The sequence below is a fragment of the Perca flavescens genome, chromosome 11, assembly GCF_004354835.1.
Source record: "Perca flavescens isolate YP-PL-M2 chromosome 11, PFLA_1.0, whole genome shotgun sequence".
Classification (NCBI taxonomy): Eukaryota; Metazoa; Chordata; class Actinopteri; order Perciformes; family Percidae; genus Perca; species Perca flavescens.
In genome coordinates this window covers 31,849,431-31,993,609 of record NC_041341.1, presented here as the reverse complement: position 1 = coordinate 31,993,609, position 144,179 = coordinate 31,849,431, and the positions used below count along the sequence as shown (strand labels likewise).

The window sequence follows — 144,179 nt, the reverse complement described above, 5'->3', positions numbered from 1 at the left end:
AAACAATACTGAGGAGCAGTCAGCTTCATTTACCATGATAAAGAAAAACACAGCCTTTTCTCTTAAGCTCTGGTGGGTGCGTACTCTTAAGAGAATGTTGTAGTACATATTTCCACTCAGTGTTTCCATTACAAGTTCTGATGACTAACAGTGGTTCAAGGGTGTCAGCGTTGTCATCTGCTTGGCAGTGACAGACAGGGCCTTACCGCCACCATACTTTATCTCTATGTTGTCCAAATATCCATTCCTGTCAGCCTACGTCTTTTTTTTTTTTTTCACTCTGTCGTGATGTTTCCCCCCCCCCGCCCCACCTTCCTTATCTCCTATACGGTGTCTGTGCTCGTCATCATACCCACAGGGAGTATCAGGCTTCTAACCTCATTGAGTTGTAACTTTTCCCTGAACCAAGAGAATCCTGCTTCCGTCAGTAGGAAACAAAAGTGTTAGAGTCACAAACAAAAGAGCTGCTAGAAGAACTGGTGTTGTAGATTGAGTAAGCCCTTAGATCCCCGTATAATTTGTTTCATTTTGTTTGCATTCCTACAACCAAGAGCCTAGGAATTGTAACCATCCTCAGAGTTTTGAACTCTTTTTGATTTAGAAACCACTGGCCTTCCATGTACAAGTTACAGTGTCATCAGTCATGTGTGCCTTGTTGTCTAACGGTCTAACCCTATTCCCAAAGCAACCAATGTAAACATACAGTAATGCTTTGAAAATTTCAACCAGAAAGTTTTGTTTGCAGAACTACTGTCTTTTCTAAACATAAGGGAGACCTTCAGATAGTAGCACGCTTGCAATACTCAGACAGTTTAAACAAATGTTTCAAACAAATCTACTATCAAGACCACCAATGAAAAGTCTAAACCACCAAGAACTGATTCAGGTATCGCCCGCAATAACACTTTATAGTGAAAAAGTTCTTTGTTTCTGTGAACATGGGTTCATAGAAAGTCTATAATCCTAACACTATACTGCTGTACTCACTAGTGCCCCAAATATACTGTATATTAATCCACATCTGAAAATAGTCCCAGGAAATACACCATTTGTCTACACATTGGTTTTGGTCCATGGGATTTGTTAACAATAACAAAAATCTAGAATAGCGCCAGTCTTATCGTTTAAGGTTAGTGGGGCATCAAGGCTACGGACCATGATGCTGTATTTTCTCTGCTGTGTCACTTGTGTGTGGTTTGTCACAGCACAAAGTGTCCCTGAACAGTCTGGAGGCGAAGGTTACACAAAAAAATAGATTTAGGTTACGCAGGGTTCTTTGTACTTTTAGGTAGGATAATTCTTTCCTTTAATAGACATACCTGTAGACTTAATCCTGAAGTTGAATTTTGAATTTGAATATTGTTTATATCTGTTACACATCAAGGGTTTTAAGCTGGTTTGTTTCATTTAATGTCTTTTCTACATTTTGCTGGGGGACAGGGGCAACCATACACTGTAAGTTTCCAATGCAGTTATTTAGATATGATAATAGGCTTAAGGTGATTGATGATGACTGATTGGTGATTGGTATTATATTGTGTTAATCTGAGTCAGATAGAGGCCAAAAGCATAATTTGAGAATTGTTGGTGCCTATCAGCTAAAAGCCCTGCCTTAGTAAACTTTGTACAGAACAAGTCTCCTATTTCATCAATGTGTTACATTTAATGTTAAATATGAATTTAACTGCATCCCCATCAAAATCAATTAATAAAATAATTAGGGACCTGTAGCACACTTGGGTGTCCATGTGGAACAGTGTAAAAAGAAATCACCGCAACAGGAAAGAGGGTTCAAAGTCCAGCTGCAGTGCTTTTGGCTTTGCTTCAACAAACACAGTTGGCCTTTTATGTGGGTGGGAAGCCAGTAAGGGATCAAAATATTCTCACTGCATTAGTGTCTAGTGGGGATAACGTGAACCTCCATGTTCATTATGTGTTCTGGGCGAAACCTCTCACTGGTTTCCTGTCCTGATTGTTAAAATGGTTTGCCTGGGTCCAGACCTTTGAATCTGCCAAATCACCGAGACGATTGATTTGTCTAGAATCATGACATATACAGAGATTTTCTCGGTTGAAAATGGATTGATCCAAGCGCCGCAGTTTTGTCCGGTCCTCCGCCACACGCCATACCACACCGAGAGCATCTCAGAAGCGAAGCATCTTGCCTGCCCAACTGTCACTGAAAAGACTCTCTACAAGTACTTAAAAGAACAATCATGTCTTTAATAGCTAGTGTCTACCTTCCACTCCAAGCACTCCTGCAATTAAATTCCATGCCTTCTCTTTTCTGGCGTTGGATCTGTGGTGTCGTATAACGTTAATATCTTGTGTTTATTCACCTCCGAGATGAATCTCTTGTCTTCCATGGTATTGTAGAGGAGACATACATACGATATTGGGGTGTCTTTTGATAAATTGACTGGATGCTCTAATCCTAAAACATCTTGCCTGGCATTTGAAGACCTTGCGGCCAGCGTGAAAAATAGACCTGGCTCGTATTTTAAGCGGAGTGGAAAGCTGCTTCTCGCGCGCTTCTGGGACGCGCTGCATCGCCACTGGTGGAATAACAAGCATTGTCTTGAATGGCAAGAAATGGAAAGACAATTAGCCAATCAGAACCACAGGTGAGACTAACGCCGTTGTCAAGTTTTTGTCAAGCTGTCTCAATATCGCCCAGCACCGTAGTTTGTTTTTATCTTTTCCGTTACATTCTAAAATAAACAGCAAAACCAGTATGTTGGCATGGCTGCGGATCAGTCGACTTAAAATGACGTAATAATCAGGCAGATACGTCAGTCCCTAGCCAGGGAATATCGAATCCCCCTACCCTACTGAAATCAGTTAGAGCTAGCTGCACGAGCACTTACCAACACCAAGAAATTAGATCACATCACTCCAGTTCTGAAGTCCTTACACTGGCTTCCCGTGCACCAAAGAATAGATTTCAAAATACTCATGTTAGTTTATAAATCACAAAATGGTTTAGGACCAATTTACCTTTCGAATCTGCAGAGATCTTTGTGATCATCAGGGACAGGTCTGCTTGCCATCCCCAGAGTCTGAACTAAAAAGGGGGAAGATGCGTTCAGCTTCTATGGTCCGTACATCTGGAACAAACTACCGCTAAACTGTAGGTCGGCACCTAATCTCAGCTCTTTTAAATCAAGGCTGAAGACCTTTCTTTTTAACACTGCCTTTTCTTAATTCATGGCACTCCTTTGTGAATATACTTTTGTATTCAATCTACTTTTAATAGTTTTTTCTTTCCATCGTTTATATTTTCTTATTAACTGCTTTTTATCTGTTATCAATTTGTATGAATTTTTGACTTTGTTTTTATGTCTTATGTAAAGCACTTTGAATTGCATTGCTACTGAACTGTGCTATACAAATAAAATTGCCTTGCCTTGCCTAGAGTGGAGGCAATGTGAGACTGAAGACGGAAACGGAGTGTAACGAGTTGACAGTTCTGTCATATATCAGGCAATGAAATGGTTGCTGTGGAAACCCATTTTGTTGAGCATTGCTTTGTTAAATAAAAATAATGAAATTTTTCACCGAATGATTGCTATTTTGACCCTTGATACATATTAAAATGATGAGCAATTTATTTTAATATGTGCCTGTTCTGATGGCATACAAGAGTAGACATATTCACCATAGGCTTAGAATACTGAAATCTATGCTAGGGTAATCCTATTTTTAATCTTTTAGAACCGTCCATACCTTAGTAATAAAAATTAGCAATCATTTTTAAAGTGCCAACTGTGTAGCAGTGTTCATAAACCTGTCAACGTGTCTGACAGTCATTATATCAAAATTGTAATGAGAGAAAAAACAGAAAGAAAAAGAAATCCTTTGTCTTATGTTTTACACACAGTGTTCCCACTATCTGAATTCAATGTGTATCATGTTCTGTCTTTATGTGGCATGATTTTGCACCACACAATGAAAGATTGGTTTGCAGAGACACATTTGCCCTCAAACGTAGTAACACAATCCTGGAATGTCTGACGTGGTGAAAGGAACAAGAGACAGAAAATGTCTTAATTCAACTGAAAGTTCTGCAATTTATAAAAAATGTTTTTCCTTAAACCTGCAGCACTAGACCTGCGTGTCTGTACCACCAAATAAATGTGTCAATAAACATGATTTCCCATGCTGGGCATGTTAGTGTAGAACTATACTGTAGTCTGCATCTTAGTGAAGCATGCAGTGAGAGGAAAGCCAATGAAACCCAGATATGGAAAAGGGAGTGGGGTCTGTGGCATCATGTTTTACCTTTCCATGCTCAGTTGCATGGTACATGAGCATTATCAGATTTAGATTACCATCCATCCCCAGCTGTTTCCTTTCACACTGGCCCCCACATCCCCCCTACTATCAACTTTACTGCCACAACCATCCCATTCCTTTCTGTTCTTTCCCTTAACTAGGAAGCAGAGAAACAGTAAGGGCCAGTGTTTTCAGTGATGTGTTGGCTTATCGTCATGGCTCAATCGCTCTATCCTAACAACATGGTGAAAAGATTGCATCCAGAGCGTGTTTTAGCCTGTTCTTTACATTTTACGAGACATGAGAGGATAATGCACGTTACCTGTCTATCCAGTCATAGAAAATAAGTTTCAGAGTATGAATCCTCATGATTGTTTATAGTAATGTGTCCACAGCCCTTATAATCAAATAGTGCATTCCTTTTGTCAAGCAAAAACAACACAAAAAGTTATGTTACTTAGATGCTTAAGGAAAAGTCCTTATTTTCTCCTTAAATAACCTCTATGTACTGTGCATTATATTGTCTGTTGTTAATGGTCAACTGAGAAGTAGCGAGCATCCAGTTTGGTGACCTTAGGACTGCATCTCTCTTTTTGTAGATGATGTAGTCCTTATAGACTCAGTATCAGACTCCCTCATTCTTCCCTCAAGCATGAAGCTTGCATACTTGTTGAGTATTAGTTATTGAGTAACGTACATACTCAGCTCTGATTTGACACTTACTTTCTGCAATTAGTTTTTCCTCCATTTTGTTGGAAGTACGTTTACATAGTTGAGTTTGGGGAGGAAACAACCGCTATTTGTTTCTTGAAGGAACCAGGGTTGTCACTTTAGTGATTTAGAGGGCATTTGCACCTGTATCACTTTCTTACAAGGCACCTCTAAGATGTAACAAATGGCTTTATGAATGGTTAATAGATCATGTAGCAGTGCTTGATATGATGATGATTAGTATTTACGGTATGATGTATACAGTTTCTCTTACACTGTTGGGCATCTATGTGTCAATGTTCTCGTACAATCTAGCAAGTGACCATAATCCTATATAAGTGTGTTAAACACATTGATGATTGGATGTGTCAAAATGTTCTCCAGTTAAACAAAGCTAAATAGAAATGTTGTTTCAGAATTAATAAAAGTCAGTGTTAAGTGGCCTTTAATTCCTAATCTTGATTTAGTTGCTGACTCAACTACATGTAAACTCAGATTCAGATTCACTTTATTAGCCATTTGCAGTGTAACCTGCATTGGAAAAACTTTGCAAATAGCTCAAGTAGTGCAAAGTCAACACATCAGAGGACACAACATAAAAACAGACAAACAAAGCCACATAAAGCCTCAATATTAAAAATGCTCAATATAAAAATGCTGTACAATGAAATCCATACCTGTGGTTTTATCTTAAGTAGGCTTGACAACTGTAATGATCTCTTGTCATAATAAAGAGGGAGCTAAGCACGAAAGTGAAGTCCTGGATTGACCAAATTGATATACAGTCCTTCCAAAACAAGTTTGCTCTGCAGGGTGTTAGGGCTTGCCCCCCAGGGAGGAAGAGGACCTAGGGCACACAGAGGACCTTCGTAGTAGAACTGCTGCTCCTTCACACGGAACAGAGTCAGTTGAGGTGTTTTGGATTTCTGACTAGGAGTCCCCCTTGACTTAATCTCGCATGGCCAGACCTTCCTCCACAGTGCTGCGAAGGAGGGTCTGGCTAGTCTACACAGCATTCCGGGATGGATGAAAAACGTACTCTGGTTTATCGGCATTTCTTTAAACCAATCACAATCGTCTTGGGTGGCGTCTGCAAAATAGCCTTGGGAAGGAACTTCTTTTAGTGAGTACTAAGTATGTTCAAAGGTTGTTTTAGTTGTGCAACAGAAAACTGGATTGGACAGAAAAGAGGGACATCCGGCGAAATTTCTGCCGGCACCCAAACAATCCTGAAAACATTGTCGATATAGACTACCTGTGACTCTTCTCTGTGGAAATACTTCAGGCATGTCAAACTGTAAGGAGAACCTGGGGTAGGCCCAAACCATAATCCATCCATCTGGCCTTGGATTACCTTGGAATACTTGCAGTAGAAGCTGGAGAAGTAGCTAGGTTGAGGTGCGTTGATGGTACTTTTTCTCAGCTTGCTATATGCACAGTAGACCCAGATAAGCAGCCGAAAATAGATTGGCTGTTCAATACGAATATTCAACAATTTGTTCCTTTGTTTACCAGGTATTCAATATCAAGCCAGACTTGTTCAGGGTGACAAAGATGTTCACGTAATAAAGAAAAAAAGCCATGTTACCCTTCCGAGCTAATGCATGCTAACTACTGTACAATAAAAACATGAAGGCTCCATAATCTAAATCAGTGTGAACAAAGAAGGTCAACACACTTTTTACCCTTCACAATAAAAGCCCAACGTAAATTCACTAAAAGCATTTTGCAAAGAGGCAACCCAATAAAATAGCTTACACTATGCTAATAAATTTTTTTGCAGACTAGAAATCAAACAAAAGCCAGTACGTTGCTGTGAGTTGTAAACTCACCACTTCTAAGCTGAAGTCAGAAGGTAACGTTATTGGAGCCTGACATCTTCACCGTGTGTATTTTGACGTATTTTGACGTAACTTGATGTATTTTGACGTAACTTGACATAACTTGATGTATTTTGCCCCAGAGAGCAGCTTGAAAGCGGGAGGTCCACTCTGACTGACTAGAATAAAAACCCACTGCTCAACTTGAAGAATCTCAGTCCACTGAGGCGTCACCGACTGATGATTCGAATATTCTACTTTCAGGGAGCAGCCCTAGTACATTGGCGGTCATTGAGGGCTCAAGCCATATAGGAAGAAATAGAAGAAGAAGAATGTATTTATTTATATTAGGACAATGCACATTAATCAACATTTCTGTAAATGCGCCAGTGTTAGCCAGTCGGCTAATTTTCAACTGTAGTCCTAGTTGCATGCATGTCTTTATGGTGGGAAGAAACCGGAGCACCCGGAGGAAACCCACGCAAGCACGGGGAGAACATGCAAACTCCACACAGAAAGGCCTGGGACGACCTGGGTTTGAACCCAGGTAAATGGACTGTATTTACATAGTGCTTTTCTAGTCTTAACGCCTACTGAAAGTGCTTTTACATATTACAGGCACCATTGACACACATTCATAGACTATTCACACAAATTCGGGCTGCTGTACAAGGTGCATCCTGCTCATCAGATAAACATTCACACACATTTACACACCGATGGCGCAGCATCGGGAGCAATTTGGGGTTCAGTGTGTTGCCCAAGGACACTTCGACATAACAATAATACATGAATATTGAAAAGGAATGGAACACGTGTGCTTAATAGCAGTGAAGTTAATGGGTAAAACCTTATGGTGAGGGTTGTTGAAAGGCCTTTAACCTCCATATGCAGCATTGCAACTGCTTAGTGTTAAGTATTTGTGCACTGCAGTTTTACTGCATGACGCCCAGGTATGAATGCATGCATATAATTGTATCAATGTGAATTAAGCAGGATGCTATTGGAAAGCACCATGCTTGCTCAGCAAGTCCATACATTTAGATTTGTGTTAGATTAAATCAGAAAAATTTGGATCGGCTTTGTAAAACTACTGCATGCATCACATCATCCAAAAACAACCCAGTAAGAATGTTGAGTATATCCAGAAAACCATGAAGGTTTAGGTTACTGTAAAAAGGGAAAGAGAAATAAACCACTCACCCCTTCTTCCATACGCATTTTAGAATTATTGTTTATCAAAACTTGATCTCAGCTAGAGGAAAAACCTATCCAATTATTCATGAGGCAATCTCTGCAAGTATCATTAGCACGTCATCATAATATATCTCCCCTCTTGGGGCTATCATTATGCTAATCAGATTAGCATCACTATGTCATTACCTCAGAGTACCTGTGCATCATTTTACTTGATGAAATGCTCTATGAAACTCCCAACACATGGAACATCTTACCATTCAGAGGTCCATAGCAAAGACAGTGGAATATGCTTATACTTAGCAGGCATGCAGTACTGGTATTACCTCATGTTGGCTTTCTCACACGCAAACAAATCACACTCTACAAATGCACAGTCTCTCACACAGGCACAAACATACTGTACATATATAGATTTTAACTGTCCTTTTTCATTAATATTTGGATATTTGTTTCTGAAATAAGGTTTATTTAAACCAATGATTTATCATTAGTTTGAGTTGTTTTATCTACTACTCCAGTAAATGCTATTTATTTTTAATTTGACTATTGCAAAAGTCTTAATAAAACTGATGGAAAGACGCTAATATAGGATGTTTATGAAGTTTGACGAGGAACTCCATGCTTAAAATAATTTGTGACATTTGATTAGTTCCAACGTGGCTTGATTGATTGTGGCCATGGTCCTGAATGCACGGAAAAAGACAAAGTAAAACTGGTTGACGGTATACTTGTTATTTCTACTATAATTGATGGGGGGAAATACATATATTCCTATTTTTCATGCCCTTTGCGTCAGTCAAGCAGCCAACTCCTCAACCATTGCTGCAATTTAAAAAGAAGAAACAATCCCGAAAGAAATCAAGCACCCACAGAAACATGACCTAGGAATACTAAAAACACAACAAAGTCATTTTGTAGAAAAAGGCATTTTTATGTTGACTGTCAAAGGCAGAGAGAAGTAAGCATGTCAGCACGTTTTGTTAGAGCGTCTCATCACATCTTGTTGTGGCTTGCCAGCATTGCAGCGCCTGAGGTGCTATGAGCCTGTCACGAGAGGAGCAGATAGTGGCTCACATGTGTAACTGGATCTGCATGGCACAGAGTCTGCAAGTAGTGCTGCTGGGTAAAAACATGCATCTGCAACGGCATGTTTGTCAAGAATGAGAATAGAATGCCTTTTTTTTCTTCACTAACGGACATGTATCAATCAAAAACAGGTTCAGCAGGTGAACTCAAAGTATAAAATACCATGGAAGAGACTCTACCTGTTAATTATGATAAATGTAGCATTCAAAGTTGTTGTGTATGTGATGGGTACACTTTTGGACTTTTTATAGATACAGCTGTGCTTCTTTGGATCAACAACCAAATATATTTCAATATCTGGTAAAATATTATGACAAGACTTAAGATTTGTAGACTAGAGCTCTGCATCTACTTAAGGATAGCATGTAGAAACATCTGTTTCATATAAAAAAACTGTAAAGAATAATTTGAGACTGGTTTGAATATTGTATTGAGTGCAAACTCATGAATGCCATTCCTTATATAAATGTGCAGAAAAGAAATAAAAATCACTATTTTTGTTGACTGTGCTGGTTCAGAAACGCTGCAGGTTTGCGACGTTACAGGACACAGCTGCTGTATATCTTGCAGCAAGCTTCCACAAATACAAATAGAATGTTTATTGCACATGATGCAGTTTTGCTTATTTGTTGAATTGTATGTACTCACATGATTCTTGCAGTTTTGGGTGGTATCTTCATGTTTGAATGCAGTTATTGTAATTTTGCTTTGGATAAAAGCTTCAGCTAAATGTATGTAATGTAATCTCAATAAACTATTTCAAATTCAAACTGTTTTTTTTTTTATAAATCACATTTAACCAGATACAATGCTGAACACCTTTTATCACCTTGCACTCAAAGTCTGCTGGTCTATTTTCTGTCAGCCCTCTGAGGAAAAGGTTAATGTTTGTGATAAAGCAGCACCTACAGTCTAAATGCTGATCTCTGGTCTCCTCTAGACCACAGAAACAGATGTTGTACAGGTCGCCCCGCTCTGAATGGGACCTATTGTTGGGAATTAAAACGGAGCAAGTGTCCACACCAGGTGAAGGGTCGGGTTAGGCAAAAGCCACCAAGTTCCACAAGTCTTGACCTTTTAATTGAGTGCAATGTGATACAATGCATGGGTCAGCAGTGCTGAAAGTAGGCCCACATGTTGACGAAGACCCTCTGACCCCCACTGGCCCAACCAAGCACCAGCCATGAGGTGTGGCTATAACAACCCCTTGAGGCTTATGGTGTAATTAGGGGACCCAATCAAGCAAGCCCAGGGCCTGGCCGGGAATGCTCATATTAGTAATGTTGATGTGTTAATTGCTTTCATTATGAGGTTTGTATGTTTTGCATCTTGAAGTTTTTTATGGCCAAAAATGGCTCTGACTTTTGTATCACTTTTTTCAGCATACCATTTTGTGACTATTTTCTATGACTACTGTGACTATGACTTTTTTGTCACGTTTTGGGCATACAATACTGTGACTTTTTTATCACTTTATTCGACATACTATACTAGACTTTTTTTAATCACTTTTTTAAGAAAATATACTACGAATATTGTTGACATACTATACTTTATATCACTTTTTTCGACTATAACGTTTTTAACATACAGTATGATTTTTTCGAAATACTATTTATATATATATATATATATATATATATATATATATATATATATATATATATATATATATATATATACACACACACTATACTATATAGTTAATAGGCACTACAAAAAGAGACAATGGTTTGATCCATAGTCAGGGAGGAGCCTTTTTGTGTGGAGTTTGCATATGCTCCAAGACTTTCTTTGACATACCATACTATGACTTTTTTGATATTCTATACAATTACTTTTTCATCACCTTTTGTGACATACTATACAATGATACTAAAATTTCGGAATACTATACTATGACTTTATCACTTTTATGACATACTACACTATGGCTATTTTCGACATGCTATAGTATAACTTGTTCGAGATTAGACTTTTTTATGACTTTTTTCGACATACTATATTATGACTTTTTTATAACCTTTTTCGACATACTATACTATGGCTACTTTCGACATACTATACCTTGACTTTTTTATCACTTTTTTCAACATACTATACTATGACTGTTTTCAACCTCCATTATTTGCTGGTGTAGTACCTCAATGGTTAGCACAGCTGCATGAAGTAGGCAGAGTAGGACCCAAGTAGATAGAGTCTGACAAGGTTCAATCACCTGTCTGGGTAATTCTGTTTCTTTGTGGACTTTGCATTTGTTTCCAGACTTTCTTTGACATACTGTACCATAACTTTATTATAATTTTTTTTATATGCTATATATTGACTTTTCTTGACATGCTATACTATGACTTTTATCGACATCCTATACTATGGCTTTTTTGAAATAATGAACTATTCATTTTTTATTACTTTTTTCGACATGCTATACTATAACTTTTCGACATGCTATACTTTGACTTTTTATCACTTTTTTGACATACTATTCTATGGCTATTTTCGAAATACTATACTATGACTTTTTTCAACATGACTTTTTGACGTGCTATACTATGGCTTTTTATCACTTTTGTCAACATAATTTACTATGTCTTTTTTCAACATACTATACTATGACTTTTCGACATCCTATGCTATGGCTTATTATCACTTTTTTTCGACATACTATACTATGAATGAATGGATGAATGAATGAATGAATACATTTATTTCGGACATATTGAAAATAAACCAAACAGCAAAGAAATGTACAAAAGTTAAATGAGCAAAATATTCTAACTATAACTTTTTTCGACATACTATACTATGACTTTTTATCACTTTTAACGATATGCCATACTATGACTTTTCGATATGCTATACTATTAGTTTTTCCAGCATATACTATGGCTATTTTCGACATACTATACTATGACTTTTCAGCATGCTCTAAATGACTTTTTTAATCACTTTTTTCAACATATTATGCTATGACTATTTTCAACATCCATTATTTGCTGGTGTGGTAGCCCAGTGGTTAGCACACCTGTAGGAAGTTGGCAGAGTAGGGCTGAATAAGCCAGAGTCTGACAAGGTTCAATCCCCAGTTTGGGCTATCCTTTTCACGTGGAGTTTGCATCTGTTTCCAGACTTTCTTTGACATTCTATACCATGACTTTATTATAAATTTTTTAGATACCATATAATTACTTTTTTCAACATAGTATACTATGACTTGTTATAACTTTTATTTCAATACTATACTGTGGCTATTTTCTACATACTATCCTATGACTTTTTTCGACATGCTATACTATGACTTTTCGACATGTTATACAATTATTATTTTTGACATGCTATACTATGACTTTTTTTGATATGCTATACTATGACTTTTTTCGACATACTATACAATGAATGAATTAATGAAGAAATTTATTTCAGACATATCAAAAATAAATCAAACAAAACATCAAAGAAATGTACAAACAAGTTAAATAAGCTAAATATTATAACTATGACTTTTTTCAACATACTATACTATAACCTTTTATCACTTGAATTGAAATACTATACTACGGCTATTTTCGATGATTTATTTTCATTTATTTTTTTAATCTCTTTTTCAACATATTATGCTATGACTGTTTTCAACATCAATTGATTGATGGTGTGGTAGCCCAGTGGTTAGCACAGCTGCATAAAGTAGACAGAGTAGGACCCAATAAGGCAGAGTCTGACAAGGTTCAATCCCTGGTTTGGGCAATAATTTTTCATGTGGAGTTTGCATCTGTTTCCAGACTTTCTTTGACATACTATCCAATGACTTTATCATCATTTCCTTGTATACTGTTTAATGACTTTTTTCAACATGCTATACTATGACTTTTTTCATCCCTTTTTTTTTCGAGATGCTATACTAGGACTTTTTTAGACATACTATACTATGACTTTTTATCACCTTTTTCAACATACTATACTATGGCTATTTTATCACTTTTTTAGACATGCTATACTATGACTATTTTCTACATACTATACTATGACATTTCAACATGTTATACTATGACAGTTTTTAGACATACTATACTATGACTTTTTTCACCTTTTTTGACATCCTATACTATGGCTATTTTCTACATACTATACTATGACGTTTCGACATACTATACTATGACTTTTCAACATGCTACACTATGGCTATTTTCAACATACTATACTATGACTTTTTTATCACTTTTTTTGACATAATATACTATGGCTATTTTCTACATACTATACTATGACTTTTCATCATGCTACACTATGGCTATTTTCGATATACTTATACTATGACTTTTTTATCACTTTTTTTGACATACTATACTATGACGTTTAGACATACTATACTATGACTTTTTATCATACTATACTATGACTATTTTTTTTATACTATACTATACTTTTTACTTTTTGACATACTATACTATGTCTATTTTTTACATACTATACTATGACTATTTTTCTACATACTATTTTGACATGTTATACTGTGACTTTTTCGACATACTATACTATGACTTTTTTAGACATGCTATAATATGACTTTTTTAGACATACTATACTATGACTTTATCACTTTTTTTGACATACTATACAATGGCTATTTTCTACATACTATACTATGACCTTTTATCTCTTTTTTTCGATATCCTATACTATGTCTATTTTCTACATACTATACTATGACTTTTTATCACTTTTTTCAACATACTATACTATGGCTTTTTGACATGTTATACTATGGCTATTTTCAACAATACTATACTATGACTTTTTTATCACTTTTTTCGATATCCTATACTATGTCTATTTTCTACATACTATACTATGACTTTTTTCAACATACTATACTATGACTTTTTTATCACTTTTTTCGACATGCTATACTATGACTATTTTCTACATACTATACTATGACATTTCAACATGTTATACTATGACTTTTTTAGACATACTATACTATGACTTTTCATCACTTTTTTCAACATGCTATACTATGGCTATTTTCTACATACTATACTATGACTTTTTTCGACATGCTATAATATGACTTTTTTAGACATACTATACTATGACTTTATCACTTTTTTCGACATGCTATACTATGGCTATTTTCTACATACTATACTATGACCTTTTCGACATCTATACTATTTTTTTTAGACATACTATACTATGACTTTTTTTATCACTTTACTATACATGCTATACTATTTATTTTTTCAACATACTATACTATGGCTTTTGACTTTTTTGTTATACTATGACTACTTTTTTTATTTTCAACAATACTATACTATGACTTCGACATTTTTATCACTATACTTTTTTCGATATCCTATACTATGTCTATTTTTACATACTATACTATACTTTTTTATCACTTTTTTCAACATACTATACTATGACTTTTTTTTATCACTATTTTCGACATACTATACTATGACTATTTTCTACATACTATACTATGACATTTCAACATGTTATACTATGTCTATTTTTAGACATACTATACTATGACTTTTTATCACTTTTTCGACATGCTATACTATGGCTATACATACTGGCTATACTATGACTTTTTTTTAGACATACTATACTATGACTTTTTCGACATACTATAATATGGCTTTTTAGACATACTATACTATGACTTTCTATCTTTTTTTGGGCACTTTTATCCTATACCATGGCTATTTTCTACATACTATACTATGACTTTTTATCACTTTTTTCAACAAACTATACTATGACTTTTCGACATGTTATACTATGGCTATTTTTTAGACATACTATACTATGACTTTTTATCACTTTTTCAATATCCTATACTATGTACATTTTCTACATACTATACTCTTGACGTTTTTCAACATACTATCTCTGACTTTTCAACATGCTACACTATGGCTATTTTTTGACATATTTATACCATGACTTTTTTTATCACTATTTTTTACATACTATACTATGACGTTTCGACATGCTATACTATGACTTTTTTAGACATACTATACTATGACTTTTTTTGACATACTATACAATGACTTTTTATCACCTTTTTTGACATCCTATACTATGTCTATTTTCTACATACTATACTATGACTATTTTCTGCATACTATACTATGACGATTCGACATGCTATACTATGACTTTTTTAGACATACTATACTATGACTTTTTATCACCTTTTTTCGACATACTATACTATGGCTATTTTCTACACACTATACTATGACTTTCTATCTCTTTTTTTTCAATATCCTATACCATGGCTATTTTCTACATACTATACTATGACTTTTTATCACTTTTTTCAACAAACTATACTATGACTTTTCGACATGTTATACTATGGCTATTTTCGACATACTATACTATGACTTTTTTATCACTTTTTTCAATATCCTATACTATGTATATTTTCTACATACTATACTCTTGACGTTTTTCAACATACTATACTCTGACTTTTCAACATGCTACACTATGGCTATTTTTGACATATTTATACCATGACTTTTTTTATCACTATTTTTTACATACTATACTATGACGTTTCGAAATTGCTATACTATGACTTTTTTAGACATACTATACTATGATTTTTTTTGACATACTATACAATGACTTTTTATCACCTTTTTTGACATCCTATACTATGTCTATTTTCTACATACTATACTATGACTATTTTCTGCATACTATACTATGACGATTCGACATGCTATACTATGACTTTTTTAGACATACTATACTATGACTTTTTATCACCTTTTTCGACATACTATACTATGGCTATTTTCTACACACTATACTATGACTTTCTATCTCTTTTTTTTCAATATCCTATACCATGGCTATTTTCTACATACTATACTATGACTTTTTATCACTTTTTTCAACAAACTATACTATGACTTTTCGACATGTTATACTATGGCTATTTTCGACATACTATACTATGACTTTTTTATCACTTTTTTCAATATCCTATACTATGTATATTTTCTACATACTATACTCTTGACGTTTTTCAACATACTATACTCTGACTTTTCAACATGCTACACTATGGCTATTTTTGACATATTTATACCATGACTTTTTTTATCACTATTTTTTACATACTATACTATGACGTTTCGACATGCTATACTATGACTTTTTTAGACATACTATACTATGACTTTTTTTGACATACTATACAATGACTTTTTATCACCTTTTTTGACATCCTATACTATGTCTATTTTCTACATACTATACTATGACTATTTTCTGCATACTATACTATGACGTTTCAACATGTTATACTGTGACTTTTCGACATACTATACTATGACTTTTTTCGACATACTATACAATGACTTTTTATCACCTTTTTTGACATGCTATACTATGTTTATTTTCTACATACTATACTATGACTATTTTATCACTTTTTTTGACATGCTATACTATGGCTGTTTTCTACATACTATACTATATGTTTTCAACATTGACTGTTTGCTGGTGTGGTAGCCCAGTGGTTAGCACAGCTGCATAAAGTAGACAGAGTAGGACCAAATAAGGCAGAGTCTGACAAGGTTCAATCCCTGGTTTGGGCAATTATTTTTCATGTGGAGTTTGCATCTGTTTCCAGACTTTCTTTGACATACTATCCAATGACTTTATCATCATTTGCTTATATACTGTGTAATCACTTTTTTCAACATGCTATACTATGACTTTTTGATCACTTTTTTCGACATGCTATACTATGACTATTTTCTACATACTATACTATGACATTTCAACATGTTATACTATGACTTTTTTAGACATACTATACTCTGACTTTTTTTCACTTTTTTCGATTTTTTCTACATACTATTCTATGACTTTTCGACATGTTATACTATGTCTATTTTCAACATACTATACTATGACTTTTTTATCACTTTTTTCGACATGCTATACGATGGCTATTTTCTACATACTATACTCTTGACGTTTTTCAACATACTATACTCTGAGTTTTCAACGTGCTACACTATGGCTATTTTTGACATATTTATACCATGACTTTTTTATCACCTTTTTTGACATACTATACTATGGCTATTTTTGACATACTATACTATGACGTTTCGACATACTATACTATGACTTTTCGATATCCTATACTATGTCTATTTTCTACATACTATACTATGACTTTTTATCACTTTTTTCAACATACTATACTATGACTTTTCGACATGTTATACTATGGCTATTTTTGACATACTATACTATGACTTTTTTATCACTTTTTTCAATATCCTATACTATGTCTATTTTCTACATACTATACTCTTGACGTTTTTCAACATACTATACTCTGACTTTTCAACATGCTACACTATGGCTATTTTTGACATATTTATACCATGACTTTTTTTATCACTTTTTTTGACATCCTATACTATGACTATTTTTTACATACTATACTATGACGTTTCGACATGCTATACTATGACTTTTTTAGACATACTAAACTATGACTTTTTTTGACATACTATGCAATGACTTTTTATCACCTTTTTTGACATCCTATACTATGTCTATTTTCTACATACTATACTATGACTATTTTCTACATACTATACTATGACGTTTCAACATGTTATACTGTGACTTTTCGACATACTATACTATGACTTTTTTGACATACTATACAATGACTTTTTATCACCTTTTTTGACATGGCTATTTTATCACTTTTTTCGACATGCTATACTATGTTTATTTTCTACATACTATACTATGACTATTTTATCACTTTTTTTGACATGCTATACTATGGCTGTTTTCTACATACTATACTATATGTTTTCAACAGTGATTGTTTGCTGGTGTGGTAGCCCAGTGGTTAGCTCAGCTGCATAAAGTAGACAGAGTAGGACCAAATAAGGCAGAGTCTGACAAGGTTCAATCCCTGGTTTGGGCAATTATTTTTCATGTGGAGTTTGCATCTGTTTCCAGACTTTCTTTGACATACTATCCAATGACTTTATCATCATTTGCTTATATACTGTGTAATGACTTTTTTCAACATGATATACTATGACTTTTTTATCACTTTTTTCGACATGCTATACTATGACTATTTTCTACATACTATACTATGACATTTCAACATGTTATACTATGACTTTTTTAGACATACTATACTCTGACTTTTTTCACTTTTTTCGATTTTTTCTACATACTATTCTATGACTTTTCGACATGCTATACTATGACTATTTTCTACATACTATACTATGACATTTCAACATGTTATACTATGACTTTTTTAGACATACTATACTCTGACTTTTTTTTTCAACACTTTTTCGATTTTTTTTCTACATACTATTCTATGACTTTTCGACATGTTATACTATGTCTATTTTCGACATACTATACTATGACTTTTTTATCACTTTTTTCGACATGCTATACGATGGCTATTTTCTACATACTATACTATGACTTTTTTCGACATGCTATAATATGACTTTTTTAGACATACTATACTATGACTTTATCACTTTTTTCGACATGCTATACTATGGCTATTTTCTACATACTATACTATGACGTTTCGACATGCTATAATATGACTTTTTTAGACATACTATACTATGACTTTTTTATCACTTTTTTTGACATGCTATACTATGACTATTTTCTACATACTATACTATGACATTTCAACATGTTATACTATGACTTTTTTAGACATACTATACTCTGACTTTTTTTCACTTTTTTCGATTTTTTCTACATACTATTCTATGACTTTTCGACATGTTATACTATGTCTATTTTCGACATACTATACTATGACTTTTTTATCACTTTTTTCGACATGCTATACGATGGCTATTTTCTACATACTATACTATGACTTTTTTCGACATGCTATAATATGACTTTTTTAGACATACTATACTATGACTTTTTTATCACTTTTTTCGACATGCTATACTATGGCTATTTTCTACATACTATACTATGACGTTTCGACATGCTATACTATGACTTTTTTAGACATACTATACTATGACTTTTTATCACCTTTTTCGACATACTATACTATGGCTATTTTCTACATACTATACTATGACCTTCTATCTCTTTTTTTCGATATCCTATACTATGTCTATTTTCTACATACTATACTATGACTTTTTATCACTTTTTTCAACATACTATACTATGACTTTTCGACGTTATACTATGGCTATTTTCGACAATACTATACTATGACTTTTCAACATGTTATACTATGGCTATTTTCTACTTTTTTATCACTTTTTTCAATATCCTACACTATGTATATTTTCTACATACTATACTCTTGATGTTTTTCAACATACTATACTCGTGACTTTTCAACATGCTACACTATGGCTATTTTTGACATCCTATACTATGACTATTTTCTACATACTATACTATGACATTTTGACATGCTATACTATGACTTTTTTCCACATACTATACAATGACTTTTTATCACCTTTTTTGACATCCTATACTATGTCTATTTTCTACATACTATACTATGACTATTTTCTACATACTATACTATGACGTTTCAACATGTTATACTGTGACTTTTCGACATACTATACTATGACTTTTTCCGACATACTATACAATGACTTTTTATCACCTTTTTTGACATACTATACTATGGCTATTTTATCACTTTTTTTGACATGCTATACTATGTTTATTCTCTACATACTATACTATGACTATTTTATCACTTTTTATGACATGCTATACTATGGCTATTTTCTACATACTATACTATATGTTTTCAACATTGATTGTTTGCTGGTGTGGTAGCCCAGTGGTTAGCACAGCTGCATAAAGTAAACAGAGTAGGACCCAATAAGGCAGAGTCTGACAAGGTTCAATCCCTGGTTTGGGCAATTATTTTCTTCATGTGGAGTTTGCATCTGTTTCCAGACTTTCTTTGACATACTATTCCATAACTTTATCATCATTTGCTTATATACTGTGTAATGACTTATTTCAACATGCTATACTATGAATTTTTTCGACATACTTATACTATGACTTTTTTATCACTTTTTTCGACATTCTATACTATGAATTTTAATCTTTTTTTTCGATATCCTATACTATGTCTATTTCTACATATTATACTATGACTTTTTTCAACATACTATACTATTTTTCGATGTACTATAATATGACATTTTTAGACATACTATACTATGACTTTTTTATCACTTTTTTCGACATGCTATACTATGACTTTTTTAACACTTTTTTCAACATGCTATACTATGACTTTTTTAACACTTTTTTCGACATGCTATACTATGACTTTTTTTGACATGCTATACTATGACTTTTTTCGAAATGGTATACCATGACTTTTTATCACTTTTATTAACATACTATTCTGTGACTTTTTCGACATACTACACCATGACTTTTTTCGACAAGCTATACTATGACGCAGAGCAGAGTGGCGCAGCGGCCCAAAACCCAGAGGTTGATAGAGCAAAACCATCCTTTGCTACTTACAATGCTACCTCACTGACGACATGTCATGTGCCAGCCTGCTTCAAGTCCTCTACTATCATCCCTGTTACCAAGAAGTCAAGGACCACAGGTAACGTCTTTAGACCCGTCGCCCTTACCTCTGCGGTTATGAAGTCCTTTGAGCGCCGTAATATCTGCCATTTTGGACGTATTATTAATAAATGTAGTCTATACATCAGGGTTCCATACACTGTGCAAGAACAGGCCGAAATTATAATTTAATTTGCAGCAATTCCTGAATAATGAAGTTTTTTACTTTTTCTCCGCCAGTCATCATGATTCGGTCTAACAACTGCCAGTGTCATTCATATACTGCTCAGCATTCACAAGGTGCTTTACATTGACTATTTATGGTTAAAAATGGGCGTGTACAGGGCGGGATAAGAGGCTGAGCCACGTACGCACACTTGTAGGTAATCTCTGTACGAGAGGTTTTATAGGTTTTTGGGCTTTTGGACGTACGTACACATATGAATAAGGATCCTATGCGCAGTTTTATAAATGAGACCCCTGGACTCCGCAGGAACCTACGCCAGGATCCTGTTTGTGGACTTCAGCTCTGCCTTTAACACCATCATCCCGGCTATGCTCCAGGAGAAGCTCTCCCAGCTAGGTGTGCCTGACTCCACCTGCAGGTGGATCACTGACTTCCTGTCTGACAAGAAGCAGCATGTGAAGCTGGGGGAACACGTCTCCGACTCACAGACCATCAGCACCGGATCCCCCCCAGGGCTGTGTTCTTTCTCCTCTGCTCTTCTCCCTGTACACTAACAGCTGCACCAGTCACCAGTCCGTCAAGCTTCTCAAGTTTGCGGACGACACCTCCCTCATCGGACTCATCTCTGATGGTGACGAGTCCACCTAGGAGGCTGACCACCTGGTGACCTGGTGCAATGAAAACAACCTAGAGCTCAACACTCTAAAGACAGTGGAGATGGTTGTGGACTTCAGGAAGAACTCAGCCTCACCTGCCCCCATCTCCCTCTGTGACTCCACAATTGACACTGTGGAGTCTTCCTGGGAACTATTTTTTCATCACTTTTATGACATTCTTACCACTTTTTTCAACATACTGATGAACAATATACATAACTTTTTTATCACTTTTTTTGACATACTCTACTATGACTTTTTTCCGTTTATTATACTATGGATTTTTTATTACCTTTTTTCGACATACTATTTCATGACTCTTTTCGATATACTTTAAGTAAATAGTGGAGGATAAATACTTTACCAGGTTAAAGCACCATCCTTCGATACGATATGTCCATATCTCGTTTCATTGCTGTACCAGAAACTGAAAGACAGTCATCCTACCTCTCATTATAGTCTTTGGTTTTTCAAATTGTTTTTGTTTTACGCCGTTCGATTGCATTGTCAAGGGAATAGACTGGTACGTTTATTGAGCTCAACTACCACTGTTGCAAACAAGGAGACATGTGGAATTGCACATCATTTCATACTGGATCTGGTGTGGTTTCTGACCATACCTAATAATATTTCTTTAGAGACGTCTATTTGGCTTCCACCATATTAAAATTGCTGTAATGTTTGAATTAGGGTATTGGCCCCACTCACAATTACTTTCGTAGTTTGGTTCAGTGTTCTAAACTCTCATATTATGCATTCATTAAGTTGGAATGATACTAACCACTAATTAGGGACTCAGAGATGACGTATGATAAATGTTTGGTGTCTTGTGACAAATCTATTGCATCGTTTTTTAAGCTGAAGTAGAGCAGATGCACTGTGGAGAGTCCAAAATAGCCCCACCACACTGGAGGGTTTTCTGACTTAATAATGTCAACACCAGAGCCTTCACAAAACCAGATGGAGCCACTTTATTTGTTGGACTGATTGCGCCTACTCAAGTTTATCTCCAGCCGTTCACATAGCAGCGAAAGAAGAGATGTCTGGTCCAGTCAGTGTTGTAATTTATGAAGTGCTTTCAAAAGCAGGGTTGCCACAACGTTCTGTGTAACAAAGCACATAAATGCATGATAACAACATCAGACAACACTGCATAAATCTTAACATATGAGCCCACTTCTCTCTCTCTCTCTCTATCTCTGAGTGGAAACACATGAAAGAATGATTATTAAGGTGCATAAAGCTCACATGTTTCACCAAGAATGACAGTTGGGATCATTTAAACCTGCAGTATGTATTGTTTTCTTTTTTTCATTTCCTTTTCAGGAGTTTTTTAAAAAATTCCTCAAGTGCGGTACTTGTACTTTTCTTTTTGGAGTATTTAAATTTTATGTGACTGTATACTTTTACTCCACTGCATTTATCTGATAGCTGTAGTTACTTTTTAAAATTAAGATTGCACATTAAAACACATATAAGCTTAATGAGTACAATAGTAAAAGCAGTGACTGCTTGCAGCCCCATTTTCCTGTTTCAGATGTCTATGAGGCTATGATTGTTTGCAGTTCCAGCAACGAGACATGTCCCATTTCCCCCCTTCCCATTAATCATCTCACGACCCCTCAGATTTATTGTGTGACCCTTTGGAGGGGCAATAAACCTAAGTTGGGAACCACGGGACTAAACTACCTAACTGTGTATAAAGGCACTCGGACAGCGCAGACCTCTGTCAAGGCATGCTCTATCTCACAATGTTAATGCAATGTCAATTTTACCAGTCGGGAACTCATTTGAACTCATGAATGCAGCCCAAATGCCCTATCTTGCAATGTTAACGAAAGTGAGAAATAATTTGTGTCTGCTGCGTGATTCAGTTATTCTCCAAAATTGAATGGGTTCTTCCTTGGCCAATGCTACACCCTTCCCTCAATTTTCATGAAAATCGGGCAAGGAGTTTTCCCCTTATCCTGCTGACAGACAAACAAACAAACCTACAAGCCGATAAGTTAACTAGCTCTACCTGGACTAGCAACAGTACAAAAGTTAAACGCTACGTATGCAGTGATGCATTAGTTTTAACAATCTTATAATATTGATACTCTGCCACTTTTGAATGCATGACTTTTACTTGTTATTACGGTGGCCCTGAAGTGCAAACCACCACGTCGTGTTGTGGGTTTTGCTGTTGCGTTTTGGGATTTGCTGTCGTGTTGTGGTTTTTTTGCTGTCGTGAGATTTACTGTCGTGTTGTGGGATTTGCTGTTGTGGTTTGCACTTCAGGGCCAACGTATGTAATGGAGTATTTTTACACTGTGGTATTAGTACTTTTACTTCAGTAGTTTGAGCACTTATTCCGTACACATGTGGCTAGTCTCATATTGCCAGATCTACCCAGGGACGACTGACAATCTGTGCGTTCTGGAAAAGTCCAGAACGGCCGTCCAACCAAGTCTATTAAAGCGATATTAACAGCCAACAGCAGGGGGCGCAAATACAATCACTTAGGCCTATATGCTACGTGTAAAAATAAAACTGAAGAAGAAGAGTTGGCCTACATCATTAGACGTGAGTTCATTTCAATACTGGTAAGAAACATTATAGGCTCCCTTAATCCCTATTTTAGCGAATTACATATTCAGCTCAACATGGGTGTGCATCATGATCATGAAAATGATCGTGCCATTTAGTGCTTTCAAACTTAACGTATTTAATAATTTCTGTTAGATTAATTTGAAACATTAAACATGTTAGAAATTAATCGCGGGTTGACCGCGATTTCACTTCGTTGTATATGAGAGGTTGTAGTGAGCTCACTTTTGCTGCTAGGATGAAGACTATGGTATTAAATTAAACGGGAAAACATCAGGAATGCATTGGTACCACTCTAAACATGCTAACAAACAGGGAAGGGGGCTAAATAATTCACCAAATGTTACCAAAAGTTTAACCAAAAAATCCTAGCTTGCACTTTCTGTCTGTCTTCCATCAGAGTAGGGATGCACCGAACCCAGAGTTTGGTTCGGAATTCGGCAGAATTTTGGGCTTTTTGACGGAGTTCGGGTACTGCCGAACGTTAGAATTTTAGAGAGGCAAAACTCGAGAAAAAAAGGCGAACGTTGTGTTGAGTTTCTGCTCTTGCCAAAGAGTATAGAAGTAACAAGAGGCGAAACTCAATAGAACGTTCCATTGCAAACAAACGCACCCATGACAGAGCTGCAGCTCCGCCATCTTGGACTGAACTATCTTGTTACTTCACTACTCTTTGTAGAGTTACGTGGTCGACGTAATGACGTAGTTGGAGCTAGACGGAATGCAGTAGCAACCTAGCAACGGCAGTAGGCTGTGAGAAAGTGAAAATGGAACTTGTGAGCAGAAAAAGTGTTGATTGGCAGTACTTTCAGTCAAAAGAAGGCGATTCTAGTCGAGCTACACGTTCAATTTGCAATGCCGATTGGTCTCGTGGTGACGAGGACCCTAAACAATACACAACATCGCCGCTGTTAAGACATTTGCGTATGAAACATCCGAAAGAATACGAGTTGTGCATGAAGGAATCTCCAGACAGCAGCCAAAATGCAGCAACTTCAGGTACGGCAAAGGAAGGACAGTCCCAGCTAAAAACTGGTGTTAACCAGACCGAGCCTCTCCCAGGCTGACAGCTGTTCTCTCTCCTACAGCGGGAGCGGAGCGACCGAACGGCCGGCTGCTGCTCGTTAGCTAACGGTAGCTTTCTAATTCCACCCCCCCAACATGCCTTTATCATACAATGGTTAGCGAAAGTTTGCCAAACTACATTGTCACCCATCTGGCGGTAGCGTTGTACTATCCTACGATGTGAAAAGAGCGAGGGGGTAGCCTACTTTATGGGATTATAAATCTAAAAGGCTAATATTTTGGATATTGGTTGGATCTTGAGATAGGGTAAACATAGGCCTTGTCAAAAACAGTTTTTCCCACTTGTGTGCCAGGCATAATGTTGCCTATTCTTTTTTATTTTTTACAGTTCAAATACAATGAAAAATGCACTGCTGTGGACGTTGTTTACTTCATTAATGTGTTTACTGTGTTAAGAATGGGAGTAGGGTTCGGTTCGGTTCGGTTCGGGGTTCGGCAAAATCTTAACCAGTGGGTTCGGTATTCGGCAGAACCCCAAAAATCTGGGTTCGGTGCATCCCTAATACGCATATTACACAACTGCTACAGGAGCACAAAGATTTAAGATTTTTTAATATGATTGTTAATACATTTTAATGTTTTATATTCGTTTTTGGAAAGATGAAGAAAAGATTGAGCAGTTTCAATAAAACCACAAACACATACAACAAAGCTTTGTATTTGACATCACTCCAAACCAACACAAACATTTCCAATTGACAATTGAAAATAGGCTGAAAAACAGTTTCTGGAAAAAATTACTTCTAAGTTAATGGGTCTCTGCAGTCTGTAGCCTAAAGACAATCATGAAAAACAGATACTCTGCTATGTACAACATGAGCTTTTGCAGTAAGTCTGGTCTCCACAACCTTGTTTAGGACTCTTTCTTACTTTGGAAGGTAGACTGTGAAGCCTGCTGCCATTTATCTGATACAGAGCAATGGCTAAACAGGCTGAATTTTTTGAATTAGTTTTTATTTTATTCTAGTTTAGCTTAGTTACTTTTCAGAGTGTGTTGGCTAGTTTTAGTTTAGTTTTACTTTTTTTATTTAGTTTTAGTGTTACAGTCATTTTTTTTTTTTTTTTGTTGGGGCCAGGTATAATGTCTCAGCTGTATGTAGCCATATATACATGCAAACTACATGAATGGAGAATGTTGAATCCATACCAACAAACTCAGGTATGGATTATTGCTTTTAAGGCCACAGGGTCAAAATTTAAATGATTTATAAAAAATGTAATAACAATAACTTATAACAATAACTTATTTCACCAGTAAATTCCTGTTAAACCACAAAAACAACCACTGGTGGGGAAAAGGTATTTTACAACAACTTTGAATGCAGCACAAGGCTGGCGAGGCGAATTTCAGCAACATCTGTGTTGTTTTTCAGACAATGGCAGCCATAGGCTGTTTGTTGGAATCCTCCAGTGAAATACAGACACACCTTTACACCGTTTGGCTGTCACCAAAGCGTAATTGAGAAAAACAATTGAGTAATATATGAACGGAATATCATTGGTGTGTGAAATACTGCTGAATTTAACCAGGACACTCACTGTCCACACTTTAGAATAAAGTGTGTCAGAGTGATCTCATTTTCTACGATACATGCATAAAACTGACATAACAGTATAGTATCTTACTAGCAATGTGCACATTACTAGCCAAGGGCATTTAAAATAGACAAGGAAAAAATAACCGGAATTATAACAATAAATGTGAGAAACATGAGAAACAACGTTTTATATTTTCTTACAGTTTCATGGGCATTACAGAGTGCGGGTGTGTGCTTGTGTGAGTCAGAGATGGAACGGTACTGGCCCACTGGGATATCTCCCCGAACCTTCCGACGAATTAATGAATGAATGGTTTATTTTCGTGTCTGGCTGCTTACAATTACCATTATAGGACTATTCAGACACATTTTAAATAAGGACTTTCCTGGTGTTGACACAAAACAAAATAAGTACATAAAGGGTACAAATATAAAGTATACAATTCAACCCAAAAAACCTGATAAGTACCAAGCGGGTACCCTATCCAAATAAGTACTACAGGCAGAAAAACTAAAGAGAAAGAGCAAGAGCGAGAAGGAAAGAGAGAGAGAGAGAGAGAGAGAGAGAGAGAGAGAGAGAGAGAGAGAGAGAGAGAGAGAGAGACACTGGACCTTCATACAATAGGCAAAATGATGCTCCGCAAGATCCCCTCTATGAGCCCGCTACTGTGCATAAGTTTTATGTTTTCTTCTATTCCAGGTTTTAGGAATATAATTATATATTGCAAATATGTGGTTGTAAAGCCATTTCATTCTAGCGCTATCCGGTAATATTCCTACCTGAGTTGGTATTTTATTAAAGAGTACTTCTCATAAATTATTGTAGAATGGACAGTACGGTAAAAAAAAAAAATCAATCCGCCTCGGAGCCTGCCACATAAACCTTAACTGTTATCTTTCCACATGTCCTCACCATAACTATAAAGAAAGGCCCACAGGCCTAACAAAAGTCAGTCAGTCAGAACCAGTAGGCTTTTTTTCCACGTTAGAACCGTATTGAGTGTAACCTCTGAAAACAGCAATCCCTTATTTTTTTCTTTTTTTTTGTCAGATGTTTAATAAATTTAAGCAAAGCGATATTGCACAGGGGGAAAAAATTTTTTTTTGGAGCAGTAGATGTCATCTCAAAGGTCAGTAATTACAAGTATAACCACGGACCAATAGTGATATGAATCTCAAATCGCGTGTCATATCTTGGCAGTCTTGAAACCCAGCAACTTCATCATGCTTTAATTATTGCGTGAGGAAGAGGGTGTTCAACTCGAAGAGGAATGCTGAACTCACTGCAGCAGTCAATTGTGCTTTGAATTACATCCTTCAGACACATAGACACACATGGATACTTTCTGCCTGAACAAACACTCGGCTTGGATCTGCTTACACAGATTTAAAGTCATCGCCAATCCCATCAGACTCAATATACAGTATCTAATTCTCTCTCTTTTACTTTCTGTCATCACTGAGAGTGTTTCTTAATTAGTACACTTACATGTAGTACACTGTGGACACTATGTACTCACTTTGGTGTTTTGCGTAAATTTTGTTGTCTCAAATCGCGCGCGGCCGTCATGCACTTACCGGAAATGACTCTTCTTCTTCCTCCGTTTGTAACACATTGCAGCTGGGCGGAGCGTTACTGCCAACTACTGTCGTCCGCCCAGCTTGTTTTCTCACTAACTGATGGCAATAAAGTTGTACTTATCGGGAAAAAAAAAATATGTATGTATTTCATTTGTATAATCAATGTTTCGCTGTTTCAGTGATAACCCCTGCAGCTTTCTCGGCCGCCACTTTCACAAGTTTGGAAATATGTTCATATCTTCCGCTCCGTAGCAAAGATGGCGACCGTTGAGTGCGAGTAGTGTCCAGCGTTACCAGGGCGGCTAGCCTCGCTTCAGAACTCAAACCTCCTATGGCGACATTATGATGCTACCAAACGATCACCTGCCGTTAGCATTCCATTGACTCCCCTTCATTTTGAGGTCATCTTTGACAGCGAATAACTTTACATCTGAAGCGTTTAAAGACTGTATTTGTCCATTGTTTAGTTCTAAAGAAACACGACAATGTATAAAAGGCTCCATTACCTTGTACCTCACGTGATGGCTCCGTAGCAGACGTTTTTATAAAAATAGGCTAAAGATTGTGTCATAACCAATCACACTGTCGCATAGTAGAGGAATTACCGTATAGTAATAGTAAGAAGTAAGAAGCTCGCAGACAGTTTTGACTTACATTAGCTGTTTAAGTTTAATTAATAATGTTAACTAGCATTTTAGTTAGCAATAATTAGCCTGTGTCTATGTTATCTCCTTACATATACCTACGCTCTCCGTCTCTGCAAGATTGGGAATGATTGAGATTTCTCTTGGCACAGCTTACAACTTTCAGACAGGTTGCTCACGTCACATCTACGTCTTCAAGCTCAGTTGGAGGCTGCTCAGTAACACTCAGCCATCACCGGAAAAGTGACTTCTAATATCCTTCACTGGTCTCCGTCCAGAGACACACGGGATCTGTTGGTCCAGTTTATATACTGTCTATGAGCGTTACACGCTCAACATTTTGACTACTTTGAGTGCACCATCCGGGTACTCTGCAGTTGGCCACACTTGGTCAGTGTGAACGCACTATGTACTCAAAATAGCAAGTGTAATTACAGAAATGCGCAGCGCGATTTATGACACAGCATGAGTTTCTGCTGACACTTTTATGGTGACATATTGCTGCGTTAAGAAATGTTTCACACCCTCGTTTTGATTCTTAAAGCCAAGATAAGGCTCACTGTTCCCTCCTGCACATATGAAGTGTTTATTTCATATTTGTTGAAAATATTTCACTGTGGCCAAGTGAATAAAGAAATGCAAAACTTCATCCTCCTTCTTTACAAAAACAACAAACCACTTCCAGGTAAAAGGTTCCAGCGTACGTAGAAGGTCTCTTATTTTTATTATTATTTTTTTAAACAGTGTGGCTCTGCACTGCCAGAGGCTTCCTTGTAAGCTGGTTTTGAAAATGAATGCCTTTATGTTTTGGTTTGGACCCACTGAATAATTTACTATGTAATTACATACTCTGCAAAAGCCTCTGTGTCCACTCGGGCCCATTTGGGATTCTCCGTAGCATTGCAGTCACAACCAGAGCCTTGACCAAATCAAAACTCAAACCCACTCTCTAATCAAAAATCTGGAAAACTCACATCCAGAGGCAAAGTTTTATGTCTGCAGTTTGCAGTTTACACCAACAATCGGGGTGTAATTTCTGATATACAGCTTTGCCAAACCTTTTTTTTTTTGTCTTTCTTCATTTAAGTCACTGCAAAACAGCACTCACTTGAGACGCTGCAGTCTGCACACTGCTTTTAAAGAACATGTCCCGTCATCCCAGTTGTAAGAAAAATGACAGCACGCTGCAGCAAAGTTATCACTGTAGCTGATGGGAAGCACTCTGTACTTTAGGACAGGAAAAAAACTGCTGTCAACAATATGGTAGTGCTGCTGTCGAAAAATTCAGATCAACAGTCCCTCAGTCAACTGAGATTCTTCAAGTCTAGCCGTCGTTTTTTGTTTTTTTAGTCCATCAATGTGCAATGTACTTCAAGGGACATTTTGGTCTCCAGAAGTAGCAGCAGAGCGAGCGCGGCTTGCTTTCACGCTGCTCTCCGGACTCGATTCAGGCAGCTGTCTGAGTGAGACGCAGGCAGCTGTCCAGAGGAAGAGAGGCCTTTCCTGGTCAGGCTCTGAGATGACGTTATCAGCTGTTGTTCCATTGACATTGGTTTGGGAACATGTACTTTTTTTTGCCATCAAAAAGGTACACACAGTTACATCGAGGTCCAATAATTAGCCCTAGGGGGTACATTAGTGTTTTATGACAGTGTAGTTCACAGCTTGTTTCAATTATACCATCACTGATGCACATGTATTTTAAATTACAAACATACTGCTGTTGATTATCACGTGCTTTTTTTCTTCTTCAATATAACAGGCTGTTGGATGATCTGTGTTTCACTCACTCAATCACTTGACCCTTTGAAATATGAGTCTGTGGTCGATTTGTCAGTAAACTGTGTAAACCTGAGGTGAACTGACCACGGTACCCATTGTAAAAATAAAAACGAGTGCTTGTTTGGCAAGTCCCTCAGAATCCTGGCCTGCAGCTCCCAGGTCTAACCCCTCCACCCACAAGCCAAGGATAGTGATAGTTACATTTTTAACCAAACTGTTTTTCACAGCGATGTACTGATTCTACTTTGACTGACTGTTTAAGGGATACAAGACATTACAGTTATATATTCACCTCAAATGTGGCCTGCAGATAGGTGGTTTAGATTCTCTGCCCGAGCAGGAGCCCAAACTTGACCGGCCGGGCCCTTGATCAAGCATTTGTGTTTTTTTTTAATCATCACTTTATTAGCCTAATTGTGTGGGGAGAAAGCTACGCCTCTCCCCCATCTGTAGCACTGTATTCGATAATTGCGCAACCAGGCCAGATTGTTTCAGATATCTCACGAGTCCTTTAGCAGCAGATATGGTCTCTCATATATCCGGTGCGTTGTCGGCCAGTGCGTCGGCATGCAGACCGTGGCAAAGGACGGTATTAATTAGGTGATCGAGACAAGAAAGTCTCCTAAATGGTTCCAGGGCTTTGATTATGTTGCTACCTTGACCTGTTACCCACACTATTCGGCTGAGGGGGCCAGGGTCGAGGTTGTTTCTTCATTTGGATCCATTTGCGATCCATTCCATTCTGAATAAACCAACAACGCAGTTTAGTCTACATGCTTCGTCCTTGTATTAAGATAATTCTAAAAAGGAATTGCAGTTGAGAACGTCAGTTATAACGGCCCACGTATTAAAAAATTGTCGGGTTTAAATCGGGCTCAGGCTCATAATTACAGTTAATGTGTCGCACCGGGCCGGGCCGGGCCAGCCCGGGCCGGGCTGGGCTCAGCCACAACGCGCACGGCTTGATTTTTTGGGCACAATCTAAGGTTTAGTTCAGATACAAGTGGCCAGCTGTAACCTCTTGAACCCCACTGATCTGCTGGTGGATCAATCATTATAAACACATGCTCTGTAGCTGTTTTTCTTTTTTTTTCTCAGTATTTTGAGTACAGCCTCTTTAAATATTTCAGTGTAAAATATAGCTTCAATGAATAGCTGGAACAAGCTGACACAGAATATATATTATACTCATTCAGTGCCGATTAACATGATTTAAAACATCTTATATCCATTTAAGGGAACATAAAAGGGGAAAAGTGGATAAAAAGGGTCAAGCTACACACTTGTGTGAGTACTCATGTGATTGCCCCGTTGGCTCTCTATTGATGTCATTGTATCCTCATATCTCATCATTTAAACTGGCCAAGTAAAATGTTAGAGTAATGCCTACGAATGATGTCAAAAACTACAAAAATGACACCCAGTCAGTAAAACAGATGGCTGCTCCCTTAGCAAAACAGGAAAATGACTCCAATATGTTTCTAGTCTGCACACAGGTGACAATTAATGTCAAAACAGCTGAATGCCCTGCCCCCACGCCCAAGATAAACCTTCTGCAATAACCATAGGCTACCTGACTTGTAACAAAGTAAGCATACAAGCGCACCCAGTAAAATATAGTCAATTGATCATCAACACACACTAAATATTAAAAATTGTATTTAATTTTTATTTATGTCGTTACTTTCTTATTAGAAAAGTGTTACACCAGGAACGCACTGCAATTGGATAACACGGGCGCCGAAATTAAAACAGCTCCGCTTCAGGGCCTCTTTACAGTCGACGTTCCCATTGTGACATCAAAATGGCGACACAGCACAGATTACAGGAAGCATGGACGAGTTTGAGGGCAACCGGATGCCAGAACTCTCGGAGTGACTGCAAGTGTCTCAAACCGCCTACTTGCACACTTCAAACACTTAGTTTTAAGTATATCATGTAGATAATGCAAAAAGTCAGTGCACTGAAAGTACCAGGATGATCCCCTAAAAAGTCCACAAAGTTCAGTGTGGAACAATTGGACACTACGCGCACTAAACGGGCGCCATCTTGACTACAAAGCGGAAAGGGGAGGGACCAGGGACGTCAACCGGCAGCTGATTGGACGAACGCGTCACGTGGGTCTGGCTTCTCCCGGATTTCACGACAGAGCATAATGGCTAGTAATTTGCGAAAATAGAACATGTTTTTGAAAACATTTTAGGCGATAAATAGGCCATACAGTTGCTGAATCTAATCTTTGATGGACAAAGGTCAGTTTAATACATTTTCGTCAAATTTTGAGAGGCGGCGAGCCGAGCCGATCGCTCGTCATTTCCAGTAAGTGTTTTAACATAAGTGTTCCTTTTGGGACAATACTAACCATTGAAAGTGGACACTACGGCAGTAAGTGGTCAGTGCACATTAGCAGAGTACTGACGGAAGTACGCCAGATGAGGCAAAGCCCAAGTCTGTCTTGTAAACTTACTGGGTTAAGATGAGTTCTTTTATGGTGAATTAAAGGCTTGATCCGATGAAGTAGGTCATCAAATCGTTGTGCAGACATTCTGAAGTATTCAAAGTGCTTCTCTTCTTCTCTTCGCCATTGTTTACCTTTTTCTTCTTCTTCTGGTCCGTAGAAATAGCAAAGTCGGTAGCGTTTCCTCAGTTGCGACACCTCTGTTCATGAGAAGACTGCAACTAGTGACCACCACTGAGCCGTGTGCAGTGTGTTTCTGGCGTTACTCCTTTGCCGCTGCGCGCTTGATGAATGTTAGCATTGTGAGCCTGCCATTGTTTCCATGCTAGCATAAGCATTAAGGTCAAAGCACCGCTGTGCTCAAGTACAACCTCATGCTTAAAGTGCCCATATTATGAAAATAACACTTTTTCTGGGATTTGGGGTGTTCTTTTGTGTCTCCGGTGCTTCCACACACATACAAACTTTGAAAAAAATCCACGGTTTATGAATGTGTCCTGCCTTCAGTCTCCTAGTGAGCTGTTCAAAATCGGTGACGTCACAGTCCGAAATGAGCTGGCTAACCACAACCGTTAGCTCGTAACGCTAGCATGCTACCTTGTTCTCAATAGCAAAGCACTGCTACAACACACACCATAATCAAGTTCACCATAATCTACAAAAGAACTACTTCCATGTGCGCCCTCATTTAGAAGTCTCCCAGCTAATCCTGCCTTGTAACTGACCAAAGTTGGAGAAACAGGCTTTCTTTTACTGTCTCTAGAGTTAGCTAGCTGACATGATCTACATCTGAGCTACTGAGCATGTGCGAGTGCAATCAAAGATAGTACAGAAGAAGAAGTTGAAAAGAGGTCTCACTCTGTAGCTAAAACAGAGACCAGGTGAAAAGAGGATCTGCAGGAGTGAGAGGGAGCTGTGCAGTACAACAAAAATATGGTGTTTTTTGAAAGTTAAACCATGTAAACCTATTCTGGCACAACCTTAAAATACAGTTATGAACCTGAAAATGAGCATAATATGGGCGCTTTAATCATGTTTCTTCTAAATTCTTGGTCCATAATGTTATTTCGATTGACTTGCCACCTGCCAAACTGTCTCCCTGTGCCCGGCTTTTACTTACTCACACGCATGCATGCACGCACGCACGCACGCGCACACTGAGCCTTGCATATCGTGCTCGTATGTTAATCTGCTTGATCTGCTCTCAGAGTCCTGGTACTAAGGTTCGGCCTCTGCCAGCCAGAGGCTCCTACCATCCAAAATGCCATTCATACCCAAAGGTTGGCACATACCTGGGCTGCCCGGTATCAAAGTCTTACCCCTGAGCTGTTAGCGTACCATGCAGCAGCTGGCACTGAAAAGGGCATGACATGAAAAGAAATGACAGGAACCTTGCTTTCTTTTTCCCTAGACCGTAGACATTTGAATAATGTACATTCATTAGATATTTTTATATAAATGCAATTGACTGCTTGTTCTCAACTTCCACCTTGACTTATTCTAACAAAACAGCTCTGTTACATAGTACTTTGTAGAATAAACTAGAGGTCATGTCTGCTCAATTTTGATATTTTATTTTTGTTTAGCTCTTAATTTCAGTTTCTCAAATACTGACGAGTAATGAGAATGTTTGGTTTTGTTTAACAGTGTGATTGTATAGCTGTTTTGCACTCCATACTCTCTTGGAATGTTGTCAGTAGAGGAATTCAGTTTAATTTGTGGCGGAGGAGCTCTAATGTTGATCTTAGGGTTGGACATTATGGATAAGAGCGTTCGCTAAATACCTAAACTGACAAATTGAAGACATTGTTTGGAAGTGTTTAAAGAATACTTGAAGAGCACTTGATGTACAAATTCAAATATTTGTAAGTATGATTAGTCACTTTCGACCCGGCCTGCTGCCTCCAGGCGCCCGACACACACACACACACACACACACACACACACACACACACACACACACACACACACACACACACTAACAAAAAGACATTTCTTTTGCCAGATTAATTGCATAAAGTGGCCTGTCAATTACAAGCATGACGAATATGATAGAGAAATATGCAGAAGAAAAATGTAGCCTCAAGTAAATCATTCGTGGCGTTGAAGAAGTAAAACAGCAGGGAGGAGAAACCACAAATACATCACCTTTTAAGAAAGCCCAGCGTTAGCCATTTTAAGCTCAAAGTTTGGCCAGGGACCACCAAGCAAAAACACACCCCACATCTCAGTCTCTCTTTGGTTTCAAGCACACGTTTGAATGGGCTTTTGTTTTGGAACTGCTTTAGGCCAACCATACATTACAGTAATAGACTATAAAAAGACTACCACTTGTGTACGGTTTTGCACTTAACAGCCAGCTTATCTCCATCTGCAGAGTTTCCATCGCAGCGCTCAGATAAGCCTTCCCAACGTCTAACGTTACAAGACCATGCAGGTCTTCTCATGGTCACATCGAGGCGATTCCACATTAATGGAAACCCGCAGGGTGCTCATCACCACAAAGTTCACCGCGCTGTTGACAATGCCTCTATAGCAACACTGTCAACTGCAGGGAGATGCAATCCAAGCGGGAGTGAGTTGAATATTTCTCACTATTTAGTAAATGAAAAGCTTTTGTGCACGCTTCCAAATGACCATGGGGATTATATATATATTTTTTTTCAGAAGCTTTCATTGAGCCAACGCACCCGTATACAGCTTACACCACCGACTTCTCTTCCCAGTCATTTACCAAATGAGTTTGAGTCCAGTAATGTGGATTTCAAATGTTTCAAGGCTGATACTGATATCAGTGTTTTTGTAGCAGAGCTGTCAGTAGCTCATATTTTGCACTGCTATTCAATACGGTTCATTCAAGTTTCAACCATAGTCAGGCCTCAAAAACTTAATATTTGTATTCCTGACCATGAGTTAAAGACTGAAACAGCATTTATGCCATAATAAGATATTAAAGCGCCCAAGTGAAACCCAGATAAATGAAATAATTTTAGGTTTAGCAGCTCCTCGCAGCAGAGAGATCCACTGCTTTCACGCAGCATAAAACTAACCTCGTCCATTATTTCTGTAAATCTTGTCAAATCTCTTCCTTCCTTCCTTCCTTCCTTCCTTCCTTCCTTTCTCCCTCTCTATCCTGCACACTCATATTTACACGCACTTGTGTCTTTCTCATAGCCAGCCCTAACCAATTTGGTGCTCTAGGCAAGATTTCAATGTTTTTTTTTCCCAACTCTCTGAACTTTTTTCAACATTTGTGTCGCCTTTTTTTTTTTTTTTTTTTTTTTTTTTTTTTTTACGTTTTTGGCACTTCAGTCTATTTCTGTCGCTTTCTTCGATCTTTTTGTTGTTTTTCAAGTTTCTTGTCACTTTTCTTTGTCTTTTTTTGACGCTTTTTCCAAAAAAATTTTGCACTTTGTTAAGGTGTTTGTTGCCTTTCTTTAATCGTTTTTGACGCTTTTTTTTTGACATTTTTCTTTTCTTTACTCATTTGAACTGTTGGCGCCCCTAGCATTGGCCTAATAATGCCAATACCACAGGCCGGCCCTGGTGTTTCTCATACATCCATGCACATTATTGGCTCCACAGCGGACAGTTTAAATGAATGCACAGTGCTAACAGGTTCATTGCTGGAGCCGTGCTGTCTGGTCTCAACAGATATACACAACAACACCTTTCTGTGTGTCCTTGGAAAGGGGACTGTTTGTGTGCCGAAGAGTGTTTGTGTATCACGCACTCCTCTTGTGTATACGTAGAGTCGACGACTTGGCGAAGGGGAACAAGAAAGATTACAAGCTGCATTCTCTGGTGTTCGTTATTTTCCATCTACGGGGAATGCAAGGATGTAAAACACAAATACACCTGGCCACACAAACACACAATTTCCAGCACATTTGAACATGTCGACACTAAAGCGCGGCCACCTACTTTGACATGCAATTAAAAATACATACAATATGCACCGAGCAAGTACATCACACATGCACACAAGTTTGTATATTGGCACACATGAGAGTGTAGCATGTTTGGCAGATATTGCTGACATTGTCATAATAAAATCAGTAGGTTATGTGTTTGGTAAGCAACATGCAAACCATGACTGCTGGTATTTAGTTAAATAAGAAGCAGAGAGTGTCGAACAATACTGACTGTATGCATTATGTGCCTTAAATGTTCATTCAGTTTAATTTCAGCCTGGCGTGTTTCCTGTGATTGCGGCTATTGTGGCTCTATTGTAGAGAGTCAGAGAAACGAGGGCTGCACGAGCCTCCTGCAGCTTTCCAAATAACTATGGTTTTTACATAATTCATTTCAAATGTCTCTAAGTAAAAAAATAAATGAAAAAGAAGAGGCCTGTAACAGCCAGTGTGTTCTTGGTGTGAGAGCAGAGCTTTAAGGTGCTGTTGCTGAGATATATTGTGACACTGGACTTAGACTGCAGCAGCTGTCATGTCTAGCTCCTGTATGCACCTTTCATCAAGGCAAATTCCACATAAGTGTACTTATTGTGACAAGAAAACCTTTTCTGATTCTGATTCTGCGCATAAGGATGTTTTTTTCATGTGGTATTCTGTACGTTATGCAACTTCCTGTTTTATTTTGATAATCACCGTCTTGCCTTGTCTCAGGTCACTTCACTTCCTGATCTTTTTCTGCCTTAGAGCCATTTGTGATTGCTGCCCCTCCCCTAATGTGCTGCACCTGTAACCAAATGTCTCCCCTGTGTCCGTGCATACATACATACATATATACCTGCCCCTATTCCTCAGACCTGTGCCAGTTCATCTTGTACCGTTTGTGTTAGTCTCGCATTGCCAGACCTATGTCCACAACGCTGTGGAGTAAGGTCTGGCTACACCACACATACATTCTGGGATAGGAGAAAAAAAAAACCCGCTCTGGGATGTTTGCATTTCTTTAAACCAATCCAAATCGCCTTGGGCAGCGCTAAGCTCTGGACGCAGCATCACTTGTTTTGGTGGAACATCTGCACCCGGCAAAAGAAAACGCCTCATCTAATATTAACAGAAGTTAACTGTTCACACAATCCATACCGTGAGCTATTTAAATCAGCTGATACATGGTTAAACCTCATTAGCTCTTACCAGTGTATCGCTGTGTGTACTTCATCCACAGCAATCCCACCAATGGGTCCCAAAACATCCCAGTTAGCTGTAAACATATTCTTAGTAAATCTTTACAATCATTCCCTGAAAGATCCAAGCAGGCCTGCCTTGCTGCACGATCCAAATTTTCTTTAAAACGGTCCATTTTCAGCGTGTAGCTCGCTAGCTCGAAGTTTGTCGTTGTTTCCCGAAGCGAACGGAGTTTGAGAACGGCAACACGCAGAGAGCAGATGTGAGAGACATCCGGCACGTTTCAGGCAAATATCCTGGAAAAGTACTTCCGTTGATCCAGACTACGTTTGCGTCAGCGTTCCAGCCTGTTTTTCCCCCTGTGTGCTTCTTGCAAGTTTTATGACCATGCTTCGTCTTCTGCTTTTTGCTCCCTGCCTCTGTGTTTTGGTACTTTCGCCTGTGTTTTTTTGACAGTTTGTGAATAAACTGGGGGACTTTGACACCTGTGAACGAGTTGTACATTTGTGAGTCAATAACCCTGTGTGAGCTTTCTGTCAGCAGCTGAAAATTCCAATATTTGAGTGGAGTCTGGGAAATTGCAGTGCCAGGTGATAAATATTCTGCCATTTACATCGAGCTTTCTGTGTTTTTTTTACAACCATCCAAAGAAGTCATCAAGAAGTTGCACTTTGGTGCAACATAAAGCTTAGTCATTGTTTCTGGAAAACAGAATGATGCATGGTTAGATGGAGGGTGTGACAGAGCGAGGGATGGATGGATTGATGCATTAACAGATTTTTGGGGGATTCGGGGAATTATGACTTGAGAACAGAGAAAAAGAACATTGTGTCCCCTCGATGATGATAATATGTATACTATTGCACATCCTTAACTGGAGCTTTTACTGGGAGCATGTTTTCCGTGTAATTTGTCATCCTCTCTCTTCATCCATCGTCTCATGCTCAGCTAAGATTTGGGGGATGCACCATTAATCCACACTGCTTTACTGTCTTAATCCTGTTCATTATCGCTGCTCGGGTTTGGCCAAAGTCGCTCAGATGTATGTCTTAGTTTGCTCTTGCAGGGTTTTTGCCGCTCCTGTTGGCTTTGCAGGGAATACTGACTCACCACAGTCCTTCCCTTTGGAGCTGGCTGGAGTGGTAGTTTAACCATCACAGTTCACTCTGTGCAGTTTCTGCGGCTGCTGGATTAATCTGTGATCTCTCTTTTTTTTTATTCTCTCAGGATCTGTCCCTTTTTGTCAAGCTCAAAAAAAAAAAAAGAAAAACGAAAAAGAAAACGTCAATCCGCTCCAGATGTTTATGCTTGAATGCAAAAGATGGGAAGTGATAGCATGGATGGAGGCATGTAAGGGAAACCAGAGAAAAAGCCATGGAAAAAGACAAAAACAGTCCACGTATGTAAACGGTGGTTATGGAACCCTTCGACATCCTCTGTAAACCAGGTTTTAAACAATCATGGCTGACTTGAAGTAAAGGAAAAACTAAACATGTGCCATGCTAATGTTGTGGTGAAAACAAGTCCCATTTCAGAGAGCTACTCCAAAGATAATTAGAAATGCCCTGGTGAATTCAATTTTAATGTCAGTGAGATTATGTAATTATCACTAATTCCATGGAGAACATTTCTGGTATAAAACACTTAAGTAGCTCTATTTTTACATTTATGTGCACCAATAGATCAGCAACTTAGACTGCAGTACTAAATTGTGCTATTACCGATGTGATGGCGTTTTAATCTATCAGTTAGTGTGTGTGTCATTTCCCTGATTTCTTACAGAAGACATGTGATTCAGCTCCTCTGCAGAGGTTATCATTGTTAACAGTGCCTTCTAGTGGCCAACTGCTAAACTGATGGATGAGGAAATCACCTCTCTGTGGATCCTCAGCCTGCAAATGCAAGGTTTGGACCGTGGCCATTTATCAAGCAGTGAGTGGATATGGGAGAGACAACTAATACAGCTTCCTGACACTCCGCTATTACTTAAGGAAGAAAGATCTGCAGAGATGGAAATCACAGCCCCATGGCTGGGCTGATTTAGAGTGCATATATATGGTGCAAGCAGAGCACACACTGAAACAATCAGGCAGTATTCTGCATACAGGCGATCAAATAATAGAGCCCAGTTGCATTTAATGTGTGTGTGTGTGTGTGTGTGTGTGTGAGAGAGAGAGAAGGGGGGGTATGTTAGTGGGTTTTTCCTTTTGGCTACATTGGTAACACAAATGGAAGTGTCCAATGGAAGCAACAGGTGCAGACTTGTAGACCGGGGCAGGTATCAGCGTGGAAATTGGACAAAAAAAAATAACAATAATTGCAAATCATGTTCCTGTTCCGTCCCTTATTGTAAGTGAATAATTCAATAATGAATTCCGGTGCTTTCTCTTTCTTTTTCCCCTTCAGATCGTTCCTCAGTAGGGATATTCCATTCAACCGGTGACAATGAGGCACTCATGACTCAAGCAGGGGGGTTACCCATACTTTATTTTTCATGGACACAAAAGAATTATGATGTGGGGGAAATTACTTTCCCTTCAGACTCGAATCAAAGTTTCGGATGTTTTCAAATCCACGAATGTGAAATTGGCACATCCATCCGGATAGTGTCCTAAGGACATTATTTCTTCCTTAGGTTAAGTGCTATTTGTAAAGAGGCTTTAATCTGGAACAATGTACTTCTATGAATCTCAAGAATGATCTCTGATCACTTTAAAAAAGAAAAAGTGTGCTCGTTGACTTGTTGAGATTTGTCATTTTTTGCAGTGTGGAGCACTTTAAAGATCTTCTGGGGGGAGAATATGAAGCTACAGATCTAACAGACAGTGAAAGCCTGCAGGATTTTTGGGAACGCTCGGTGCTCAAATGTTTTGATGAGGGCTCTGTTGCTCTCTGCTGTTGCCTTTTGCACCTCGGCATCAGTTCAGCCTTGAGGGTGAAAGAGCGATCCTCCTGCTGCTGAAAAAAAAAAAAAAAAAAAAAAAAAAAAACTTTGGCCGCCTGCCAAGCCGTGGAACAAGTGCCTCCCTTCCCTGCTGTTTAGCGTATTCAGTTTGGGGATTGGGCTCGGCTCGGCGCTGTTTTAAAAAGGCAAGGCAGCTCTCCAGTTGATCAGTCTGCTCAGGAAACTTCTGCTGGAGAAAGTACTGGAGTCCAAACTGAAGAAGGAGAGCAGTTGAGATTTTGTGCAAAAGAATTGCCTCGCTCCTGCAGAGGACAACATCTCGGGACAAATAGCACAATATATATTTGAAATTACTCATTTGAACTCGTTTTGCAGGGTGCACGCTGCAAAGCCTGTCGTTGATGTATTGTTTATTTTTTTAAATTTTTTTTTTTTTTTACACAAATAGCAACATTCTTGGATAAAGATTATTGGCTTTAGCTTTAAAAAAAAAAAAAAATCGGATTATCGGACTGAGGCATTGTGCTCATTAGTCTACTTCCCCCACTCCCCCCCCCCCCCCCACCCTCCTCTCTTCGCATTTGAGCTTTATGTTATAACTGAAGAGAACGCCGACAATGTTTCTGAGTTTTTGCCTCTTGGTGACATTTATCTTGGGGCTGTCCGGGTGCTTGGGCTCATACGTGCCATGCGAGCCGTGTGACCAGAAGGCGCTGTCCATGTGCCCTCCGGTCCCGGTCGGATGCCAGCTGGTCAAGGAGCCCGGCTGCGGCTGCTGCCTGACCTGCGCCCTGTCCGAGGGAGCGGCGTGCGGCGTTTACACCGGGACGTGCACCCAGGGCCTCCGCTGTCTGCCGAGGAGCGGGGAGGAGAAACCGCTGCACGCCCTGCTCCACGGCAGGGGATTGTGCACCAACGAGAAAGGATACAAAGCTGTCCACCCGCCCATAGGTAAGACGCGCACGGGGCTGCCATGGCAGGTTCGATGCAAATAAATGCATGCATGCACGGGGATGATCGAACACTTGAGAATGGGTTGCGGCTGCATTTCCAACCGCGTCAATGCAAACAAACAAACACAAATTTTAATTAATTTAATTAATTACTAGATCGGGACTGCAGGGTCTCCTCTGTCTTCTCTGTGGATCGGTGAGTTCTTATCCCATGTGGGGGATCCACTGTGCGCTGCTGCTGCTGCTGCGGGAGTGAAATGTCTAGCGGGAACAGAAATAACCACAGTCGAGTATCTTTCATGATGAATCCTAGCATTTTGGGTAGATGTAATTGCGTTGTTGATAATAGTTGCGCTTGATCCACGGACCCCCGGGGGGGTTCCCTTCCCTCACCATGAGACAGACACACACACACACACACACACACACACACACACACACACACACACACAGTGCCTAGAACACGCCGTGCTCTCTGACAGAGCGCGTGTTTGACAGATGGTTTGAGGTGCCATCTGATTAACTTGTATCTGCCGTCTTGATTAAGCTGGCTGCAGGAGCTTATTCTTCCTCTCCTCCCGGGTCTTTGTAGGACCAGAAACGCACCTCGGGTCTCAGCAGGCTCAGCATCCACAGCTGTAACGGCAGTGTTAAGGCTGCTCAGTAGGAATCTGTGCTCGTAGTGACAACACTAGGTGAACCAGCAGCTCGGTTTGTGTGCGCAGCGCCGCGTAAAATCAGTCGCGGGCGGCTCGGTAAACGCACATGGTTTGTCCCGGTTGTTTTGAGCCTCTGGCGGGGCAGTTGCTGTCAAACTGCGGTCTTGCGAAAACCCAGGTGTGGCTGTAAGGATCCAGGCAGTTTAAAGTATTTTCCATTTTAAAGGCAGGGCGAATTATTAAACGCATTTCTTTTATTATCCTGACGCGAAAAAAAAAGAAAAGAACAAAAAACGAGTGAAAAACTTTATGAAAAGGGTTCTGAGCACTAAATGCATAGTGTATTTATATAAGGGATATTATGAGGGGAAATGTGGGAACCTCTAAAAGTGGAGCTTATTCTGCAAATTGCCTCCCTTTTAATATCCACTGGTGTAACAAGTGTCTGTCAAAGCGCACTGTTTTCCATCCTAACGCCAGAGCGCATTAAAGCTTTCGTGTCTTTCATTTTTTCGCCTTTCCAATATCATTCGTACCTTGACACGTGAAATCTACCCAGACATTAAGGAAACAGCCTAATGTAGCCTACAGGCGACATGGGAAGGAATGAGGTGCCACTCCGCGAACGTTGGGTCTTGTTAAAGCCGAATTTAGATTTAGGTCTGTAGGCTACCCAGACCGTGGTGCTCAGAGTCGGATTACCACTAAATCAGAGAGAGAGAGAGAGAGAGAGAGAGAGAGAGAGAGAGAGAGAGAGAGAGAGAGAGAGAAATACGTAGAGACAAACAGACAGACAGAGGGAGAAAGAGAGTGGAGCCAATAGCCTTGAATGATTTAAGGTATTTCTTGGTGTAGCACAGAGGTTCACTGTCACTCAAGAGTTTTAGCGGCGTGTCAACAACTAGATAAGTAAACACAAAGGGTTTGGCTCCACGCCTCTTTCTATAAAGTGGGCTGTCAGTCATCAGGCTCTCTGCACCCAGTGGGCAGATCACCTCTCCTTGTGTTGGTCCATGAATGCCATTGTTAGAACAAGCACTCAGCAAACCTCATCTTTTTCAAAATATTGATCAGAAACTAAAACAGAGTCAAGGAAGGCTCACAGTTATCTCTGGCTGTGTGTGTGTGTGTGTGTGTGTGTGTGTGTGTGTGTGTGTGTGTGTAGCCTACTTGGGCGGGGCTGTGTGGGTGTCTGGATGTGCATTGTGTGCGATTGTTGTGAATGATGACACCTCAGGCCTTTTGTCTCACTCTGGCTTTACACACACACACACACACACACACACACACACACACACACACACACACACACACACACACACACACACACACACACACACGCAGAGAACACGCAGACAACCTGACTTCTTTGTTGGCCCACAGAAGAGGTAATCAGAGCATCTTTTCCTGCCTCTGGCAGTGCATTCATTGCATGGGCGCTCAGTCACAACGCAGTGATTCAGCAGAATGCCTCTGGCGCTCTCTTTCCTCTGAAGGGCCTTCTGTCAAACAGCTCCGCCAGCGGGTACTGGTGAGGTGAGCTTCTGGTTTCCTGTGGTGTGGGGTTGCAGCTGTCTGTGTGCTGTACCAGCTGAGCAAGCCAAACACAAGGAGGAGGAGCTCAAGTGTCCGCAGCCTACTAAATATTGACTGGGGCAGCCAAACAATGGGAGAGAGGAATCTTTGCCCCCACCCCCTCCGTTACTGCTCATGTAAAAAAAGAAAGAAAAAAAAAAAGAAAAAAGAACCCTGGCCATCGCTCTGCATCTGGGTCCGTGTCCCAGCAGTGCATTAATTCACGTTTTGCACTGTGATCCCAGGGGTTGCTTGGATTGTAAAGCACAGGAGGTGGTATGTGCTGTGGGGGCACTCAGATTGTGTTAGCCCCCTACGAGTGAATCAGACCCTGCAAAGCTTGCCAACAGATATGACTTCATAGCAGCAGGCCCCTCTTCTTTCAAGCTTCTGAAAGGGCCTTATGTTTTAACAGATTGCTCTTTGCCAAGAAGCAAAAGATGATTAGGGAGTGGTTCCAAATCCAGAATACTCGGCACAGAAATACTATGGCCCTTATTAGCATAGCAACAGGAAAGCTGGTGCCTTTACTGACAACTTTAATACTTTACCTTTGTCTTGGCTCTTTGCGTGTGTAGATGCAGTTTAGAGTTAGTGGTTTTTCTTTTGTTATTGACAATTAAACTCACGAGTAAGTAAAGCAACTGCAGACTTCTGATAACCAGTGTTTGCCAGAGAACTTCACATATGCATGGTCACACCGTCCTGTCACATCTAAGCACCATACAGAATTACTTGTCATCACATGCTTTTTAGAAAGCTATTCAACGTTGAGAACCGCCATCTGCTTTTTCCATGCCAGCAGCCTCACTGACACAGCTGGTTATTGGGTCGTAGCTGAGTGGTAAAACGTTGATTCTCTCTGACTGTACAATTCGGCTAATGAAAACCAGCCACCGTACTCCGTCTGCAGTAAATGTTGCGTGCTCCTACAGACATGCCACGTCAGATATAGCCCTGGTCACGTGTGGCCCCAGCTGCCTGACAGCTTCATGACGGGCTCATGCGAAAGGAAAGACTGTATGTGGCTTTCCATCCGTCTCACCTTGAACATCTGAGACAGTGCAGTGAAAGCTTAGCATGCTGCAACTGATCTGTTGCAGGTGCTAGGGAGAATTTTTCAAAAGGTCATTTTGTCAAGATATCACGAGGACTTCAAGAAAGGAAAAGCACACATTTCGTGGAAAATGTGATGCCAAGAAAATCTAGAGAACCCCGGTTTCTTATATGTGACATTGATACTATTGATGTGGAACTGCTTTTGTCTGCATGTGGCGTTTTGAGGCACGGTGTGATCAGCACTTGAGCTGTCGCTGGCAAGCACATTACCTTTTTGGCACACACGCATGATTTCTCCCCGTAAAACTTAACGGTGGTATTTGTACAGCTTATTGGTCACTGACACCTAGCCTGCTGGTGGCAACAGCTGGGAAACATATCAGCACTCACTGTAAGTTTTCTACGCTTTTCTACGCATGGGATTCAATAAAGGCAGGGAGGGCCACATGCTGGCCTTTAAAATGATGTCACACCTGTTTACATCTGACCTGTGTACTGTAATCTCACCTCCCAACACCTGGTTCAAGCTAGCATTGGACAAGAAGGGACCAAAATTAGGCCTCTTGGGTTTCTCAGGATTTGGAAGGCAAAAGACGCTCCAGGGAATTCTCTAAAATGTTGGTGGTGAAGCTTTTGTTGATCCCTGTCCCGGAAGGTATTCAAGTTTTGTCTTAGAAGCCTAGAAGGGCTAGCCTGACAAGCCAGACCCACATCCAGATGTTGGGTCTGGGAGAACTCACCATTGATGGAGCTCAATCCGAGGGGCGGGATAAACGGTTGTCTTTCAAATTCCGTCTGTAGCAACAGGATAGCACTACAACCAGGCCGAGCAACGAAGAAGGGAGCCGAGCTAGTTGATAGATTAACCTGACCACAGTTTGGTTTTTCCAGCTCGCACGCCAACGGAGAGTGCCTAGACCCCGCTGGCTGCAAATTAAATTAGCTGCCGCTAGGGTGCGTCTAGATTTCTAAGCTATAGAAGGGCATTCAGAGAGCGCAGACCTCCACCAAAGCTCTATCTCACAATGTTAACGAAAACAAAAAGATTATTTTTGTATCCGCCGCATGATCCGGATCCACTCCAAATTTCAACGGGTTCTTCATTGGGCCACGCTGCACCATTTCACCAAGTTCCATGGAAATCGGGTGGTAGTTTTCCCATAGTCCTGCTGACAAACAGACAAACAAACCAAAAATAACCTCCGTGGTGGAGATAATAAACTTTCCGTTATAAAAATAAACGTTGCTTCAAAAGGTGTTCGTATCATGTTACATAAACAGGCGGTTTGCCCATTCTTGGATGTTCTATGACTCACACTGTTGTATTGCAAACCCCACATTAATAATTCAGGTTGAAGTTAGTTGTTCGCCCACTGTGAGGTTTCTTTTTAATGCTGCTTGGAGATCAGCTTCGTACAGTACATCCAGGAGCGCTCGAATCTGGCCAAAATAGCTGCTTCAGCCACTGGGGAATTAGAACATCGTCACACCCAGCAATTGCGTTGCGGTGATGGTGACCCAAAAAGAGGTTGCGTCCGTCCATGTGGCTTGTTGGAAAACCCAAACTCTGATGTAGGATGAGGACCTCAGACCAGAATTAGGAATGTACAGTCGAAGAGCCATGCGCCTCAGTCTGATGACTCGAGCCTGTATTTGCTCTGCTGTAAGCTGGAAACGGGTCAGAAAGCTTGCTTACCTACAGCAGCATTTCCCTCTTGGAAGGACTTTGCATCCTCTCATAAGTCCTTGTTTTGTGATCTATATAATCCTTGAATTGTTCTTGTTGCTATTTATACCGCGCATTCCGACAGGCAGGAAACTTTTTGATTGCAATGAACATATTCTGTGTACACAATACCATGGGGAAGAGGTATTTCCTGCATTTACAGAAGCTGACTGAGACCGCGCGCAGGGTCGAACAACAGAAATCCCACGGAAACAACAGGACGTAAGGGCCAAAAACTGAATTCCCTTAACACTTGGGGGTGGTCAAACGTACAAATCGTGGACAGAACATTTGGTATTTTTCTTACTGCTTCAATTGGTTTGGAATGGAGCCTTTTTCTGTCTCTCAGTCTTCTCATGTAACCAGGCTTTGTGCACTGCTGTCAAGTCATGTGCAGAGGGTGTATCTTATCTGTCACTGGTCATCCATGCCATGACGATTTACACCAGTGATACTTACCTTCAGGAGCAGAGTGTGTGTGTGTGTGTGTGTGTGTGTGTGTGTGTGTGTGGGGGGGGCTCTGAAAGGCTACTGCCTTTCAGAGGCTGTAGCGAGCTCTGTTGTAAAGCTACAGTGAAGCTAGGTATTGGTATCATATGAAATTAAATACCGCTCCAAAGTTAAGCTACATTTTGGCGAGGGAAAAAACTGTTATAGTCTCTTGACCTCTCACCTCCAGATATCTGTATAAAAAATGGGTTCTATGTGTACCCACGAGTCTCAACTTTACAGACCTGTTCACTTCATGATAATCCAATGCAATTTTTTTTTCCTTGGCAACTATCACAAATGGTTTACAGATTTTTAGGCACAAATTATTAAATTGCTTGAAAAATTGTGCAAATAGCTGCCGTAAAAGAGGAGAAAGAGTTCCTAAGAGTTCTAGCAGTGGTAAGTTTTTAGTTTAAAAAAACTTCTATGACTTATTATTTTATATTCCTTTGGTCATCAGGACCTAACTTTTGTGCTGCAGCACACACATCTCCGGTTTGTTCACACTAGAGGGCGGATCGGGCCGCATTTTTCGATCCAAGACCGGTCCGTGTCCGACAGAGCAGTAACCGAGCCCGACCCGAGCCCAGCAGACATTAAGATACTTATGTCTGAGCCCGACCCGAGCCCGACATCTCATTTTTTTCTCATACTAATGACACATGTACATGTAGCCTAATATGAATGTGCTTCGTTACTACATAAACAAATTTCTGCACACAGGAAGACGGATGTTACGGTAATATTTTTAATTTATTTTAATCACAAAAACGAACCTTTGCATCAAGTGAAACAGGCCCATTGGCTACCTACATAATAAGCTGTTTTAAATCTAAAATGTTCAATGCCTTATCACGCTGATGTGACCGAGCCCGACCCTAACCCGAACATCATTTCTAAATATCTGTCCGAACCCGGCCCGGCCCGTCGGGCTCGGGTCGGGTATCCGTCCTCTAGTTCACACCTCCCTTTCTGCTCTAGAAACTGCAGGGTTATCAGGCCACGGCATTGCTTTCAAATATTAAGTAGCGGAGGCAGTCTGAGGCTGAGGGATGGTTTACTACCATCGTGCTTTATATGACACAGGCCCTCAGGCTCATTTATCCCTACATTATCTTGTCCTACCCCCTGTTGAGATTAAACAGCACCTCTATTCACTACTCTCTTACATCTTGTAAAGATGTAATTTCAGATGCAGCGCCGAGATGCACTTAATCAAAGGCAGGACATAGCCAATGTGCTGTAATGCTGGAAAATCCAATGAAAGGTGGGAGAATCTATTGTCCTGGCTTTTTTTCACAATCTAAACGGCATTGTTAGAGTCTTAAAGATCCAAAGGAGAGGACAAAAAAAATCCAAAGACGGGGTAGCTTATCTTTCTTGCTTGGACTGTTTCCCCGTAAGAAACTTGGGATATTCATGAAGCATAATTGTGTGCAGATGTTAATTTTTAAACAGAGAAGTATCAGGTGCACCTCCTTTGGCTACGCTGCCCCTCTCGTCCTAATGAAATCTTTAGCTCGCGCACAGGGAGAGAGAGAGATAGCAGCACAGCTTTGGGCTCAGCTGAATGGAAGAGCTGCACATGACTTGGCTCACTTGGCTCCTGGCCAGTATCTTGGCTGAGTTTCAGGAGTTAAACACGGACCCTCTAAGCCTCCTTTACAAGCTGGGTACCCTGAGCATGGAAAAACTGAGTTTTTGTGGCCGCGCCGAAGAGCCCACTTCAGAAAAGATGAGTTTGGTGATGTTGTTTGTGGAGGAGAAGGGTCAGACACCATTGTCTTCACGAAGGATATCCAATTTAAAATGCGGATCAAAAAACCCTTTCTATCCTATGTTTCTAACACCATTCTCTAAAGAGACATTCTGTTGATTTGTAAGGTGAATATAATTGATGGGCCACGGCTCAGAACTCTCTTAGTCTGGCCATTTATATGCTCAAATGAGATTACACATTAAACAAGAATGCACGTTGAGAAAAAAAAAACAACACAGCCCTTATTTTTCGACAGCGTATTTTCTCGTTGCCAAATATGTGGCATTTTAATCAAGCGCCCCTAGAAATTATTGGACTGTACAGCAGAAACGAGGAGTTTTTCCACAGCGGTCACATACGAATGCTTGTTTGACGTATTTATTTATAGCGAGTGAAAGCCTCGTAGTCTGAGCGGGGAGACACAAGGACATATCTAAACACAAACCAATGCCTGCCAAGTCATGAGTTGTGAGATTAATTTCAAAGAGATGGCAGTGCAGCGCAGAAGCCAAAGACCCAATTCTGGTAATCACCCTGCCCCCTCCATCCCCTCCCAGAGACTCCAGACGCTCCTGCTGTGTCAGGCTCTTTGAACATCAGTTTTCTCGGATCTCGTGTCCCGGTTCCGTCTCAGTGCCTTTCTCCACGGTGGCTGTGCACCACCAGGCCAGTCAGCGACGTTACGGCAACTTGTTAAAACATATTTTCCAGCCTATTCTCTCTCTTGTCCATATACAAGTATGGAAGTTGATTTGTTTTTCAGCAGCAGTTGGCCTATAGTGCGCGGCCAACATTCCTCTCTGGTTCAGTGCTTCTGGCCCTGCGCACCACAGCGGGTTTCCTTGTCAGATAAATATAACCAGGGTCATCCACTGGCACCATCGCTTCGGCCAGTTGGCAAAGTCCCCACAATAACTCTGTACTTATGGTACATCTAAGCCAAGGGGGGAGCTGATGGCTTCTTTCTGTGGCCTCAAAGAACCTCTGGCTTGGGGGTCCAGGCTTAAAAGGCTGAGCCCCCAAACATAGGAGAGGAAAGGGGAGGTGGGTATAGGTTCAGGATACAGGACCTCAACCTGTGAACATCCTATCAAGAGACTATAGTGCCCCCTTGGGGAGCTGAAATTACGTCTAAGAAGCGCATTAAATGTGACAGAAATGTACAACATTTATACGAGTCCACAGAGCAACTGGATTTTCCTGCGCTTGACATTTGAGTTAGGAGTTTAATGTGGGACACGTCGCTGTAAAGTCACGACACTCAAGAGGCCTTAGTCCCCGTTGAAGTTTAGCAGTCCAGATAACGTGTTTGCAGATTTTCCAGGCACTGCGCAGGCAGCCATGCGACACGTGATGCAGTTTTCCCAAGTTGTAGACGTCTGGTGCTGCCTGCTGTCTGCATGTATTTATGTGTGACCTCAACTAAATTTTAAGACCAACATGTCTCACTGATATATTAAGGACATTAAAATAAATGTCTTGTTTTTTTTAAATGGATGCCGATCAGCTTCGACTGGACTTAGGTGAAGGGATGTTTTAGCATTAAGAAAGCAGAGAGTAAGGGGGGTTGGAAGGTGGAGTTGGTGGGAGTTTAACGCCTGTGTTAGCTGTCAGAGTTCATCAGCTGTTGATCAGATCTCCCAGCAGCCTCCCCTCCTGTATACACAAATGGCAAGCAACAGTTGGTGGCCCAAACCCCGGGAAAAGCACCTGGTATACTATTTCTTATGTGGCACGGATTAAAAAGCTGCAGAACTTCACATTTGGTATATGCAGATAGCAAGTTTTTTTTTCAGTGACTGTGTAATACATTGCTTATATAAATCGGATCTACATTTTACTGATTCGTCGTAATACTTAATTATAGGTTTATGGTAACTGTATTTAGATCAGACCTTACCCTTTACTGAGATATTCTACATTCCTGAATTTTATGTTCAAATAAAATTTGAAAACTAGTTTCATCATGAAATAATGCTGGAGATTTAATAAACAAACACGGCCAAAGTCCTACGTAGAAAGTACTAGTGCAACAAGAAACAGCTCCATTTCCCGAGACTTCTAAATACAGATTTAAGATTTTTTAACAGGGAGTTTGGTGTAAACCATGTCCATTGATACCCAGGTGCAATTAGTCTTTGTCTTGTCAATGACTATTTTACCAAAAATGGAACCAACATTAGACTTAAATTTTGCACTGTCCTTGCAGATCAACTTGCAGTTAACTATATCTAGACACCGAGAACTATCTCCAAGACCCTTCTAAATGTCATGTCAAATAAACTGTATGAACTAAGTTTGTGAAATTGCTTTTAAAGCAGTATTGTTACATGAGCAATGTATCGAATGTACAGTACTGTGAAAAAGGGTTGAACTATCAACAACTTTGTACATCCTCTCGGCTCTGCAAAGCATTTTAGCATATTTTAGCTCATTGACAACTTTACTGTTTTGTTTCAGTCACACGGCTTTCATCAATCTCGCTTCCAGCTGCAGCAGACAGCTGTTTCTAAAACAGAGCTAAAACAACGGGGAACATTGGACTTAGGAACGTTTGCTGCATGGACAGAAACATGACTCCAAGCGAATGCTGACGTCCGTTGAGGGTGTTTAGAGGCAATTGTTTGCTAACCTGTTCATACCAACTTTATATGATAATAATATGTCAATGTTGTGCTTACAGCTTGAGTAGGAGCTTTAAGTCAAGCAATTCTATTAAATCCAGCTTCATGAACTATTAGTTTTATTTGTTGACCACACTAGATGGCAATCTTGGTTTAAAGAAAAAGGCTTAAGAATTGGCATATTGAATTGCTTACAACCCTTTGTTGAACCGAGATCTCTATCTAGCGGGCTCGGAAGATTAAGAAAATGCTTCATGAAGCTTCATTTGGCCCTCACTACCAAACACTTTCTCACATTGTTTGATTGTATTGCAAATACGGGGCGGTGATGGCGCAGTGGATATGACACGTCTTTGGTGTGGGAGACCTGGGTTCGATTCCCACTGCGATACTTCAACCAATGTGTCCCTGAGCAAGCCGCTTAACCCCTAGTTGCTCCTGAGGCGTGCAACCTCTGACATACAGTACAGGCCAAAAGTTTGGACACACCTTCTCATTCAATGCGTTTCATTTATTTTCATGACTATTTACATTGTAGATTCTCACTGAAGGCATCCAAACTATGAATGAACACATATGGAATTATGTACTTAACAAAAAAGTGTGAAATAACTGAAATAAGGGAACAAATTCCACTAATTAACCCTGACAAAGCACACCTGTGAAGTGAAAACCATTTCAGGTGACTACCTCATGAAGCTCATTGAGAGAACACCAAGGGTTTGCAGAGTTATCAAAAAAAGCAAAGGGTGGCTACTTTGAAGAATCTAAAAGCTTTTTTTGATAACTCTGCAAACCCTTGGTGTTCTCTCAATGAGCTTCATGAGGTAGTCACCTGAAATGGTTTTCACTTCACAGGTGTGCTTTGTCAGGGTTAATTAGTGGAATGTTTTCCCTTATTAATAAAAAAGCAAAGGGTGGCTACTTTGAGGAATCTAAAATATAAGACATGTTTTCAGTTATTTCACACTTTTTTGTTAAGTACATAATTCCATATGTGTTCATTCATAGTTTTGATGCCTTCAGTGAGAATCTACAATGTAAATAGTCATGAAAATAAAGAAACACATTGAATGAGAAGGTGTGTCCAAACGTTTGGCCTGGACTGTATATAGCAATTGTAAGTCGCTTTGGATAAAAGCGTCAGCTAAATGACATGTAATGTAATGTAAATAATCTGCATTGCATTAGTGTGAAGCTGCAGCTTGCTTTAAAAAAAATAAATAAAAAAGTGACATTAATTGTTACCATGTTTGCTTTGCTCCGCTGCAGATCATGAGTCTCGAGAGCATGAGGACACCCTGACCACAGAGATTACAGAGGAGCTGCAGCCAGCTAAAGTGCCACTCCTTCCAAAAGACATTGTGAACAGTAAAAAAGTTCACGCGCTGCGCAAGGAGCAGAAGAGGAAGCTCGGCAAGCAGCGCCTCATTGGCACCTCCTTGGACTACTCCCCTATGCCCATTGACAAGCATGAGCCTGAATTTGTAAGTTTTTAAATGTTAGTTTTTTTTTTCTCTATTGTCATTATAAAGCCACTAAGCGTAGAATTTGAACATTTCTGACTTTGGTGACTCCTACTGGTAGCATCTACCAATGCAAACTACACCTTCATTAGTTATATCTTAATATACTTCATTTATAATACCTTTGAACAGCCTTTGTAACCCTGCACTGTCTTTCCCTAAAGGGTCCATGCAGGAGAAAACTAGATGGGATCATTCAGGGAATGAAGGACACTTCTCGTGTAATGGCTCTGTCTTTGTATCTTCCCAACTGTGACAGAAAAGGATTCTTCAAGCGCAAGCAGGTGGGTTCGCTTCAGAAAAGTCTTTGCACTTGGCACTAAGAAAGCCTTCCAAAATTACAAATCTAGCCTATTTTGCAAAGACGTGCGAATACATTGTGCTGTGCCGCTTTCTGGTGTTACCAACCCTTTACCCTCACCACATCTTTCCTAACCCTAGTCCCTTTTTTCATCAAAACTATAATCTTTTTTTTTTTTTTTTTTTTTTGGCCCACAGTGCAAGCCATCTCGCGGCCGCAAACGGGGCATCTGCTGGTGTGTGGACAAGTATGGCGTTCAGCTGCCCGGAACGGACTACAGCGGAGGGGACATTCAGTGTAAGGACCTGGAGAGCGGCAACAACAACGAGTGAAAAGGGGAGGACCATCCTTGACCCCCCCCACGCCCCCACCCCTAACCAGCACGTGACCCAGGGCCCACGCCTCCTCTCTGAATCACACATGTACGCTCCGCCCTCCGTTCACTTCACGATTTGAGTTTTTTTTTTTTTCAAATTGAAAAAAAAGGAAGAAAAAATCCAAACGAAAGAACAGGCTGAAAAAAAGACACCTGTATTTTTTTTTCTTTTTCTCTTTTTCTGTTGTTGACCAAGCACTCATTTCCGAACGAGGGGGGAAAAAGTCCCAGAAGTATTTGCTAGATCCCCTTGACTTTTGCTCATGGGACCCCTCGTATGAGGCGGCTTCCCTGGCTGCAGATCCATGAAAATATATGCACACGACGGATATATTTTTTATAGAAGCTAGGGGTTTCAATACAACACTTTGTATGATGTAAAATTACCGCAAAATCATTGTCAAGGAAAAAAAAAAAAAAAGTATCAGGCACATCAGTTTTAGGCTGTGGAACTGACGATTGGCAGAGTAATTTGTTTTTTTTTTTGTCTGTTTTCCAAAAGAAAAGAAAAAAATAGAAACAATAGATAGGGAAATGCTGTAAGAGTTGACTCTATCTGGGTATGTGGTTCTGTCAGAGCACTTATGAATGAGGGGAACCTACTTAGATACGTGCAACTTCACAAAATGATGCGTGCATGAGTGTGTGTATGTGTACAGTGCGTGTGTGTGGTATGTATCCGCCTGTGTTGGTATATGATGGAGTGAGCCTATTACGAAAAGAATGTCCTTATTTTTTTTTTTTCGTTTCTCTTTTGTTTGTTTTTGTCACAACAAGTATTGCTGGCGCTTAAAGTGGTCTTGGGGCTGGCCTTCTCTATAACCGATGTAAAGTATGTCTCGGGACACGGCGCGTTCGGAAACAAAAGAGTGAGCAGATGGTCACGGATGAACCTATGTTAAGTGGCTCTTCGACAATGTAGCTAGCCTGATATGCCAACTGTGCCTATTTAAACGGACACTGCCATGCAGGGCCACACAGAGCTTAGAGAGCGCCGACTCTAGCGGTGAAACAAAGATCCGTGTTTTCGGCTTAAAGCGATGGGACTCGAGTTTGACTTCCAGCTTTTGAGTTGAGCGCGTCATCGAACTCGCCGGTCGGGCCGGTCGCTTTCTCCGATTCGGTCGTGTGAAGTGTAGTTTTGTATGGTTTTGGTTTGTGCCGTTTTCTTTGCCTTCAGTGAAGTAAAGACCGCCCACCTTTGAGCCATGTTCCTTTTATCAAGTGGTTTTCCCTCAGTACTGCTACTACAGTGTAACCATGGTGTATTACATTACTTTTTCAAATATAGTTATTGAATGTTGTTTTTTTTTTTTTTTGTTCCTTTCTTGTAGAAACATAGTATGAAAACAATGTAATTGTGCTTGGAGAAAAAAGAAGAAGATTTTTAGCCTGTAAAGAATTTGAATAGGTCCTTGACCTCTGAGTCATTAGACTACAGGGCAGTCAAAGAAGCTAACCCTCTGGACACCTCCTGCTTACATGCCTCCATGCAAAGGTTCTACATCTAAGGGGGGCATGACGAAAACTACAGGTTAAAACATGGTCATTTACGAGTTCTCTCTCTCTGTGTGCAAGTCACAGTGCCTTCCTACATGCAAATACATTTAAATAGAGACATGAAAGTGACATGGATAGCAAACGGGGCAATATCCTTTTTTTTCTGCCGCGGCTGATGCCTGATACGACGATCAAAGATGTCTAGGTTTACTTCTGATAAAGAGAAGAAGAACAGCGAATGTTGTTGGTCCTGTAACCGGTGTCAGCAACGCGTAGAAAATCCATTTTTTAATATCCGCCTGAACCTCGGGGGCGATTCTGGACAAGAGTGACGTGTGTGGGACGGCTGTGTAACCGCAGTCAGTTTAACCTCCTCTCTTCTCTTTCTTTGACAACCAATAAGCTAAGAATTCTTGCTTTTTCATTGTGAATGCCAATGTATATGATTGCCAGAGAGAGGAAGCCAACGGTAAAAATCGCGTCATCGTTTCCTTCGCTGAGACAAAAAGAGAAATGATGCGCGCGTCCCGAATGGCTTCCTCGATGGTTGTGAATATATTATCGAGGCACCTTGCCCCACCTCCAACACCAAATCCCCACCACCACTTTCGAAAAAGCAGCTTGCACTTATTTCAGTTACTCACTATTGATATTGACACACAACGACGTCCTAAGATGTGGTATCATGAAGTTGGTGGAACATTTAAAAAAATTTAAAAAAAAAAAAAAAAAAAAAAAAAAAAAAAAAAAGAAAAAAAAAAAACAGCCACAAAAGCTAAATGTTGTGTTATCTTGTGCTTACCTTTTAAAGTTGGTGCTTTGAGGTAATATTTGTCGACAGGGGCTGTGCAGCCCACGCCTGGGACCTCCAATACGGCAACATCTTTTAGGGAAAAATAGATTTCAAAGTTACACGCAGCTAGAGACGTTCTCACGGCCAATTGCGCAGCGAGTTGGGATAGAGGTAAAAGAGACGGAGGGGAAAGAGTAAGAGGGAGCGCCATGGGCAGTGGTCATAATCGGGGCCTAGCCACTTCCCCGATATGGGGTCACCAATTGCATGACATTAGATACAGTTAGCAAGACAGTTACCAGGAGTCATGGAAATCTGGGGAATGCAAAAATAAATAAAAAAAAAAACTGGAAACAAGAGCAGAGTATCACTTTGATCTGATACAAGGAACTATCTGGTATCTGGAACCATTCACTGTCTGGATCCATCAAGTGCGTGAATACTTCAATGTTCCAGATATTTGTTTCTTTTGTTTGGATTGCAAGTTGAGGTTTTTTTCAGGCTTAAAAACCAACGCCTGTGTGCGAGCAGTGACATCCTCAGGTTTCACATCTCCTACATGGTTTAATATTCACATTTCATACTTCAGTAGTACAGTAACGACAGTACAGCTTTTTTTTCTGAGTACATAACACTTTCTGGATGTAACGAGTCAATACGATTGGTTTTCATAATTTGGTGTTCACTGGCTTGTGAAATGGACCCATCGGTGGCAGGAGCATAGTGGGAAATAAAAATGGTCAGTATTTGGAACTACATAAAACAAATAAGAAAGAAAAGACAAAGAAATCTCAAATTATTAAAGTGAATATCACTGTGTAATATTTATTCAACTTGTAATTTATGTACTCTTTTAACCTTTGTCTTTTTTTGTTATGACAAAGCATTTATTTAAATAAAGTTATGTATTCATTTAAGTGGTCTGGTGAGGTTGTTCATTTCTAGTGTTGCATTTTAAGGGCAGCAATTTTTTTTTTTTTTAAGCAATGACCAATTATGAGATTTTGGGTTATATTACTTCCAAAAAAACATGTCTTCTTTCTAGACTAGTGGAAGGAAAATACCCAAACTCCACCTCATTGGGTTTCTTTTCCTCAGTTGTCTCTTTGCATCTGTAGATTTGAATGACAATACACATTTTCAAAGGCTGTTCTTCTCAAAAATTAGTTTTTTCTCAGACCCTGAGCCAGAAATCTTTGCTTCAGTAACTTTCCAGTTTTATTCATATCTATATTCTGCAGGTTTTTACAGAGGGCTTTGCTAATATGTCATTCACAGCCTGAATTAGAGGACATTTCGTGTCCAAAAACATGGCAAAAATTGATTTTTCTATAGCTGGGGACAATCTTTTTCGATTTATTAAGTGATGGAAAGAGATATCCCAAAAAACTTTTGGTTTAACAAGTCAACAATATGAAATGAGAATTTTGAACCTGGCCTTATCCAGTGTTCGGATTTCTGTTCTGGAATGTTATGCAAATTAGCGCATTTTAATACGATAATGCATTATTTGCATATTTAAACATAACATTTGAGAAAACTTGTAATAGACAAATAATTGGCTTAATGTAAGTAACAACCTGGGGAAGTTTCATGGTTACCCTATTCACCTGCAGTGTCTTGCTTAAAGAGGATTGGGTATAGCCACTACAATGGCTTGAAAAGTACTAGTAGTTTGAAGTGGAGTCATCCTGATAGTAAGCACTGACTAATCTCCAAGGCACGAGCTGATAAACCTCTTAGACGTACGTCTGAGACACCCAGGCTAGCCCACGAGGATCTCATGCAGGATGTGACTTTATAATGCCTCGCCCGGGGGCGAGTCACCTGGTTTTCAACACCATAGTCAAAAAAGATTGCACAGGAACAAGGAAGTCATTTAACATGAGTTTGAACTTCAAGGGTGGGGGGGGGGATAACATCTAGCGGGACCGGCTCTATTCAAATGACTGGGAAGAAGAAGGGATTTGTAGCCTGGAGGAGGATTCATCATGTTATGGAAAACCACTTAAAGGCAGAATGGACTCCCCTGAGACACGTCCGTTCATAAAGACATACACATGCAGTTAAAAGTGCATACATAGACACAAGGTGTGGACAGAATATATAACAGGTCTGGTAAATATTAGGGGTGGGAATGACCAGGGGCCCCACCGTACGATATTATCACAACACAAATGTCACGATACAATATTATTTGCGATTTTAAAAACGTGTCACAGGCATAACCACAACCCTGGGACAACTTGATACTATCAGTACTTGTCATGGAGCGCCCAGGGTGATAAGCGTCCGGCTGCCAGGCTAAAGGTAAGGTGAAATAAGGTGAAACGAGAGCAATAGGAGTAAAATGTGTAATAACTCGGCTTAAATTGCACATGTAATGTAGAATCTTTCAGAGAAACGTTTCCCATCTGGGATAAGAAAGTGAATGAACTGAAATAGGCCGACTTCCATTGACAGTTCATCATTTAAAAGACAGACAACAGACATTCAAAGATGCAGACTTTTAAAAACGTTAACACAACTTAATGGGGGGGAAATGAACGCTCATGGGAGCACTGAGAGTGAGCGACAGGTAGGCCTATTTCACCTTATCTTTAGCCTGGCAGCCATGCGGAACAGCCAATAGGAAGATAGGGTGCCGTGACAACTGCGACAAATTGCAATATATTACCTCCCCAACTTCAAATTATGTCCCCGAAGGAAAACTTTGTCAACATCTGTTGTATCTAAAAAAGATAAATTTCTCTCCTTGTTCATCTCACTTCAATTTTATTGCTGCAAAATGGGATAGTCAAGCAGACAAACTGCCCAACACGTATAATAATAGATCCGTACTTGGCGTCCGTGTATCGGTAAGGTATTGCCACGGAAAATATTGCAATACTACGCTGTATGGATTCCCTCTCCTACTCATGTTAAATATAGCAAGAATTGGCTTTTGATGACATAGTAAGTCTAAGGTGAAGAATGACAGTATTTGTCACAATGTTCTTTCGAAAAAAACACGATACAAACTAATTTATATCAGCTCCTGATCAGCCGATGGCTTTTTTGAATTTCTCCTGCATGCACAGACACTCATGAGGATAAGCTATCAAATAATCTGCGTGTGCATCTCCACAGAGGGATGTTTGGTCAGTTTTATTCCCTCATGGATTCCAGGAACTGACAGAATGGGACTTTTTTTTTTGGGGGGGGGCCCACCAAAGTCTATCCCTGGGGAGCTCAGGACTTTGACCAACTCCAGATGTGGGTGACTGAAGCAGGGCATGAAAGGGTGGAGGGCCCAGCAGTTCCTGTATAGTGAGCAGATCAAGGCTGCCGTAAAGGTTGTTACCGTGTGTGTGTGTGTGTGTGTGTGTGTGTGTGTGTGTGTGTGTGTGTGTGTGTGTGTGTGTGTGTGTGTACATGCAGAAGGGAGGGCACAGACTTTGACTTCGGGGAGGAGGAAACATGTGTAGAAGATTTGATTTGTGAGGCAGTGAACATGACAATTACTATTTGCCTTCAAAGAAACTGACAACTGCACTTAGGACATCAAAGCATTTATGCCCCTTTTATTACATAATTAGGCCAACAACGTTGGATGGCTACATCTGACATCAACTCACGCACCTCACTCCATCCCAAACCCAGTCAAACTGCTGTGCCAAGCATTTCTGTGCCGCCCAGACCTCAAAGTCTTGCTCAAAGGTCGCTCGCACACTCTTCTTTTGAATGCAGCTAATTTGATTAAACCAACGCTCAGCGCTGTATGGAATAGCTCTGGAGATGCTTTCACTCGCTTGTGCATCGATTTGCCTGTGGCTCATATCATTAAATGTGACTTTTAGAAACAACGATGGGGCATTTAAAGACATAAGCGTACAAATGGCATGCAGATGTTTACACTGCATAATTGGGATCTGTGCAAATCACTGCTTGTGCTCTTGTATAATACTATCTCTTAAAGAGGTAATGGTGGTTCTTTTCATCACCGGGATGGAGATGAAAGGAGATTTGAAAGAATGTACAGCGCTTTGGGAGTAAATCACATGACTTAGTGGTGGAATCCTCCGATGCCGGTGGTAGTAGACGGCAGACAAGTGTCTGCTAGTTTTCATCCAAGCCCTTTCATCAAAGATGGGACTTAGACCCGGAATCCCAAATGGAGGGCTCTTGAGCGTGGATCGGATGTGACTGTGAGAACCACAACTGCATGTTAAGTAAACCAACTCTGAGATTAAGATTTGATATCCTACAAACATTAAAGGAGCACTTTTAAGTCACAGCTGAAAAGCTCCTGTTGTGGCTGCCGTGCCTTGCGGTATCTCAGGCAAGGGAACAGTCTGTACTCCTGTATTTCACCAACGCTCTGGTAAGAAAATTAGGCTTTATGTCAGGAGGAAAAGATAAGACAAAAAAGAACAGAGAATTATTATGTATTATTATGTAGTGTAATGCTCCTTGATCATGTTCACAAATTCACAGTTTTGAAGTTTTAAGGGACCCCTTTAAATTGTCATGTTAGATTTGTCCAGACATCAGACATTCCACATTTATTATTATGTATTAATAATGTATTATTATGTAAAATAAAAGATATAAAAGCCCTATTCGCACAGGACTAGTATTACCAGCTGGCTGAGTCCTTTCCCAATCATGCTGTGTGTTAGGAAGCTCTTGATTTGATATGCAGCGGAGTTTTCTATGAGCGTCAATATGGCCAATGTGGCATCATGACTTTGCGTAAACATACACGCCACTTTCCTAAAACCAAGTGGCGTGTTATCTGTACTCATTTTGAGCTATCCGCGTGTATGTCTACGCTTTATACAGCGGATGTAAACATGGCGATGCCAGGTGGCGTCTTATCGCGAGAACGTGCCGTGCTATCGCGAGAACAACATAACACGCGTTTAAAAAAAAAAAAAAAAAAAAAAAAAAAAAAAAAGTTGGGTTTAGGAAAATAACATTGGGAAAGGCTTTAGTAACACACACACACACACACACACACACACAAAAAACACGATGGTGACCAACGTCACATGCTTAGGAAAACAATAAACGGATGGGTTTAGGAAAGAAACATTGGGGAAGGCTTTATTAAAGCATTTGCCACACACGGGATGCCTCCCGAAAGTCCTGTAGTTTACCCATCTGCCACCCCAACCCCAACCCAACTTTTGTCCTTTCATACTCCTCACTACGGCGATAATTCACACGTAATGTAAGTCAATGGAGGCCAAACGGTGTTGATAAATGTGCTAAAAAGCGATCATGCGTCTTAATAACACCCCAAAATGGCATACAAATTGGCGTGTCACTCACACGCCACTTAATGAGATGAGTCCGATATGGCAGTCGATCATTTCATTTACTTGTGGGAAGCCAAAATTAATATTCAGTCAATTGTGCGGACCTACTTTGTACTCGCCAAAGTAATCGCTGAGCTCTCAGAATGCAGCTACGTCACTAAAATAAGTCTGAGGGGGCTAGAAACACCAGTGGTCAGTGGACCTCATGTGATTTAGAGAGGATCCCCCCTCCACGTCTACAGTGTGTTTTGTGCCGCGCATTTTGCACGGGATAAGCCAAGTCTGTATTTTACCTAATTTACTCACATGATTCCCCACAGATGATGTCATGGCGCTGTCAGAAACTTGATTTATAACTGCCACCGCAGCCAATATAACCCTGAATCACAGAGATGCTAAGTCACACCGGACTAATATTATCACACAACCTCTGTGTTTGGCGAAATATGGTAGGTCATTTGCAGTGGGATTTTAACTTTTGCAGACACCTCCGCAGTTATTAACTAATTACTAGAGGTTCCCAGGTAATACTAGTCCCGTCTGAAAAGGACTAAAGGCAAATAAAACCAGCAATCTAACATGTGCAACTTGTGTAGTTCTGTACTGTCTGTTCTTTGTACTACGGATGCACAATTATAGCCAAGATGATAATCACAATTATTTCGATCAATAAAAAGGGTTTTAGAGATCAGGATTATTTATCATGATTATTCAGTGATTTTAGGGATAACATCCTTTGAATGCACTGCAACAGAGCACTGCTTTCACTTCCATGTTGTGCTACATTCCCGCTAATGTACGCGTTTGCGTTAAAATAAACAGGGCTGGACCTGAATATTCGACTATTTGTTTGTTAGGTAGGTGATTTTTTTCCTTCTCGATACTGTAGAATAACAGAATCCTTAAAAGTGAATACCTTTTAATTAAACCAAAAGACATGTTGCAGCACAGTGGTTCCATTTCAGCTCAGTGTAAGAGTCACGTTTTTCTCCTCTCACTCACACACACACACACACACACACACACACACACACACACACACACACACACACACACGCTGCTGGCTAATGTATACAGTGTAAACACTGAAACACTGCAGCGCTATGCCCTCCATCTCAGCCTAGAACAAAGAAATGTCTGGCTCAGTCGAACTATAACCAAGCAGTCTCATGTGTGTAGAGGTCTGTGTGGTTATACTGTAGCAGCCTGGTGCCGTTTGCAGGCGATTTAATGATGACAACACAGTGAATGGTCGTGTGTAACGCCACTGCTGGCACAGCGACGGCTGGTGGAGTCCTTTCCCAGTCATGCTGTGTGTTTAGGAAGCTCTTGATTTGATATGCAGCGGAGTATTCTATGAGCGTCAATATGGCAGTCGATCATTTCATTCATTTGTGGGAAGTCAAAATTAATATTCAATCAATTGTGCGGACCTACTTTGTACGCGCCAAAGTAATTGCTGAGCTCTCAGAATGCAGCTACGTCGCTAACATAAGTCTGACTGGGCTAGAAACACCAGTGGTCAGACAGGTTGGAAACAAACAGTTAAGTTAGACCAATTATTAGGAAGAGAAAACGAAAGCAAACTGTAAAATCACAAACCAAACTGTCCATTGAAACCAAGGGTAAGTGTGCATCTGGAAAGCTTACCTCCTATGGGGAGATTCTAAGGTAACAAGCCATCACCTCCTGTTAGCATTCCATTGACTCCCATTCATTTTGGCGTCACTTTGACAGTGAATAACTTTACATCTGAAGCGTTTAAAGACTCCATTTGTCCGTTGTTTATTTCTAAAGAAACACGACAATGTATAAAAGGCTCCATTACCTTGTACCTCACATTATGGCTCCGTAGCAGACGCTTTTCTAAAAATAGGCTAACGATTGTGTCATAACCACGCAACTTACTGTTGCACAGTAGAAAAAAATTACCGTATCAGACTGATCTCATCAAGTGGCGTAAGTATGACACGCCAATTCGTATGCCGTCCCGCGTTTTTTTGGACATACGTAAACATATGATTTAAACCAATGCTCAGCGTGGTGTGTAGGTTTACATCAGCTGTATACAACGTAGACATACACGTGGACAGCTCCAAATGTGTACAGATAACACGCCATTTGGCTTTAGGAAAGTGGCGTGTATGTTTACGCAAAGTCATGATGCCACGTTGACCGTATAGTAAGGAGAAGCTCGTAGGCAGTTTCGACTTCCATATACCTACGCTCTCCGTCTCTGCAAGATTGGGAATGATGGAGATTTCTCTTGGCACAGCTACCAGAAGACTTCCAACTTTCAGACAGGTTGCTCACCGGAAAAGTGACTTAACTGATCTCCGTAGAAATAAATGGCGTCGCTGTGTCCATTATTTTTCAGTAAGTGAGTATAATACTATGTAAAACTTAAGAGAACCGATAGTCAGAACTACTACCCAAGTTTTCCTTCGAGATTGAGATTGTGTTTTGCTTCAAGGCTCTACCATGCCATGGATCTAGGCTAGATAAACACATATTAGCTTGAAGATTATTTATATTCGTGCCCCCTTTGCACAGTGCAAATATGCAAGTGCATAACCACATCTGTCCAGATTCCCAGCACTGCTACTCTCTGCCCTATAGAGAGCTGAAGTCTTCCCGTACCCCCAGCTTCCACAAGCCTCTGTTACACTGCATATTTCTGCATTGAGTTCTTTTTTCTACGAAGCTGAAACATAACACTTGGGTCCTTTGTCCATATTCACAAATAAATGTCTCTGCTGTGTACTTCCTGCCAACATCGGAGCACCATGTCATTTTAACAAAGAGAAAAACAACAATTATTTTGTTAACATTCAACAAGTACAGCTTCCGCGAGTCTTAGACGCAGACCCACCATCAACATATCAAGGGAAGTTGTTGAATGCTAACAAAAGAAATACTAGGCTGAAAGTAGGGCAGATCTTGGGCTCTCCAGGCCAATACACGCACATGTGCTTTTGCACATACGCGTACACACACACAGACACAATCACGCCAGCACACACATACTCACCCCCACTCTTATTCCCACTGCTAAACTACCCTCCTCAGCCCATTGTGCCCGATCTATCAAACCCCAAAACAAAAGACGCTTGTTTTGATTTGTTTTCAGAAAAGGCCAGCTTCAAACTAGCATTAAATGTGCTGAACAACCCGAGGACGCCTGAGACCCACGTGTGACACCAAGCCAAGCTGTCAAATTATTTTTTTTTCCTTTTTTTAAAACAAACTCGCTGCCAAAGAACCAGCATTAATAAGACAAAATAAAAACAAATTAGAGAAAAGAAACAGTGTCACAAAAACTGAACAAAGCTGTAAAGCTGTAGTTGAAAGAGCGTTTCTGGGACTGGTGCTCAGCTAACTGGCACTCTGGCACACGTATAAGGTTACAAGGCCAAAGCCAGTCAGGAGTGGTCTCGTATGATACACTTTTGGCCAGAACTTCAAAGAAGTGTTTCTTTACACCCAAGTCTTCAAGTCTTGAATCATTTGATCGCAAATCAATGGCGACTTTTGTTTGGGGACTTTTGAAAGCCTTACATTTCATGTGCTTCGGCTGTATAACATATAAAAACATATATACATATTATATAGACACACTGTGTATGTATATATATATATATACACACACACTGTATATATATATATATATATATATATATATATATATATATATATATATATATATATATATATATATATATATATATGTACACACACTGTGTGTATATATATATGTACACACACTGTGTGTATATATATATATATATATATATATATATATATATATATATGTACACACACTGTGTGTATATATATATATGTACACACACTGTGTGTATATATATATATATATATATATATATATGATCTAATTGTTGCCTGTATAACATATAAAAAACATATATACATATTATATATATATATATATATATATATATATATATATATATATATATATAGTGTATATATATATATATATATATATATATATATACACATATATATATATATATATATACACACACACATATATATATATATATATACATACAGTACATACATATTATATATATATATACACTGTGTGTATATATATACATAAAACGAAAATAATGTAATGTCCGCAACACTGCTTTAAACTCCCATATTTAATATAAAAAATGCAATGTTTCGACCCAACTGGGTCTTCTTCAGGCAAATGGTGAACACATTTGATGAAGGGATATATGTAGGGCTCACATTCAACTGACACCATCTGGCTTCAATTAGCCTGATTAGGTGTGAGCTGCCCAAAAAAGCCCCACCCATGACATTTACATAGACTGTTTCACCATATACATCTCAAAAGAGGGGGGGGCTTTTTTAAAATACAATATATCCAAAGAGACACATGATGTTACCATGCACAAAAATGGAGAAAAAGAAAAAATAATAAAGAGATAAACATTCAAGAGGAAAACAATTCCATATAAAGTTACCACAAACAGTTAAGAAATTAATGAACATTACCCCACATGTTCATAAAATCTGCTGCATTAGTACTTACACAAACAGACAATATGATAAAAAAGACGCTCCGCGCTCCAATTGGCCACTCACATCAGAGCCTGACTCATACGATGAGGAAGACAGCCATGATTTGTTGTTACCCTGTTGTCGTTGGCGTCCAGGTCGTATGCGTTGTGTGAGTTGTCCCGGATTGTGCTGGGATTCGGCTTGGGATTCTGGTTTCCCATCCTTCCAGAAGTAGACTTTGTTCTGCTTGTAATCCTCAGCATCCCGCGCAAACTTAGCCTTCTTGACACTCCTGACTTCACTAGTGCAGTCAATACGGTGGCGTTCTAACTCCTTGATTTCCCCGTTTTTTCTTGTCAAACAGCACTTTCAATTTATTTTCTGCTTGTTTGAAATCTTCCCTTGTCGATTCCTGTTGAGTAGTGATTTCACTTATAACGAGGGCCATCAGGTCAAAGGAACATTTGTTCAGTATTTCGCACCACCGTGTGCAAAATATTGGATTGTCCTGACCTAAAGCAGGTGCTTTCTGTAATCTCAGACCCCGAGGGATGATCTTTTTTCTCAGATAGTCACTCAATGTTACAGCATGCAAATGCTGTCTGATCTCACGTTCTTGTAGATTGAACATCTTGTGAGTTAGTGCATCACCCTCCTTAGGATCTGTTGTATCATCGTCAAAAATAGATTCCTTCAGCATAATGCGGTCATAATCTTCTTGGTTGAATTCAAAAATGCCACTTGAGCTAGCGTGAATGTTAGCACCCTCAGATATATAGGGGTGGAGCGAGTCAACAAACCTCCTAGAGGGGGAGACCAGGATAAAAGGCTCCTCCAACGGGAAACCTTTTGGATTCATTATCTAAACACAATGTCTCCTCATGGCCTTTATGAAGAATTTGATGTTAAACCATTCTTATAAAAAATTTTGTTAGATATTGTTTGTTTCTTATATAAAATATTGTAAGATATTGTCCGTTTGTACTAATGCAGCAGATGTGGGGTAATGTTCATTACTTTCTTAACTGTTTGTGGTAACTTTATATGGAATTGTTTTCCTCTTGAATGTTTATCTCTTTATTTTTTCTTTTTCCCTTTTTCTCCATTTTTGTGCATGGTAACATCATGTGTCTCTTTGGATATATTGTATTTTAAAAAAGCCCCCCCCTCTTTTGAGATGTATATGGTGAAACAGTCTATGTAAATGTCATGGGTGGGGCTTTTTTGGGCAGCTCACACCTAATCAGGCTAATTGAAGCCAGATGGTGTGTCAGTTGAATGTGAGCCCTACATATATCCCTTCATCAAATGTGTTCACCATTTGCCTGAAGAAGACCCAGTTGGGTCGAAACGTTGCATTTTTTATATTAAATATGGGAGTTTAAAGCAGTGTTGCGGACATTACATTATTTTCGTTTTAAGTACTTTCATTTGTCCTGCACCTGCCTGAAGGTGGGATGTGCACACAGTTACTTTTATAAATTGATATATACACACACACACACACACAATCTAACTGTTGCCTGTACAATCAAATGTTTAAATTAGTCAGTGAAAAGTCTCAGAAATAATCTTTTCTACATTGATTGATTGAGCCTGATCAAGAAAATGAATAGATCTTTTCATTAGATTTTTTCAAGTCTGCCGTAATACAATAATTTGATGCTTAGTGAACATTTAATGAGCTATGGGTTGATTCCTTCTTAATGAAGACACACTACAAAATGGGTGGGACACAATCTACAGTCCTTGTTCTGTGCAGACATGTGTTCCAAACATTAGCTGAAGCTACTTTATAGCTACTTTTAGCCATAAAATGAAGTCCTACCTTTTATTAAAGTAAAAGTATGTAAGAATCATCAGGACAATGTAGTGGAGAGTATTACAAATACAATTACTTAATGGAGAAAAAGCCTCACATTTTAGAAACTGGATACGATTAAAACTGTTCAGTGTTTAATCATCTGATCATTTCAGCTGGACTTGTAAGCCGTTGTATTGTTGGGTAGTTTCCTTTATAATAAACTACATGTGTTTTGTGTGCAAAAATCTGAACTTGTAAAGTAACTAAAGCTGTCAGATGAATGTAGTGGAGTAAAAAGTACAATATTTCTCTCTGAAATGTAGCGGAGTAGAAGTAGAAAGTGGAAGTAGAAAGTGGCATGAAAAGAAAAGACTCAAGAAAAGTACAAGTACCTCAACATTTGTACTTAAGTACAGTACTTGTGTCATTGTACTTAGTTTACCTTCCACCACTGCTTTTAGTCGTGGGTATGTTTGATTTGCCAGTGTGTAGGTTTAATTGCTGGGGTTGTTTCCTCGCTACAAAGCGACACGTGACTACTGGTCTGCAAGGAAATACTAGCCGTGGAAACAGAGGGAATTTAGCACTAAAAAGACTTTACATTTGGAACGTATCCTCATGATTTGGGTAACTGAGACTGCTGAAGCCTCATATTAGCTTCATCGGAACTTTAGAATGCATTTTAGTATGGAGAGGAGGAATGACTAAACCAATAGCTCTTTAAGCGTACATATGACATTTAATTTGACTTGAGAAGATCCAAACTGTCAGTCAGTTTGACCTGAAAGATGCATTCGCATGCATATATTTGTTTCTAGAGATGTTAAGGATAAACTGTTTAACCGTTAACCGATGATAAATAATCAGTGAAACATTATTAAAACAAAAACAGTGATTAAAATGTTTTCTGCATGATAAAAGAAAAATAGGCTTTACCATCTAGTTCGTAACCGCTTGTTAACTTGCTAGTGCAAACGTAGTCTCGCAATGCCCAACCTATTTTCACAGCGCTGCGGAGGAGGGTCTGGATACACCACAAAGCATTCTGGGATGGGAGAAAAACAAGCTGTGGTTTACCGGCATGTCTTTAATCACAATCGTCATGGGCGGCGCTAAGCGTCGGGCTGAGCCACGGTGCCTCTGCAAAATAGCCTCTGGAAGGAACTTGTTTTGGTGGAACGTGTAGGTTCAAAAGCTGTTTCAGTCGTGCAACAGAAAACTCTGATTGGACAGATAGTCTAGCTAGCTGTCTGGATTTACCCTGCAGAGATCTGAGGAGCAGTTAACCATAGTCCTCACAAATCCACTGGAGTTTAGAACGCCAAGCCGACTCCCCAGACTAATGTTCAATCTTAAAAGATTGAGCTTGGTCTGGTGATAGCCGGACTACCATCTCTCTTTAAGTTAAGGGGTCCTTGGTGACAAGGGTCGTCTATCGGTCAGAAAAAAAACAACCTTTAAATTAGCATCCCTATTCGTATCCACAACACGCTAATTTCTGTATCTCGTCTTACAAAGAGCTCTTGCTCCATCCAGGCTGATATCAGAATTTAAGATTTGTAACACGTTCTCTATGCAGTCACATTTTAAAAACCCTTGGAGGTTTAGATGCCACTGGGATTCATGAGAACGTCACCATAACTTTCACTTATGAAAGGACGTGTTGACATGTCAGAAGGTTACGAAACTGTTATTCTAAGTCACATGCAAGCCGTTGCAAATACTTCCATAATCGCAGCAGGAATAACAACTTAGTGATTACGCTGCATCTGCTGAATAACCAGCTTGCTGTGTGTTTTTACAGTGGTGCAATGGATAAAAAATACATTTTTGATAGAAGATGAAAAAGCATTCCATTGCTTACAGCCAATCGATGGCAGAATTGTTCCAGAACAACCCGTTAAAGTGAGACAACACTGCACAAAGTTAGACACGTTGCCACGAAGGTCCCTATATCTTTAGTTTTGTCAGGGACATTCAGAATCATTAATAGCCCCCCCATATCTCTCTGCTGGTTACCTCTCTTTAGACCAGGATGTGCAGGATAAGTGTGTGTGTGTGTGTGTGTGTGTGTGTGTGTGTGTATGCATTGGCGTACTTGGGTTGGTTTATTCATAGACACCTTTACCCACTTAGTATCACATTTGTCAATGTCAGCCCCCCCATCGTAATCCCTCCTTATGTCAATACGTCATTAGTTACCCCAGCAACTAAAACACACACACACACACACACACACACACACACACACACACACACACACACACACACACACACACACACACACACACACACACACACACACACACACACACACAGGAATCGTGATGGCACACAGCAGTTTCCAGTGTTATTACCCTAAGTGCCATTTGTCTTCAGTGACACTTATTTGGAACTGACAAGTGTTTGGTAAAATGAACAGGGCTGTACCTGAATATTCATATTTGTTTGTTAGGTAGGTGTTCGTTTTTTAATTTTGGGATTTTTTTCCTTTTCAATACTGTAGAATAACAGAATCCTTAAAAGTGAATACCTTTTAACAGGGTTCATACGCATTTTAACTAGGGCTATCAAAATAACGCGTTAATTTTGATTAATTAATCTGAGAAAAAATAACGCGTTAAAAAAAATAACGCAGATTAATCCATTCCATATTGACGTTTGACCCGGAGCCGTTCTAGCCACTATTCGACTGTAAAATGAAGGAGGGAGACGAGAATGTGCTGCCTGGATCATTGATTGGAACATTTAGCTACTTGTTACTTCTTCCCGCCAACCCTGGCTACCGAAATCTGGTGCCCCTGATATGTCTGCTCTTCTCTCTGATGCTCTGAAACGGACGATACAGGCAACACAAACACCGCTCCACGTGACGCTAGTTAACACTATACTCAACAGCAGTTAACGTTAGCCTACTTGACTGTGTTTTACTGTACCGACAACCGGTATGTAACAGTCTGCTAGCCTGACCAGCCAGCTGCCACTAGGGTGCGTCTAGATTTCTAGGCTAACAATCGGCAGCTGCCGTCGGAAAAACAACACAGACTGTGCGTTCAATGAAACTGGTAAACTACATCCTCGTGGGGCATTTGAAGTTATTGTAAATGTCCTTTTCCCATCTGGTGGTTGTTTTTGTCGTTCAACAGCAATTTACTAGTGAAATAAGTCATTGTTATAGATTATTATCAAATCTTTTAATTTTGACCATATGGCCTTAGCAATAAACAAGCCCTTCTTTAATGTCACAGACTGTTGTTTAGTACCCTTCTTTTTTCTTTTCTTTTTTTGTTGTTGTTTTTGGTTGAGGCACCGTTAATTATGTATGCGATTAATTTTGATTAATTAATCGCAGAGTATGTAATTAATTTGATAACATTTTTTTAATCGATCGACAGCCCTAATTTTAACCAATACTTTTCTGCAAACTTCCACAACTATGTATTCCTGAAAATGTCAGTCGACATTATACAGTAAGAATAAAAATCTGTGTTGAAGTTGACCCTCAAAGGTTTAACAATAAAATGAATGACAATTTATGTGGTAGTGGGATTCGTAATATCACGCCCCGAAAGAACATTGAGGTTAGGAAGACGTGAAATACATTTATTAATCACATATTATTATACTATGTTAAAAAAAAAAAAAAAATACATGACTTTTCCAAAACTTTCTGGGTCTTTAGGTTTCCCAAACGTTTCCAGGCCTGGAATTTGCATTTTTCAAATTCCATAACTTTTCCAGGTTTTTTCAAAAACGTATGAACCATGTTTTAATTAAACCTAAAGACACATGTTGCAGCACAGTGGTTCCATTTCAGCTCACTGTAAGAGTCACGTTTTTCTTCTATCGCACGTGCACACAGATAGGAATCGTGATGGCGCACAGCAGTTTCCAGCGTTATTACCCTAAGTGCCATTTGTCTTCAGTGACACTTATTTGGAACTGACAAGTGTTGGTGGGAAAACTGCTGACAAACAGCAACAACAGCAACAGCTCTCTGCAGTTAACCAAACTGATGCGTGCGGATTTATAGAAACACTTGGATGGTGTTAATTTAATTAATTTACAGCTAACAATGTAGGAAGCAAAGTTGGTGCATCAACAGGGAAACTTTACAAGGTGTAATCAGTGAAAAGCATGACAGTGATAAAATGTTTAATTGCCTGCTTGCAGAGTATTTACTCATGGAAACAAGATTACACAACATGTTGGCACTGAAAGGACGTGTAGCTAGCGCTTACAAATATTTGAGATGTCAAAAGGAATTCAAGGAGCACCTGTAAGTCTTTAACCTTAGCTCAACATCGAGGCTTCTTCAAGTTTATTTCACGATTTCTTTAAAAAAGAAATTGTGAAATTACGTAAAATGATGTCTGAAATTCACATCAACTTATTCTCATGTGATTATACCTTCAAAAGTATGCAGAATGTTTTTAGGTGGTTCATGTAACTGTGGCAGTGTCGATTAGACGTATTGTACATATTTGTAGAGTAAGCCACAAATTGAGATTTTATTCTGTAGTACTGAACAGATGTTACATTGTCACCCTAAAAAGAAATACAAAATCATAACATTTTCTAAGGTTGACCTTAAAGCTGCACTAATCAATATTTCCATGCTAAAAATAGATAAAATAACTAATGTGAAAGTGGTCGCTCAGAGACAAACCTAGACAATTCTCAACTCCGCAGTTCCTCTCAGCTCCAAAAAGCATACAGTCTCTTATAGCTCATTGTTTGGGTTTTCTGACCCGAAACTTTCCGTTTTTCTTTCCGTTTTTCTTTCGTCTCCCCGCTCTCTTTTACCTACCCACTGTACCCACTGTGCACTAGCTGCACAGCAACAAACTGCAGCGGGGCAAAGTTTGCATTTATAGAGGAGCATTTAGCAGCTTAAAGGAACACGCCGACTTATTGGGAATTTAGCTTATTCGCCGTAACCCCCAGAGTTAGACAAGTCGATACATACCCTTCTCATCTCAGTGCGTGCTGTAAGGCTGTCTGACGGCTCCAGCGGCATCAGGCCAGCACAGAACATGCAGGTGAATGGTTCCAGCAATCCTACTGCTCCGAATAAGTGACAAAATAACACCAACATGTTCCTATTTACATGTTGTGATTTATAGAGTCACAGCGTGTACAAAAAACAAGGTAACATGAGACACAGCCGTCTTCTAACAGTAAACAAACCGGGAACTATATTCTCAGGCGGAAGAATATAGTACTTGGGCGAAGTGATATGCTCGCAGCAAGCCTGTCTGAGACTATAGTTCCCGGTTTGTTTACTGTTAGAAGATGGCTGTGTCTCATGTTACGTTGTTTTTTGTACACGCTGTGACTATACAAATCACAACATGTAAATAGGAACATGTTGGCATTATTTTGTCACTATTTGGAGCAGTAGGCTAGTTGGAACCAGTTACCTGCAGGATTTGTGCTAGGCTAAGCTAATGCTGGAACCATCAGACAGCGTTACAGCACGCACGGAGATGAGAAGGGTATGTATCGACTTGTCTTACTCTGGGGGTTACGGTGAATAAGCTAAATTCCCAATAAGTCGGCGTGTTCCTTTAAGAGCAAGATATTTTTCTCAAGAGTTGGTGAAGATCTAAAGAGTGAAGATTAGACTTACTTTTGTCAAAGGGGTAAAAAAAAAAAAAAAAAAAAAAAGCAATGCTAATCTTGCTCTGTCTGACACATTCGCCAAAAGAGAATATATGTTTACAGCTTGTTCTGCTGCCCCGACAATCAATTAATGCAGCTTTAAAGGATAAGGCTGGCAATATTCTTTTTTTTTTATTGTCAACAAATCCCATTAAAAAACTAAAAGCAACAATAAAAAGATCCAACTGGCAAGTGTGCCACATAAGCTCACATAAACCGTCCTGCTGTCATACATCCATAAAAAACGTACGTGTACACCAAATGTTTATTAATCCGCAGTTAGAAATAGTCCAACAAATTACCATTTTCTTCAGTTTAAGTAAAGTTTGCTAAAAACTACAGTGGACATGTAAAAAGACTAAATATGTATTCCTCCTTGTTACAGATGTACATCTTTAGTAGGAGTACACGGGCTTGAGTCTTAAGGACATGCTAGAATAGTCTGGAATAGTCGGCACTGAGAGACGGACACAGGATTTGTTGACAACAGGACAACTAGAACAATGCCAACTTCATCCTATTGTAAGTTCAGCGATACTTTAACCTAAACCTAGTGTAAATTAAAAAAAAGAAGAAAAGACAAAGCCTTCAAATATAGCGACTTCTTTACATGTTGATAAAAATAACACTATTCGTGGAAAAATCCTCCCAGATTTGGAATTTTTAGGAAAAGCCAACCCTGCCATAGGATGTGCTGGACCGTGCTAGTAAGCCTCAGCTGCGGTGGGCATCGCTCGGAGTTCCTCCTGAAACCGGTTACAGTTGGGATCCCCTCGTACTTTAGGCGTTGCTGGAATCTGGACCCCGGTTAAGGGGTTAACGCACCAGCACTCGCCCCGCTGGCCGCGGGTGGACATGTTGCACTGCGAAAGAAGGACAAAAAACACAAACAGGACAAGTTGGAAAACACTGGAAAAAAGAAAAAAAAACAACAACAGGGAGGGGTAAGGATTCACAGAGAGAAGCAGGGGGTGCGTTAATGAAGCATGGCGTACGGTGGCTTGAGATGTGTGTGCGTGTGTGCTTGTGGATCTTGGTGGTGGCGGGGGCCTATTGGATGAGAGTGAGGGCTGTGATTTGGGTGGGACACCACTTGCCCAATAACAGCCCATCCTCAGTCATGCCCCCAAATCATAGACCATCCACAGCAACACATGCCGTCACTGACACACACACACACACACACTCACTGGGTCAGCCGCGGAGGGGGCCGCCCAAAGAATGAAGAAAAGACTTTCCATTTTCTTCCTTGGATGAGAAAGAACAAAAAAAGTGACAGTTACAGTAATTACCCCTCGACAAGGAGGGACAACTCCAAAAGGGAGCCGAGTGTTGAGGAGGTACAGTGTTCCTCCCTGGGAACCGAGGACCCCGGTCCCAAACAATGCTGTTGTTTGTGACCAGTGATGAAAATTGGCCCGAGTGGTTAAGAGCCCTGCTTTAGGAAAACTGTGGCGCCTATTCAAATCTTCTTTTCTGCTCTACTATGCTCGTAAGAAAAACACTGGATATGTGACCTTGTTTGTCCAACTGATTTCTATGGATGAGCAGAATTCAAATTCAAGCCCCCCCCGCCTCCCTCCCGGTCGGAAGCACAGTTCGTTCCTCGCCTTAACAAAAGTCTTCCCATGAAGTACGCCAAACACTTTTATTGCCTTGTAACCTTGAGCTCAGAAGCTGTTGCCTCACTCATGATGACATCTCCACACGCATGTGTGTGTGTGTGTGTGTGTGTGTGTGTGTGTGTGTGTGTGTGTGTGTGTGTGTGTGAGCAGTGTTAAGGAAGAGGAGGGTGTGTGAGTTAAAAAAAAAAAAAAATTAATAAGGGTGGAGGGGGTAGTTGTGTGGAGAGTGGTGGCAGGTGGAGTGAGGGGGAGATTATATATTTTTGTCAGGCTGATACAAGAGTTGTTGTGTGTGTGTTTATATATGTGTGTGAAGTGCCTGAAGTTAACTGTTTTTTTTAACTTTTTTTGTCACTGTGGCAGGTGGATTTTTGACTTTTTACCAGCCAGTTTTTTTTTGGCCTCTTAAAGGTGAAAAACAGGACTTGCTGTGTGTCTATGGTCCTATCCTGTCCTATTCATGGTAGCCTACTCGACATTGCGCCGTCATCACGTGCTGTAGTAGGGGGGCCAGCCTTGATATAGATAGTGAAAGTTGCAAAAAGTTAAAAATAAAAAAGGAAACTTGTTTTAAGGCAAATAATTGTTAATATCAATTAATTACTCTGGCTGAGATTTCCTAGGAACCTTACCAAAAAAGCTCAGGATGCTGCAAATGTTGGTATAATATGAAAACGGCTGGTGGATTTAAGACAAAAAAATGATTTATTGAATGAATCAAATATTAATATATCTGTCACTGTCAGTGGCTTGTTGATCTTGACATTGTTAATTTCCTATCCTGGACTGGGACACACACACACACACACACACACACACACACACGGTTTGATAAAGTACTTATTGGACTTTAACTTATCATTGCACTTACAGTAACGTAGCTGTCCTCAATTTAGGTCATCATGTACATCTCATCTGTGGTTTTTCCTGCATCTACTGTGTGTGTGTGTGTGTGTGTGTGTGTGTGTGTGTGTGTGTGTGTGTGTGTGTGTGTGTTTGTGTGTGTGTGTGTGTGTGCGTCAGTCGCGGGGAGAACGGAGCAGCAGCCCCGCGCGCTGCAGAGAGCCGACAGGATTGAAACAGTGACTTTATGGTGAAAAATCGTTCCAGCGTACATTGATGTAAAAACGTATATTAATGTTGACAGGACGGTCTGAAATGTTTTGCACGGTCTTTCGTTTTGTTGGTAAATGGGAGATGTTCGAGCCACACACACGGGTCTCGTCTTCATAACAGAAACAAGGAAATTAATTTGACCCGTTCTCACTCCCGCTTGGCCAGTGGCTGCGCGGGGGACTGCTGGGATTGTCGCGAGTAATAAAAATGTGATAGGGGGCCCTGGCTGTCAATCAATGTCTTCCAGTGATGCTGGGCCCCTGATTGGTCCGAGAAGCAATCGTGTACCCCGCTTACTGATAGTTACACGTCTGAATCACTCAATTATCATTGGCTACCTGCCAATGTGGCAGGTAGATTGACAGTGTTAACCCACCAATTGCAAAATTCACCCGCATTTGAATTACATTTTTCTTCTACACATTTTCAGCGCTTATTTGACTACACCCCATATTTTCGGATATAAAACAAAAATTGAAAACCGGTCAATGTGACCTGAAGTCAACACAACGGTTGAAAAAAAAAAAAAAAAAAAAAAAAAAAGGTAAAGATGAAAAAGCAGCCAAGGGAGAAAAATTGGTGATCAATTTGGACCAATATAAAAGTGATCACAACAGAAGCCTTTTTCCATCATGGAAGTCAGTGGTCACCATGATACAGCAACTACCGGCAGAACTTATAACCTGCTGACATGTGCAACCGCTGAAGTCTCTCCTTGCCCTCGTGTTCCTGTTGACCATGAAACAGTAAGTCGCCAGTGAATCTCTTTTGCAGGATTAATTGTGGGGAAACTCAGTTTTACAGATGGTTAACTAACTACATTTATATTGTGCTTTTCTAGTCTTAACGACCTCGCAAAGCGCACAGCTCTGTCAATTAAATCAACTAATCGATTTGTCGACAAAATCCTATAAGTGTTGGTCGACTAAGAATTTCTTTAGTCAAGGACAGCCCTACTTGTTTCAAGTGGTGTTTTTCCTGTTAATTTTGTTGTTAACATGTATCGTGTTGTTGTTCATTTTAGCTTAAATTCGATACACTCTTATTTGTTTGAGTATTCTTTGTGAGACTGGCTGTGACGAACTGTGTGGAGAACCACTCCAACAGCTTACATGCATCAAGCTACTTTTTCATATATTCTGTGTGCACTGCACCGTGACCCCCGTACCGAGTTCATGAACCGTTGCAGCCCTAGTCAACAACATGCATTTCTAGTCAGCGCAAAGGAAGTATATACAAAGAGAGTGGCAAAATATCCATTCTTGTTTATACCAACCTTCACCAAATATTATCCAGATTTTGTTTTAAAGCATTCCATCTTCCCAAGGTCAGTTCCACACTCAAAACAAATGTCTATCACCTTTAGAGTAGGATATCAAAACTAATTTGGAAAATTATATATATTAGGAACAGTACATATTGTACACCTTGGCACTTTTACGCAAGACAACATAGATTAATACGGTCATTCTCAGTTGGTTATAAAACAATGCACATTCAATCCTACATGTAGGCCAGATTTGATCAGCAGCTTCAGTTAAGGAAAAGACAGACCCAAATGGGCATGGCAGCAACTAGAAGGCCCCTGTTAGCAATTCTTTCCCTCCTTAAAGCTAGATTTAAACATAGGGGACCTCTTCAAGACAGGGCCTTCACATGCGGTAATAAAGCACAACCTTCAGGCCTTTATCATCTTCTGGGACCCCTGGAGTTCTGGAGCCCATTTTTCATCAGATGAAAGGCTAAAGGTAAGGTATGTATAGGTCTATGTACTACTGAAGGTACAACATTGATGACATCATGTGGACCATCCTGTAGCTTGCTCATTGAAAAAAAATTGCTCGGCATGATGTAAGTGCACTGAGACCCACTGGCACTGAGAAGGTAGAGGGTTTCAATGATGTGAGGGTTGTGCAATCTGGCTTTTTCACAGTGTTACTTCCAGGATTTATACCCCCAATAACCATGTCTTCCAATGCTCTCAATATGGGGTTTGATATTAAGACATTCTTGTAAACCTCTCATGTTATCCTTTTCCTACGTGCAATAAATTGTTTGTTTTTTAACAATATTTGGGGTGTTTTTATTTGTTAAATTATTTTTCCAGTCTTGTTTGGTGGGTGATCCTGTACTGTAACTGCAATGGTTCAAAAAATAAATAAATAAAAAAAGATTTTAAAAGACAGATTTTAAGAACAGTTTTTAAAACAATGTTCCAGGCCCACGGAAGTGCCGAAGTGGCCACACGGAAGAACTCCCGGCCTGTCACATGATGCCCTCTGGCCCAAAAAGACTTTTCCCATAGACTTACAAGGCGAAAGAGACGTCTGTGAATCAGTTGATACATATTTGTTTTTGTTTTTTAGCATCAACCCCTGTAAAATGACTCGTACCACTATCAGAATTTGATCAACAGGTCCCATAACATTTGAAAAAGTCTAGAAGAGCCGCACAATTAAATAATTGAACCCCCATTCAAGTTGAACTAATTCCAGCTAAACCAGAAGTAGACGTCTTGACCGGCTACTATCGCGCCTGCTCTATGGGCCCCATAGTACGGAGCAGCGCAGATCATTCGGGTCATTTTTGGCCATGATGCGCCACTAAAAACTCTCATATGAATGATCGGAGCTCCACCTCGAATGCCGTATCCAGTTTGTATTATACATACTGTACACTTTAACCATGTTCTGCCATGTTCAGTCGTTTTCTAGTTAGAGTTTGTTCAAATGTTTAAAGATTAATTTGGGTAGGTGTGTCACCATGAATTCAACCAGCCACAATATTCTTACTCAATAACCTGTTTGTGTGTGTGTGTGTGTGTGTTTGTGTGTGTGTGTGTGTGCGCGCGCGTGCGTGCATCTTCAAGTGCGTGTGTGTTCAAGTGAAATGGCGGGATGTGAGGCCAGTGCTGTGTCCATGGCTCACCTGTTTGAGGTTGTACAGTCCATGTCTGTCACAGTTAGGAAACTTGAGCTCGTACAGATTCTCCAGCGGGCCTCTGTTATCCTGAGAGGTTATTTTGGAGACCTCCTCTAAGACCCTGTCCAGTTCCTGCTGGCAGGCGCTCTGAAAAGGACGAGCAAGGAGAAAATCATTAATACCGATACTGACGACAGTAACTACTTAGCACGTTTCGAGGTAGACAAAAATACTAAAGAAAAACTACTTCCAAGCCCAACAGTTTACATCACTGCATTACCGTATCCTAAATATCCGTAAACTGCTGAGCTGGGAAGATGTAATCAAATCCAAAAACATCTGTCTGGTCTACAAAATTCTGCACAACACTGCTCCTCCTCCTTTGAACTCTTTCATAATCCAACATAACAGCAGCAGTCAGATCACCAGAAGCACCACACAAGGTGACCTAATTCCATTAAGGAGAAGCCCATTTGGTCAATTATCATTTTCTTACGGCAATACAAAACTGGAATTCACTGCCCACTACTATCAAAGATATACATACATATTCCACCTTTACAACACACCTTAAAACATGGCTGTCCGATAACTGTAACTGCACGCATTAATCGGTCAGATGTGATGTGTCATAGTCATTGATTTACATGCACATAATAAGCCGCTATTTGCCCTTTTTCCGAAAAAGACGATATTCTAAGTCTAACTAAGCTGTTTACATGGCTAATGTAAGTGAATATCCCACTAATATTCCCGTTTACATGTAGCCGTGCAAAATATGATTCTTTCAAAGTTTACCAGCGGTGGTGGACTTGATGGACCGTGTGAACACAGAGTCCCTCTTTCATTCCTTCAACCAGCTTCTTGAAAAGGTCGGCGTGGCGATGTGTGCCAGTATCCAAAAACCTGATGATATCCAAGTCTTTGATGATGTTTAAAAGTAACTGTTTCTCCTTCTTATCGGGTAAAACTGTTTTGGATGGTTTGGTTAAAGCAACTATAGCAACGCACAGAGCAGACCATGAGCCGTAAACAGGCAGGAGGCCGTAAACTGCGGTTAAAACCCAGATTGAGACGCAGATTCCAAATGTGCTGTATACATGTCCAAGGAACAGAGAGGTTCACAAGTCATTTTTTGGAAGTCCAAGTCGAGTCTCAAGTCCTTGAGCTCGAGTCCAAGTCAAGTCCCAAGTCTTTGAGGGGCAAGGTCAAGTCAAGTCTCAAGTCTTTTGCCACAAGTCCAAGTCAAGTCTCTGGCCATCTGATCTGTCCCATAAATCTTATGAATTCAAAGCATGTCCACACAGTACAGTATTAAAATCAGTCGTAGGATAACTTTATGGGGTCTATTTAACACAGCCCTCGGACCTGGTGAAATATTAACCTAAGTCTGTCACATCATATGGATACAACTATAAAGATACAATGTGCCTGTTCCCAGCATTAGCACAACACTTTGCGATGGTTAGCTTGTTACATGTGATGATACATGCTAATAATGTCTCTTTCAGTCAAAAAAATGTCTAATGTCAAAGTGGAAATCAAGAGACTAGTGGCAGCGCCACACCAGTTACAGAACAACATGCATCTCAGTCCAAATTACGCACAATAAGCAGTTTTAACTCACTGGTGTAATGCCATTTATTTTCTAAGTGTTAGTACGCTCAGTGAAACTGAGTCCAGCGCGAGGGAGACCCGACTCAGAGGAGGAGAGGTTAGTGAGGCCAGCGTCTCCACGGCAGGTGACAGCGTGCACGGATCCACTGCGCCACGCATGGATGAAATAATGAAATAGTAAATAGGACTACAGTTACAGAAATATGTGCAGAATTAAGACCCAGTGTTTGGTGGACCGGGGTACACCTTGTACACTTAATAGCCTACAAATCATCCACGGGATTAATTACGCATCCCATGAGTTTGCCCACCCGACACAGCGTTTGTTCCTGGGGAGATGGATCCGTGCGTCCCGCCTCCTGTGCGCCATGGAAGTCTGAGGCTCAGCAACTTCTAACTTTAAAGATACAATTTGCCTGTTCCCAGCATTAGCACAACACTTTGCGATGGTTACCTTGTTACCTATGACGATATATGCTAAATGTAACGTCTATTTTACATCAGCAAGTGACTGACCTATTTAGGTGCGTTTTGAGATGCCTGACGAAGTCCGACGTTGTTGATCCGGCATCATTTATCTTTGTGCCACACACCTTGCATGTAGCTGTTGGCTTACTGCCACTGTTTACCAAGTTATTGAAAACAAAACTATTGACAAAAGGCACAACTCCGGGAGGACTTGGTGTCGCAATCGTCAATGTATTTTTTTATATGCGAGTGCACGCACATAAGGAATAACGCAGGCGTTACGTTGCACATTATGGCAAAGGGCAGGGGACATGCAGCTCGTCATACGTTTCCCGAACGTATATGCACCAATAAAAGAAAATATAAATACATGAATAAATTTAAAAAGCAATAATTGCAAAAAAACATGTTGACGAGTCTCGAAGCTCGAGTCTGAAGCCTTTTGGGTCGAGTCGCAAGTCAAGTCTGAAGTCTTTTGGGTCGAGTCCGAGTCAAGTCTGAAGTCAGCCGTTTGTGTGACTTAAGTGCGACTCGAGTCCGAGTCTCAGACTCGAGTCCCCATCTCTGCCAAGGAATGCCTCTAAAACCAGAATAATACTGGAATAACCCATACGTCTTAATCAGAAAATGATATATTTGGAAAAAGGCCTTATTCGGAATATCCAACCAGAATATGCCGTTTACATGACAGGTATCAAATTCGGAACATTGTCAGAATAATAGTGGAATATTGGTGTGCATGTTAACATACTGAGTGTTGCTGCTGCTCCATCTCTGCTGCCTGCCTCCATGTTATGTCTTATAGGTGCTTTCAATGTGGCCTCTGTGACTACTCTCTTGTCTCCTTTGTATTGTTTTAACTGCATGGACTGCTTTAATACCTTTGCCATCTCCTGTGCTTGCTTGTTTGAGCTTGCTTGTTTGTGTGCCACTTGTTTGTATGTTTTAATCATTTTTGCTTAGGCCTGCTGTCATTATAGATATAATGTAATTTATTTTAATTTGTTAACCATTGTATTTTAGAATGCCTATTTTCAGCTGGCCAGGGACTACAGCTGGAAATTAGCAGTAGAGGCTAAAGCTACTCCTTTTACTGTACAGTGGATTAAGGGGGACTGTCCACGACATTATAAACTAATAAACTAAACCAAGTCAATCAAATCTAATCTCCAGACAAGAAATACAGTAAGTGTATAAGTTTGAGGCCAAGGAATGTGCTCCGTCCAAGGAAAAGAATGGAGAAATAAAATACTTCTGTGTGTCTTGTAAAAATGGCACAAATACACACATTTATAGCTAACATTTTTATGAGCTGCTGTTAGGCAAGCAGAAAGTTCAGCCAATATTATTGATGGAGTGGAACACGAGTGGCTAGACTGCTCGACTTAGCAGGTGGCCACGGCCACACACACGTTCATACACCCACGTGAATACAGTGCAGACTATTCCTGTTGTATGGATGTGCACAGACACACACTTACCATGAAGCCTATTGTATCCATGTGTACACACATAGTGCATCAGGCAGCCAATGGAATCAAAGGGTCTAGTCTTATGATTAGTTGGCTGAAGATGAGAGAGAAGGGCAGGAGGCGCACTGCCAGTCTACCTTATCAGACATCTGAACATATGGATGGCTGAATATCTCTCTCTCTCTCTCTCTCTCTCTCTCTCTCTCATGTTAGCTTCAGAACTAGCTCCCAGAGTTTGTGTTTCAACGCCTGCGATTTGTCACACCACGCAAGCAACGTTTGTCTGGTGAAATCCCATCTGACTGGCCCTTCACACTGTAGTTGTGCTATGGTGTGGTCAGATTTTGTCAGGCAAAATGTACTCTTGGTAAAATGCAGGTGCGACAAGAAACAGCAATGGTTGGATTGTAAACATAAACTGTGGATGCTAGCATGGCCAGTGGGCTAACGCCAGCATTCGTCCAAGTTGTAAGTATTACAGTTCCTCAAACAGAGGATGTGATGACACCGGACAAGGTGGGGACTCAAGGTGGGGTATTATTCAGAACCGGCAGTGAATACGTCTTGCCCCCGCTCCACATGGAAATGAACAAATGGTCCAAACCTATCTTTCAAACAGTGATGCGCTATTCAGAGCATTTCATTTCATTTATTTATTTATTTGATAGGGACAATGCTCATTGATCAACAGACAAATTACTTGCTGTAAACAAGCCAGAGTTAGCTACAAGTGCTAGTTTCCATCTGTTGTCCCTAGCCAGGTCTTAACAGGCACCCTAAAATACAAAAAGCAATACAAATACAATATAAATCTAAGAAATACAGTAGCAAAACAGAAATTTTAAAACAATATGAATATACCCGCAAACAGACAATATGTTGCTCACCTCATCTAATCCTCAGCTTAATTACATTCATGGGTTTAAGTATTTGGTGTATGATTACAATTGTAATTGTCCCTAATCCAAGATTTAAGATGTTTTTTAAAAGAAGAGAGACTATTACAGTCCCTTAATTCATTGGGCAGAATATTCCAAAAAATTGTGGCTGTGATAGAAAAGGCTGTGCTTCCAATCCTACTTTTTCTAAATTGAACTATGCAATCCCCTCTGGTGGTTGCTCTGGTTACTCTATTGACCTTATCTTTCTGTTTTATAAACTGGCACAGTGGTGGTGGAGCAAGCCCATGGAGTACCTTAAAGACAAGACAGGCATCAGCAAAGTTTCTAAAGTTTTCAAAGCTAAACATGTTGTGTTTTGTGATTATGTGACAATGATGATAGCTATTACCCTTACGGTCCAATGTCTTTAATGCTTGTTTATAAAGTGACTCCAATGGTTGTAATATTGTTTTATTGGCTTGCGACCAGCTAGTTAAACAGTAAGAAAAATGTGAGAAGATCATCGCATGCAAGAAGAGCTTTGCGGCCTTCATTGGTAGGTATGGTCTTATGTGCTTAAAATTTGCCAGGTTAAACTTAACAATATCTGCAACCTTTTTATGCTTTTTAAATGAGAGTTGTGAATCTAGGATAATTCCCAGATATTTAAAGTCAGATACCACTCTAACCTTCTCTTGGTTAACAATTACCTCAGGGTCATAAGTCACAGTACCTTGTTTTGTAAAATACATACATACTGTTTTACTTATGTTCAGGTGTAAGCATGAATTAGTTAGCCATATGGATACCTTACTCATTGCCTCAGTCAGTTGTTGTGCAGCTTGTTGTTTATTTTTAGCATGCACATAGAGGACTGTGTCATCTGCATACATTTGTAAATGTACAGATGGACAAACAGTCGGCAGGTCATTTATGTAGAGACGGGGGCCCAGTATAGATCCTTGAGGGACACCCATTTTACAATTTAGATATGCAGATTGAGTGTTATTAATGCGTGTGCTTTCTTTTCTGTCAGTTAAGTATGATTTCATCCATTTAATTGCATTACCACAAAAATTAAAATAAGATAGTTTTGACAAAAGAACGTCATGATTGACAGTGTCAAATGCTTTTTTTAAATCTAAAAATATTGCGCCCACCACGCCTCCTTTATCTAGATTCATTTTGATGTTCTCAATAAAAAAGCAGTTGGCTGTTTCTGTGGAGTGATTACTTCGAAAGCCAAACTGCATTGGGTGCAGTGGTGCATGACCTTTACTAAGATAAGTAGTTAGCCGTTTCTCCACCCATTTCTCTGCTACCTTGGATATTACAGGTAGTATAGTGATAGGCCTGTAGTTCTCCACCGGTGTTTTATCACCGGCCTTGAAAATGGGGGTTACCACAGCTGTTTTCCAGGAGCTTGGGAAAATACCTTGTTTAATTGATAGATTGATTAAATGTGTAAGAGGTTTGATTAAAAACTGTTTATAAGTTTTTAAAAATACAGAATCAAGACCAAAGGCATCCTTAGCTTTTGAGTTCCTTAATTAATTTATGGTATTCTCTACCTCAAATTCACTAATTTCCTCAAATCCAAAAACAGGTTTGTCAATATTAATAGGAATGCTCACTATGTTACTAGCAATGCAATTCTGTGTCAATTCCTCCACTGATTGAATAAAGAAATTGTTAAGTGAGGAATCTCTGTCCCTCATTTGTTTCCAGAGAGCCTCATTGAGCCAAGGTAGAGGATTTTTCTGTCTTGGTCTGTATCTCATTGTTCTGCTATATGAGGATATTATAGTATTAACAGTGCTTGAAAACAGATTGCAACTGTTCTCTATATCTTCAATAGCCAAAAGATCAGTCCAGTCGATATCATTTAAAGCAGATTTAAATTTGTCCATATCATTTTTAGGAATACTCGAATGATAGTGTTTCACTATGGTTGTATTCTTAAAACGTTTTTTAGTGAGTTTCCTTCCCAGTAATGTCATATTATAGTCAGATAAACCTGTTAATAAATTGTATGATTTTCTTATCCTTTCCGGTCTTATTGTAAACATTAAGTCAATTTGCGTCTGAGAAGAATGAGTGATGCGGGTGGGACCAATAACTAACTGGGTGAGATTAAATTTGTCTGTTATGTATTTAAGTTTTTTCCGATCAAAGTTATTTTCCCAGTTTATATTAAAATTGCCCATTAAAATTAGTTCCTTTCTTTCTTGACATTGTTTTAACAGTTTATGTAAATTATCATAAAAAGCAATGGTAGATGAAGGAGGACGATACAAGCAAATTAAAGTAAATGACATTTCAGGGGATAACCAAACGTTCAGTTCCAAGGCATTCAATATCTAATACAGGCGACCATTCAATCAGATTACATTTGATTGTGTCTTTCACATAGATTAACACGCCTCCCCCTCGCCCTTTGTCTCTGTCCTTTCTGAAAACATTGTATCCAGATACATTAACAACTGCCTCTGGGGAATATTTATTTAACCACGTTTCTGAGATACCAAGAAAATCCAGGTTGGAATTATTCAGTAAATGTTCCATTTGATCACTCTTTGAGGTCATACTACGAATATTAATGTGTCCGCCTAGTAATCCCCTTGGTTTGGAGCGTGGGTCCCATAGAATTTTTGCATGGTTTAGAGTTTGGAAAAATGTAAACTTACAGTGTTTCCTGATAGCTGGATTGAGATCAGTAAGTTTTCGTTTATCACGAACAGACCGCTTTACCAGTGTCGAGATCCATAGCGTCGGTGGCATGAGAGATGAAAGCCCACCACTGGCATGCGTCAAAACTCCGGAGCGTTCCTCGCACGTCACTCTGTGCGAGGTGCAATCCAAACCGCAGGCCACACATGGATTCAGCGCATCCAAGGAAGACTGCAGCATGATGTCCATCGATGCCATCCATGAGCACCCGCATGATCTTTGGCCTCCTTCCACGTTCAGACTCCGATTGCTGTTGTTGTCCCGCCGGTAGTCCAGGGCAGGTCCCAGGCGACAGCCATGCGTGTCCATGGAGAGGCCGGCGTCACCAATACCGGATCCATACGGACCAGGGTTAGGCTCGACATCTCCAGCCAAGAGGACAGCAGAAGGATATCCTGGTAGGGCCGTCTTGATTTTATTTTCCTTCGGATACCTGTATAACTTGGCAGGGTAGCTTGGCCTTTGTTTAGCAGAGCTTCATAAATAGCATGTTGGCTCGATACGTTCGGTCTAGTGCCGTGCTGAGACTTTCCAAGCCCAGCTGAACCAGCACAACAACATCACACAGAGAGTAGGAGTAGCAAAAAGACGAAACTTGCTACAAACTTTTAGTGATCGTAACACTTTGCCTTGATGGTATGAGATGGCGTGAGCCAGTTTTGTACGAAGACAAGAGTTTTGCGTAATTGGCAAGAAGCAGAAGAAAACTAATCACTCCAAGCTATACTTAGACTGTGCTCAACAAGAAGACCACAATACTTCAGCTGTAGACTTCTCCTCAACTTTCACTAAAATGCAACTTTCTATAGATGTTAAAAAGAGTACTCCACCATTTGCATTGCTCTCATATGACTTTGTCGGACTCACGATGGACAGTTTGAAAAGCAAATGCAAATATCAAAATCAATGCATCAGAATCAAAAATATCTGCTTTTTCATTCCATGCCTCCTTCTTTCTTGTCAAAACCTGTCGCCTACATTATCCACAATGCAACTTGACCAAAAACTTTGGTCAGGAGATTCGGGCGTGTTTTTAGCAGAGGCTGATATAGCCTCTAGCCTTAAGCAGAGATGAGGAGCTACAGAGGTCTGGAAATCTCACTTCTTTCTAGCTCCACACCCCCATATTTTCAGTTTGAGTGCAGCTCCCATTGGAGCCACAAAAAGGCTTCATTCAACTTGTTCACGTAGTACACTCCCACTGGCCAGTAAACAGACTTGATGTGCAAAATCAGTGGGGTTCCCCTTTAAGGTTTTCGGTTTCAGTGACAATGAGTCATATTAATTATATAATAACTTGCGATCCATGAATAAAACTTCTAATTCTAGGTTTAGCTTGATTACCACACGCATTTTTATTGTTATTGTATCAAGTGCAGTATTGAAAAAAAGGTTTAATGAGGCCAAAGATTAGGAAAGAGAAGAAGTGAAAATCAAGACAACCGGTGTAACAACAATAATATGAATGGGATGCAAAGGAGACTGTTACTTTACAAAAACAAATGGGTTTATAAAAGATAACAAATGGGACCCGACCCCAGCTGACAGCGACACATGTATTTTGTGTACAGTGTTTGACCTCACAAGAACAAACAATGAAGTGCATCCATGCTTGACACCAGCTGTCTGAAGTTCCTCCCCCTGCCCAGCTGCACAACTCCTTTTACTGCATTCTCTCTTTTGTTGCTTCTAATGATCTCCACAATTGTTTTGCACCCCTTTCGCTTATGATTTTTTTTGCTGCAAGCGAGGAGTTAAGTGAGGGAGAAAATGAGCAAATGCACACAATTGTTTGCCATGTTGAGACATGCAGTATTTGGGCCTCCACATGCATAGTAGGCCCCAAGCTCATTTGCATGAAACAGGAATATCTGTGTTTGTACCGCACCCTATTATGGGTTTTCCAGGAAGTTTTTTCATTTTCTGTTTAAAACTGTAAAAGGGCGAGCGAGTGTCTATTTAAAGAATATACTGCATTAAACCGCCAACACACGCATTCCACCGTAGAGAAAAGAACAATATCACTTTTCATCATCAATTTGTTCATAATGAGCAATTATTGAAGCTAAGACCGGTCTCTTTCCTAATGCAGCTAATGACGCTTCTATTCACTTTGTACATTACGGGGGCCCTGAAGGACAGAACACAACGGCATTTCCCAAAACACGACATTTCATGTTTTGGGAAATGTTGCGTTTTGTTTTGTGTAATGTTGCATTTTCTCTTTTGCTGTTGTGTTTTCTGAAATGCCGTGGTTTGTCCTTCAGGGCCCCCGTAATTTTGTTTGTTAGAAATTCATCAATAAATGCACAGAGTTAGAGCTAAAAGTATTCTAAAAGTGGAAAGACATCGCCATCTTAGTCTAAAGTCAGTTTCAAACATGAGGCCCTGAACAGTTCTCAAAACACAGAAAGTACTCTCACATTCTTGGACAACAATTGAATGTATCGACAAATACATTTTCACATAACGGTTATGTGAAAGCACATTGATGTGTGCTTGTATTAGTTACGTTGTAGGGACAAAATGTTCACAAAAATCACTTAATAGGGACCCATCTTCTATATGGGGAGAGAAATCTGCTCCACATAAGGGAAGAAATACAAGTTTAGGATTGAAACTGTTTTTTTTTTAAAGTGAGGGTTAAGTTATAAAAGAGTTGTAATTAGACATGATTAAGGTTAGGGCAAGTCCCAGAGAATGAATGTAAGACCATGTGATGTCACTGCTAATGTCTGCGCACGTGTGTTATGTTTGTTTGAGGGAAAGAGCACCCAGAGGAGGGCACTACTGTACCAGACAATGGTGCACACACACATTGGTGACCTGTTTGTCACTGCCTGCATTTGATAGGCAGACATGTCACTGCACCGTGCCATACACAACTACTGCTGGGATGCAACATTTGGAATAAAAAAAAGAAAACATTTTTGGAGAGCAAATAGGGCCTATATTTATGCAAAATTAAACTGCACTAAGATTCAGTTTTTCGTTGGAGGTTTTCTTCAGTATCTGTGCCTGTTCAAATAAGGCACAGGTTACAACAACAGTGATGGAAGAAGTATTCAGATCCTTTACTTTCCTTTAATACCATACTGTAAAAATACTCTGTTTCTTAAGTAAAAATAAGTAAGCATCATCAGGAAAGTGTACTTAAAGTATTAAAAGTAAAAGTCAATGCAGAAAAATCCTCCCATTTTAGAATCTGGAAACGATCCAAACTATTGTTTGTTTAATGGTCTAATCATTTTAGCTGGACTTGTAGGCCGTTATTTTGTTGGTTAGTTTACTTTCTAATAAAAAAAAATGAGATTTAAAGGTCCAATATGTAAAATTTGTACTGTAATAAATCCAAAAATGACACCAATGCCTCATCAGATATTAAGGAAACATGTTAAACTGAAATACTATCTTTTCTGACAACAATGCTAATGTCAGTAGTTTTTTTTTTTTAATTTACATTCCGTGACGGAATTTATGTTTATGTTTTGATCTGTGTGTTGTTATCAACGGCCCAGTTTGAGAGCCAGGCCGGGTTGCCAGATATACCTGTAAAAACTTAAACCCAGCGCGCTACAGCTGTAACTGTAGTACAGCCATGAAAGCAGCAAACAAACGAACAGGATCAACGGAGATAGATTCTACCTGACATAAAAAAAGAAAACAGCATGTTTCTAACAGTTGCATGACCAGAGACGTAACAACCCCCTGGTAAATATTTGAGATGGATTTGAAAGATGGAGACAGCTTAGATCCCAAAAGGACGCAGAGTTGGCTTATTTTCTCCTGAACAGGTAAGCATTAGCTTCAGGCTAATTTATCACGGCTACTAGGGATGGGCATTTTATGTCATTTCAACATTTGTGTACTCACATTGAATTATATAGCTAGAGTACCCGAGTTGGTTACTCGCCAAAACAATTGAGACATAGCCAGTAAAGTGATCCCGACTGGTCCTGGCTAACGCCGCCATGCTAACGTTACCCGGAGGACCAGGCAAGCAGCCCATGGCTGTTTACAGCGTGTAGCCTCTTCAGCGGCTGGAGCCGACAACGGTGAGTTATTTTAAGCCACGAGAGGGGGGCTGTAAATCGGAAAGAGAGGACTGTGAGTTTGCAATGTGTTTAGCGATTATTGCCGTAATTCGGCAAGGTAGTGGTATTTTTAGTGTTTCGTATTGTAATTCTAAGCCGAGGAAGTGTGCCTGACTGGCGTGTGGAGAGGACAGTGAGGTTGTTGTGTTTTTAGCGGTTCATACTGTAATTTTAAGCCAAAAAAGTGTGTGTCAGTTGGTCACAAAGCTCCGTGTGAGCACGGGCTTTTATGACTGTCAATATAGCCGGCATCTACCGTTAGCTACTCCGCTGTGCTGTCGAGTAATGTCTGGCTATGTGAGACTAGCATCTACCGTTAGCTACTCCGCTGTGCTGTGGAGTAATGTCTGGCTATGTGAGACTAGCATCTAACGTTAGCTACTCTGCTGTGCTGTGGAGTAATGTCTGGCTATGTGAGACTAGCATCTAACGTTAGCTACTCGGCTGTGCTGTGGAGTAATGTCTGGCTATGTGAGACTAGCATCTAACGTTAGCTACTCCACTGTGCTGTGGAGTAACGTCTGGCTATGTGAGAAAAGCGTCTACCAACATTGTTGTGAATGCTGCGTTCTCAGCCTGGCAACCTCCGTGAACTTCGAGTCTGGGCAGGAGGGGGCGGGGGAGACGACTCTCCAGTATTTTGAATTGGTAGTGCAGTAACTATTTTAACTGCTAGCTGCCAGTATTACATATAATATTACATATTGCACCTTTAATAAACTACATGTGTTTTGTGTGCAAAAATCTGAACTTGTAAAGTAACTAGTTACTAAAGCTGTCAGATGAATGTAGTGGAGTAAAAATACAATATTTCTCTCTGACATGTAGCGTAGTAGAAGTAGAAAGTGGCATTTGTACTTCAGTACAGTACTTGAGTAAATGTACTTCCTTACATTCCACCACAACTAGAAAAGTATTGCGTGTAAGATTTATAATAACTAACAGGGTTAACGACTTAGGACTTTCTGCTCATACATGGACTGGTGTCAGTTATGGTTCCTTACAAACTAGAACAAAATAGAGATTTAATCTTTAGAATAATAGCAGACCACTTCTGCTTCATTTCGGATCCAGTCGATCAATCTTGATGCGTAACACAATGCGTGTTTGAAATCAATTCAATGGCTTGCACTGCTGTTTTTTTACCCTTGAAATGCATTAAACAGCCACATTATAGTAAAAAGAATGTTTCATCAAAGAAGTGGTGTTACGTCTAACCCTTTGTTTTGAATTAGAGTAAGTAAGAAGAAGTGAGGAAGTCAATCTTGAATTGTCACTCAAAAATAGTTGCAGGTTTAGATCTGACCTGTAGCACTTTCTGGGTTCGGGGGTCTTCTAGTTGTTTCGTCTTCATCTTGGCTTTGCGCTCATTCAGATGTTGTTTCCTGGCGGACTCCTGCCAAATCCAAACCTCGGCCAAAGGAGGTCTTTTGGTGACTGGATTCTCAGTCCCATGCACCTCTACAACCAAACAAATACACACATTAGACATGGTTCATCTGCAGCATTTGTACGTAGACTCTGCCTAGGCCTTCTTGAAAACAGACTTCACGTTCTAGTCAAAGCTAATTCAACCTGTTGGTATATTTTCTGGTTTTAATCCCAGTGTAACACTAAATACTTTGGAGGTTCTCAGAGAAGCGTATAATGAGTCAGTTCTTTGAGCATGGAAGTGACACACACACACACACACACACACACACACTTTCTGCTGCTTTCTAAAATACTCATTCACATTCATCTAGACCGTATCTATTCTTTAATCACAAGCCAACATTTCTAATAACAGGCCGTTTTACAAGTCATCTTAATTCTGGAATTAGAAGACAAAGTCATTGGGTGTCCTCGAGGCATCCTGTGTGCCTCATATGTCATGTCACTAATTCTATACTGGACAGTCAGGCAGTTGCAACGGGCTGTAATTACAATGGCGACAGTGTGAACAGGCCTGCAAAGATCTTTTCTGTGAAACAGCGCAGTGCTACATGCAGCCCACTTAGGTTTGTATGCTGGGCTATCCTGCCGCTGTTATACCAAAGTATGTTCATCATTTGTTGAGAGACAAAACACAAACAACAAGCTAACAAGTTAATTCAGAACAGACCCAGACAAAGTAGGATGGCAAATGAATACACAACCCCAGTCCTAAAAATGAGACCGACTCTGTGCCAACAATGACTTGGGACTGTAAGGGCCTTTTCAGACATAGAAGTCCGAACCAAAGTCCAGACCCAGATTCGTGTTTTTGTTACGTTCTATACATTTGATCTGGTTAGTTTTGGTTTCACACTGCAGTTATGCAATGTAGAAGCCACTTACTTTAACACCTGCAAGAGTGTGCACTGAAATGTACACATGAAGGCATGCGGGAACACACACAGAAACATTTTAGAAACAATTTAAAGTGTTGCTGCTGGGTGATATTGATTGGGATCAATACAAATCTATCTATCTCTCTCTCTCATGACAAAACTACATCCTGTCATCATCACATTTGTGAGCCACGTCTCCCTGTACTTGTAATTGATTGGTTTGTAGACGGCCTTCCCCAGTCTTCTCGCATTCGTTTCTGTATTCAGATTTTTTGGGAGTTTTTTTCCAACTGCTACCGCTGCTCTTTTTGTTTTGTTGTGTTGGTAAGAAGCAAGACACAGGAACTTTACTTGGGTTTGGAGGAGCGGCAGCATTTATTCAGAGACAAACTGAAACCTACACTGTCCATTTACTACCACTTAACAAGTAAACCACTAAATGTATTCTCTGCGCTAATTGATGATAGCTGTCTGCTCTGAGTGCCACTCCACCGTTACTCTCTTGCTCAACCAGACACTAGCCTGCCAGAACTTCCTGTATTTGGTCCAAAAGTCCAAACCATCCAAAAATAGCTTTCACACTAGAAACAAACCCGGACCATGGTTCAGTTTGATCCGGACCGAGACTACGTCTTTTCGTTGGGACCAAATTTCGGCTGTTGAAAAGACTGAACGTCCGGACAAAACGAGGTAGGTGTGAAAACCCAAGGAGGGGTAAACACAAAGACGTTTTTCAGTATCGTCCGAGTCATCACAGACATAATAATCTGAGATTGTCTGACACACTTCAACAGGAAAGCGTTGACTGATTTAAAGAGCTGAGCTCGACTGCTAGTCATCGGTGGTGAGTCCAGACTAGTGAGGAAGCACAGAGGCTTTTCATGCTGAGTCAGGATTTTTTTTTTTTGGGTACCTGATCTACCTGTCTGTAATTAGCTTAATAAAAACAGGAGCAGGTTGTAAATCACACCAGAGAAGGAATGGCCCCCAGTGAATATTCAGAGCTCCTTACACATGCTATGACACCTTCTAAAATGTTGTTGTGGTGCGTGTTCACGCGTGTCTTCGCGCATACATTTCGGTGCACACTCTTCCAGGTGTTAAAGTAAGTGGCTTCTACATTGCAACAGGCATTTGTCTTCACGTTCAGCCTTAAACAGTCATGTTTGTCAATTTTACCCAAAAGTTGAGAACATTTGATTTGTTATCAATGCAGTTAGTACCGTTCCGGAAATTTGTCCATAGGAACTGTAAAAAATAAACTTCAGCATTGGTTTGTTCGTAGAAATGACTTGTTTCGGGCAACACAAAATAAATATACATAATAGGAGACTGGGCTTTTTGGGAAGGGGGCTTTAAAGGTGCAGTAGGTAAGACTTATAAAACTGTCATATTTGCTGAAAATGACCCTATATTTGAGTAGAACTACAAAATACAAGCATGAACCTAAAAATGAGCAAGATATGTCTCCTTTATGCAAAATTTTGAAATGTTGCAAAAAAGAAATGCTAATTAGGCACGTTTCCATCAATAGGTTTGGGACACAAAGCGTAGTTTCATCAGAGAAAACATTTTTGCACAATTGAGGTTTTATTGAATATTGCCATTTTATACAGCTTTTTTATGCAATAATATTAAAACAATTAAGACAATCTATTAAAATCTATTAAAACAGTTTTACTCTGAATCAAAAATGTCAGCCTGCTGGTTCCACAACATTAAAAGTCAAGGAATCACCAGATTTAGTAAGATACATCATCTGGGAGCCATGATCATGGTAGTGCTAAAGGGACAGTCAGGGAATAAGCAAAAGTTGATAGGGTTTATCCTCTGGGGACCAACAACGTTTGTGCCAAATGTCACGGAAATCCATACAATATTTGACAAGATATCTCACACTGGATTTGAGTGGTGGATTGAGCAGACATTGCCATTCCTTGAGCCCAAAATTCACTGTAGATTATAAGGTATTTGTTCCTTTGTATGTTTTTATATGTCTCAAGCTCCACAGGGAAATCTTTCCAATCGGATAATCCAATTAGAAAGGCAACACTTCCAATGGGCAAACAGTTAAAACTGTGTGGCCACAAACAAGGCAAGACAAAGTCAAATTACAGTATATTCACTACAGTGTGCGAGTGATGGCCAAAAGTCACAAATTCCAGCATCCAGCTGAGCAAACACGCTTAGAATTTTGCTCCATTTCAAGTTATATTAAGATATTCACAGTGTAGCGAGAGCAGATCACATTAAACATTTTCAAGAGAGAGCTTGATTTCATAATTTTATTTAAGTCTGTTGCTCTAAACAGAAAAAAAACAACATGGTGAAATATGATTTACTTTTCCTTTTTTCCCGGTAGATGCTAGTACACTCCATTGACACTTGCAATGCAAGTGTTCAAAAGGCAACACTTTGTGGAGCAGGAATGTTAAAAAGCTAACTGCAGTACAGACCGATTGTAAGGTTTCTATAGTTGTGCTTAAGATCTTGTTTTCTATAGGCACTTATAGGAATCCATGACAGCATGTTCCAGGGAGAAAATAAAATCCCAAAACATAACTTTAGCCAGCTGTCATCTAATACTGTGTTGTTGATTCTGTCTTCAGTGCCATAGAAACTACCTGTCTAGAGCTGTTGGCTTTGGGTATTGCCTTTGAGCAATGCTTTCACAGCTCTCATAGCACAGAAATGAGTAATGTCTTTCCAGAGTTGCTTAGCATTAATGCATTTGCCCTGTTACTGTATACAGTGAAGCTATGTCTCAAAAACTTAATTGTGCTTCCACAGCCAAGAGCCTGCCTTGCAGTACCTCAAACCATTGTCAGTGTAAATTGTTCCTCTCAAAACTCGGCCACTTCAAACACTTTATGGCTGGCAAACGGACAAAAAGCAATTGAATAATGAAGAAGGTTTTGCCTAGCCAGAGATCTCCTTCAAACCTTTTACGGTTAGCTAGTTCTTTCAACTATTTTTGATGTTGCTATGCGTCCATGTGGCCGTGTGTGTCATCCAAACCAAAGGAAGTTGCCTTTGTAGTTCAGAGGGAAAACTGTTGCCAATTGGAGCTTCTACAGCGTTTGTTAGACTTAAAAGACAATAAGTGCACCCTAAGGTCAAGGTGGTTTTCTCTTACAAAACATATGCTTTTTACCATCAACACAAGTGACATTAAAAGGCCAATGACTGTCCAGTGTTATGCAGAGTGTATTGCAGAGAACCAAGGTTCATTTTACCAGCCATAACAGCGATACTGGTATTGTTTTCACCTTGTAACTCTATGTGTATGTGTGTGTGTGTGTGTGTGTGTTAAATTATAGTCAGGCTTAAATTACTACATAATGAAGGGCGTGGTCACGTTGATTGACATGTGCATGTAGTGAGAGAGACGAGGCTAGCCCTGGGCTCCCTGTCAGTTCAGCTAAAGCTAATCCAACTGAATGCACTTGACCTCCTGACAGCGTTTTTGTCTTTCGGACAATTTTCAAGCAAATATCCGACACATAATATGGCTTGCTGTACGTTTGCTTGTACTAACGGACCCTCCCAAGAAGTCTATGTTCCAGTTTTATCGCTGGGTGAAATTCCAATATGTTTTCTAACATTCGGGAGCATTATTAGCACAGACGTCTCGGGGAAGGACGCTAATGGTATGCTAAACCGGCTTACACCGAAGTTAAAACGTAATTTGTAGTGTTTAAATGTACAGTGATAATACTTTTGAACACAGGGTGTTTGTATGAGGTTGGAAAATAAATAGTCACTATGTTATCATCAACAGCAGGAACCAAGTTAAGAGGTGCTTTGTACCTCGCCGAGAGAAACGGCTCCGGCTCTTAACTCCGGATTTCCAACGGCTGCGGACCGGCTCCGCTGCCTGTTGGCTGCGTGTTCCGCCGTCCGTCAATACCCACCAGGTCCGGATTTGTTGCAGCACGGCTGCGGCCATGACTGACAGCTGTAGTTACAAGGACCCCACGAGATCTCTTGAATTCAGGTAGAATAGAACCACAAAACCACCACCAGTTAGTTTCCATCCAGAGGACTAGAGGGGAAACAACTGTGTGCTGTGTTTTCAAGGTGTAGTGCAGGGAAATACTGCAAGTCCACACTGACTCGAAAACTTGTGTACACAAGTTTAGACCAGACGTGAGATTTTTTTGTAGCCTACGCTCACATTCAAATTGATAAATGCCGAGCTTTGCGTAGGAATCGGCGCAATGGATATAAGCCGCTACAACGGACCTGTGGTTGAGCCGTACCATGGAGCCTTTCATCAGCCTGACAATTCACTATATAACGGACGATTGGAATATTGGCAGCCGTTGTTTGCAGACGTCGCACTTCCCCGCTGAACATACGGCCGTGTGTGTGTGCAGTGGCGGAGTGGGACCAAAAAAATCTACTGGGAAGTTTACGGCCCCCGCTGTACGGGTTGAGCAGAGGCTGCGGCACCAGGCCACCGGATGGTGTTGCTAACAGCTTGCAATGTATAACTATTATCAGACTGGGCCACTGGGAAAAGTCCCGACTCTCGTGTGTGTGTGTGTGTGTGTGTGTGTGTGTGTGTGTGTGTGTGTGTGTGTGTGTGTGTGTTCAAATGCGTTAAATTAGGCTGCAGGTAAGAAACTTTGTTTGAAATGTTTTTGTTTAAAGTATCTGTGCATCTTTGCCTAATACTGAAAGTATTTTCAGTACAGTGTCTGTTCCTTAACTAAACAGACACCAGTTTTTCCTGTTCTCTGCATCTTGGGTGGCATTTAAGAACCAAGGACTTAAACTTACTAAGTGTAGTGCCTTTTAAAATGGTTTGCACTAGAGAGAAGACACCCAATACTTTAAGCTTTTTCTTTGTCAAAGTCTCTGCAACTAGTGTACTTGAATTTTATTTATCTGCAACATTAGGTTGTATAATTACAGTTTTGAACAATAAATGTTCTCAAAACTACATACGTTTCATTCTCTTTATAAAAAAAACAAAAAAAACAACACATTTAGTAGTTTGGTTTTCCTTAGGGTGTATGTAACCTGGTCTGAAAGGGTTCTATTATAATTTATATATCGCGATACATATCATTCTCGCAAGAGCCTGCAATGTACAGTGCCTTGCGAAAGTATTCGGCCCCCTTGAACTTTTCGACCTTTTGCCACATTTCAGGCTTTAAACATAAAGATATAAAACGTAATTTTTTGTGAAGAATCAACAACAAGTGGGACACAATCATGAAGTGGAACGAAATTTATTTGATATTTCAAACCTTTTTAACAAATAAAAAACTGAAAAATTGGGCGTGCAAAATTATTCAGTCCCTTTACTTTCAGTGCAGCAAACTCTCCAGAAGTTCAGTGAGGATCTCTGAATGATCCAATGTTGACCTAAATGACTAATGATGACAAATAGAATCCACCTGTGTGTAATCAAGTCTTCGTATAAATGCACCTGCTCTGTGATAGTCTCAGAGGTCCGTTTAAAGCGCAGAGAACATCATGAACAACAAGGAACACACCAGGCAGGTCCGAGTTACTGTTGTGGAGAAGTTTAAAGCCGGATTTGGATACAAAAAGATTTCCCAAGCTTTAAACATCCCAAGGAGCACTGTGCAAGCGATAATATTGAAATGGAAGGAGTATCAGACCACTGAAAATCTACGAAGACCCGGCCGTCCCTCTAAACTTTCAGCTCATACAAGGAGAAGACTGATCAGAGATGCAGCCAAGAGGCCCATGATCACTCTGGATGAACTGCAGAGATCTACAGCTGAGGTGGGAGACTCTGTCCATAGGACAACAATCCGTAGTATACTGCACAAATCTGGCCTTTATGGAAGAGTGGCAAGAAGAAAGCCATTTCTTAAAGATATCCATAAAAAGTGTTTAAAGTTTGCCACAAGCCACCTGGGAGACACACCAAATATGTGGAAGAAGGTGCTCTGGTCAGATGAAACCAAAATCGAACTTTTTGGCAACAATGCAAAACGTTATGTTTGGCGTAAAAGCAACACAGCTCATCACCCTGGACACACCATCCCCACTGTCAAACATGGTGTTGGCAGCATCATGGTTTGGGCCTGCTTTTCTTCAGCAGGGACAGGGAAGATGGTTAAAATTGATGGGAAGATGGATGGAGCCAAATACAGGACCAGTCTGGAAGAAAACCTGATGGAGTCTGCAAAAGACCTGAGACTGGGACGGAGATTTGTCTTCCTACAAGACAATGATCCAAAACCTAAAGCAAAATCTACAATGGAATGGTTCACAAATAAACCTATCCAGGTGTTAAAGTCAAAGTCCTGACCTGAATCCAATCGAGAATCTGTGGAAAGAACTGCAAACTGCTGTTCACAAACAAACATACCCCAAGCGACTTACAGCTGTAATCACAGCAAAAGGTGGCGCTACAAAGTATTAACTTAAGTGGGCTGAATAATTTTGCACGCCCAATTGTTCAGTTTTTTTATTTGTTAAAAATGTTTGAAATATCCAATAAAATTTCGTTTCACTTCATGATTGTGTCCCACTTGTTGATTCTTCACTAAAAATACAGTTTTGTATCTTTATGTTTGAAGCCTGAAATGTGGCAAAAGGTCGAAAAGTTCAAGGGGGCCAAACACTTTCGCAAGGCACTGTATATCGCAATATGGATTTTAGGCCATATCGCCCATCCCTAATTGCTAACAATGATAAGAGACCCGCAACTAAGTCCTTTTGCAGTTTATTGTTCCTTCTTTTTTTTTTTGCCACCTGTTGTCAGTGGTGTAAAAAAGTATTTGGATCTTTTACTTTAAACTGTTAATCAATATTTCTAACAATTGTTTTACAAAAGGTTAAAAAGATTCTTTGGGCACCCAGATAGCTCAGTTGATAGGATAGCAGCAGGCCCTTGTTCGACTTAGACCTGCGGTCCTTTGCTGCATGTCATTTCTCCCCCCTCTTTACTCAATAGCTTCTCCTTGACTCCAGTCTGGCAGCCATATTTGGAGCACCCAGTGTTCCAGAGGCTATAAAGGCCAAGGTTCCAGTATCTCTTGATCTTTTCCTGCCAGCACCTGCAACCCTTTTGTTTGGTCTGGATAATTTGTTACTTTTATGTTTTTTGAGTTAGTCTTTTTATATTATAAATAACTTCTTTGGCATTCCTATAATAAATACCTTTTTTGTCATGGCCCACAAGCTGGGTTCTGACACTACAAAGAATTGTCACCCAACACTCAAGTGTCTTTCAGTTCATTATTTTGGCTTCTCTGTTTTAAACCTGTTTCCAGGCAGCTGTATTTAGCAGCTGAATATAGTGGAGCATTTAGCTGCTAAAGAAACATTTTGTAGTGGTTTGTGGAGACAAACAGAGCTAAAAAGGAGAGCAAATATAGGATTTAATGGGACAGATTTAATGGGCCAGGTGGCCAGATATACTACTCCAAATGCTAATATTGCTCCGTGTGCCTGCTAGCAAACACGGAGGCAACCGCTTTCTACCACGTTATCAACTTTATAAGGTGATAATGTGTCAGTGTTGTGTTTACGACTTGTTATTCTGCCCACAAGTTCCCACAAAAGTCAATTATTACAGGTTTAAATAAAAGTAGCAAAACCAGTGTGAACTATTTAAGTATAGCTATTTACTTTTATATAATTAATAAAATAAATAAAGTTTGGAGATATTAAAAGTAAAAACTCATTATCAGCAGTGGCTTTATTTTGAGTATTATATTTCTATATACAATTCTTACTATTACTGAAGCATCAAGATGAATTCAATTATATATAGTAACGTTGGTCGAAAGTACAACATTTATTTCTGAAATAGAGTATAACGTGGCATTAAATGAAATTTTAAACTGCCGATTAAATATAAGTGCCTCAAAATTGTACTTAAGAGTACTTACTGTAAGCAAATGTACCTAGCTTGTTGTGATTGTCATTAATGTTGTAATCATATTATGCAACATGTAACTTTCCAACAAAGTGTTTTAAGATTAGCACAAAGGCGGGAGGGCTTCCTATTTACACCTCAGCAAGAGTTTTCTTACAATTGCAGGCACCAACATGCAGCACTCCCCCCAAGTGATCTCTTCTGGCTTCCCCTTCTCCTGTGGATGTGTGCCGACACACACACTGCGTGCTAACAAATCTACATAAGAGTAATTATAGACCTGAGAGTGCGAGGGAGGGAGAAGGAGCATGTCTCAGCAGAGCATCACCTGCAGGGCAACAAGAGCCGTGTTGGACCACCAACAACCAACGCTTAGATCGGGCCCAAAAAAATAAATAAAAATCAAGCCTGACCCTACCCGAGCCCGGCCCGACACATGAAGCGTAATTATGAGGCTGACCCCGATTTAAACCTGACAATTTGTTAATACGTGGGCCGTTACAACTGACGTTCTCAACTACAATTCCGAGTTGCTTGAACTACAGAAATCCGTTTAGGCGAAGCATGTCGACTAAACTGCGTTGTTGGTTTATTCAGAATGGAATGGATCGCAAATGGATCTGAATGAAGAAACGACCTCGACCCTGGCTCCCTCAGCCGAATAGTGTGGGTAACAGATCAAGGTAGCAACATAATCAAAGCCCTGGAACCATTTAGGAGACTTTCTTGTTTCGATCACCTAATTAATACCGTCCTTTGCCACGGTCTGCATGCCGACGCACTGGTCGACAACGCACCGGATATATGAGAGACCATATCTGCTGCTAAAGGACTCGTGAGATATCTGAAACAATCTGGCCTAGTTGCGCAATTATCGAATACAGTGCTACAGATGGAGGAGACACTATTTAGCACAGTTTACCTCATAATCAAGTCAGTGCAGAACATATACCCAGAGCTATGGGAGAAGCTGGAGAGGCGTAGCTTTCTCCCCACCCAATTAGGTTAATAAAGTAATGATTAAAAAAAACACAAATGCTTGATCAAGGGCCCAGCCCGGCCCGGCCCGAGGATAGCGGCGGGAAATATCGGCCCGACCCGGCCCGTGGATCGGGTCAAGTTCGGGCTCGGGCAGAGAATCTAAACTCTACCGACAACACAAGAAAAGAAAGGGGACAGAAGCAGACGGAGAGATGTGCAAGGAATGTGCAAAAAAAGGATTGTACAGGCCAGTGGTTTTCTATTGGCTGGAGAAAGGGGGTTGTCAGTCGTGGATTGGTGGTCTGTGTAGTTTAGTTAGCAAAGAATACACACATGCTCTTTTATCTGATAGTGGTGAGTTAGACTTGAGGAAAAGGCCATTGTAGTATCTCTATCACAAGGCAAGGACAATATTGGACGGTTCTCCAGAACCCCAGATTATGTGCAATGACAATGTTTGGAAAAGTCTTGCCTCTTTCAATATCTGTATTGTTAAAATAAGTTAGGCTTTAAGTTATGAAATTAATTATTAATTGCAGGTCTGTGCACCTGCTAAATAAAGATCATTATTATTATAATTCCTGCTTCAGTATTGAATATAGGCATTAGATCTAAATTGTAAAATTCTGATTATTCCAATATGTATTGAATTCCTAGATATACTTTGGATATACAGTGGGGGAAATAAGTATTTGACCCCTTGCTGATTTTGCAGGTTTGCCCACTTACAAAGAATGCAAAAATCTACAATTTTAATCATATGTACATTCTAACAGTGAAAGACAGAATCCCAAAGAAAATTCCAGAAAATCACATCATATGAATTTATTAAAATTGATAACCATCTGATGAGGAAAAACAAGTATTTGACCCCCTGGACAAACAGCAAGTATTCTGGCTCCTACAAGCCAGTTAGTCTTTCTTTAAGACACAGCCCCAATCCGAACCAATTATCTACATCAAATACACCTGCCTCACCTCGTTACCTGTATAAAAGACACCTGTCAACACCCAAACAACCAGCATCCAACATCACCACCATGGGCAAGACCAAAGAGCTTTCTACGGACATCAGGGACAAGATTGTTGATCTGCACAAGGCTGGGATGGGCTACAAGAGAATCGGAAAGCAACTTGGAGAGAAAAGATCAACTGTCGGTGCAGTTATCAGGAAATGGAAGAAGCACCACGCCACCGCCAACCTCCCTCGGTCTGGGCCTCCACACAAGATCTTGCCTCGTTGGGTGTCCCTGATCATGCTAACGGTGAGGAATCATCCCAAAACCACAAGGGGGGAACTGATGAATCAACTGAGGGCAGCTGGGACCACAGTTACAAAAGAAACGGTTGGTAACACACTACGCCGTCATGGATTGAAATCCTGCAGCGCACGCAAGGTCCCCCTGCTCAAGAAGAAACATGTACAGGCCCGCATGAAGTTCGCCATTCACCACCTGGACGACTCAGAAGAGGCCTGGACGAAGGTGATGTGGTCAGATGAGACCAAACTCAACTCGTCGTGTTTGGAGGGCAAAGAACACAGAGTACAACCCAAAGAACACCATCCCCACCTTCAAGCATGGTGGTGGCAACATCATGCTTTGGGGGTGCTTTTCAGCCAAGGGGACGGGACAACTCCATCGTATTGAGGGGAGGATGGACGGGGCCATGTATCGTGGAATTCTGGACCGACATCTCCTTCCCTCAGTGAGAGAGCTGAAGATGGGTCGAGGATGGGTGTTTCAGCACGACAACGACCCTAAGCACACCGCCAAAGCAACAAAAGAGTGGCTGAAGAAGAAGCACATCAAGGTTCTGGAGTGGCCTAGCCAGTCTCCAGACCTGAATCGATTGAAAATCTTTGGAGGGAGCTTAAAATTCGAGTTGCCAGGCGACAACCTCGGAACCTGAATGATTTGGAGGCTGTCTGCAGGGAGGAGTGGGCCAACATCCCTGCCGAAATGTGCACAAACCTTGTCACCAACTATAAAAACCGTTTGACATCTGTGCTGGCCAATAATGGCTTTTCTACAAAATATTAACATGCTGTTTGTCCAGGGGGTCAAATACTTGTTTTTCCTCATCAGATGGTTATCAATTTTAATAAATTCATATGATGTGATTTTCTGGAATTTTCTTTGGGATTCTGTCTTTCACTGTTAGAATGTACATATGATTAAAATTGTAGATTTTTGCATTCTTTGTAAGTGGGCAAACCTACAAAATCAGCAAGGGGTCAAATACTTATTTCCCCCACTGTATAGGTAGGCTTTGTGCAGAGAGAGACACATTTGGATAAAGTACAACAGCGGCTTTAGACTGTGGATGTCCAACTTTAATATAATGCCATCTAATAGAAGTATTGGGTTTCAGCTTTTTAAGTATAGGCCCTGACGCACCAAGCCGACGGCCAGGAACTAGTGGCGAAGATGGGCGACTGTGGCGTCCCTCTCGTCACCCTTGTCTTGGTCATAAATTAGCACTGGAACACACAACAGAGACTACAGCCGATAGACAAGTACCACGTACCTTCTGCGCCTGCGTGAGAAGAAATAACTCGCCATATCCGCAGGGGGTGGTAGTAATCTATTCGTCATTCAACAAGGGCAACCGGATAAAGATTTTGTTATGACACCAACAACAAACCGTGTTTGCTCGAGCACCGGCAGAACCGAACAGAGCCTACGATCCCTCTGCTTCACTCCCTGCCGGGAAGACAGTGGACACCAACAGTGGACACCGGGAGATGGCTAACCAGACTGTCCCTCTCCCGGGCTATCAGCCATTCTCTCGGCAAAGAAGTATCCATACAGCGGGAGTTAGCCAACGTTAGCTTGCTAATTTCCCCCACCCAACATGCCTTCATAATACACTGGTTACAGGAAATTAGCCAAACTAAATTGTCAATCGTCTGGAAATAGCAATGTGCTTTCCTACGATGTGACAAGAGCGTGTTAATAAAACATTAAGTTGTTACATTTTACTAATTTAGAGGCTGGCCAGATGGCTAGTAAGCCAGCTTGCTTGCTAGGGGTCTAATTGTTTAGCAGTGCATAGAGAGGATTCAGCCGAATATTGGGCTTTTTGACGGGGTTGGGTTTCTGCCGAACATTAGACATTTTTTTCCACCGAACCGAACCCTACACTTGGCTTGCGCTACGCTGGTCAATGTAATGATGCCACCGTTGATTACGGGAAGGTGTTTACGTAGGTGGACCATTCAATGAAGTGAGAAAGTGAAAATGGAACTCGTGCACAGACAAAGTGTTGTTTGGCAGTACTTTCAGTCAAAAGAAGGCCATTCAAGTCGAGTTACACGTTCAATTTGCAATGCCGATTTGTCTCGTGGTGGCGAGGACCCTAAACAATACACAACACCACCGCTGTTAAAACATTTGCGTATGAAACATCCGAAAGAATACGAGTTGTGCATGAAGGAATCTCCAGACAGCAGCCAAAATGCAGCAACTTCAGGTACGGCAAAGGAAGGACAGTCACTGTTAAAAACTTGTGTTAACCAGACAACCATTAGTATCCTTCTTTATGGGATTATAAATCTAAAAGGCTAATATTTTGGATATTGATTGGATCTTGAGATAGGGTAAACATAGGCCTATGGTAATTGTCAAATAGTTTTTCCCACTTGTCTTCCTGGCATAATGTTGCCTATTCTCTTTTATTTATTTTTTTACAGTTAAAATAGAATTAAATGAAAAATACACTGCTGTGGATGTTGTTTTCTTCAATATGTGTTAACTTTGTTAATGGAATAATATTGCTATTTGCAATATTACATGCTTTCCAGAGTGAAATAATTCAAAACATGGGTTTAAAATCATCTCGGTTAGCGTTTTCTGGCACCTCTGGAATGTGGAAATTTGCAAAAGTTCTGTTGACGCAAAGTGTGCAGGAGTAGGAGGAGCAGAGGCAGTACATCAGCAGTGTTAAAGAGCTAAGTGTCAAAATTGCTCACACCAGACAAAGCTGGAGTGGTTGATTTAAACTCTGGACGGTTTACTCTGGCCACCATGTTGTTTACTTCAGGCAGGTGAGAATAACACATTTGAACTCAGGGTCACACCAAATAACCACAACGGAATGCCTTCAAATGCAAGCCTCTGTTCTCTTTCAAATTATCAGTTATTTAGGAGGGACAATATAATTTCAACCAACTGCAGGAAACGACCCCAAAATGTGCATTTTAAATGGGGAAAAAGGAGACAGATGTTGACACCTGATAGCCAGCTCATGCTTGAGAAGCCAAGCATAACACAGTGAACTGAGGGGCAAACCGCAGGCTGATCTGATGCTCATTTTCATCTTTTCCTTTATGTCCTTTAAATTACAGCAGAGAGCGTTGACAAGAACATCACACTTAGCTAAAGTTACAGGGACTGGAATTGGATTTGTTTTTACTACCCTCTCTACACGAAACCTTAAAAATAACTGCAGAAAAAAAATAAAATTGCCTGAACATGTTTCAGCCCAAGAACTTATACATCTTATACAAATACATCCCAGTGAATTTACTAGGGCTGAAACCATTCCTCGAGTAACTCAAATCATTTGATTACTAAAAATCCTCGATGCAAAATGATTTGCCATAAAGTTTCGTTAATCAATGTTACAAACGTATCGCTCACAGTGTTTCCACTACTTTTTCTGGGATTTGGGGTGTTATTTTGTGTGTCTGGTGCTTCCACACGCATACAAACTTTGATTAAAAAAAAAACATCCATGCTGTTTTGAGTGAGATACGGTTTCTGAATGTGTCCTGCCTTCAGTCTCCTGGTGAGCTGTTCAAAATCTGTACGGCTTTCTATGTCACTAGCCGAAACGAGCTGGCTAACCGTAGCTAGCATACCATCTTGTTCTCAATGGCAAAACACTGCTACAACACACACTAGTTCACCATAATCTACAAAAGAACTACGCACATGTCCCTGTTCTGCAGGTATTCCACGTAAAGCTGGAAGTGCCCCCTCGTTTAGAAGAAGTCTCCCGGCTAATCCTGCCTTGTACTGACTGAAGTTGTAGAAACAAACAGCTAGCTGACAAGATCCTTACCTAGCTACTGAGCATGTGTGACTCGCAACAAAGATGGAACAGAAGTGAGATGTCTCACTCTGTAGCTAAAAACAGAGACCTGAACATACAGAGTGAAAAGAGGAGCTGTAGCAATGTGCAGTACAATAAATATATGGTGTTTTTTGAAATTCAAATTTCAAATTATTATTAATTAATAATTATTATTTCAATTATGAATCTGAAATTAGTATAATATGGCCACTTTAAGGTAATGTTTATGTATGTTTAATGTATGCCTTAGTTTGAGGTTGCATTTCAGAAAATGTTTTAAGAACAATGTAATATGGAACTTAAATGCACTTAATGTTTAGTTTTTTGAGAGATGATATTGTAAGCAATGTAGGCAATAAAAATGTTGCTTTTTCCGAAAATTAAACCAAACTATTGTATATTATTGCTCTTCAATAAACCAAAAGTGTTTCTTATCCGATTAATTGATGTAATAATCGGTAAAATACTCAATTACTAATATAATCAATAGCTGCAACCCTAGAATTTACCCATGATACAATTATAAATAGAAAGAGCTTGACTGAGGAATTTGATTGCACCTGTTACTGTGGAGATCTGAAACTTTCCCAACACCATTCTGAGGTGTGTCGTGTCTGTGGTGTGCCTGTTCTATATTTACAGATGGTTAAATTTCTCAAATTCAATTTGCTTGTAAGTTTTAAAAATTTTTAAATGTGTATTAAATTGCTTCCCTGAAGTGAACAACAGCCTATCAAAATAAGATAAAGAACAGGAGAGCTTTGAGGATATGTGGCTTACAGACATGTTATGGGTTCATCGGAGGGATACTGCTTGTTTGTGCTCACAGATGTGGGCCAGCCACTGCCTGCCAAACACATTGCATATGTCAACATTCATTTTCAGGAATCAATAGTGACCCTTTGTCCCCAATAACTGTCATGTGGGAGAGCAAAGCTCTACGTCCCTGCTGAATTTCTGGTATTTATTTTGCGGAGTTATTGTGACCAAATACTTTGATGTAGATGTGGTTTTTCTGACATTAAACTGTTTTAACATTATGTCCGGGTATGACGACGACAGGTAAAAACTAGCTGTCTTGGTGATGCTGGCACACATGCAGTACATTAGAGTCAGAGAATCAAAATGAGATTGATTGCCAAAGTAGGCTTCCCTTACATGGAATTAGCCTTGGTGTGTTGCATACAATAACCATATGAAAATGGTATGAATAATAAAGCAAAGTACTGCAACAGTTAAGAACAAAAATATAGAATAGAAATATTACATTAAAAACATGTAAAAAAGAACAAACAAATATTTTCAATATAACTTTTAGGGTTGTAGGGCTGTACGGTTTTGTGCAGGGTGTGCAAAACATTGATTGGAATGTCCAAAGTTCACAGTATATAATATGCGCAATGGTCAGGGATAATAGTCCAGGATTTGTGTTAGTCTAACATGCAAGCTAACTTTGTTAGCTAACATTAACGTTAGCCAGCGTTTTTTTTTGCCGAGACACAGCGTTGACAGCCCCGGAGATGTACAATCTGTTTACGTTTGTACATCTCCCGATGTGCGCTGCTGCCTCGGTGGGGAGTAAAACAGATGGACTGCAGGCTCCTTCTGCCGATTTTCTGCTTATTCGGGCATCGCTGTTTTGTTGTATGGTGTCATAGCAACGACAACGACTCGCACCGCTGACAGATTACTTCCGGTTCAAAAACCTCTTCAGCAGAGTGGGAAGGGGCAGGTGAAGCATGCGCAGACGCTTAAATCAATCATAGCCCGGTTAAGGTGTATACATGAAGGGATACTCCGGTTACTGAAGAAAATCTCTACCTCGGTTAACGGGGTTATGTGAACTCCGATTTTAACCAGGGTAAGGGGTTTACATGGCGTTTGAGAAATGGGGGTATTGCCTTAACCCAAATATAATCGTTTTTTGTTTGTTGACTGAGGAGTCACCCAGGGTGATGGGGGTGGGTGGGTTACACAACCATCTCCACTGTCGACCAAGAGAGCGTTTCGCTCCATGTTGTTCTGACGACACCAAATTGTCAACCTGTAGGCGGACTCATCCCCACCAGAGATGAGTCCAATAAGGGTGGTGTCGTCTGCGAACTTCCGGAGCTTAAGTAGAACAAGTGCTGATGGACTGTGAGTCTGAGACATGTTTCAGACAAATGCAGCTGGGTCAGCTTGTCCTGTAGCAGAGTCGGGAGGATGGTGTTAAAGTCAGAGCTGAAAACCACAAACAGGATCCTGGCATAGAATCCTGAGGAGTCCCGGAGGATGGAAAGTTGCCTGTATCATCTACCAACCTGTGGGCTCTGTAGGCAAACTGCAGGTGGTCCAAGAGTGGGTTGGTGAGGGTTTTGAGGTGAGCCAGAACAAGACGCTCAAAAGACTTCATAACCACAGAGGTCAGGGCGACAGGTCTGTATTCATTCAGTCCTGTGATCCTTGTTTTTGGGGGGGACAGGGAGAATGGTGAAGGTCTTGAAGCAGGCTTGCATGTGGCATGTCTCCAGTGAGGTGTTAAAGATGTCTGTGAACACCGCAGACAGCTGATCAGCGCAGTGCTTTATTGTGGAGGGAGAGACAGTGTCAGGTCCGGCTGCTTGGCAGGAGTTCAGTCGTGATATGAAACACTCCCTGATTAATACTGGAAGGCTTTGTATTAAATTACAGTATGTAAGCTGGCAGTGGACCACTCTTATAATCTACAAAAAAGGTTATTAAAGACTTTACACGTATACAGTAGTACTCAATCACTTTAAGCCTAAAGTTATTGACTAACACTGTAACGTGATGCATACATTAATGGCCCTAGTAAAGTAACATTTACCAGAAACAAGGGCTAAATTTCTGAGAATGTCCGTAAGAAAGCAACAGAATTAATTTTGTTGAGTAGCCTTTTGGTGTTCATCCTTTCAAAGGATTGAAACACCTTACAAGCTTATTCAAAGCAGTAACAATGTCTCTCATCCAGTCAAGACAGCACAATAAATCAGTAAACTTGTTTTTGGTCTTACAGAACCTGATAGTCATTACCTATTTTTGTGTATCAGATTTTTATCTTTGTGCTACATCTTAAAAGGCTTAGTTTATTGTTTGTAGTTTTCTGTTAAAGGGGCGCTATGCAGTTTTGGCCATTTCTTCGCCGTTTTCTTGCTTTTTGCATGCAGGTTTCTCTATAGAGCTCCACCTAAAGCTTTGGAATACATATTTGGCAGCTCTTCTGTTTACTTGTGTCTGACTCCTTGCTCGGTCAGTCTGCCGTTTCCTTTTCCCTTTTTTTGGGACATTTTCAGCCTTTATTAGGACAGCTCTCACAAAGTTCAGGGCTTCACCCTCAGCCAATGACAAAGTGCCTTTTAGTCGCGTGTTTCACTCGTCTGTTCAGGGCTTCATCCTCAGCCAATGACAAAGCGCCTTTTAGTCACGCGTTTCACTCGTCGAGCTAGCGCGGTAGTTCGGAAATAAACCAAATGGATATTGATGAAAACCCAGGTACTAGTGACGAGAATCAACCAACCACTCCGTCTCAAAATGAACTTAAAAAGGCCCGCATTCGGTGGTGTAGAAGTATTTTGGATTCAAGCAAGACGAGCGTCAGTCTGATGTGATTTGCGAGGCATGCTTTGCCCTCGTTGCAGCACCGCAAGGTAACACCACAAATCTTTACCAGCACCTCAAACATCACCACAAAGTGCAATATGATGAAGCCGTACAAGGCAAGAGGTCCGAAAGACGTTTCAATTAGCCCATTGCCATGTTCAGGGCCATATTCAGCGCAGTGCGTTAAACTTCTATTTTTAGTAACCTACTTGAATGGTCAGTTGAAGGTTAATTCTATAAAAAGGCAAGCAGTTAAAGAGTGTGCTAACAAATCATTCTGTTTTTGATACTGTACTTAAATTGGCAATTGACAAACTCCTTTCTCTAGATACTGAAGCTGCAGCATGTTGATTGACATGTTTTAATTATGTAAAGACCTGTTCAAGGAGTTCCGATAGAGCCTGTATCAGGGCTAGGGCTGGGAAAAAAATCGATTTGATTTAAAAATCGAGTTGGTAGGTCAAATTGATTCATATTTTCAAAAAATCGATTTTTTTGATTTTTTTTAATCCAAATACAGTATAAATAATTTGGATGTTTAACAATCTTTGTTGCACACTGCACAGTGACTTTTCACTTAGAGAAAGGGTTTGCCTTTGCAATTTTGTTTATGTTGATGCACTTTAATTAAATACAATAAATATATGTTTTTGAAATATATTTACAGTTTGCAGTTATTGTTTTAAATGGAAGGGGGGGGAAATCAAATCGAAAATCGAGTATTTTAGAAAATAAATCGCAGATTTTTTTAGGGAAACAAATCGCCCAGCTCTAATCCGGGCCATATTTAGTTCAATGTGTTATGTCACTATTTTTGATAGCCTACTGTACTTAAATGGCCAGTATCTACTTTATTTTCTTTATTCATTGAAGCCTATGTTTACAGGCTTGCGGTGATGCACAATGTGCTATAGGTGCCAAAAGAAAATCTATGTTTGGTACTGCCAATATGTTTTGTTTTGTCATGGTTCAGGTGTGCAATAAACATTACACTTTGTGAGAAAAAACAAATTGTGGCAAAGAATCGTGATATCAATTCTAAGCTAAAAAAAACATGATTCATATTTTCCCCCGAATCGTGCAGGCCTATTGTCAGCTGTACAATTAAAACAATAAGATGAAAGAGGCTAAAATGCTCAGTAGAGCTAACAAGATCTGTAGAGTCAAAATTCTCTGTGGGTTCTTCACTGAGTGACCCCTTTTGCATTACACATTGTCCTTTTGACGTAAAAGGTTTTTAAAAAGTCCAGCTTTTAATTTTCCCCTTTCAACACTTTTTCTTGAAAAAACTTACCATTTGTAGCCTGGTGGACCAGACTTGTTGTGACTTCCAAATCCACTTTTTGTCCACATCGTCCCAAACCCTGAATGAGCTGTTGCAAAGGTAATTCAAACTCTGTGCTCGGATAGCACATCAGGCCACTGGAGCACCTCGGCGTATAGACCCCGCAGAGCTCCCCCTCCAACCGAGCACACAGTGGACAGCAGCCGCAGCCCGGCTCCCTCACTATTTCTGTGCATGTTGCTGTGACTTCGGGACACGCAGCTAGGCTCTCCGCCGTACAACTTGGGCATCGGAAAGCCAAATCCCCAAGTAAGATTCCAGGCAAAGCAAAGTATGCAAACAGCAACCTATAGGTAAAATATATGACCATTCTAACGCTTTCTAGTGTTTCTAAGTGACTACTGAAAGTCAAAATAACCCTTGGAAGATAACAGTATGGACCGCAGGACCCTGAAAAAACTGTGTGGGTAAACACTGTGTTGGCGCTGACAGGGTCCTATCTGCTCTCATATTACCGCCTGACTGTAAATCAGAAGAACAAGAGGTCTCATTACATCAAAGAATACATCCTGGAATGATTGATTTTGGTTTGGTTTATATGTGCAGATAAAAAGGTGTGTATATGTATCTATGTTGTAAGATATAGTGGAATCCTAATCTCATTTGTGCACAAATACATTTATTACACCCACTTTATGCTTCAAACTCTAAAACTATTATAATTCAATATAAGATTAAGCTAAATAAGGTGGACTTTTTGTTAAGTTCATTGCAGTGCCAAGCTGAAATGGCAAACACAAATACAAAAGACTCTGCAACATGCCCACCCTCTTATAAAAGAAACTTCCAAGTCAAAGCAAACCATAGAAAACCAGATCTTTCCTGGGGAATATCAAAGCCAGTGCTGAGTGTCTGTGATGTGGCCCCTTTCATACGCTGCATGTCAGCTGGCACTCAGTTAAAGGTGAGGCCAGGGGGCCAAATTTACTCTCCATTTTTAGGTAACCCAATTATTTTTACCAGTGGTGGTGGTCAACATAATGTGCTGCGTTACCAAATGCACCTGGAAAACCCAAATGATTACGCCACGGCTGTCCTTCAGCTTGAAACAAGTGACTGTTTACTTGAACCCTATGGAGATGGGACAGTTGTGACATACTGTAGGGCAAACCTCATTCTGGTGCTTCTTTCCTACGGTTTGTTTTTTCATTTCACCTGGGTGTCCTCTGACTGTGTTATTCATTCTTCAAATGGGATTAAATATGCCTTAATCTTCCTATATAGCTACCTAGCTATATCCAAAATGTGTTTATTTAAAGTAAGAAAAGCAAAATACACAACTTCACATATTCTGATATGAGTTACACAACAATACATAACAATTTTTAACTCTAAAACAGCCAAAATAAATAAGTTAGGGTTTTTCAGCCCAGATCTTACATACATTTTGTTTTCTTTTTAAATTGTATGTATAGTTCTGTAGGCCTGAGTTGAAAATTAGTCATAGCCTTTAAAGTCTTGGTTGTATGTAATAAATGTACATTGACAGTTTAAAGGGAAATGTCTGTATTTTTCAACCTGGACCCAATTTTCAAATGTTTTTGTGTCCAAGTGACTAATGGGAACAACCTTTTTTGAAATTGGTCCAGTATGAGCAAGAGCACTGCAGCCAGCAGCCGTGAAATGGGCTGCAATGTAACCCTATGGGGCAGTTATCAACCGTCGATGTACGTCTACTAAAAGTGCTCATTTTTGCCACTGACAGGCTAAAGGCTTTTCTCTGCTGATTATGTGCGACACCCAGGGGCGTCGGACTGGGGGTAAAACCGATACTGATTACCAGGGCCCAAGGGGAGAGAGGGCCCTTGAAAAGTCTGTAATATATTTTATTTCACCTGGATATTTTAATTTCCTAATTAAATTTCATAATGCATGTCTGATGAAAATGTAAAGTTAGTGTATTGGCTGAATAAATTTTATATACAAAAAAAGACTATCTAAGGTCTCACCCACCCCTTGCTAATGCGCCAAATGGTTTAGTCCATCTGCACGCATTTTGTTTATGTTAGCTAGTTCAGTTGAGAGCGTCTGGTGGAGCGCAAACTTCTGCTGTAGAAATGTCTTTCTCAAAGAAAGCCAAATCAGGCTACCAAAAAGAAAGACAGGAGAAGGAGAGAAAACAGAATGAGGGGAAACAATTGGTAACTGACTTCTTTTCAAAGAAAGGTGAGCACAAACTAAAAAACGAAATCCATGGTGCTAAACTGCTTGAATATCTCCATGACTGTACTAAAAACGGACTGAGACAACCCATATAAAGAGCAGAACATGCACTTTCAAATGATAATTTGGTTATACTTGTAATCTGAGGTAAAGGCTAAATAAATAAACTACACTAGCAATGTTGTTTGCATATAACATATCATTGTAATAGCCTAATTTAAAACATGTTTAATTTTAAATTAATAGGCTATAATGTCTATAATTAGCAATAATAGGCTAATCAGTGTCATAGGTAGCTTGGTAGCTCATCGGTAGATACATATCATGTCAACATTATAGTTATGTCAGATTCAGTAGAAACAGATGTTAACATTGTGGAACACATGGCTTTCAGTTTCAGAAACTGTCACAGCAGGGAGCAACAGACCCCTCAGCCTCCTTTTTGGATTTGAAACAAGGGAAGCTTATATCAAAATTAAAGCAAACCATGTTTAGCAATTTTGACTGAAAGGTGTTAAGTAACACTAACATCTATATATTAGGTTACAATTAGGAGAAGAGGTTAATATCAGATGTATCCTTCATAGAGAAAGATGATAGAGAAGATGTGATTGAGGATGATGGGAGCGAAGACAGCAGGGAGCTCTGAGCACAATGTGGAAATGAGAGGTGAGGAACTGGAAAGTAGGCAGAGCAGTGCAGACCAGTTTTTGCCAGAGGATCCAGGACTATGGCCAGATAAATTAACAGCTGATCAGAGAAACACCATAGTACACAGGCTGGCAAGTAAAGGTACAGAGAAAACAAACCAAATGTAGTAGTAACCACAGTAAAGTAGGCTAGAGAATGTTGACAAAGGAGGTTTGAAATGTGTGTTATCAGGCTACTCTAAGCATTACAGTTAATTGTTATTACCCTATAAACAGCTAGGCCTTTTGGGGGGCTGGGAGGGGGAGGGGGGGTGTTGAGGAACATGGGGGCCCATCAGAACGGCCCAGGGTCTGGTGCTACGCCCCTGGCGACACCGACGCCTCTAAACGATGACACAGCTCCGGCAATAGAAATTGACAAAAGAGGGAAGATCTCCAGTCTCAAGTTCACGACATTCATATTCTGTTGAAGTACCCATGGGTGGCTCAAACTTCTCAAACCTTCTCGGTTTTTCAAATGTTTTTCGCCATTTCATCACTACTAGAAATGCTACTGTAGCAAGTATCTTACTATCTAAAGTGTAACAACACTTGCGACCTCTTTATTGGCATTGCCCTTGACTCATTGGGGCTTGAACAAGCTGCAGAGGAGACGTAGTCTCGCCCCATCAGTAAAGAGGGGGGCGTGGGGGGGGGGGATTAAAGACGAAATTTAAAGAAAAAGGTAGTGATGGCCAAATGAAGCTTCATGGAGCGTCACGAACCATTTCCTTTATTTTCTGACCCCACTATATGGCACTCTCTGTTCAACAATCGGTTGCCAGCAGGCACATCTTTTTCTACTTGTACATATTGAATATCTTAAGAAATTTGTATTACTATTTCATATTTAATTTTGCGAGAGAAAAGTTGGGATTATAGGATTTGAATCTCACTAATAAGGAGCTGAGGAGCATGCATGATGGTTACGTAGTGAAATGTGATGTCATGATGAACTAACACACAGTCATATGACAGAACTGATAGAGTGCTGCACCTCTTAGCGTTAACTAACATTAACAGGAAACTTCTTGCCCATTACACAAAATATTTTCCCGACTGACATCCTGACTGAACCCAGGATGCACACTAGGCTTTAAGGCCTTGCAGTGGAGCTCCAGTGTGATGTCAGTGGAGCTCACTGTGTAACACGCTTCAACTCAACTGCTCTGGGAGTATGAAGTCACGTCTGTCAGGGCCATCTATCCTCACTTTGCCTGATTCTACCACTTACGTAAGATGTCTGGACTGGAAGAAAAGGTTTGCAACAGAACGAGAAATAAAGAAGTGCTAGTTGGAAAACACTTTTACTGTAGGTCAGTAAATCATAACTGGCATGGAAGCACATAATGAGTAAACTTGAGATCTTTGGTTATAATAGAATATAATTATAATATAATTGTTTTGTTTTGATTAAAACCACTGTGTGTAGAATTACAAAATTTCTCCCAGCATCCGAGTGGTGGTTTAAAAAAAAAAAAAAAAGACATCAATTTGCGTGGTGAAATTTCCCACTTTCCGGCCCAAACTTGAATTTTTACATTTTAAAAGGCAGGGTTGGTATTGTTGAAAAGCTAGCAAGATATGAAAGTAGCATCTCCTCGGGTCCCCGTCTAATCCAGAAATCCAGCAGAAATGCTGAATACTCTGTACGCCAAGCTGGGAGTGAAAGACGCCCTCTCCAGGATGACTGCAGGCCTTCCAGATCCCACAGTGCAGGTATGTTCCATCGTTTAAGCTACCGGTAGTTAACATTTCTTGCATCACACTAGAGGTCAACCGATATGGGCAGGGGCGGATTAAGGTGGTCAGGGGCCCCTAGGCTGCTCTTTATGTGAGCCCCCCCCCCCCTAATCATTGCACCTTACTGGAAAAATGTGTATTTAGACACACACACACACACACACACACACACACACACACACACACACACACACACACACACACACACAACCACCACATAGGTAAAATAAGAAAACTACATCATAAAACTAACATTAACAGAGATGTAAGTGGAAAGAGTAACAGATATTATCCTCTGCCACCACAGCACCAAAACATTTACAATGGAAATGTAACTAAACAGCAAAGCAGCAGAATTCCCTGGATTCACAGTTCAACAGCAAGCTGGTAATCACTTTTAGCTTTCTAAACCAACAGGTAGGCTACAGCATCTGCAGCAGTGCAGAATACCCAGCTTTACTCAGGCAAAATCACAACATCATTACCAGTGGTGGAAGAAGTATTCAGATCTTTTTACTTAAGTAAAAGTACTAATACCATACTGCCCTGCATTGAAAATGTTACTTAAGTAAAAGTATGTAAGTATCATCAGGAAAATGTACTTGAAATATTAAAAGTGAAAGTACTGAATGTCGAAAAATCCTCATTTTTTTAAACAAGCCAAACAAATTTATTGTCAATCAACTAGTGTTCAATGGTCTCATCATCTCAGCTGACTTGTAGCCGTTATATTGTCTGATAGTTTACTTTAGAATCAAACATCATGTGTTCTGTGTGCAGTAATCTTAATGTGTAAAGTACCTAGTAACTAAAGTAACTAGTAACTAAAGCTGTAACAGATAAATGTAGTGGATTAGATTTATCTCTGAAATGTAGCGGAGTAGAAGTAGAAAGTGGCATGAAAATACTCTAGTAAAGTACTTCAACATTTGGACTCAAGTACAGTACTAGAGTACATTTAGCAGACTTAGTTACATTCCACCACTGATCATTACTGAGACACAAACCACTGTGCAATACACTAAACTGTGAATCAAATAAAAATAATAAAAACAGCAGCAGCAGCACATAACAATGTTATTAACAACAATAATGAAACAGCAGCACAACATGTAGGCTACATATTGTTGCATAATCATCACGCCTTTAGAATTCTTTTTAGAATTCACATGCAGGATCCGAGCTATAGGTAGCAGCAGGGATGGACTGGGACCAAAAATTGGCCCTGGCATTTTGGCCCAGACCACACCACCATCATTTCATGACTGAAGAGGCCCTGTGCTTTAATTTGAAGAGGTCTATCATGAGTTTTTGTCTGCCAATGCAGATAGAAAAGCTACAATTCTCATTAAGAAAGTTTGCATGATGTGCAACGTTTATCTAGGCTACTTTAAGGACACAAATGCACAAGCACAAGTTTAAAGTTTGATGAACCTTAAGGTGGTGTTTTGCTTATTATTAAGATGTAGGCTACTTTGTTGAATGAAAGGCAGGCTAATATAGCCTATTAATAATAAAACGGTGAGAAAATGATCAGTCAACACTCAGATACCCGCGAACGTAGCCAAACTAATGCAATTATACAGTATAGCATGCCTATTTCTTTTATTGTTGTAGTGTTATCATCAACAGTTTGTCCACTACTTTTTTTGGCTCAGTTGTATCAAGGGGTTAAGTGTTTTAAGGGGAGTTATGTTAACGGCAGGTTGTAGCCTCACTCCCTCATCTCTGTCCCTCTCCTCCTGAGTCTCCTCCTCACTGTGCATGTCACTGTAGCCGACACCAGCACCGCTATTGTCCGCCACGGGAGCTGATGGAGGTCCTGCTATTGGCGAAAACATGGCGTTTCTTTTTCTCACGCAGCTTCTCTGCACCTCCTTTGCGTTTCTTCTCCATGATCTCTATCACTCTTCTAGCCTGGCAGATGCACACACGAAACTGCATGCAGGCAGAAATCCCAAAGAGGGTGCTGTTTAAAGATATGCTGTCCTCTTCATTGTCTTGGTTAACGTTATCCTCACCTAGCGCCACTTCACAGCTGCTGCTGTAGCGGCATGTTCATCGCTTTGGACTGTTGTTCATCATGTCTGTATCCCCAACAGTAGTCATAAAGAAAGTTTGTCATTCTTGCCAGCGTTGCCAAATACTTATCGGCATCTTTTTTCTTTTATTTGAGCCACTCGGGTAACTTTTCGCGTTTAGACTCGTCTTGCTTCGTCTCTGTTTGAGTTCTCCTGTCACTGTGTGTTTATCTTTTGCGCCGCGCACCGTTATGGACTAGTCCATTTCAATGTGAAAGTAGGGGGTGTATGTGATATTTTTGACTAAAGTGTTTTTTGGCCAGCCCAGAGTCAATTGAAAAAAACAATGGGCCGCCGATCCAGGCCTAACACTTTTTTATGGGCCGAAAAAAAAAAAATAAGTATAATAATAATAATAAATTGTCTGGCCAATCCGGGGCCCCTACACACGTGAGGCCCCTAGGCTGCAGCCTATGTAGCCTGTGCATTAATCCGCGCCTGGATATGGGTTTTCTCTGGCCGATGCCAATGCCGATCTTTAGAAATCAAGGTCAGCCGATGGCCGATAAATGCTGCCGATTGTTTTTGCCCGATATTTGGCCGATATGTGCTTGTTTTTAAACCTCTATTTGAAAGATAAAATGTAACACTAATATACACAGAATTTCTCAACAAAAACATTTATTGAACACTTCACCAATCTACACTTCAATAAGATATACTTCAATTAAAAATGTATAATTTAAAAACATACTGTATATTGTATAAATAATATATGAAAAATATATTACATAAACGAAACAGGTAAGAAGAAAATAAACTTTGTCAAATAAACTTGTAAATGAAAAAATTAGGTTTAGTGCACTTTGCAGCATTTATTAAACTTCTGAGAATACAAATCTGCAGATCTTCACAGAAAGTGACATGTTATTATTAATCTCAACACTATTTCCTCCTAACTCCTGTTGAATCAAATCAGACTAGGGTTATCTAAAGTCAATTCTTGTTCACCTTGTTTGTTAGATCATTGTTCATTTGTTGAAGTGTTGTATCTGTGTTTTGGGGATCCTACTGTTACATGTCCTGTTGCACTCATTAGGATCAAAACTCTGAGTTGTAAAACTCGTCCAGCCAATTTAATAAAATTAAGGGTTTTATTCATGCTCGAGTCCATAGATGCAGTTAATGGATACAGGCACGGAGAACTGAAGGCTCCGTTAGCAACGATTAGCTCCGTTAGCGGTTAGCTCCGTTAGCGGTTAGCTCCGTTAGCGGTTAGCTCCAGTTAGCTCCGTTATAGGAGTGGATGAGACTGCCACGCACAGGGGTAACAACCAGGCTTTGATAAATTACATTCGGGGAGCTTCCACGGCGGTGTGGCCGCGGTGTTTTGTACGGTTTTATTAGTACAGTTAATCCCAAGGCAAGAACACCAGCAATATGCTGGCTACTACTAACGGTAGAGTTGGAGCCTGAAGTGACTGTGCGAGACACACAGCGCAAGAATTCACGAGGGGAGGGGCTGGAGGCAGGTGGTCTGAGTGCGCTGTAAAAAATGTCGCCTATTCATGTTTTTAACACTAGGCTGCCCGCAGATGCGCCTGCCTATTAATTGGCTTGATATACTGGGATATTGGCCAATGCCGATTATGTAAAAAAATGCCAAAAATCGGCCGATTAATCGGTCGACCTCTACATCACACTATTCATGAACATGGAACAGAATATTCATTATCATTGCAAAAGAAGATTAAAACAAATACAAATGTCAGTAAGTAACCTAAAACAAAATTAAATCCATAATATTGATCCCACATTAGGCATGGTTTGCATGCAATTCAATTAAATAATAAATAGTAAGCCTTGTAGGCATAAACGTAGCAATTATATTTTTCAGGCTATCCAGACTTGTTTTGCCGGTGTGCTGGACGACAAAGATGCCCTTCTCGCAGCAGTCAGTTGTCCAAAATTCTAACTCCGCTGGCTGAGAGATGCAGCGAGTTAAAGAGCTTCTGACAGCAGAGTGTCACCGCACAACTGCTCGTGCAGCACAGAGCCCTGCCAGTGTGCCCACCACATCTGCCAGCCAAGGTGAGATGCATTTTTTTCCACTTTTGAGGCAGAGCCAGAGGAGACCTACTTTGCATCAGTTTTCAAAACATAAAGAACATTTTCTTGAAGTATAACACTCCAACCCCATCAAGTTCTCCTGTGGAGCGGCTTTTCAGTCTGGGAGGTTTGGTGCTCAGGGCTAGAAGAAATAGACTTTCTGACAAGAGCTTTGAGAAGCTTCTGTTAATGAGGTACAACCACTGGTTTCACTCATAACATGCGATTACAACATAAGCTTAGGCCAAAGTAACAAAAGCAGACATGATATCAGATTTCTTCAGTCTAGCCGCTACTTGATTGCATTCATTTTTGATTCTAATAAAAACACTTTTGATGAACAAGTTACGATTCACTATGCATGAACATTTTACAACCACTATAGCTCCGGCTTCAAACCAATGGGAGTGACGAGACACAGTTCTCACAGTCCTGTTCTCAGCTGAGACGCTGCGTGTCCTGCCGAGCAAAGAGCGGAAAATCGTCTACTACTACTACTACTACTACTACTAAAATAATTGATGACTAAACACTTTAAGAATTGCCTTGATTGCACAGACAGGGAACGTTCTCATTACACGGGCTACTTTGTGAAACACCAGAAAACACCAGTTAAGTGGCAGCAACTTGATGAATGCGCAGTAAGCATTAACAAGTCCTCTGAAAATACTGCATTTTCCATACCAACACAATAACTCGAGGCCACGCAAAAATATTTTCTCTATCTGTGATAGTTCCTAACTCCAAATCCTGTTTAAAAAAATTAAAACATGATGATCATAGAACTCCCTGCAGTATGGAATGCTCTTTTATTCAATACTAAATAAATAAATTAATTAATAAATACATAAACATAAATAAACAAATAAATACGCCTTTGAAATACATAAAGGAGGCAATAAATACATGAATTAAATAAATGTAAATATTCATATAAAATGAATCAATTAGTTAAATAAATATATTAAAAGGTTTTACTTTTAATTATTTCATGGTACTTTTATTTCATAAGTCCACGTTTATTTATTTCAAGAGACTTTCATTTCATAAATCCATGTTTATTTATTTCCGTGGACTTTTATTTCCTAATGGCACATTTATTGATTGACGGAGCACCACGATCGGCAGCTCGCGGGGCTTGTTGGTGGTCTAGTTACCCCAGAATAGGTGACTGTGGGATGGGTACAGAGCATGGGTCTGTTGTGAATGGGAGACATAGCCACGCCCCCTGAAGGAAATCAATAAATGTGGCATTAGGAAATAAAAGTACCATGAAATCAATCAAAATGTATTCATAAAGCAACCAACGTTGCACAAGGTGCTGTACAGAACAAAGTATAAATCATTTAAAACATGAAACCGTATCACAGTAAAAAAACAAATATTGCACAAAAATGTCAACCTCAGCTGGGAAAGGCTTTTCTGGGCCTTTTTTGGGTTTTAAGAAGAGATTTAAAATGAGACAGTGAAGAAGCCTGTCTAATAGGGCTGAACGATTAATTGCATTTGCGATAATATCGCGATATGTTAAAACGCGATTTCCTAATCGCAAAGGCTGCAATTTGGTCTCGATTTGATGACTCGCGAGAGCAAATCAGTCTGCACTACGCAGAGAAAGCATCAACTTAGCACGCTAACGCTACACCGTACGTTGAGCTGATCTCTGTCATTCAAACAATTCTGAGTTGAAGTTTAAAACTTTTACAGCCATTTTAATAAAATGAAGGGTTTTGTTCGGGCTCGAGTCCATACATGCAGTTAATGGATATAGGCACGCAGAACTGAAGGCTCGGTTGGCAACGAGCTAGCTATGATTAGCGGTTAGCTCCGGTTAGCGGTTAGCTCCGGTTAGCGGTTAGCTCCGTTATGATATGAGTGGAGGAGCTGCCACTGAGAGGGGTAACAACCAGACTGATAAATGACGGTTCGGGGAGCTTTCACAGGAGCGTGGCCGCGGTGTTTCAACAGTTTTATTAGTACAGTTAATCCCACGGCAAGACCAGCAGCAGCTAACGTAACGATAGCCTCTCTGAGCTAGTGCAGTGTTGACGGTGTCGGCACGCAACTTCACACACATATACATATACACATATATATATATATATATATATGTGTATATATATATATATATATATATATATATATATATATATATATATATATATATATATATATATATATATATATATATATACATATATATATATATATATATATATATATATATATATATACACACACACACACACACACACATATATACACACACACACACATATATATATATATATATATATATATATATATATATATATATATATATATATATATATATATGTGTATGTGTTTTTACTTATTTAACTGTCTACTGTGTAATTGTGTGTTGTTCATTGTATACAATGATTTGTTTGTCTTTGTTGAATAATACAGAAGACAAAGAGCTTAAAAAAATAATCGAATATTGAATCGCAATCACAATATTTGGGGAAAAAAATCGCAATTAGATTATTTTCAAAAATCGTTCAGCCCTACACTGTCTAATAGGCAGAGGTAGCTCATTCCATATTTTTGGAGCTGCCACAGCAAAGGCACAATCCCCTTTAAGTTTCTGCTTCGTTTTAGGGACACCCAGGCGCAGTAGTTCAGCTGACCTGAGGGAGCGGGTCGGAGTGTAGGGGTGAAGCAACTCTGACAGGTAGGATGGGGCAAGACCATTTAAGGATTTAAACACAAGTCAATTAATTTTATGTGGATTGGATTCTAAAATATACGGGCAGACAGATAATGCGCTCATATTTACGTGCTCCAGTTAAGAGACGTTCCGCAGCGTTTTGCACCATCTGAAGACGAGCAACTGATGCGGCACTGATGCCTACATATAGGGCGTTACAGTTATCCAACCGAGTGGTCACAAAGGCTTGTATTACTCAAAGTGCTGCCTAGTAAGAATCAGCTTTATTTTGGCTAACTGCCGTAATTGGAAAAAGCCTGCTTCAACCACTGCCCCGATCTGTTTGTCAAGCTTAATATCGGCGTCAATTTTAACCCGGTTGGCTTGACATATTGAGCCAAGGGACCCAGGTCGACAAAAGGGGTCCCAGTGTGTGGAGACCAAAAAACCATCACTTCCGTTTTTGTTCCATTTAAACTTAAAAAGTTAGAAGCTATCCAGGCCTTCATGTCATCCAGGCATTCGAGCAGTGGTCTGAGAGAGTTGCTCTTTGAAATAATTAACAGTAAAACCTTTTTAATATATTTATTTAACTAATTTATTCATTTCTATATGAATACTTACATTTATTTAATTATTTATTTCATGATGTATTTCAAAGGCATATTTATTTATTTATTCATGTATTTATGAATATATGTATGTATTTATGAATTTATGTAATATTGAATAAAATGGCTATATTGCAGTAGCTTAATAGGAGTGCATTTATGTTTCTAGTAATATGAAAGCCAGTGGCATGTCTCGATGAGCCTTACACTGAAGGAGTCAATAAACAAATAATAAATAAAAGGTGTATTTCAAGTTTTGATCTGCCAGAATAGTTGTGGCTTTAAAAAGCCATTTACAGACTGTGAGGGCTAAAACACACAAAGCCCAAATCACTACTAATTCACTACACTGACAATCAGTCAGTGTAGTGTAGTGCAAACTCATACAAATATGCAATGATTAAGATGAGTGTAGCTATATAATGAAATAGCATCATTTGTACAGACCACCAAATTCGGGCTTTTGTTGGCGAAAAAATCTCTGGGGGGGCGTGCCCATTAACCGTTGGGGCCCCTTAAGTTGGTTCACATATTAATCCATCCTCAGATCCTACTCACGCATCCGATCCGCGATAAAGAAGAAAACAGCTAGTTGGGCTGATGAGACAGCTGCAAGCAACCCGTCTGTGTGGCGACGCAGGTCCTGCGGCGGAGTCCTTCCTTCAAGGCAGTAGCCACAGGCTAATTAGCACGGTCCTCCAGCGAAGTCCTCTCCTCTCCCGGTTGTCCTCGGTGAAAGCTGCAGCTGGCGTTTACAGCTGACTGTCCCTCCCCGACGGCGCTAGCTTAAACGCTCACGTTTTACAGTTAACACTTAGCTAACACATTTCCAAAGCTAATGAAAACAACAAAGGCTGGGCTAACCTGGCTGCACTTCACTTCAAGCTACGGGATAACGAGTTACCAAAACTGCGAGTTGCACACGACTGTTAGCTGCCAAATGATACTTGTGCCAATTCATAAGAAGAACTTTAGTCTACAAACGTCAGTCACGTCGACATTAAACTTAGTTATGCTCTGCTCACAAGTCACAACATATTTCTCTCTCCAACGTGCTCTACATGTCGTCCCAGACTCTCTCGTTTTTCTGACTTCCCAACATAGTGATCTCTGATTGGTTTAGATTACCCAGTCAATAGAGGATTATGGGAAATGTAGTTTTCATGGAATTTACCCAGAGTTGAAATAAAACACCATTTATTCATGTATTTTACAGTATGAAATAAACACTTTTTTATTTATTTAGCTGTATTTTTGTAGGTCCCTACATCTCCTCCAGTGCAAAGCAGGGTAATACAAATACCAGTTAATTACACAACATACACACTGATACGTGGCTGGTGCAAAACAAATATGCGGAAAAAGAGTTCAGTCGTTTTTTGCAGACCAAAACAAGGATTGCCTTTCTAAGGCAAATATCAAGTTACATGGCCTCTTTGTTCTACTCTTGTTCCCACACTTACTCAAGTTTACTTGTCTTTTCTTTTCATGCCACTTTCTACTTCTACTCCGCTACATTTCAGAGAAATATTTCACTTTTTACTCCACTGAATTAATTTGACAGTACAATATAACGGCCTACAAGTCCAGCTGAAATGATTGGACCATTAAACACGGTTTCTAAAATGTGAGGGTTATTCTCCATCGACTACTTTTGCTATTAATACTTTAAGTACATTTTCCTGATGATACTTACATACTTTGACTTAAGTTACATTTTCAATGGAGGACTTTAACTTGTGACAGAGTATTTTCGGTGTCGCGTTGGGTATTAGTACTTTTACTGAAGTGAATGATCTGAATACTTCTTTCACTGCTGTTCCTACCTGACAAAACATTTTCCAAGACTTTCAATAAGAGACACTGTCTGAACAGCACGCGCATTGCTTTTCACAGCCACAGAGCGTATACCATACCGTCTATCTGCTGTGTACTCTGTTTGCTCCGTCACTTACACCGTTATTCCTTCAATTTAGGAAAATGGGAATGTTTTCTTATGACCATTTCTCAGCATTCCTCCGCTCACGAATGCATTATGATTATATTGTGTGTACGCGTTGCTTAGCAACTCCAAATGAGTGGGCAATAGCTGAACAATGTCGGAACGTTTAATTCTACACTTAGAGTGGAACAACCTGATAGTTCAGTGCTGAGAGATATTGTAACTGGGCTCCTGAATGATCCATCTTTCAAGGAGTCATTTAGTCAAGACAAATGGAATACCAAAGAAAGGTGGTCACATTTTCCACAGTCAGTCATTTCCCTCAGCCATGGCTATAATTCATAGGAGAGAAGTGTAAAGGGAGGCCTATATTTGGGAGAATTCCAATATTCAGCACTAATTAAGAGACTGACAAGGTTGTAAAAAGAAAGATCTCTGAAGGATTTTTACTAAAGTAGCGGGATTAGTCCAGGAAAGGGTTTCTTTTGCTTGTTTTTTTTCACAAGATGATAAAACCTTATGAACAGGCGGCCTTTCTCCCTTTTCACTAGACCCTTTTCCCGTCATTAACAGTGTTTCGGTGTTCAGTACAATTTTTTCAGTTTTTTCAATGAATTAGCATTTGATCAGCTACTCGCCAGCTCAATCAAGGAGAGTGCATACAGGTTTGCCCGATCAGGTCCTCTCAGCAAGGAGGGGCTGTATATATATATATATATATATATATATATATATATATATATATATATATATATATATATATATATGGTGTCAGCAGTAACTGACTAAGTCTAATGGTATTTTTCAGATCCAGACTATTAATGTTGTTCTTTCAGTGTACCTCACAGGTGGTATGTTCCATTTAGGTGAGGCTGAGATGTTAAAGTGCCTCAAGTAGAAGAAGAGGAAGGAGTTGTCAGCTTGCTGTGAGGTTGCCTTTTTTTATATTATTTTGCCCCAGTTTTAATGTAGTTTCATTGTAATTCCGAGATCCATTATGTGCCCGTTGTTTGAGTTTATATTTTGTTAACTAGTGCACTTCCCGTTCAAAACGTGCCTGTTTGCAACGGGGCGATATCTTTCTTCTTTTTTTAAAAATCTTTTTTTGTGTCTGGAATTTTAGGCCTTTATTTGACAGGACAGCTTAGACATGAAAGGGGAGAGAGAGGGGGAATGACATGCAGCAAAGGGCCGCAGGTCGGAATTGAATGTGTGGCCGCTGCAGCGAGGACTGAGCCTCTGTACATGGGGCGCACGCTACCCAGGCGCCACGGGGCGATATCTTGGCCTCTTATATATTTCTTGGCCTCCTGTATTGCTGCTTGCAGCTTTCTCCAGAACCATTGTACCCCCAAAGGGCCTCAAAACATCTATTATGCAACTCAACCATATCCTACTGACTTACTTTGTAGTTTTACTTCAGAGAAAAACATTGTACTGCTGCATTTACCAGACAGAGACATGTTACATTCAGCAACTCAGATTTGACTCCCAACACACACACAGAGGTTTCTCACTTTTACATATAGATACAAAGATATATCGCTAAATGTTTATCAAAAACACAAGCCCACATTGTCCTGAAAGAAAACTGATTATGCATAACAGGGTTGAGGCTATACATCATTACACAAAGAGACCAGGAAACACAAATATTGGAGAAAAAAAATTTCTTAGACCCCAGAGCGTAATTAGGGTTAGGATTAGTGTAAACAAAAGGTTGAGGCAGGCATCCAGTAATGGATGTAATTCAATAAAGTTTCACAAAATGCAAGTTTTGCCAACAAAACAAAGTTTGTTGGCTATGTATTTTCACATCTGAGTATTTGAATATCTAGATGGTAGTGGAAGTGCTGAGCATGGATGGGATCATCCAGGTCTCTGTGTGTTTCCACAGGCATGAGTCTCAGGTGAAACCAAAACTGTAAACTGCCTCAGGCTGTACATGTTTGTGTGTGTGTGTGTGTGTGTGTGTATGTGTGTGTGCGTGTGTGTGTGTTTGCTAGTCTTGCGAAACAGCCTGGCAAATGTAGTAGGTAGAATGTAACTCAGTACATTTACTCAGGTACTGTACTTGAGTACAAACGTCAGGTACTTGTAGCCTATTTAACTCAAGTCTTTCCTTTTCATGCCACGTTCTACTTCTGCTCCACTCCATATCAGAGGAATTAAAATTAAGACATTTGCAAACAAACACCTGCAGTTTATAAAATCTGATGTTTTATTATAAATGAAACTAGCCAACAATATAACAGCCTACAAGTCCAGCTGAAATAATTAGACCATTAAACACACAACAGTTTGGATCGTTTCCAGTTTCTGAAATGTGAAGATTTTTCTGCATTGAGTACTTTTAGCAATAATACTCTAAGTAACATTTTCAATGCAGGATTTTGACTTACAACAGTAAGTATTTTTACAGTGTGGTATTAGTGCTTTTACTTAAGTAAAGGATACAAATACTTAAAGACTAAAAGTAGCCATGAAGTAGCTTCAGCTAACATTTGGAACGTATGTTTGCACAAAACAAGTACTGTGGATTTTAACCCCCCTCTCTCCCCCCATCTTTTAGTGTGTAGTTGCATTAGGAAGGAATCGACCCATGACTAATTACATTTTCATATAGCAGGAAAGTATCGCATTATGGCAGAAAACAATCTAACAAAAAGCTCTGTTAATTCTTCTTCCACAATTGCATCTTACATTAGCATGAACGTGAACACTCATCTCAGTGCATGCACTCTGTCTTTCCATGCATGACCTTGTAACAGAGTTTTTTTTACAAGGTATTTCCCCACCTGTTGCTCAGTGCATGCTGGACCAGCAGAATGGTGTCCTCCCCCTGATCTTTAACCCTCACCCTTCTAACCTTGTATAGGAGCAAGAGCTACCACCAAACATAAACATTAACTATATATGTTAGATACCATCATGCAAGCTTGTTGACATTAAGGCCTCTTAGTGTCTCTGGGGGCACTTTATGTGGAACATGTCTTCCGGTAGCATGGGAACAGCCAGGCTCAGTCTGGGAAAGGAAGCAGCCTGTCCATTGCAGTTACACAATCCAATTAGCTCAGAGTAGCACCGATAAGAACACTGGACCACTTCAGACAGGGGCTTTTTGTGACCACTTGTGCATCTGTTAGTTGGCTGGCAGACCATTTGGATCATCCTCAGCACAGGTTCTAATAATCAAGGATTATACAAGGGATCCACAAGGAAGCAATACTGCTTTAAAAAGCTGGGGTATGTGCTTACAGGGCATTTTCTCTCTACTTTTCAGTGTGGTTTTTTTTTAAGATTTTTAACCTGTTTTATACAATTGCTACATTTTTTTGATAACTGATGCTTTTGATATTTTTAAGGTAAAGCATAGGGAAGAGATTCAATCTATGTAATGAATACAGTCTTTCATTTTCCATATGGACCTGGAACTAACTTGCAAATTTAAATATTCAAAGTATTTACAGTGTATCTGTTCCATACAAGCACTTAGATAACATGTGTACTATGTACTTATTAAAAAAAGAAAAGAAAATCTTCCTCTCACTGCATTCCCTGGTAACATCTGTTTCCAGTGTCTGCCTCCCACGAGATAAATTCATTTATTTTGTGGGAATGTCCAGGAAGCAGATGGCCACCATGTCTGTTTAATAGAGCTTTTTTTCTTTTCAGAATGTGTAGCTGCACTTTTGAACATGTTCAAAATCCAACAAAAAAAAATTAATCGTGTGAAGTATTATCGTTTTGGAAATGTTAGGGTAGAGTTTTAAATGTGATAAGCAGTGGCAGGTCCAGGTTGTTGATTTTGTGATTTGGCTATGCATTTAATCAAAATATTGTCTCATCACTGTGGGAGAGGAAGTGGAGAAAATGGATTTTCCAGTTGTAGAAAGTGTGCCTGGACATGACAGATATCCTAATTTGAGACAGCAAACATTCTGAAAATTACTTTTTGCTGTTTGTACAGAGGAGGCAGAGAACTCACTCCGACTCATGCATATCCACCATTCCATTTATCTTATCTTCATTATGTAGGCATTTTTTGTATGCAAAAAAACTTCACGTGCATTATTGTTGTAAAAGCCGGTCTTCAATGACACAATTTATATGAATGCCACCATTGTTCTTTTAATAGATGGTGTTGACTGCATACTTGTTGGCACTTATCTTCATCTGGACAGGTAAGCCAGAATTTTAATATAGCCAGATACTTATAGCTAATTCATTATACACCCAAAAAGATAAATCATCATGTGGGTTTAAAGTCTAAATGATCATTATCATCATTAAGCTCTAAAACAAGAAGCGCCGTCATAGTGATATAAAGGTTAGAAAAAACTTACACTTGAGATGCACTATCCAAATAAAAGTTGACAAAGTATGTTGGCTGGGTTTGTTTTAAGTTTGACCTGATCAGGTTCAAATCCAATAGCTGTTATTTGCTGTTGCAATATTCGGACAGAAAGAACAGACGAATACACAACAACATAAATTGTGAGTTGAGCTGTAGCTTATAAAATCATAAACCGTCAAAGAATAATGGACGTAGCAGCGGTGACATAACACACTGGTTCGTGGACTGCTGTTTTGAAGCCTTGAGTTTGGCCGTCGCCATCTTGTTTTGCAATGGCCCTGCGCTAAGCTAAACGCTAAAGAGGGAAAGTTGACGATTTTCAACCCTTCTGAAGCAAATCATCCGGTGGAGATTCATGGGTGGGTAAACACGGACCTCCGGGTAGGCTACTGATGCCATTCATCTGCATGTACAGCAGAACAGAAAATCAGCAAACTTTTCCTTAAGTTACCAGCTAAGCCATAGCTAGCTAGCTAGCTAGCTTGGATGGCAGAACGCTGGACAAGACATTTTTAGGCGACCAAAATGTTCCAGTTAACTTTGATGAAGTGAAAACAGAGGGTCAAAGTGTAAGATAAAAACACGGACAATACCCATAAACAAGCTCACGGCTATTTTATTTAGACAGTGCCATGGTTAGCATTGCTAAGCCTCTGTCCTGATTGACAGGTTGGCGTGGAGCCCCGCCCCTAAAGTATCTCCTGCTTTATCGTCAATTTTAAAACAAATAGGACCATAGTTTACAAAATGAACATCATGCTGGATTGATAAATGTACAGGTTTAAGGCCCTTCCACACTGGCTTCACTTGTGAACAAAGAGAGCAGGAGGGGACAGGACGGAGGTTTAACCAGCTGACTCGGCAGAGTACCAGGCTGTGATACACAGTTTTTTTGTTTGCTGACTGAAAAACAAGAAGCCATTTTCCAGGTATTTCAGTGTGATATACACTGAAATACATATATATATATATATATATATATATATATATATATATATATATATATATATGTATATGTATATGGATGCATTATAAGACCAAAACAAATACATGTGGCTACTTAATATGCACGTGAATGACGTTATTGTTATGTTCGTGTTCTTCATTTTTGATAATGATGCTGGTTGTGTTATTATTATTTTTGCCATAGCATCGTTTCATTGTAAATGAGGCATAAAGGACCTGCTTATTCCCATGCTTATACCATTCATCATTAAAGCTGGGCTTTTCCACTCAACTTTTCGCTTCAGGCTCTTTGACAGTGATACTTTTGTCAGCCCATTTTCCACCAATCAGGACGCTGCATACTAAAACCATGTTTCCATAATCATAATAATAATATACAATAATAATAATTACAAGGTCCTGATTATGAGAAATACAGATTCCCTGGATATTACATTTTGATGTGAAGTCATAATCAAACTTAATGTTGACATGGCACACTAATAATCAAGACATTTTGAAAAGGGCACTTCATATCAAAAAGGTTGCCGACCTATCTAACAGACATTAAGCAACACTGTCTGGGTCTATGATGTTAGCTGCTTGTCTTGAGTTGGATGGAGCGTTCGGACTGTTACTCTCACTCATGCTGTCTTCTCCAGGAATGGCTGCAAAATTTGTTGTTCCACCATGTGACCGGGACATGTTTGATAGCGGTGTTGACAAGTGCCTGTCGGACTTCAACAGGAGCATGGAGACAAGTGGCTATCAAGACAGGTGCCCATGGCCTACTGGAAAACGGTATTTTTTATTTATAGTCTTTTTGTCATCATTCAACAAGCAAGTGATATTTGTAGGCTGCTTCCCTCAGGAAGAAGGTACAAGGCGATGAGGACAAGGACCTCATGCCACCTTAATAGCTTTTTTCCTAGAGCTATTTCCCTTTTGAATAGCTGATCAACAAATCCGGTTGTGCAAATGTTTGCGGCTTGTTTCTGTCTCAGGAACCAACTCCAGCCAAATCTGGCAACACAGATAACAATCTACTAACGTTTGCGAATGCCATAACAAAACAAATTTTCGTAATGCTAAATATTTTTTTTTTTAGCTGTGTACAAATCTAATGATAGCAAAAGAAAATCTTAATAAATTGTGCAAATATAACTTTTCATCCATCCACAAGACGTTCACTACACTTTCAAACGAGGCCACGCCCATTTAAGAGACAGGAAGCGTGTACCGTACCGCCACACCATTTGGCGTAGTAATGCTTTAAAGGTCCCATGACATGTTGCTTTTTGGATGCTTTTATATAGGCCTTAGTGGTCCCCTAATACTGTATCTGAAGTCTCTTTTATATAGGCCTTAGTGGTCCCCTAATACTGTATCTGAAGTCTCTTTTATATAGACCTTAGTGGTCCCCTAATACTGTATCTGAAGTCTCTTTTATATAGACCTTAGTGGTCCCCTAATACTGTATCTGAAGTCTCTTTTATATAGGCCTTAGTGGTCCCCTAATACTGTATCTGAAGTCTCTTTTATATAGACCTTAGTGGTCCCCTAATACTGTATCTGAAGTCTCTTTTATATAGACCTTAGTGGTCCCCTAATACTGTATCTGAAGTCTCTTTTATATAGACCTTAGTGGTCCCCTAATACTGTATCTGAAGTCTCTTTTATATAGACCTTAGTGGTCCCCTAATACTGTATCTGAAGTCTCTTTTATATAGACCTTAGTGGTCCCCTAATACTGTATCTGAAGTCTCTTTTATATAGGCATTAGTGGTCCCCTAATACTGTATCTGAAGTCTCTTTTATATAGACCTTAGTGGTCCCCTAATACTGTATCTGAAGTCTCTTTTATATAGACCTTAGTGGTCCCCTAATACTGTATCTGAAGTCTCTTTTATATAGGCCTTAGTGGTCCCCTAATACTGTATCTGAAGTCTCTTTTATATAGACCTTAGTGGTCCCCTAATACTGTATCTGAAGTCTCTTTTATATAGGCCTTAGTGGTCCCCTAATACTGTATCTGAAGTAGGGTTGGGTATCGTTTGGTTTTTTTTCGATTCCGGTGCTAAATCGATACTTTTAAAACGGTGCCGGTGCCTAAACGGTGCCTGAACCGGTACTTTTCAATAAAGTAAAAAAAAAAAAGAAGAAGAAAAAAAATAAGTGTAGTAAACAACAGTCAGTGACTTATTTATTGCTAAGGCCATGGTCAAAATTAAAGATTTAATAATAATGTAATAACTATAACAATAACAATAACTTATTTCACCAGTAAATTGCTGTTGAACCCCAGATGGGAAAAGGGTATTTTACAATTACTGTGAATGCACCACGAGGCTACCTGTTTTAAGGGAATCTGTGTTGTTTAATTCCGACAACGGCAGCTGCAAGTGAACGCACCGTCTGTGTAGTTTAATTCCGACAACGGCAGCTGCAAGTGAACGCACCGTCTGTGTTGTTTAATTCCGGCCATATAAACATACTGGATATCTATGAATTGCGACAACGGCAGCTGCTGCGCTGCAGAGCAGACTGTTACATCCCGCTGTAGAAGTCCTCCACAGTGAAATACAGTCACACTTTACACTGTTTAACGTTAGCTGTCAGCATTTTAACCATGATTAATCCAGCTGCTAGCTAAAGGTAGGCTAACGTTACATGCTGTCAGGTGTAGTGTAAAGTCGAACACCGAAATGAGGCACCGAAACTTTTGTTCTTATTCGGTCTCGTTACTACCGTTTACGTCGGCACCGGTTCCCTATTGGCACCGAGTTTCGGTACCCAACCCTAATCTGAAGTCTCTTTTATATAGACCTTAGTGGTCCCCTAAAACTGTATCTGAAGTCTCTTTTATATAGACCTTAGTGGTCCCCTAATACTGTATCTGAAGTCTCTTTTATATAGACCTTAGTGGTCCCCTAATACTGTATCTGAAGTCTCTTTTATATAGACCTTAGTGGTCCCCTAATACTGTATCTGAAGTCTCTTTTATATAGGCCTTAGTGGTCCCCTAATACCTCTCCGTGAACCATCACCTTATCGTGGTGGAGAGGTTTGTGTGTCTCTGTGAACCTGAGGGCTGTGTTGTCTGGAGCTTTGTGCTCCTGGTAGGGTCTCCCAAGGCAAAGTGGTCTCAGGTGAGGGGCCAGACAAAGAATGGTTCAAAAACCCCAATGAAAAAGCTAAGCAGAGATGGAGTGACCCTGCCCGGAGGAAGCCCGGGGCCCCCGTCTGGAGCCAGGCCCAGACGGTGGGCTCGTCGGCGAGCGCCTGGTGGCCGGGTTTGCCACGGAGCCCGGCCGGGCACAGCCCGAACAAGCTACGTGGCAACTCCCTCTCCATCCCATGGGCCCACCACCTGTGGGAGGAACCGTTGGGGTCGGGTGCGATGCCACATGGGTGGCAGTGAAGGTCAGGGGCCTCGACGGACCAGACCCGGGCAGCAGACGCTGGCTCTGGGGACGTGGAACGTCACCTCTCTGTGGGGAAGGAGCCGGAACTGGTGCGGGAGGAGGTGGGCGCTACCGGTTAGATCTGGTGGGGCTTACCTCACGCACAGTCTTGGTTCTGGAACCATACTCCTGGATAGGGGTTGGACTCTTTTCTTCTCCGGAGTTGCCCAGGGTGTGAGGCCCGGGCGGGTGTGGGGATACTCACAAGCCCCGGCTGAGCGCCGCTGTGTTGGAGTTTACCCCAGTGGACGAGAGGGTCGCCTCCCCACGCCTGCGGGTTGTGGGGGAAAACTCTGACTGTTGTTTGTGCATATGCACCAAACAGGAGTTCGGAGTATTCTGCCTTCTTGAGACCTTGACTGGAGTCCTGCATGGGGCTCCAGTGGGGGACTCCATTGTTCTGCTGGGGACTTCAACGCACACGTGGGCAATGATGGAGACACCTGAGAGGCGTGATTGGGAGGAACGGCCTCCCTGATCTAAACCAGAGTGGTTGTTTGTTGTTGGACTTCTGTGCTAGTCATGGATTGTCTATACTTGAACACCATGTTCGAACATAGGGATGCTCATAAGTGTACCTGGTACCAGAGCACCCTAGGCGAAGGTCAATGATCGATTTCATAATCGTTTCATCTGATCTGAGGCCGTATGTTTTGGACACTCGGGTGAAAGAGGGGCAGAGCTGTCAACCGATCACCATCTGGTGGTGAGTTGGGTCAGAGGGTGGGGAAGACTCTGGACAGACCTGGTAAGCCCAAGCGTGTAGTGCGGGTAAATTGGGAACGTCTGGAGGAGGCCCCTGTCCAACAGACTTTCAACTCACACCTCCGGCGGAGCTTTTCGTGCATCCCTGTGGAGGCTGGGGGCATTGAACCCGAGTGGACAATGTTCAAAGTTTCCATTGCTGAAGCTGCAGCGAGGAGCTGTGGTCTTAGGGTCTTAGGTGCCTCAAGGGGCGGTAACCCACGAACACCGTGGTGGACAACGGTGGTCAGGGAAGCCGTCCGACTGAAGAAGGAGTCTTTCCGGGATATGTTATCCCGGAGGACTCGGAGGCAGTTGCAGGGTACCGAAGGGCCCGAAGGGCTGCAGCCTCTGCCGTGAAAGAGGCAAAGCAGCGGGTGTGGGAGAAGTTTGGAGAAGACATGGAGAAGGACTTTCGGTCGGCACCAAAGTGCTTCTGGAAAACTGTTCGCCACCTCAGGAGGGGGCGGGGAACCATCCAAGCTGTGTACAGTAAGGATGGGACACTGTTGACCTCAACTGAGGAGGTAATAGGGCGGTGGAAGGAGCACTTTGCAGAACTCCTGAATCCGACTAATACGCCCTCTATGTTAGAGGCAGAGCTGGAGGATAATGGGGGATTGTCGTCGATTTCCCAGGCGGAAGTCACTGATGTAGTCAAACAACTACACAGTGGCAAAGCCCCGGGATTGATGAGATCCGTCCAGAAATGCTCAAGGCTCTGGGTGTGGAGGGGCTGTCCTGGTTGACACGCCTTTTCAACATTGCGTGGAAGTCTGGGGACGGTGCCAAAGGAGTGGCAGACTGGGGTGGTGGTTCCCCTTTAAAAAGGGGACCAGAGGGTGTGTGCCAATTATAGGGGTATCACACTTCTCAGCCTCCCTGGTAAAGTCTACTCCAAGGTGCTGGAAAGGAGGGTTCGCCAATAGTCGAACCTCGGGTTGAGGAGGAACAATGCGGATTCCGTCCTGGTCGTGGAACAACGGACCAGCTCTTCTTCACTCGCAAGGATCCTGGAGGGAGCCTGGGAGTATGCCCAACCGGTCTACATGTGTTTTGTGGATTTGGAGAAGGCGTATGACCGGGTCCCCGGGAGATACTGTGGGAGGTGCTGCGGGAGTATGGGGTGAGGGGGTCTCTTCTCAGGGCCATCCAATCTCTGTACAACCAAAGCGAGAGCTGTGTCCGGGTTCTCGGTAGTAAGTCGGACTCTTTTCAGGTGAGGGTTGGCCTCCGCCAGGGCTGCGCTTTGTCACCAATCCTGTTTGTAGTATTTATGGACAGGATATCGAGGCGTAGTCGGGGTGGGGAGGGGTTGCAGTTTGGTGGGCTGGGGATCTCATCGCTGCTCTTTGCAGATGATGTGGTCCTGATGGCATCATCGGCCTGCGACCTTCAGCACTCACTGGATCGGTTCGCAACCGAGTGTGAAGCGGTTGGGATGAGGATCAGCACCTCTAAATCTGAGGCCATGGTTCTCAGCAGGAAACCGATGGAATGCCTTCTCCAGGTAGGGAATGAGTCCTTACCCCAAGTGAAGGAGTTCAAGTATCTTGGGGTTGTGTTCGCGAGTGAGGGGACAATGGAGCGGGAGATTGGTCGGAGAATCGGGCGCAGCGGGTGCGGTATTGCATTCAATCTATCGCACCGTTGTGACGAAAGAGAGCTTAGCCAGAAGGCAAAGCTCTCGATCTACCGGTCAGTTTTCGTTCCTACCCTCACCTATGGTCATGAAGGCTGGGTCATGACCGAAAGAACGAGATCCAGGGTACAAGCGGCTGAAATGGGTTTCCTCAGGAGGGTGGCTGGCGTCTCCCTTAGAGATAGGGTGAGAAGCTCACTCATCCGTGAGGAGCTCGGAGTAGAGCCGCTGCTCCTTTGCGTCGAAAGGAGCCAGTTGAGGTGGTTCGGGCATCTGGTAAGGATGCCCCCTGGGCGCCTCCCTAGGGAGGTGTTCCAGGCACGTCCAGCTGGGAGGAGGCCTCGGGGAAGACCCAGGACTAGGTGGAGGGATTATATCTCCAACCTGGCCTGGGAACGCCTCGGGATCCCCCAGTCGGAGCTGGTTAATGTTGCTCGGGAAAGGGAAGTTTGGGGTCCCCTGCTGGAGCTGCTCCCCCCGCGACCCGACACCGGATAAGCGGACGAAGATGGATGGATGGATGGATGGTCCCCTAATACTGTATCTGAAGTCTCTTTTATATAGACCTTAGTGGTCCCCTAATACTGTATCTGAAGTCTCTTTTATATAGACCTTAGTGGTCCCCTAATACTGTATCTGAAGTCTCTTTTATATAGGCCTTAGTGGTCCCCTAATACTGTATCTGAAGTCTCTTTTATATAGGCCTTAGTGGTCCCCTAATACTGTATCTGAAGTCTCTTTTATATAGGCCTTAGTGGTCCCCTAATACTGTATCTGAAGTTTCTTTTATATAGACCTTAGTGGTCCCCTAATACTGTATCTGAAGTCTCTTTTATATAGACCTTAGTGGTCCCCTAATACTGTATCTGAAGTCTCTTTCCCGAAATTCAGCCTTGGTGCAGAATTACAGCCACTAGAGCCAGTATGTGCCATTTCTGTGTCTGTAGCTATTGAGGAGGAGAGGAGAGGGGGAGCAAGGTGAAGAGTGGGGGTGTGGCCTTGACCAACTGCCACTTTGCTCATTTGAAAGCCATGATGTCTCTCTCTCTCTCATGGGTGGGCCAAATTCTCTGGGCGGGCAAAGCAGAGAAAGGGGAGGTAACCTTGCTCCTTATGACCTCATAAGGAGAAGATTCCAGATCGGCCCATCTGAGCTTTCATTTTCTCAAAGGCAGAGCAGGATACCCAGGGCTCGGTTTACACCTATCACCATTTCTAGCCACTGGGGGACCATAGGCAGGCTGTGGGAACGCATATTAATGTTAAAAAACCTCATAAAGTGACATTTTAATGCCATGGGACCTTTAATCTTTAGAACTTTGATTGAATTTAATATCTGTATCAGATCAGATTGCAGATACACAATATTAAGGGACTCAGATCAGGAGTGGGGGCCAAAAATGTATATATCAGGAAATCCCTGCTTAAATGATAAATTGTATTTAGTTGGCAAACACATGGTATTACAAATATGCACCGTGCCATCTATGAGTCTGTGTTAATGGTTGCTGTTTGAGCCTTGGCATGCACGTGTTGCAGAAAGCCATCCCTGAGCTTGATGTTGTAGAGCCCAGTGAGTGAAAACCAAAGGCTGGATAAAGTGCAACATTACGCACAGAGTGTGGCCTTTTCAATAAAAATCTATATGACATTTAGTCATGGGAAAGTCAGATACTTTCCTGTTTCCTGAATACATTTGGTGCTGGTCAAAGTTTAAGCTAATTGCTCAACTTTTAATGAAAACATGCTAGACTGTTGCTCCTGGGCTCATATTTCCAGACAGCAGTTGTTTGTGGAGACTTTTGCTTTAATTATGGCTGTAATAATCCATATTTTACTGTTAACATGCTTTGAGGCTAAGCTCCTGTACAGCTCAAATGATGCGTTAGGGTGGAGTGTCCATCATCACAAGGAGCCCAGCTTGTTGATCAGGCTTCCAGCTGTCAGGCTCAATTGAATCTTGGTGGATGTTTTCCACACGAGAATCTTGAAGTCACAACCGCTCATGCGATTTATGCTGCTTTGACGAGGCTATGGTTGCTTCTCCACCCAGAGGACATCACGTTAACAGTGAAATGTAAGCGGCCTGTAAGCACCAGTGGTTGATTTCTCCATTAATAAAAAGCTTGGAGTAGTCAAGGGTAGAGATTTTTGGCTCAATTTGCTTTATCTTAAACTACTTAGTTTGAATATTAAAGTTGCAGCTTTAAAGGACCATGCCATTTTTTTTTTTTTTTTTTTGCCGATTAACTCCAAAATATATAGGTTTACTAATATACATTAGTGCCCACTTTAAAAAATTGTTTTAAAGACATTGTCTTTAACCAGGGTTCCCACACATTTTCATGGACAACATTTCAAAACTTTTCCATGACTTTTCAAGGACCCACAATAAAAATGTCCATGACCATTTGCAACATATAACACATGAAATATCAAATGTACGCTTGCCCGGCATTATTCAAACCTATCAGATTCAAACATTATTACAGCTAGCTGGCATACATGAAGGGAGAGATGGAGCGCGGGAAGAAAATTAAGAAACATACGTGCAAGAAAACAAAAATGTCCCACATTGAAGCCCTAGAGCTACTTTACAACTGCAGACAACAATATCAGGAAGGTTATCCATGCAATATTATTTTAAGAATTAATTTCATTAAACATAGTCTATATCCACGACGTTCCACTTCCGGTATTGCTCCGTTGCAGCCAGAAATTATGCCGGATGTCCCTCCTTTCGGCCGGATGTCCGTTACCTTCCTCTACCTCTGTGTTTTAATTCTCAACTCGGGTGGATTTGTTGGGACTATGGTTAATTGCTCCTCAGATCTCTGCAGGGTAAATCCAGACAGCTAGCTAGACTATCTGTCCAATCTGAGTTTTCTTTTGAACGTACACATGGAATGCTGTTTGGACTAGCCAGACTCTCCTCCGTAGCGCTGTGGAGGAAGGTCTGGCAAAGCGAGACTACATTAAACACAACACAATTCCATGATTTGTCCAGGTTTTCCATGACCGCGGGGACCCTGTTCCTTTCATTTCCATATGAAATGAAAGTGAATCCAGACTTGAAAAATGTTAGAGTTCGGTAGTGAACATGCATTCATTGTATTTTTGTCCAATTTATGTTACTGTTGCATGGCAATGCTGTTAGTGTCTACCAATGTGAGATGTTTGTATTGCTTCACCATGCAACTTTACCGTAATAATTGAAATCTAAATGCAGTAATGATGTCCACTGTACACTTGAATTTGCAAGATACATTTTTTAGACAATAGACTACTTTCAATTCTCAAAATGTCACGATGTTAAGTAGTGAACTCCTCCAGACAGCTGGAACTAGTGATGGCCAAATGAAGCTTCGTGAAGATTTTCTTTATTTTCTGAGCCCACTAGATGGCGCTCTTGGTTTTGAGAGAAAGGCCTAAAGCCCAGGACACACCAAGCCGATAATCGGCCGTTGGACAGTCTGGCGAGGTCAGTGACTCGAGTCTGTTCGGTGTGTTCCGTGCCGTCATCCGTCTGGGGGGATGTCGGCGTTCATTTTGGCTGACCTGACATGTTCAGTCAGCGGCAGGGCAGTCGGGACTCACCCGGAAATGGGGAGCGGAATGAACGTGACTAGAGTCTCTCAAAATCTGACGAAAATCTTTTAAACTGACCTTTGTTGAGTTGAAATGAAGACAGATTCAGCAACTCCACGGCCTACTTCTCGCTTAAAATGTTTTCAGAAACATGTTTCAGTGAACTATTTTAGTACAATATGAGATCGTATTCTGAACGAGCCGCCATGACAGTCTGGCTTTGAATTTCCGGAGAAAACAAACCCATGTGACGCGTTCGTCCAATCAGCTGCCGGTTTTCATTTTTTGGGCAACAATACAGATTAGCGCCGCCTGCTGTTATGGAGACGTGTTATGTCTCGTCTCTTCGGTGTGTTCTGAGGCACTTTTTGGACCAACTCGGGGAAACTGATCAGTCCGACTGGCTTTTCTGCCGACGGTTGGCCGTCTGGTTGGTGTGTAACGGCTATAAGGCATTGCAATTCAGTGTATTCTCAACCCTTTGTTGAACAGAGAGCGCCATCTAGTGGGCTCAGAAAATAAAGAAAATCTTCACGAAGTTTAATTTGGCCATCACCAGCTGGAACCATTTTGAGCCTCGAGATCTTAACTATGTGCTCTGCCTTGCTCTCTTCCTCTGCAGCATCTACAACCAACTCAAGAGTTGCGTGGATAATTCAGCAAATGGGTCTTGGTGTCGGGGTCACGGATTTCTGGTAGACAAGGTCTTCTTGGAGGTTCATGAGATGTACTTTAAGCTGTGTGGACAGGTGGACGACCCCCCGCTCACCACTCTGATTATGTTAATAGCACCTGTTATCATTGCCACCCTCTTCCTGCCAGTTCTCTGTGTTAATCTCGCCACCTGGAAGACAGAGATGCCCAGCACTATGGGGCTCTGATGTGCTGTGCTGACATTTTTCATATTCTATTATTCTCATAATTGTGACCATTCTCACTAGGGCTGAACAATTTGGGGATTTTTTTTTCTGCCAGATATTGCATATATAATATACAATCATGCTAAATAAAGTAATACAAATAAATGAACGATCCACTGAAAATAGGACATTTCAGGAAACAAAATGTGATATGTAACATTATTCCAGCAAGACACTGTCATGAACACATGACACAGTCATGACACTAACCCTAACCCATGAACCCTAACCCTAACTCTAACCCCAAATCTAACTTGTCATGACAAAAACCGAATGACACTTACTAAAAGAAGCGTTATAAACATAATGACTTGTTTATAATGTTTATGACAGGTTCATGACAGTGTGATGTCACTCTTATGTAGATACCTTCAAGTAAAGTGGAAGCAAATACTTAGATGTCTGAACTTTCTTACACATTATTATGTCCCACCTGTCTGGCACTCTGTTTCACTGATACTTGTATCATCTGTATTGTACTTGTACTGTCATTTTCTTTTAAAGATGACAACAACAAAAACAACAAGGATTCCGTTTGTATTTGAAACACACAATAAATATTTATTTCAGACAAAAAAATAATGTTTTACAGTTGTTTGAAAACCTCTTTACAACATTAATAAGATGGACCTGCTATTCAAGTAGCCACACGTCCCTAAGTGTCGCTCTGTGTTACGAATGCAAACGTACTGCATTTCATAATTTTGTCAGATGAGATCGGTATACATCAAAGGATAGTTGATGGCTGTGTGTCATTTAAACAACGCAAAGCTCCATTAGGCAATGCTTTCAATTTCAGCTTTGAGTCAGAATGACTACATGCCTGTACACTAATGCTAATACACGGCAAGAGAGGACGTAAACAAGAGTCGAGCGCATAGCAATCCAATGGACTAGCCATGTTGCTCCCTTTTCAGCTGGATGTGTAACAAGTTACTGTGAGCATGTTGTTGTGGGAGAATGACGTTGTTCAGACAAGATGTAGTTTCATAATTCTGGTTCCGCTGAGTTCTGAGAACAGGATGTGCGTAGGTCCATAAAGTCGCTTCCTGTGTTAGTGGTTAAAAAAGCACGCTTAAATGCAGGCTTGGTAATGTTAAAAAGCTAAAAAAGATTAGAAAGTAGCATCTCCGTGTAAGGGCTCCTGCACACCGGCTGCGTGGCGTGTCTTTTATTTCGGCTCCCATGTTAACAGGTAAGAGTTTACACACTGCCTGCGTGACACGCACGTCTCAGAAAAACGCGTGCCTGCTAGAAATAAGACAGACGCCTATTTTTCATGCGACACGCAAGGGAGTTGGAAGCGTTTCCAGGCTAAATAGAATAGGAAAATATGTTTATATGTCGTTTAGACACAAATACATATTAATAAATGACATGTTGATGTTTGAAAGTCTCTAGGTTTTTACATAAATGCAGATATAAATGTAAAAAAAAAAAAAAAAAAATACTAATCGATTTTCAAATATTGCACCTGTCAATACAGAACCAAATATTCTGTAGCCGACATTGTCTTTGCTATAATCAGATCAGTATATATTTATGTTTAACATGGTATTTTATTGTGTGTCCAGACAAGGCTAGCAGCAGCAGCACCGCGTCAGACACGTTTCTGGTGTGCAAAGACGTAGAAAACGCCACGCAGCCGCCACGCAACAGAAACGCCACGCTCACGCCACGCAGCCAGTGTGCAGGAGCCCTAACCTCTACCCCTGCAGACTTTTTACTCGCCGCTTTTTCAGATTTTATCTTTTTTAGCAACCTTTGCTGAGTTTTCTCATCCATTCTGCAGTAGGCTTGCAGTAACTCTGGCAGCGGCGACGTGCAGTGGGCTCAGGCTCGTACACGCGAGCGGTAGAGTACGCTCAGTGGGGCGAGGAGGCATTTCATTGGTTCTTTCCAAGCGGACCGCGAGGCAGTGATTGGCGGGCGTTTTTACAGGATCAGCAGCGACAGATGACGGATCTTTTTGGCTCCTTTTTCAGAACCCAGAAGTTATTTATTGCTGTCGGGGTGTAAAGACCATTTCAAACAATATATTAAAACGTGTATAGTTACCAGCTTTAACAGTGCTTTGAGATAAATACTGAAGTTGTTTGGGAATCGTGGCTTTAAATGAGCGCCACGGTTGTAATATTCATTAGGTGTTCCTGAATGGACATACCTGTCACAACACTGAAATAAAACCATTTTTTTTTATGTTAAAGAGAGCCTTTCACTAAATAAAAAAGAAAAAAAGAAAAGAGTATCCACAAAGGATTAGTATTTCATTTACAACCTACAAGATCGACAAAATGTGACAATGGAGAGCAAAATTAGGAAACTAATGCTGCCAAGGAACTAATCCTTTGGTATGCAGTGGAATTAAAGAAAAATGAAGGCCATTCCTGCTGCATCCAAAAGGGACTATCCACAATAATTCTGTGTTCTTATTTCAGCGTGAACAGCATTCCTTCTAATGGTGGATCTAATAACCTAACACACTATTCCATATGCTAGAACTCCCAAGATCGCCAGACGTCTTTACTCAAACCAATGAGGT

General features: G+C 40.4%; 3 protein-coding genes across 5 annotated transcripts; 2 read left to right on the top strand and 1 right to left on the bottom strand.

The window, feature by feature from the left end:
* The first annotated feature begins 41,828 nt into the window (after positions 1-41,828).
* igfbp5b (insulin-like growth factor binding protein 5b) lies at positions 41,829-56,554 on the top strand. The gene is made up of 4 exons (XM_028591591.1): positions 41,829-42,214; positions 53,383-53,597; positions 53,801-53,920; positions 54,135-56,554. Exons 1-4 carry the CDS (start codon positions 41,881-41,883, stop codon positions 54,267-54,269), a joined length of 804 nt encoding a protein of 267 aa, XP_028447392.1. The 5' UTR covers positions 41,829-41,880; the 3' UTR covers positions 54,270-56,554.
* Positions 56,555-73,889: 17,335 nt separating this feature from the next.
* igfbp2b (insulin-like growth factor binding protein 2b) lies at positions 73,890-112,338 on the bottom strand. The gene is made up of 5 exons (XM_028591109.1): positions 111,978-112,338; positions 103,453-103,455; positions 92,145-92,299; positions 79,583-79,723; positions 73,890-74,776 (listed from the first exon to the last, which is right to left on the bottom strand). Exons 1-5 carry the CDS (start codon positions 112,336-112,338, stop codon positions 74,618-74,620), a joined length of 819 nt encoding a protein of 272 aa, XP_028446910.1. The 3' UTR covers positions 73,890-74,617.
* An 11,078-nt stretch (positions 112,339-123,416) lies between these two features.
* LOC114564010 (receptor activity-modifying protein 1) lies at positions 123,417-141,711 on the top strand. Of its 3 annotated transcripts, none has more exons than XM_028591111.1 (4): positions 123,417-123,448; positions 130,116-130,161; positions 131,942-132,080; positions 141,340-141,711. In XM_028591111.1, exons 2-4 carry the CDS (start codon positions 130,116-130,118, stop codon positions 141,596-141,598), a joined length of 444 nt encoding a protein of 147 aa, XP_028446912.1. In that variant the 5' UTR covers positions 123,417-123,448; the 3' UTR covers positions 141,599-141,711. The 3 variants fall into 3 exon arrangements, with proteins under 3 accessions (XP_028446912.1, XP_028446911.1, XP_028446913.1); XM_028591110.1 differs by lacking the exon at positions 123,417-123,448 and adding an exon at positions 129,041-129,223; XM_028591112.1 differs by lacking the exons at positions 123,417-123,448; positions 130,116-130,161 and adding an exon at positions 129,041-129,223.
* The last annotated feature ends 2,468 nt before the right edge of the window (positions 141,712-144,179 follow it).

Bases quoted from the DNA above. Each gene is read 5' to 3' on its own strand.
- igfbp5b (XM_028591591.1), top strand. From the start codon at position 41,881: ATGTTTCTGAGTTTTTGCCTCTTGGTGACATTTATCTTGGGGCTGTCC. The intron at 42,215-53,382 runs GTAAGACGCGCA...GCTCCGCTGCAG, and splicing joins AGCTGTCCACCCGCCCATAG to ATCATGAGTCTCGAGAGCAT. The intron at 53,921-54,134 runs GTGGGTTCGCTT...TTTGGCCCACAG, and splicing joins GATTCTTCAAGCGCAAGCAG to TGCAAGCCATCTCGCGGCCG.
- igfbp2b (XM_028591109.1), bottom strand. From the start codon at position 112,338: ATGGTCATATATTTTACCTATAGGTTGCTGTTTGCATACTTTGCTTTG. The intron at 79,724-92,144 runs GTCAGATCTAAA...CGTCCTTTTCAG, and splicing joins GAACCCAGAAAGTGCTACAG to AGCGCCTGCCAGCAGGAACT. The intron at 74,777-79,582 runs GTGAGCCATGGA...CTTCTTTCGCAG, and splicing joins GACTGTACAACCTCAAACAG to TGCAACATGTCCACCCGCGG.
- LOC114564010 (XM_028591111.1), top strand. From the start codon at position 130,116: ATGGTGTTGACTGCATACTTGTTGGCACTTATCTTCATCTGGACAG. The intron at 130,162-131,941 runs GTAAGCCAGAAT...TGTCTTCTCCAG, and splicing joins ACTTATCTTCATCTGGACAG to GAATGGCTGCAAAATTTGTT. The intron at 132,081-141,339 runs GTATTTTTTATT...CTTCCTCTGCAG, and splicing joins CCATGGCCTACTGGAAAACG to CATCTACAACCAACTCAAGA.